This window comes from Cyprinus carpio, chromosome A20, assembly GCF_018340385.1.
Source record: "Cyprinus carpio isolate SPL01 chromosome A20, ASM1834038v1, whole genome shotgun sequence".
In the NCBI taxonomy this organism is placed as follows: Eukaryota; Metazoa; Chordata; class Actinopteri; order Cypriniformes; family Cyprinidae; genus Cyprinus; species Cyprinus carpio.
Genome location: NC_056591.1, coordinates 3,827,802 through 3,949,697, shown reverse-complemented (window position 1 = coordinate 3,949,697; position 121,896 = coordinate 3,827,802). Strand labels below are relative to the sequence as shown.

The 121,896-nt window shown below is 36.6% G+C and overlaps 1 protein-coding gene across 1 annotated transcript; it reads right to left on the bottom strand.

Moving 5' to 3' along the window:
* Positions 1–16,786: 16,786 nt before the first annotated feature.
* LOC109084266 (exostosin-1a-like) lies at positions 16,787–98,443 on the bottom strand. Its single transcript, XM_042777217.1, has 12 exons — positions 98,376–98,443; positions 97,832–98,038; positions 73,966–74,059; positions 70,304–70,411; positions 67,076–67,195; positions 58,700–58,832; positions 55,512–55,630; positions 53,091–53,186; positions 39,971–40,060; positions 30,631–30,791; positions 19,220–19,391; positions 16,787–17,786 (listed from the first exon to the last, which is right to left on the bottom strand). Exons 1-12 carry the CDS (start codon positions 98,441–98,443, stop codon positions 17,601–17,603), a joined length of 1,554 nt encoding a protein of 517 aa, XP_042633151.1. The 3' UTR covers positions 16,787–17,600.
* Between the last annotated feature and the right edge of the window lie 23,453 nt (positions 98,444–121,896).

Below are 121,896 nucleotides of genomic sequence, written 5' to 3'. Positions count from 1 at the left end.
ATTGAGAATCAAATGCAGTGCATTTTTAATAAGCGTATAAATTATTACATGACCTGCACAGCTGAAATGAACAGGTTTCATCATTAACATCAGAGAGTGTTGATTAGGATTAATCACGATCAGGGACTATGCCAGCGAACTCATGCCAGGAATGGAAATAATGTTATTGGAATGCTGAAATTAGGTTGTGGAAATGTTGTTAAAGTTCTCAGGCTGTACGACCAATAATGCAGTGTGAGAGGAACAAGTGCTTGTTTGGTGTGTGTGTGTGTACAGTATGTGTGTATGCAGCATGTTTAGGTTTCTCTTCTTGTGTGCATTCTACTACAGAGCAGAGGATCGACATAAAACCACGGCTAGCTTTCCGATGGTCTCTGATTTAATGTCTACCATGCTGAATTAAATGGTCTCTTGAGGCCTACCAAGGCCTTTTGCACATACTGTGTTGATTACACACCCACAACAAGTCTCGAATTTTTACCCTCAACCTCCCTGTCAATAGTCTGACCTTTTCTAAATGTATAATATATACCCAAATTCAACAATGAAACTGAATTTTGAAAGCATATCCTACTGTACATGTTCACCAGCAGCAGCATGTGCGTTGTAGATTTAGTTTGCCCTTATTTATATATTAAAAATAAAGTGGATAGACTTTTATGATTGAAAATTGACATTCAACAAACAAAACATTTTACCTGACTCTCCAGAGTTGGCATATTTGAATATGTACAGTATTTAGCCTTTTGCCTTCTTAGACATAATATTGTAAGAGTGAATGGGACACAATGGGAGAAAAAAAGAGGAACAGGGACAGGACTCAAACTCGGGTCACCATAATTGCTACTTTGCCATAGATCAGAGCACTGCCCTAAAGTCTATGGCTGCAACATATTAGTTGTCATATTATCAGATTTTAGCTGTAAAAATGATAAATATTATTAAAAGAGTCAACACTGCTTTCATGAGAATTTGTAAGTATTTTATGAATTGGTGATTTCACATGAATTTGTATGATCTGAGCAATACAAAAACACATGCATTTGTAGATAAAATGTCACCATGAAGGTCCACACCTGAACCCAAGCCTCAAGAGGGTGTGAGAGCAACCCCACTGGACTGAATTAACTCATTTAACCTGTAATGAAATTTGAAATCTGCTGTAGATGAACTGTATGTCCAGATTTGACTCTTCTAAACATCTATCCATTAACAACAATCTTCTTGCAGATTATTTTATTAATTTATTTCACACCCTCTCCAGTGCACACACTCCATGACAGAGGCCAGTATTACATGACTGACAGCATTAAATTGCTTTTATCCAAGTTTTTATCAGGATTTACCGGCCCCTAGCATCATTGGGTTCCGCCACCTCTGTTTCAATAAATCACACTGGTGAGTGGTGCAGCATAGCAGAGAGAGAGAGAGAGAGAGAGAGAGAGAGAGAGAGAGGCTAAGATTGATGACCTGACCAAAAAACTGATGCCAGAACAGCCACACAGCGTTCTGATGGAGAAACATATGTACATTTTTAGGCCATAATGGAAAATGTCAATCTCAGTGAATGCGGGCTGGAAACTGTATTTTTCATTACAGAGAAATGCCAACTCATTTCCTGTTTACAGACCTCTGATCAATCTCTCAGCACAGACAGAACGACAGGCGACGGGTCAGGGGTGTCTGTAAATGAGAAAACAGGAGAGTGAACCTGGCACACATAAGGTTACTGAGTGTATGTAGGTAAATGTGTGTTAAAAAAATGGTAAAAAAAACAACAACCAGCTGGTGACTAGATTTTGCTGGTCTGAAAAAAAATAAAAAAATAAAAATCATTAAGAAAAACTCAAATATGTTTTCCCTTAAAGAAATGAAGAGGGTTGCCTCATAGGTTCAGACATCTTGAGATCACATGACTAGCAAATACTTTTTAAATTTGTAACCTTCCTGTAATTCCTGTAATTATAGGAAGTATAAATTACTTAAAGAAGAATCCATTCTTCCTTTGATGTAAATTTGTTAAGTTTCATATAGTAGGGTGCCATACATGCTATATTTCCTAAAATATCCAGGTTTTGGCTTTGTTTTCCTGTTTTCATATTTGCTTTCGACTTGAAGCAACGCAGTGCAGAATAAACGCTGAATAAACAGCTTTTTTGGAGTAAAAAGCTTATAATTTAATGAAATAGCCTATCGGCTAATTTTCAATATGTTTTACACTAAACAATACTTTTGGATTTAACTTTTTTTCTGTCAGTATGTTAGTTGTGTATAGGTACAGTGTTTATGTGTAGCATTTGTATAGTTTGTATTTTTTTTTTGGTTTTGTTAGTTTATGTATAGGTAAACATTTATATTATTTAAAGTCCAAATCTGTCAGTAGGTTAGTTGTGTATAGGTATAGTATTATGTAAAGCATTCATATAATCTGTATTTTTTAGCTTATGTATACAGTAGGTAAACATTTATATATAGTATATTTATAGTCAAAATCTGTTAGTAGGTTAGTTGTGTTTAGGTTTATACTGTTTTACTTCATTGTTGTATGTCTGTATTTATGTAGCACCGTGGTCCTGTGAGGCACAACATTTCGTTCCACTGTATGTCCACACATGTAAAAACAAAAACAAACAAACAAACAAACAAACAAACAGTTTTTATAAAAGAACACGCGGGTTGCCAGATTGAGAACATGCAAAAGTAACAAGTGACGCAACTGACAGTGGAAGGTAATGAACCTTACACTGTAAGTTGATGAGTTGATTTATTCACGTTTTAATATTCCTCTGGTGACAGAGCTTTTTAGATGGATGCCGAGGCATTTTAGATCAGGTAGAATCAGCAATCTCTGACCCAATTTGTTTACAGGCCACGGCTGCAATACACCGTGCTTTCCACCAACTGGCAACCTGAGGTGTTGAAATACTATCAGGTAAACTGGCAGCAGGCAGAATCACACAGACCAAAACAAAAACAGACATTCCGACACAGGACACACATTTCAAAGTAGAATAACTAGCTGTAGCATTGTTTTTCAGAGAATAAAGTATGTGAACTGTGAAGTTTCCTAACATATTCACAAACATTATGGTCAGAAAAAAAAAAAAAAAAAACATGAGTACAGTTGGGGGTGAATTTTTGAGAAGGAAATAAACAAATGCTTGTTGCTGCTGATCTTTGATTTAAAATATTTGATCATGTCTGACAATATGTGTAGACCTTTTCTGTTTAAATATGGTTCCACTGGGTAACTTCAAACATTTTGTTTTTATGTGATACCGCCATATATACACACCACTAGGTGTCAGTATGACTGATTACCTCTTGGGGGTTGCCATGTTGATATCAAATGACCAGCTGAATTGTATTTGTATAGTACTACTTATCTTGTTATATCTCCCCCCGCTATTGGGAATGCTTAGAGAATAAATACATTTACTCTATGTGACAAATTTTGCATTTTAAAGCTCCAATATGTAGGAATTTTGTAATAAAATTTCCGAAAATAACTTGCACAGTGTGATATATTTCCTCCAGTTGTGTACTTACAATATCTCAAAAGTCTCCAAAGATTTTTTATTTCAGAGAAATTCCGATTTTAAATAACTGGCCGTGCCGGAAAAAATATGTCGCCTCTCAGTGACGCAATGTCCGCTCTATACTTTTTTTCCGGTGTAGGTGATGTTCCTCAAAAGTGTAATATCACATGGTCAAATGCGGAAGTGGTCGTTATGTTATAGTCGCGCGTATGGTTTGGTTGTCATTGTTATGGATCATGATAACTCTTTGGCGAGTATTGAAGTGCCAGTAAAACGTAAGTTATATTGCTCTTTGTACTAAGGTAAGGATTTTTATCACGTGTGGTGACCGAGATTATGGCAGTACAATTAAATACAATCGGATATGTTTTTGTTAAAAATATATTTAGTCATTACTTGCAAATGTTTCGTTCAAATTTACTTTTAGAACGATTGGTTTGAGCACGTTAAACAACACGGCATTAACCATAAACACGTAACACTGCACAACATTAACCCAACAAATCATTTAACAAATAGCTGTAAGTTGTAATGGGATAATATAGTATAACATTTCACGTTCCTTGCAGTTCATTAATTATGATGACATAAAATAATACGATCATATATACAGGTAATACAAAAACGAATAAATTACCTCATCTGTGATCATGATTCGTTTATCCAATTTAGATACATTGCTATGGTGAAAACGCATTAAAAACGACATCTCCCATCGTCACCTGCTTCATAGCGTCATCAAGCTTCGCCTTTGTTATTGTTGGAAATGCGCCCTCTTGTGGTCAGTTACAAAAGTCACATACTGGAGCTTTAACAATGGCATTGATAACTTAATTTTTTATTTTATTTTGTATGATAGGCCTACTACATCCACACCACTAGGTGTCAATATAAGTTCAAGATGATTGACATCCATTGTAACAAAATAAAAAATTACTTTTACCTTTTAACAGGTATAAAATAATTTGCTGATCGTAGCTGGTTTAAAATGGTCACCTAGCCTGATCATTTTACTGTAGAACTGGTTTAACTGGTTGGCCAGCTAAAACCACTGAACCGACCAGCATAACCAATTTGGCCAGGCTAGAAGATCAGCTAACGCAGGAACATACAGGCTGTGTGTGACAGTATTCTCGATGTCATCTCGTGGATTAAATGCTCTGAACTTCATGTTTTACCTTAAAGATGTGGCAACTGTAAGACACATTAAACACAAACAGATGAACACACACCATCCTGTTCTCTCTCTCTCACATCTGCACACACACAGCTCGACAGTGATGAATACTTACAGCGGCGTCTCCCTGTGCACGCACACATTCTGTCTCAGTGCTCTAATTTAAACAGATGACTCTTAAATTGAACTGTGAATTACAACAATACACCCTCAACCACTTCCTTTGTGTGTGCGTCTCACTTAAATGCCATCTGAGGGAAATTTCCATATGAATTACACCAGTGACAAATGTTCATTTTAAATGTTGTCGTGAAGCATATATTCCCTTCATAAGGTGGAATCTGTGTTTGAACAAGTCTGGGTTGCTGGGTACATACAGACTGTGTCAAACAATTTCAGTGTTGTTTGAGTTGAGTTTCAGACTTTGCGATAGTGCAGTACTTTGCTGGTGTACATTGCAGCTTATCCTGGCCTATAAAGGTGCTCAAGAATATCCCTTTTACGTGCTACTGCAGCAAGTGTCTCAAAAAAAAAGAAAAAAATAAATCTTTTGAATAGCTCTCTGAGATTTGATGCCACAAATCCAGAGATTAGTTCTTCAGAAGTGCTTATAGTAACAGGCTGGATACTTGTCACTGCTGTTTCCTGTTGGAGTGATAAAAATGTTCACCTGTTATATGCAGATCTGCAATACTCGTTCAGAGATGCATAACGCATGTTTTTACTGACTTACCATGATGTAACTGACTGTGCATCTACATAACAAGTCTTGACATGTCCTGACCAGATGTGCCAAGCAATACACTGCGTCTCTAACATGCTAATTAGATTAACTAGCATACTTGGATAATAAATAATTAAAACACCCCGACTTGTGAATCATCAAAGGAGGTAAGAAAATAATAATAATAATAAAAAAAATTTTTTATGCGCTTTAGCATTTTAGTGTGTAACTATTCTGTGCATAGACTTGTTGTTAGAATTTTGTCACATTGTGTAAATTAGGCTAGCTAGTAAGAGCTGTGCAGGTAAATCACACTCCCCTTGCCTGAAGTGGTGTACAAGCATGATGTTAGAGCAGGGGTGTCCAAACTTGTTCCTTAAGGGCAACTGTCCTGCAGAACTCTGCAGGATGTTGGCTCTCCAGAAGCATGATTGGACACCCCAGTGTTAGAGGCTGCAGTCATTAGCATCATTGTTACCGCATCCGCCTCCCATGCTGATTGATGCTGGTTTGAATCCAGTTTGGAACAGCTGAACAAAGGTGGACTGTATTGTTAGCGTGTGGTGTCTTGAGCGTGATTACTTCCTTAGAGACTGATGTTTAAGGTTGCCATTTTTAGGGTCCTTGTTAAGGCCTTTCCACACTGAGCGTGATGCGAATCGCCGTCAAACGGTGCTTTCACACCAGACGCAAAAGGATTGTTCGCCTTCTGCTAATTCACGCTTGCATGCTAGGTGGCGCCGACCAACAATGTATTTTTCCTCAGATATGTATCTCGTAAATGGATTTAACATCATCTGCTGCTCAGTATACAGCATTAACTTAAGATAAACAAGGTTCTACACCAAAAACAAACTATCTATAGTGCTTACAAGAATATCCTAAAATATAATTTGAAGTACAATTAGCATCAAGCTACACTTAAAAATTTATGTATATTTTAATGTATTTGCTTACCCACTTTAAACCATTTTCGAGTGCTTGTAATAACTTCCATTTGTACTCTATAGTTGATTTTGATTCATAAGCAGACACATGTTTGTATGTTTAATAACGCTAACGTTACACTGCTAATATTTGTCATAAACATCCTTTATTGCTATAAAAATACCATGAGCTGCATACAAAACACATACAGAAAATATATCATCATAATCATATGTCTGTTTGCTTTCATATTTCATGTGTAGAAAAAGAGTGAACACACTCTGACTCTGACTCGCGCACGTGGAAGAAAACGGACGGTGCTCTACAAATCACATAATTCAGTGGACAATTGAGAGAAATGTTATTCTGTATAAAGAACGTGAGAATAAATCTGTTCGCAAATACCAACAATAACAAGAACTCAGCATCCACTCTCTTATCTTATCTTATCCGGGATACTCTTCTTCTGTGTTTGTTTACACTGGTTTTCGAAACTAGCGCCTCCACGCTTGCCTTTTTGTGCAACAGCAGCTGCTCCAGTCACGTGATCCTAGCTCAAATCTTATTGGATGGCCCGTGTTTTAGCTTTGCAAAACTGAAAAGATTCGTATGACTGGTTAAAAAAAAAAAAAAAAACATTTGCATTTTCAGTGCGTGAATGTTCGCGGTCTATGTGGAAGCATCCATAGAAATCTATTGTTTTATTACAGCACATCATCGCGTCCGATATACGTTTTCGCTTTTTCACGCTCAGTGTGAAAAGGCCTTTAGTGTGCACTCGGAGCAGTGCGAATTGGACCAGTGACATGTGCTTCTGACAGCCACTAAACAGTTTGTGGATTAGCCTTCTGAGGGTGATAGTAGTCTAGCCTCCATCTCCTCAAGAAGTAACATGGTAAATGAGAAATTATCTTATTTTAACCTCTGTATGTGGGTTCACAAACTAAAGTTCATTTAAAAGTGTGGATGATAAAATCTTCTTTAGGTGGCCCAAATTAGACTAATCAGGTTGCTTCTTGGAACAGTGAGGCCTGATTCATCATATCCCCTACTCACACATTACTATAGGACCTTCAGAACAGATCAGGTCCCAAACAAGTCCCACCATCTGTCAGTATGAAGATTCTGCTTGTTATCACTTTTCAAAGATGTTAATTCACTGTTAATGGATTCTCACTTCGACAGGTTCTCTGGCTGCTGGATTGAGTGTTGCCTCTTGAGGCCATCTCCGGTTCGGGTTCAAACATCGGTGCTTACAGCAAGACAGCATACCCTGTTCCTCAGCATCTATTTGAAACTCCTGTATGGATAAACAAGAAGAAAAGAACAAGAAAAAGAGAAAGAGAGAAAGGGGAGAAACTGCAGCGAAATTGAAAAGCTGAAAGAAAATGAGTTTTCAAACGTAATAAAGGGAAGGAGATGCAGCGGAGTTGTTTGTGTGAATTAGATGGTGAATTGTTGTGGAGGTGTTATAATCATTAGTCCAGATAGACAGACAGCCGCACTGTCTTTCTGTGGCAAGGAGTCTATGAGAGTACAGCAAATGTTCTCTGCATGAGGGAGACAGGTCTCTAAACAAAAGTGCTTTAAATACTCGAAAGGTCTCGGACTGAGAGAGATGCTGATTCAGTACAATACTGTCTGAAGGATCATGGCCAGAATGGAAGTGGAAAATCTGAACGGAGAAAGAAATCTGCAAAAAGATTGTCAACAGTGGCTCTCTATGAATTCAGGTTTACTTATTAGCATGTTTGAAGGTTTGTGGGAGTGTGTATAGCTTAAAGGGTAAACTGACTTTCTCAAAAAATCTATTTTATGAGCAGTTTCACAATGCTGTGTACTGCAAGCAAATGCCGAATTCCAAACGAATGGCCACTAGATGGTAGAATGTTTTTGATTTTATGGTAATTGTTCCTGTTCTTATTAGTGTGCTAATTATCATATATGGTACATCTTATTAGTTTGTCACCCTACAAGTTCCTTTGGCTTGCTGATTCAGTGTTTAGTAGTGGTGAGAAACTGAGCTTTTTGAAACTCAACTGAAGCAAATGTTTTACTCTGTCGAAGTGCATGAAAATCCCAGATCTGGCAAAGCTTGCTTGCTGAAACAGTCTAAATGCAATGAGAACACAGCCTAAACACACAGCGACACCTTTTACAAATCAACTGCAAATGTTTTAATGAATTTGGAATTTATTAAAGCAGCCTGACTTTGTTTTTTATTTTTTATTTTTTTTGGAGAGGTCTTTGAAAGAAATTGGCTAAAGCGGGGTACACACTACATAACTGGATCAATTTTGGGCCTCTCACATTTTGAAAAAAGTGATATGATTAAAAAAATAATTTTGGGGCCAGCCTTAATCAGACCAGTTAGAGACTGAATTAAAATCTTCATTTTCCCATTATATCCATGTTTGATTTTAAACTGAACCGAGAATATAAAACTGACCCGAGATCAGTTAAAACCATATTGGACATTTGTTCATGGCTCACTGGATTAACCCCCCAAAGCCTCAGTTGCTGAAATAATGTGTCTTGGCCAGTCTGATGCACACTCTAAACCACTAATTTGAAACAAAAGACTTTAAAAAAGCTTCAAAGCTTCATGAAGCAGGGTTTCAAAGGCTCTAGGGCCAGAGTGAGAATCTCTGATCAATGTCAGGGTAGTCCAATCCTGATCCTAGACTTAGAGGACCATTATACTGCAGAGTTTAACTCCAATCCTAAATAAGTCCCATGAACCAGCTATTCAAGGTCATCATGATTACTTGAAACCTCGAGTTAAGTGTGGTTGGAGCAAGCAGAAGCTACATTCTGCAGAACTTTGGCCCTCCAGGAGCAGGACTGGACACCTCTGATGTACTAGTACGTTACAATCTTATAAACCCATATGCTAATCTGGAGAACCATAACATAACATCAAAAACTACTGAACTCTCCAAAAAACATACAGCAAATTCCTAAAATCTGATTCTGGAGGGCCACTGGCCTGCAGAGTTTAGCTCCAACTGTAATCAATGACTCCTGAGCAAGCTAATCAAGGTCTTCAGAGTTATTAGAGAATTATAGGCAACTAAAAAAATATTAGAGAATCATAACCCTCCAGGACTGGATATGAGGAGACCTGAAATATAACAGTTAAAAACCCTCAATCAAAAATGGTTCTTCATGACCATATTTGCTCCAAAAAATCTTTGAAAAAGACTTATTAAGAGTGAACATGTTGAACTGACCCAAAGTTAAAACAAGTCCATGTTACCTGTCTTTTTGCAGACACATTTCATCCAAAGCATGTAGAGCACACTGCATGCTGGGACAGCTCCCTGGGGCATCATGGGCTAAAGTGCCTCACTTATGGACATGATGGAGCTTTTAGAAATTGACAGATTTTAAATTTTCCCTCAACAGGGACTGTATTTGACATGCTTCCATTATCAACCAAGAAACTACACTGCTACAACTGCTCAAGAACATAAAGCATGCAAGCACAAATTTACACTGACTAAACCTCCTAGGGCCTGATGAGTGTATTAAAGGTTGGCTTTAAAATAACTGTTAAAAAATTGTCTAAATAATAATGCTGCGTTCAAGTGAAGCTGGGAAACCTCAGAATCGGGTATTTTATTATTATGAATAGTATTATAGTTTGCTAACATTAACTATCAATGAGCAATACAGTTGTTACAGTATTAGTTAGCCAATAAATAAACTGTTTATTCTTAGTTTGTGTTAGCTACATAAAATAATTAACAGATACAACTTTTGATGTTAACAATGTATTAGTAAATGTTTAAATTTACATTAACTAAGAATTGACATTTTCCTCATCAAACAAAAAATGAGGTAATTATCTATAGCTGATCTGTTATATTTAAAAATTAAAAAGTCTGTTAAAAAAAAAAACAGGATTGCACTGGTACCAACTCAAAGGACAAATATGTTTATAGAAAACATACCTTGTTTGCATAAGTTTTGTTTTTGGCAGATGTAACATTTTAGGGCAATTTCAACATAGGCTTTACTTTATATGCTCCTGTTTATTGATAATGATTGAAAGAGAGAGAATTCAGCGCTAATGTTCAATTATAATCTAATCAAATTGATAAAGAGTCCTGCCGACACTCTCATCTTTCTGAAAATCAGCCTTAATAAATTTCATTTGAAGTATGGAAGCTCTCTCCCACGTCTACAAGCTCAACGCAGTCGAGCTGTTTATATCAGAATGATTAATGACATCTAAAAATGAATAACAGAAAGAATCACATCTCTCCTTTTCAGACCCCTTAAGAGTGAAATTACATGACGTTGTTGAAAATCACATCACGTATAAAGTTAATTCATTTCTAGTCTTTCAAAACAATGAATGTGGACAGGACCAAAAAAAAAAATATATATTTTAGCAAATTTGAGACATGAGAGATATTTCAAATAATAAAGTAATTTCAGAGGCTAAACTCAATTTGTTAGTTGTAAAAGAGATTGTGAAATGTAAAGCTATTTGAATGCCTTTCTTGAACCAACAGAACAGAACTAATTCTAACCCCAATACATGCAAATTTATTTAAATACACCATGTGAATATTAATATTAGCACCATTAAAACAGTATTAAATACAAGTTCTTTAATTTGTCATTTTGCAAACTGTTGTTATTACTTTTTAATCTTATTATTAATAGAGCTTCATCATACTTATTATTCTGCACTGATGCTCCATGTTGGCCCCAATAGGCTCTAGCGGCCCCAGTCACATTTCTGCAGCAGAATATTATTAAGACACAGGAGTGGGCTTGAGATAGTGTATTGAGACCCCATGTGGACCGCCCAGTGGCCCTTGAATCACCAGTCATATCTCTGCATTTTATCTTTAAGACAGGGGTCGGCTTTCTTGCCATAGTACAGTATACTGAGGCCCCATGTGTCTCTATAACAAGGGTGTCCAAAAACTATTCCTCGATGGCCACTGCAATGCAGAGTTTTACTCCAACCCCAATCAAACACACCTCAACCAGATAAGCAATGCCTTCAGACTAGAAACTTCCAGACAAGTGTGTTGAAGCTAAAATCTACAGGACGCTGGCCCGCCAGAAGCAGGAATGGACAACCTTACTCTATGACATTGTGTTGTAATTATCAACAATTTCCCGTAGACTCGCATTGGCTGAGCAAAAATGCCCCCTTCAAAGGACAATTGCAGTCCACTTGAGGAAGCCACAGGATATGAAATCTTTCAACGGGCCTCATGTACTTTCGTTTTCAAATAGTTCAATTTAAAAATAAAAGCATGCATTTTTTTTTTTTGCTGCCAAGGAAAGCTAACATATTTGATCATGACCAGCTCAGGTAATGACTGTCTGATGGGCAGAGGCTAGTGTGAAAGACGCTCGGGACAGCTGACTGATCTGTCACAGCTCTGATCAGGTTATACTGCGTCCTCACGAAACTTCATCACAGGGCCGTCCTTAGGGCGGTGCAACTGGTGCGGTCGCACTGGGCCCCGCACTTGATTTACACTGCAGTCATCAATGAACATTAAGAGCAGCTTTATTTCAAGCACCGACTTTCAAAAACAACCTGTTTAATGCAAAATACTTTTCTAAAACTTTTCAGTATGTACGGGCCACAAGATAAATATTAAGGGAATATTTCAAGACAGTTATATGCTGTTATTAGCATATGTTGAAGTAGATTCATCTCTTGTCGTCTCTGAGAGAATATGCGCCGTTAATGCAGCGTCAGATGCTGAAAGTGCTGTCAGTTTTTACTTTTTATACTTTCACTGTGTATAACTGACTGAGGTTTAGACATTCACCAGCATAACTCTTGCTCAAAGTTTGCAGGCTGCTTAATATCAGCCTTCATGGCTTAAAACAGAAATATTTCCAATATTGTGATAAAGCCAATAAATCTTCCCACGATTTTGTGCTACTCCACTGCGAGGGTGACTAAAAGGAACGCTTTCTCTTACAGATTGGCTACCCGGGGGCGATCGCAAATGGACCATGTGAAAGTTCTGTCACAAAACAGTGTTGTTAAGTATCCTCGTGCTTTTCTAAGTGGCTATACGGAAATCCTTGACCTTTCCTAGTGGGTCTACGGTGTATACCTGCCTATCACATAGACTACACCACTGCTTTAGGGGTAAATGTCCCTTTTAGTGTATTGCCCAATGACAAGCTGTTGTACCCCTAAAGGTAAAATTTTTGAACATTTTTTTGAGAGTGTGGTGCAGTGTATTAATGTTCCATGTGGGACTCCCAGCAGCCCATGGGGTCCCCAGTCATATCTCTGCACAAGAATATCATCATATAACATGGGAGTCAGCTCTTTTTACCATTGGGATAGGGTACAGAGTCCTTGAGTGGGCTCCCAAATACCTGTGGGGACCCCAGTCATATCTCTGCACCATAATTTGTAGTTTCTGTGGCTCAGTGGTAGAGCATTGCATTAGCAGCGCAAATGGTTGTGGGTTCGATTCCCAGGGAACACATGTTAGGTAAAAAAATTTATATCCTGAATGCACTGTTAGGCGCTTTGGATAAAAGCGTCTGCTAAATGTAATATATAATTTCATAGCGACATGGGAGACACCTCTTCTTCCGTTCCACAAAAGACAGTTATATGCCGTTATTAGCATATGTTGAAGTAGATTCATCACTTGTCGTCTCTGATGCGCCGTTAATGCAGCGGTCCAGTCATATCTCTGCATGGGAATCTCATAGAAACAAAAAGGTGGGATCTTGCGCCCTGGTGCAGTGTACTTGAGGCCCCCCGTAAGATCACAGGCAGTCCTTACAGTCACAATCTTATCTCTGTAGTAGAATATCATAGAAACATGGGTTCTAGCTCTTTTTTTTTCTTGTGGCAGTGTTTATAACTCAAACTGGCAGTGAGTTTTAACCGGGAAAGTATCACTCACATTTTGCTTAGAAAATGTACTTATGTAGTGATTATTATCATTTTTATATGGCACAGAGGCATTATGCACTTTATGACACAGCATTTTATAACACTCTGTAATTAGGTTTCTACACATACAGTACACATCAGTGGACAAACACCATAGTGCTATAGGGAATGAGACCCTGGGGAGGGAAAAAGAGAGAGGTAGTCTAAAAGAGGAATAGGCTTTATGACGCTCGCCATTGAAAAGAGAACTAACTGATCCTGCCAACAAACATCCTTTGATGGAGCTGAACTCAATTGGATTGAGTCAAATCTAATTCCACTGAACTAAAAGCAGGCAGAGAAATCAAGCCAGAGTGAGAGAGAGATATGGATGGAGGGTGAAAGGAAGAGAGGACTGGGGAAGCGGATTAGAGTCTCCAGAGATGCGGCGGCCGTCTGAACAGGTGTTTGTCGAGGGAAAAAGAGAGAGACGCTGGAGTAAACTGAACTGCAGAGCCGGGTCCTCTGGAGATGTGTAAGTATGCTGCACTGTTTGATCTGTGGAGAACTGAACTGATTTCGATGTGCAGTTCTGTGTGGATTGAGCAGGGGAAATATATCACACACATGCACACCTCTGGACTCTCTGATGTCTGTAGATATTGACTTTTCACTTGTCTGACAGCTGCCTATTTTCCATTCAGGCACAGGCCACACAAACATACACACACCCTTCATCCCTGCTATCCCTGATAGCGCCTGTCATTCAGAACTCGTTCAGCAAGAGGAAGTTCCTGGGATGCCGCTGCCAGGAAATACTAGTGTAGAATTTGCATCAAAAGCCTTGGTAAAGGTGTTAGTATGTAGTGTCCAGGCATACTCACAATTTTGTCCATGAGCAGAACATCATAATATATTATTATACTGTATGCATAACAATTAACCAGTGCAAGTGTGATATTTCTTTTTATACAACAATACAGTAAACAACTGAATGGGTGACTTAAATTTTTAGACGAAATTCTGCCAGTTACATGTCTATTTTTGCTTTGTTAACTAAAAAAAAATTCCGGACAAAAAGCCCACACTAAATTAACCAATGTGTGTCTCTGAGCAAAAAAGAGTTGTGTTGTTTCATTACTGAATGTATCAGTGTTCATGAATGAATTGGATGAGTGAATGATTCAGTGACTCGCTCATAAAGACACATTAATTTGTGCTCTCCTACTGGCATGATGATCTGCAGAAAGTGTCATTAAAATATTCTGACCACAACATGCACTAACAATGAAACAAATTTCTGAAGCATTTATTGCTCTGTTCATGTTAAAAACCGACTAATTGTAAAGTGGGACAAAATGAGTAAAAACTGCAACAAATGTATTGATTTTTGTAAGTTAATGCAATAACCATCATTCTAAAGCATTATTGAATACTAATGACTGCCAATACATTGAATTATGCTTTTCCATAGACCATTGCTTCTACAACAGAAGTTACATCTGCAATAAACAGCATCTTGTTTGTTCCAAACTTTCCAAAACAAGGAATGATTAGATTTTAAATTCAGATATACAACTCAAAATCGGCTACATATCTCAAAAAACTGAATTATCATAGTGCTCACAAAACTAGAGATCTACAGACTATGCATAATAACAGAAATGTAGCTCACAGCAGGAGGTTTGAGGATAGACAGCGATTGTTTTGAAATGTATTGTTGAAGGTGGTGGATTTCTTAGACAAGCAGTGTTTTGATGGCTATAGCAGCAGACTTTACAGGGAATGAATTCAGAGATGCAACTTTTCTGAGGCGGTTTTATCATGCGGGCAACTAAATCACTGTATTCCGTTATCCTTTTCTGAGAAGCTGCATATCTTAATTTGTGCCCTTTTACTGCTAATTCTGCTAAAAATGTTAATGCTAAAAAGACTACATTTTCCTGACTCATCCCCACCATGAGACTGTATAAGGGGCTGTTAAAACAAGAACACATTTTTATGTTTTACTGTGCTGATTTTGAGTGTATTGATTTTTTTTATGCGCTAGATGGATGTGTTTGACTGCTACGCTCACATCTTGCACATGAATGGTACTCAGGTTAACAGAAGTTGAACTTATTATTATTATTTTTTGTTTATTATTCCACTGCCCTCCATCTCACATTTTTAAACTTAAAAACACATTCAGTGTTAATGGCCTCTAAGACTTGGAGTGGCATGGAGTGTGTGTTGGACCAGTTATGTTTAAACCTTTGAAAAATCTACAGTGTGTTCAAGAGTGAGAGAAGCATCATTTCCACAAGTCTTTGTGGTTGTGGAGTGAAGACATAATCCTGATGAGAGCTGACAGGAAGAGGTAAACGAGAAGAGAACACAGACTAACGAGAGAGAGGGAGCTGGAAAGGAGGTACTGTGAAAGGGCAGATCTCCACCTATCACCATTTTTTTTGTTCTGTCGGTTAGTCATAAAGATGAAAGAGTTTAAACTTCAGACAGATATCAAAGCCTGTCAATACATACACACATATCACCGCAACTCTAATAAAGACATCACATGTGAGACAAAAACTTCAAGAGAGAGTGTGTGAGTTACATCAGCCCTGCTAACATACAGTATGCTAATATGCTGATATACAGATGGTATGGGATGACATGGTGAGGTCAGATCCAGTATCACGTCCGCATAAATTCAGAAGACATGAGCTGTGACTAGATGAAGTTCAGGATTGCTGTAAGCAAGAACTTATTTTGACAGTGTAGCCTAAAAATGAATATAAATAATATAGCAGCATGCCAAAATATATGGATTCTCTTACAATATTTTTTTCCACAAAAATATAATTTTTATCTACAGCTATTTTTACTATTGTAGATTCATATTAAACTCATTTGGGATTCACAATCAGTTTCTAACTTCCACAGTCTACATGGGAATTGGGAATTTGGTCCAATGTCAACATATTATTATTTATTTTTATCTAGTTTCTGCCATATATTTGCATAACTTAAATTGTAAAAATTATGGTGCTTGCACATTCTGCCCACTTTACACACTGTATGTTATGAAGATTGATGCTAGCAAATTGTTACTACTGTATATTACACTTCAGATAAAATACATGTTTGCAAACATTCATTTAGGGTTAAGTGAAACAAAACACTAAATCATAATTACACAATTTAATAGTAGATTAAACAGCGAGTGAATGATTTGGCTGTGGACACAATCTTTTGGCAAGACACAGGAATTCATTTGGTGTGGCCCCATTTTCATCAAAAAAGAAAATTACCCCATGATTTACTCACCCTCAAGTCATCCGAGGTGTATACGACTTTCTTCTTTCAGACGAATGCAATCAGAGTTATATTTAAAAATGTCCTGGCTCTTCCAAGCTTATAATGGCAGTGAATGGTGATCGAGATTTTAAAGCTCAAAAAAAAAATGCATCAATCCGTCATAAAAAGTTCTCCACATTTGGACAGGCCTATGAGCCTTAATTTACAAAAGGTTTGTATGTATGACAAGGTACAAACATAAAGACATGCACACAAAATGTCCGAAATGATCCGCTAGCTTCTAATGTGGGTTGCATCTCTCAGATGTGCAACACAACACTTCTTGTCAGTTGTCAATGTTTATGTAAAAGTAGTATGTATTTAAAAGACCCCAACTTTTAGTTTTAACTTTAAGGGGGTTCAAACCTTAATTAAAACCCCCGTCCCCCATAATTCACACCCTGCTCGCAAATTATTAAACAGTTCTATGCTAGCTTTTAAATCTGAACTGCAGAAACTGACTGGTGATTTTCTCAAAATATCAAGTACAAATATTATTCATATTGAATGAAGGGAAAATGGTGTATTTAAGGACAAACACAATAAAATGATACAAAAATAAATATTTAGGGTACAAACCCACTTTGCATTCATAGATTTTATTTTTTTAAACTTCTTAAAAAAAAAAAAAGAATTTCTTTAAAAAAATAATTGAAATTAAAATACATATTGCAGGCATAGGTGACTCGTTGAGCTGTTTTCAATCCAATCACACGCTTCTTTTGCCTCCTGTTCATACAAGTGCCGTGGCTATGGCCCTCGCAGACAACAACATCGACAACAACAACAAATTCGAACACGCAAGGAGCCAGTTCTATTCTGAGCAAATGCTTGCCATGAAACCTTCAGCTGCATATAAAACCATTCAGTGTTGCATATTTTGTTATATATATATTTTTTTTTTCTGTAGATGGAACATATTGTATTTGAGTCCAGGCGAACTGAACACTGCAGGTCTGTTTGGGGATGTTCTGATGAGTTCAGCGGGGTGTTGGAGGGATTCGCCCCTCACAACCTCTCAATGTCTCTGTATTTCTTGCGTAGGATAGAGACCTGGTCTTTGAAGAGGACGGGGTCCAGACGCAACTGAGAGTGAAGGAGAGGCATGAAGCCAAACCAACGCGTGAAAGAGTTCATGCAGGACTGACGTTGTGCAAAGTGGTCTGGGTCGGCCCATCGAGATGCCTTCGAGCCCTGAGAGAGAGAAGGAGAGAGAGAGAGGTCTGTGTATGGTTCACCGGGCAGATTATGAAAGAAAGCAGGAACATGTTGCTGGAATTGGGCAGCACTTTAGAAGACACTGACAAACAGAGTGAACACGGAGTGGTCATTTCACGACTCAGAGAACAGATGACAGTTATGGCCTTACATTCATGAGAAACACTGTGAAAAGATGTCTAGCTCCTTGTTAAAGAAGCTTACGATGTGCTAATACAGACCCACATGCATCCAATCCTTTGTACATGCAGTGGAACACACATAAATATATTTTGTATCATTCATGAATTCGGATTCATCACAGAATTTAAGAGAAATTGAGATCAAATTTGACCATTCTGATATTCTAATCAGATAATAGCTATTTAACAAAAATATGTTCTAAGATCATTTTGCTAATGTTCCCTTAATTTTTATTAATTTTATTTTGCTAATGTTTGTTTTAAATATTTTGGAATGATCTGAGTTAATTTATATATATATATATATATATAAATTAATGTTCTGAGATCATTCCAAAATATGTTTCATAAGGCTATTTGATAGGGCTATTAAAGTAGAAAAAGTACTGAGAATTTTTCCTGTTAGCTGAGTAACATTAACTTTTATTTTTAGGTTCAAGTACATTTTAAGGAAATATAGAGTAAAACAGTAAACGTTTCTTATGCTTTGAAACTATATCTTCCCAAACTACTTATAAAATAATTAAACTACAGTGAAGATGTCTAGTGAGCTAGCTTATGCTACAAGCTAATAACAAAAAGTAGACTACATTGTAACTACAATATTTCAGGGGGGTAACAGCTATATATATATATATATATATATATATATATATATATATATATATATATATATATATATATATATATATATATATATATATATATATATATATATATATATATATATATATATATATTATATATTTTTTTTTTTTTTTTTTTTTAAATCAGAGTAGTACATTTCTCCCACAAATCACCCTCAATAAGGATGACAATGTTAAATTTAAGAATGTGACAAAAATATGCAGCATTTTGAGGTACTACTTGTGGAAAAGGTAGCTTAGATTCCCTTACGAAAATTAACCATGGTTTTACTTCAAACAAAAATAAAGTGAGAATGAACCAATAAAGTATTGAGAGAGAAGGAGAGTGAAAATGGAGAGAAACTGGTAAGACAGACAGAAAGAAGGATAGTACTGCAACCTTGCTGTCAATCATTAATCTCGCCTTACCATGAAGACATTCATCAAACAGACCAATACTGCTGAATCAGATCCACACACACTCACAGCCCTGGGGCCATCCATCCATCACACACTACACAGACGTTTCTGACCCCAACAGGGAATCGCCCAGGACACACACACTCATCTATTAACAACCCATACACACACAGACTCATACCTGCTGCATCATGGTCTCCTTGTACTGTTTTTTCTGTGTGACTTTGATTGGCGGGAGTTTGGTTACTGCAGAGATGAGGAAATTCATGAGGATGTCCTCACAGTTGGCTAACTGGTCCACCATAGACAGCAGAGACGCTGGCAGGTAGTATGTGTACAGGTGATGATAATACCTGACCAAGAAAAAAAAGAAAAAGGAATATATGAATAAAGATATTAATTAAATAACAGGGGATAAAAAACAAAAACAAAAACAAGGCAATTTGTCTGTAGGGAAGTAAAACTGACACATTTTTTACTGTTTGGTTTTAAATGCTGCTCAGAAACCCTGCCATTAAAGGGACAGTTCACCCCAAAATTAAAACATCAATTTCTCATCCTCATGTTGTTCCAAATCCATAAGACTTTTGTTCATCTTCAAAACACAAATGAAGATATTTTTAATGAAACCCGAGAGATTTCTGTCTCTATTCAAATTCCATTCGACAAAAACTTTCAAGCTTTTTTTAAGTTTTCTGAAGAGACTTGATTAGTTGTATGTGCATTCATCAATGTTGATATGTGAATAAAAGACTGAATTAAAACTGTTCATCGTAAGCAATCAAGCCTCCTCAGAAGACTTGCTCAATTCAAATGGATTCATATGGTTTACTTTTATGGCATCTTATGAACTTTTTGAAAGTTGAAATAGGCATCTAGGTTTCATTGAAAATATGTGAATTTGTGTTTCGAAGCTGAATGAAAGTTTTATGGGTTTGGAACGACATGAGGATCTATTGACAGTCCCAGCTTTCTTTTTTCTTTTTTCTTTAGATTTATGTGTAATGAATGGGCAGAAAAAAATGAAAGATATCAACTTAACATAATGTATTTATTTCTAGATAATATTTTACACATTTATTTTATTTTGTATTTATTTGTAGTTAATGTTTATTATATTCATTTATTTCATTAATATTTTTTTTTTTCTTGTAGATCATTAATTGTTTTATTTTCTTTGTTCTGCTGATCACAAAATAAATTATTTTTAAGAACATTTAAACAAGCAGTTTCGGTTCACATTTGCCAGCATTCTCCAAAGTATCTTCTTTTTTATTCCATAGAAGAAATACATACATACAGGTTTGGAACAACATGATGGTGAGTAAATGATTACAGAATCTTCATTTTTGGGTGAAGTATCCCTTTAACAATCTTTTATTTTTTCATATATTCTTTTAGGAGAAACATCTGAAACAACTTGTTCCATTAAGAGCAACCTATGAGTAATAAAATGTTCGTCTGGGTGGGACTCAAGGTATAGTCATGATACACAGCACAGACAGAGAGGCCCTACTCTGCTGTGAGAACCTCAAAAAGACAGATGTTTTAATTTCTGTGAGTGACACCTACTCTCTCTCGCTGTCCTTATTAAACTGAATCTCCTTTCCCGCCTGCAGACGTCTTTGCTGTCATTCTCATTCCTTCCCTCTCTTTTTTCCCCTCTCTCTCTTTGAGGGACAGCCGTCAGAGCATTCCTCTCAGCTCTGCAGGTGGCTTATCTCTCTTCAGACGTTTATTTATGTCTTTTTCTCCTGGACACTTTAAGCTGGGGTCACTTTGCAGGTGGTGTCAGCTCACTGACCAGTAGCAAAGCGGTTAATCTGTGTGTCGGGTGTGTGATGTGTCAGTCTGAAGGTCTGTGTGTGACTGTGTGTGTGTTTGTGTGTGTGTGCGGCTCTGTAGTGAGTGATGAGTTCAGAGTCCTTCAGCTTAAACAAACTGTGAACTCCATCTCACCTGTGCCATTTATCGTTAAAATATGGCCAGTGAAGCTGTCAGACTGAACATTTATTACCTGCTTTAATATCAGCCTGTCTCTGAATGATCTCTATCACAGCAGGTCTCACATTCAGCTTTTACAAGCACCTGACACTGACCTCGTACCAGCCTCTTGTCCAAATTCTGTGAGAGCCGACAAAAACCTGTGACTGAAGATTCAACAAAACTGTGAATCCCTGCTGTTTTGTTGTTAGGTTGTTGTGGATGGTTACTACTACTATGTGGTTGCTAAGGTGCTCTGGGTTTTTAAGAAAGTTGCTGTTGCTATGCTGTTATGGATGGAATTCAGGATGTTTCTGTGGTTGCTAAGGTGCACTAAGTGTTTTAGAGCATACCTGTCACTGAGGTGTTGTGGATGATGTTAAGGGTGTTTCTATGTGGTTGCTATGCTGTTGCTAGGGTGTTGTGGATGGTATTCAGGGTGTTTCTGTGGTTGCTAAGGTGCACTGAGTGTTTTGGAGTGTTGCTGATGCTAGGGTGTTTTGGATGGCATGTAGGGTGTTTCTGTGTGGTTGCTTCGCTGTTGCTAGGGTGTTGTGGATGGTATTTGGGGTGTTTCTCTGTGGTTGCTATGCTGTTGCTAGGGTGTTGTGGATGGTGTTCAGGGTGTTTCTGTGGTTGCTAGGGTGCTCTGAGTGTTTTAGAGCATACCTGTTGCTAGGGTGTTGTGGATGGTGTTAAGGGTGTTTCTATGTGGTTACTATACTGCTTGCTTGGGTGATGTGGATGGTGTTCAGGGTGTTTCTGTGGTTACTATACTGCTTGCTTGGGTGATGTGGATGGTGTTCAGGGTGTTTCTGTGGTTGCTAAGGTGCACTGAGTGTTTTGGAGTGTTGCTGATGCTAGGGTGTTTTGGATGGCATCTAGGGTGTTTTTGTGTGGTTGCTTCGCTGTTGCTAGGGTGTTGTGGATGGTATTTGGGGTGTTTATCTGTGGTTGCTATGCTGTTGCTTGGGTGTTGTGGATTGTATTCAGGGTGTTACTGTGGTTGCTAAGGTGCTCTGAGTGTTGTTGTTGCTAGGGTGTTGTGAATGGTGTCCAGGGTGTTTCTGTGTGGTTGCTACAGTATGCTGTTGCTAGGGTGTTGTGGATGGTGTTCAGGGTACTTCTGTTTGGTTGCTATGCTGTTGCTAAGGTGTTGGGGATGGTGTCCAGGGTGTTTCAGTGTGGTTGCTAAGTGCTCTTGATTATTTAGAGTGTTGCTAGGGTGTTATGGGTGGTGTACAGATGGTAGACAACCAAAATGAGTAATGCCGCCGCGCGTACCGCCGCCGCAGGGCCGCGGCGTTAACTTCAAGTCAGTCAAGTGTTAAAATCCTTCGCGAAACTACCACCAGGTGGCGCAAAGGGACGGATTGCGAACTAAATGAAATTGTAAAATGAGATAAAAGAAGGAGGTAAAACAACAACATTATGATATAACATTGTACCATCTTTAAAAAAACATTAAAAAATGTATAGTGAGTTAATTTCAAAATGTAGGATAGTCTTAGGCTACAGTCTACTCATCAAAAATTAAAAGAAGACCTTTACACAAAGGATCTTATGCTTGCTATTGTTATTAAACAGTCATTAAATATAAGGCCTATATATACAGATAAAAAGCTAAATGTTTTCATTTCGGTTCATTCTGGGTTTAAAAAAAAAATCCTTCAGGTTCCATTTGCAGATCGAAATGAGAACGGTCCAGCATTTAGCAATAATTATGATTAATTCTGTTATTATTCTTGATTTTTCAAACTGCTAACACTTTGCATTTTTGAATTATGCCTTTACTGTGTGACCAAAAAAATTTGTATTTTCTGTTTCAGCTGTTTGATCGCACTGGTGCCTCGCGCACATTCATTGCATCATTGGAAACAGTAGCCGTTCACCGTGCCATTCGGCGCGAGCAGCGGTCCACGTTGGCATATTTTTGTTAATTATGATTTGTAATTTTTTTCCCGTCGATACTGAAACACACGTGAACTGCAAAGCCTATTTTTCCTAATGAATAATAGTTAAGCTTGAAATAGGCAACATCACGAATATGGAAACGTTTGGATTTCTCCCGAATGAGAGCCCAACCTTACCTTATGGTTCGCTTATTATTCTTTTTTTTTTTTTTTTTCCCGATATAGCTAAGCCTATATTATTATATACTGCAGCAATTTTATTTATCCATTAGAATTATATATTTGTAATTATTGTTCTGTTCTGATAAATTTGTTAAATTTAAAGGATTTGTTGTAAAGGTGAAGAGAACTAAAAATAACCTGGTGGCACATTATAACATTTTTTTGCCAGCCGTTATTATTTCTGAATGTAATAAAATGCAACTTATACATGACTTATATATTCTTATATATATATATTCTTATATATATACTTATACTTATATATTTTTTCCTCTCACAAACTTAATTTATTTTTTAGCCTGTTTTAAAAAATAAATAAATAAATAAAATAACATGCAGCAAACGAAAATAGGTGATTAATCGGTTAAAATTTGTTACTGTGGGGTAATTATAATTATTATATACTTAGGAACAGAGTCTGGGCCTAATCTAGGCTATCCAGGGTTTTTTATTTTTTTTTATTTTCATTGCATCTGAAAATGACTTTGTGCAGCACATTCACGCTCAACCTACCTCGCGCGTTGCTCAGCTGTGCACGATTTAAAAATGTTTGATATAAAGGTTGCTGTCCCATTTTATACAGGAATTGTTCATTTAAAAAAAAAAAATTGAATTATATTGTTAGTTCTAATTATACTTTTAACACAAGTTCATTTAGGCTATTTAACATGCACTGTGACATTTTACCCTTTTTAACTTATAAACTCCTTGAGATTTTAAATTCAGTTTAATAGTATTGAAGTTCAAGTTTTTAAAAAAAGGTTTTAAATGCTTAAATTATTTATATGAATTAATAATATGTTATCAGGTTTTAATTGCTTAAATTATTTATATGAATTAATAATATGTTATCATGTTTATTCTTGTAGAAAATAAGTGTTTATTCTTTAAGAAAATAAGGGGAAAAATAAGGGACGATCCAAATATTATTTATGTTTGTTTTTATTTGTTTTTTTTTGTATGTTTATGTTATTTTAAATTATTAAAAAAAAAACAATGTAATTAAAAGTGCCATCGGCCTGAGTAAATTTGACCATTATAGAATTGTGACTTTAAAGGTTAGTGATTTAGGAGGTGAAAATACTGTGAAATTACAAATGTTATGGGATTTTAAAGCATAACAACTGAAGGGCTATGAAACGTTAGCCAATAAAACATTTTTTTAAACAATGGCACTTAAAGTTTTGAATTAAAATATTATATCAACCATATAGCCTGTGAATAAACAAAATGCATACTTTTCAATGAAAGAAAACTGAGAGTTTGCTTCTGGTGTTTGGATTTGTACTTCAATAATGAGCTCCAAGTTTAGGAATAGCCAACACGGTTTTTTTTTTTTATTTCTCTTTCTCTCTCTATTTAACTCTCTATTTAATTAACAGCATTAACTTACAATGAAATACATCTTCCTTCAGGTAGACTGAATGTTTTTCTGTCTTGCTAAATGTTGGGCTCATGATCAGTAAGTTGTATTCGCTCAAACTGATTTAGTTAAATCAAAATTTGCGACTTTGAAGCTGGGTGCAGTTAGCGCGAGTCCCGCGCGCTGTGAAGCGGGAGCCGCTGACGGAGGACTCCGTTTGGTCTTAAAGCCTTCCGCAAACGCTACGTTCACAAATAACAATGATTTTCTTAAAATAATGATTAATTATCAATTGATAATTTGTTATTATTATGGCCTTGTGAAAACAATAATATGGGCTGCGGGAAAATAATGAATAAAAAGAGTAGGGCTGCTGTGAGTGCAGGCATGTTTCAACCCAGTAACATGACAACACAGCGTTCCTCACAGCCAAAAAACAGACCGAGTTCAGTTAAGCTGGAGGGGGTTGGGGGTAGTTCTGTATCGCTTGTGGGGGTCGAGATAAAGGTGTGAATCTCTTGGTCTTTCATATGGACAGTGTCTTATGAGGGTATCAAACTTGCAGAACAGGTTTAGATAGGACTCGTCATTTTGGTTTTAGGGCAACTTTGAAGAAAGGTTTTGATCCACTTCAAATGTTGACTAATGTATAGCGCAATATAGTTTATTAGTTATTATAACTTCAGAGGAAGTTGCCTTAACTCAATAAAATAAATAAATAAATTCGCAAACGACATCCAGACCAGTCCAGACATCAGTATAATCCGTCTATGGTGTTTTATAGGCTTTTTTTAGATTTGGGAATACACATGCGTTACAGACATGACAAAAAAAAACATTTTGGAGTTTTTGGAGACATTATTATTATTATTAATTAATTATTATTTTTTTGTAGCCTATTTACAATGCACAAACCAGAAGCAACAATATCTGCAGAGAATTGGTTGGCCATTCTCAAAAAAAAAAAAATATCAATTTTATTTCAATTTTCGTTTTTGTGTTTCAGAGGAAAAATCAGTGTTAAGGCATCTCTCCATTACAGACCGTTCTGAAAGAAGAATTTATGCAAACTCGTATAAAATGCTTTAAAAACTTTAACAGAGATGTCTAGAGGCTATTTAATAGGTCTGCCTCCCATGTAAGATTTTTCTAGTTACTAGTCGTTCATTTGTCATTATTCAACTAATCGCAGGATTATATTACATTTACATCTATAATCCATAATGAAGGGGCGGTCACACTGCACTTTTCGTTCCATTGACTTCCATTCATACGCATGCGAATGCGTCAGAAGTTTGGTGAACTCTGACCTGCGAATTCGCATCACGTGAAGACGGGGGATCAGTAGAATATCAATACGTCACTGCGTGACCTCTCTGTACAGAAATTCAAAAATTAAGGAAGCGCTAATTTTAGCCGTAGCGCAGCATCCTATTTTATATAATACATCTTTAAAAGATTATAAAAAAAAAAGCTTCATGGTTCGAAGTGTCAATGGAAACAGGAACAGATGGTACATTTGAATGAGGATACATTTTATAATTTTTTATTGCTAAGTGTGTATGTATTTATATAGAGAGAGAGACAGACAGAGAGTAAAACATAATAAAACGCTTTCGACGCCGTCGCAAAAGGCACAGCACAAGCACATTAATCCATGTTGTAATAACTGAGGGGAGACCGTTAACAGCTCCTGCCCATATTCGCAGCGGTGTCCGAAAAAATTTCGCACGTTCAAAGTCTAGTGTGACCGCCCCTTGAGCCTTAATATATTTCGCGCTCAAGCACATGCATTAAGTTTGCCCCAAAGCACAGGCAGAAGTAGCCCAATAATTGTAAAAAAGGAGACATTTTAATTATTTATTAATAAACAAATGTTTTCTTGTCGGCTGCAAGATGAAATTCACAGTGCTGACTCTCTCCACATGGATTTACCTTTAAAGAGAAATACAACCTTCACAGATTACACAATGCTTTCGTTCTGAATTGATTCGTTTAAAAGACATTTCAAGCTTTCTGTAGATATATTTCTCATGTATGTGAGACACAACAATTTTAAGTTAATTCATTATCAGGAAAAAATTCAAGTGATCTAGAGGGCGCCTCCCTGTCCTCCATGCGCATTAATAATTTTCGCACAAACACTTAAATATGAATAGTTATTCACATTTTGCATATGCATTACAACGTAAATTATTTTTTACATGCAATTATCCAAAATAAAACCAAACAAGATTTGTAATGAAAATAAAACAAATGAGAATAAATGCTGCGCATGCACTCAGCATCACTCGCGCCGCGCAAATCTTGCACTCTGACATTTTACACACCTGCATTTAAATGCGGCTGCAATTTTATTTTATTTTTAACTTAAATTCTATGTAAGCAAGTAACGGCGGCTCCCTTTAAAATCACTGAAGTTGACTATTAATGAAGCTCTTTTTACATCATTTGCAGTTTGGTGATTATAATGAGAGAACTTGAGTTTAATCGTTTTATTAATCCGTCCATTCTTTAGAATTTCAATGATTTAGCTAAATCGTGCAGGTTTAATTTATTCGTTTCTTGTTTTAATCAGGCCTAAATAATGGGAACGAAATTATACAGTGCCTCACGTTTTACTTAAAGAAAATAATTTATAAAAAAAGCAACAATTTCTTACAGACAAATATATTTTCCCAAGAAGTTGTCTGTCAAAATAAAGGACAGGTAACGAATAACAAAAATGCATGTTGTTTTATTAAAAGAATTTTAAAATATAAATTAAAATATAGGCCTAATATATGAGAATATTGACATTTTGCATATAAATCCATGTAGCCTAGCTCACTAAAATAGGCTACCACTTTTAATGCTCTGATGCAAAGTAAACCACAATTTCTTTTGAATAATATAACACATAATTCATATTATATAAATAATACTGCACACCTATTAAATGTGTCAAATCTAAAATATGGTGTAATACTGTGTAGCTTAGAGAAAATATAAGCACAGGCTCAGGCACAGGCTTGACATTTATCCTGCTTGAATTCGTTCTAAGAAATGCACATAACTTCATAATTACCAAACTTTCATCTGTGAATATTAAATATTTTAACTATAGTGTTTTTCTTTCATTTTCCCTGACTGCAGCCGTCAAATGTAACACATCAGAGAGGCAAAACTGACGTCTATTTGCGAAAATGTGTTTTGATGCGCTTGTTTGAAAACTTGTGATTAAAGCGCCACTCAGCGGTCAAAAGCTGCAAATGCACTTTGCAGATGCGGCGGCGGCGGTACGAGCGGCGGTAGAAGCAACGTTTTGGATGTCTACCTACTTTATGTGTGGACTTTGCAGACGCGGCGGCGGCGGTACGAGCGGCGTAGGGTGTTGTGGATGATGTTCAGGGTGTTTCTGTGTGGTTGCTAAAGTGCTTTGTTTTAGAGAATAACTGTTGCTATGTTGTTGTAGGTGGTGTTAATGGTCTTTTATGTGGTTGCTATGCTGTTGCTAGGGAGTTGTGGATGGTGTTCATGGTGTTTCTGTGGTTGCTAAGGTGCTCGGAGTGTTTTTAGAGTGTTGCTAGGGTGCTCTGGATTGTATCCATTGTGTTTTTGTGTGTTCTTTTGTTTTAGATGTATTTCTTTCTTTTTTTTAAACAATATTTCAAAAATAAAAATACAATACATAGCTATTGTTTACCAACTTTTTTTATGAGCAGAAACTGGGAGTATTGTCTCAAATCATTGTTTCTTATACCAAAAGTTCATGTAAATATGAAGGAAAATCTAACCTTTATTTAACCGGTGTCCCTAAAAGGTTAGAATGAATGCTATAGTAACCAAAGTGTACCAGAGCCAATTTTATCTTTTCATGATGACAGATGAATTCACATTGAGATCAGAGAGAGACGACTGAGATTATTTATGTGCTAGATTAAAGAGAAAATATTTAACTCAGTCTAGCTTTATGTGGAGCTTGATGATTCTTGATATATCATTTGGGTATCACTTTAGTGTAGGGAACTATACTCACTATTAACTGCTTATTATCATGCCTGTTATTAACAGATGATTAAGAATGACTTAAAAGAATAATTCACACAAATACTATATGAGTTTTTCATTGAAACAGATTTGTAGAAATTTAGCATTACATCTCTTGCTCAAAAATGGATCCTCTGCAGTGAATGGGTGCCGTCAGAATAAAAAACATCACAATGATCCACAAGTAACTGACACCTGTTCTGTCCATCAGTTAACTTTATATGAAGTGGAAAGCTTTGCGTTTGTAAAAAACAAATCCATCATTAAAGCCATTTTAACCATCACTTCTGGCAAAAATATGAGTCCATAATCCACTTACTTCAGTGAAAAATGTTGATGTGAGATGACAGCTCCATTCCCTGTTGTCCTCTCACACCAAAATCCATTCCTTTAGAACTTTTTTGGACTGTTTTTGCTTGTAAACCATGCTTGACCTGTGCACATTTCTCTCCTGATCAAGAGGAGATGAGCGATTTAATGCTACATTTTACCAAATTTATTCTAATGAAGGAAAAAAAAAAATCATCTACATCTTGGATGGCCTGATTGTGAGTACATTTTCAACAAGTTTTATTTTTTGGATGAACTATTCCATTAAATCTTAGTTATTATTCAATAAAAACCCTTAATTTACCTATCAAATGACATTTGCACTTATTCACAAGACAAGCATTAATAGTGTTTAAGGTCAGACTTGGCTCTATGGACCTTCGCCAAAAGTTCGATATGCAGAAGTTAGTGTTATTTTTTGGTTATTGTGTATGTAATGCCCTGTGAAGAAGCTAAGAAAGTAAGCAGATTAAAATAAGCATAGGATTTTGCTTATTTTTGTAAAGGATTAGTAAACTCAGCTAATCAGGTTGTATTAGCTTTGGCAAACTGACTACGGCTATTTTCAGATGACACACTTTAATCCTCAACTGTTCCTGGGTCTCTGAAACAATTTGAACAAATGAAGCATTTCTTTAATTCCTTCCTTTCATGCTGTTTTTATGGAAATTCTGAATCGCAGGGTGAAAAGATATGTACAATTGCATTCATTAGGTCATTAAAACTAAACTATATTACTTTTTTTAAAAAGACAAATTATGTAATTATTGTGAGTCTTGTAAAATTACAACATATTTTGTCACGCTTTTAGCCACCTTCCCACTGTTCCCAACAAATTAAAGACTGGAAATCATTAATTGAATGCAGAGTTGTACTCGAATTCCAACCAAATGAGTTTTCTCATTTTTGAATCCAATTTAAGATTTAGTTTGTTGAGAATGAGGTGAAAAAAATTATCAATATTTCTGCACTAAAATTGTATTCTTTAAACACTATTTCTGTAAAATCGGCAGTTAATGAATAATTACATCCAAAATAACATATTGGCAGCCATTTGTTTTGTGGGGATATATTCATACATTCATTCGACTATAAATAAGTGCAAGGCTTCAGGATTAATTTAAGTTCTGTGTTACTGCCATTAAAAGGTGAAATGCAACAAACCTAAGCAAATGTCAGAGATAGTTGAAAGGTGGCTTTACTTTGATAGTACTGTTTGAAATAATTTCTGGCATGACAACTCTCGGCGTGTTTAGCATGGTAACATACATGGCAATGTTAATGTGTTTGGTCTTGGCGTTAAAGAACTTCTATGCTGCAGAGCAAGTACCAAGATTTGCTACTTCCAATACATCCACAGACATTGTGCAGTGAGCAAGTAAGAAATACTGTAACATACATGAAATTAACTCCATATATAGCATACATGAAATCATCCCATAGCAGGTGGAGCTGGGGAAGGTGGAGGGTTTCTGAAGCATGCTGCAACTGCTCATTGGCTTTGTATTTCATTACATATCAATCTATAGCTATTAAGCACTACAGATATTCTGCCACCCTGTGGCTAGGTACAGAATTTAATGCTTACTGTTAGCACACGCTAATTGTTAGCCAGCAAACTACTTGTTATGTTTTGTGGCAAAAAAAAGAAAAAGAAGAAAAAAGGCAGAATAGAATAGAAAAACTGTGACAGAACAAAAACAAATGCCCTTCAGGTCAGTTTTGTGTTGTACTGTGTTGTTTGGAGATTACCTGTGGTAAAACGCAGCTCCTGTGAGCACCATGGAGTATTCATTGGTCCATTTAGAGGTATAACCCCACCTCCCCTTCCCACTGTCCCAGTAATGGCTTCGTGCTGGGTAGCCTACGATCCGATCTGGAAAACTCTGCCAAACAATGAAGGCGAAATCCACCTGCAAACCCAGTGAAGACAGAAGTGCACAATTTTGATTTAATAACTTTTCCAGAAGGTGAGTAAATAAAGACAATTTTTTATATTTTGGTTAAAGTATTCCTTTAAGAACAAAGACCTTGTGTTCATTTTCATTATCTCTACAGACTTCAGATAAAACCAAAGCGAACACCCTGCTTAAGAAACTCATCAGAAGAGATTAAAGAAGTGGAATTAACAAAAGCAACATTAGCTCTCTTGATAGTCTGTTAAAAGAATTGACATGGGCTCACGTTCAGTGAGATAAATTATCAAAGGAGCCAATGAGAGCTAAAAGAGAACAAGCCTTTTCTAACTCAGCTCTTTATTTAGCCTTGGATTTTCTAATGCCTTCAGCCATGCTTCAGCGTCAACACAACAGATTCGTCTGCATGCAGGGGATGAGAGCAGTTCTTGCTCTGTCAACGTCAGCATGCGTACATATTAAGATATGAACCCTCAAATCAGAGGAAAAGGTTGCAAACGTCCCCTTAATGTTACAATAGATTAATTGCTGCGATAGCAGCAGACTCGGAGCCAGATTTATGACATCATGCAAATAACATGGCCTTAAGGAATTACGGCTTTAAGGCGCATCACTCCAGCAATGCATTGTGGGTGACACACTGAAATTTGCTCCATTCATTATGTGTACCGGACCTTGATTATAGATCTGAGCGAGTGGGAAAGATGAATGGCAGCTGGAGTCATGAATGCTTGGTCTGAGATGAACAGAACTTTAAGATCACGGCTAACAAATGAGTTTATGTAATTGTATAGCTCTTATTTAACTTACCAGTATGTTAAAAGGAAACTCTGAAGTGTTCAATGTTCCCAAAGGTCATAATTGCAAAATAAAAGGGCACCCTCCTTTTTGGTGAAATTTTGCAGGTAAAATAGGTCAATTTTCAATACTGAAGTCATACAGGAAGTAATCACACAGAAGTAGCTTTCAAACCAAGCAGCTTTCTACAGAGCACCGTAGATTTCTGTTGGTCATCGCTGAAAATTTGCATGACCAAATACAAAATCTCTGAAATTCTCAGTATGTTGTGGTAATGTTCATATGCATTTCTAATGAAGAGACATGCAAAAAAAAAAAAAAAAAAAAAAAAGCTGTGTCTACCCTCCAGGCCGGCAACATAATACAGTATGATGCAACAAAATTAGAATGTTTTGTATAATCAAAGGCAGCTGTCTGATGCATCCAATTTATTTTGACAGTGTTAAGTAGGTACATACTTTTGAGATTATAGTAAAATAGCCCAACAATGGGACATTTTAGATTTTTGGGACTATAAAACTATAGCTTTCTATGATACAAGCTACTCATAATTAAATGGAGTTAAAGGTGCGATAAAACGGAAGAAGCATGGGGCTACAATCCATCAGTTGTTGATTGAATAAGGGCAGATCTGAATGCTAGCTTGCAGTCAGCTACAAGAAAAGGGTGGAGTACAAAGTCCAAAGTATACATCGTACACAAAATAAGCCAGTAAATATATATATATATATATATATATATATATATATATATATATATATATATATATATATATATATATATATATACACTCACCTAAAGGATTTATTAGGAACACCTGTTCAATTTCTCATTAATGCAATTATCTAATCAACCAATCACATGGCAGTTGCTTCAATGCATTTAGGGGTGTGGTCCTGGTCAAGACAATCTCCTGAACTCCAAACTGAATGTCAGAATGGGAAAGAAAGGTGATTTAAGCAATTTTGAGCGTGTCATGGTTGTTGGTGCCAGACGGGCCGGTCTGAGTATTTCACAATCGGCTCAGTTACTGGGCTTTTCACGCATAACCATTTCTAGGGTTTACAAAGAATGGTGTGAAAAGGGAAAAACATCCAGTATGCGGCAGTCCTGTGGGGCAAAAATGCCTTGTTGATGCCAGAGGTCAGAGGAGAATGGGCCGACTGATTCAAGCTGATAGAAGAGCAACTTTGACTGAAATAACCACTCGTTACAACCGAGGTATGCAGCAAAGCATTTGTGAAGCCACAACACGCACAACCTTGAGGCGGATGGGCTACAACAGCAGAAGACCCCACCGGGTACCACTCATCTCCACTACAAATAGGAAAAAGAGGCTACAATTTGCACGAGCTCACCAAAATTGGACAGTTGAAGACTGGAAAAATGTTGCCTGGTCTGATGAGTCTCAATTTCTGTTGAGACATTCAGATGGTAGAGTCAGAATTTGGCGTAAACAGAATGAGAACATGGATCCATCATTCCTTGTTACCACTGTGCAGGCTGATGGTGGTGGTGTAATGGTGTGGGTGATGTTTTCTTGGCACACTTTAGGCCCCTTAGTGCCAATCGGGCATAACAATATGCAATATGGGCCAACATTTCTAAAGAATGCTTTCAGCACCTTGTTAAAACAATGCTACGTAGAATTAAGGCAGTTCTGAAGGTGAAAGGGGGTCAAACACAGTATTAGTATGGTGTTCCTAATAATCCTTTAGGTGAGTGTGTATATATGTATATATATATATATATATTTATATATATATATATATATATAATTTTTTTTTTTAGAGAGATTATTGGGGTTATTAGCCACATGATATTTATGTGTCAGATGATTGGATTAAAAAATATCCAAAAGATCTCCATAAGCAAAAATGGCAGAAATGCATTGTGGGGATCATGCACCAGCCAAGCAACTGCCGTTGAGATGAATGCGAATGCTAACCTCCTTGGCAAGCATACACTCAGAGGGTCACATGTGCAATAAAGATAAATGGGAAAACAGATACATGATAGGTGGAGACACAAATTCACCTGCAGAAACATGCACAAACACTAGATTAATGCTGTAATTTATATTACTCTGTCATTGTGCTATAACAAGTATTACTCTTTCTGGTCAATTCTTCAGGTCATTAACTGCAGCATAGACATCATAACCCATTGGCTTTGCTGTGCCGCTGTTATGCCACACATGTGCCTACAGTCTAATGAGGCTTGTCGCACAACCCCCCCCCCCCCCCCCAACCACTATATTACATTTCCCATTTTAATAAGCCAGTTAATGAGTCAAAACAATGCAATTATCAATTCTGTGGCGCCATAGCGCCGCACAGTCTTAAAAAAATGTAAACCACTGCCATATTCTCACATGCTCAGCACTTTTCAATTAAAATCCTCTCAAATACTTAAAGGGCAATTACTAGGGCAGATTACTATGTGAAATGAGCGGAAGCTTTCCTCCAAATGTTGCTGGATTTGTTTAAAGCCACAAGAGCTTCCTCACCGAAACTGAGACTCATTAAACTTTTGTAATATGGCTTCTGTAATCTTGTACTGCTATAAAAGTTAAGTGCATATTCTGAAGTAAAGATGTACTGGGTGCAGTTAATAAAACATCAGTATGATGAATTATGAATAGTAGGTTTCAAACACACACTGAGCTTCGCCATACGTAATGAACTTGAGAAATTAGTAGCTTTCCAGCGATCTGATTGGAAGCATTCTCACTGCTTGTGACACTTGAAATATTATTCTGAAGTATTATGACTCACATTGCAGTACAGCCAGTGCACTTTAAAATTGCTAGTAAATTTCACAGACGATTACAAGAAATGTCAAGCAACACAGAATTAAACATTACATTTTGAAGAAAACATCTTATGTTTTTACACATTGGCAATTACACCAACATGATATCTATTTTTTATACATAAATCTAATTTTACCTGCCACGTAGAAAATATCTTTCTTTCCTCAACCTTCATCATGGAATTATGATAGTGTCAGACAAATGTAAGAGATCAGTCTATTGGATTTATTTGGTTTCGCCAACTTCTACTGCTTTTCAAATCTTGCACCGTCAAAGATCATCACAAAATCTTTCAAGATCCCACTCCAATGGAGTTAACAATACATTCCACAACAAGATTAATTCCCACATTTTGTTTTTCTCCAAACCCTTCCTAGGAATTTACAAACAAGCTTCATATTATCGTAGACTCTTTCAGGAAAGCTGTCGACAATGTGTTTCTTTTGTTTTTAACACTCTAAACCCTGTAAAGTAAACTGCTGGAGAATTGCACTGGCAACAAATCCTCCCTGGCCCTTGGATCATCTCTGCCTTAATCAAAGTTAGACCTACAACACCCTAATCATCACAGCACCCTGTCTGTTTAGAGAACAAATACATCCCAGAATTCTTCACATTGCCTGAAACATCTTTGCCAGATGGTGCAGCCATGTTTTTTGAATTGGCACTGCAGCCACACAGATTTGCATATCACAGCTTGAGGAATGATAGTTGTTAACTACACATTTAGAATCCTTTAAAATCAATCTAAAATTCTAAGGAGGTAGTTTACTAAACAGTTGCGCTACTTTTGAGGGTGGTACAGTATGTTAGCGCAAATACCTGCAACTTATTCACTAACCATTGCAATATAGTTTAGCGGCTACAGTGTTGAGTCCTCAACATTGAAATTAAGTCACTGACATCTTTTCTGCACAAGCACAGCTAATTAAGTTCATTATAGACTATGCTTCTTTCACAAAAAATGACTGATGCAGTTTACATTGCGCTATTACTGTACCAACAAATGATTGACCTATAGGATATAAGTCTTGTTATGAACCCAGTATGGGTCATATTTGTTGGTTGCTTGTTTTTTTCCCTTTGTTTGTTTTACAGGATGGAGTTTGGGTGAGAGACATCATGATGGCTGAGGACTTACACCTGTGTTGGAGCTGATGCCAGCAGTTAAGCAGTTCCCTTCAGTTGCGATGGGCTCGCTTTTCTTTCTTCGTGCTGTTTTCGTCCTGTTCTTTTCTCATTTAATCTTACTTTTATGGGATCGTCCTTTAATTTTTGAAAAATCCCGTTGTTTTTGTTGTTTGTTGTTTGAAAGCGTTTTGTTTTTGTTTGCGTTTGAAATTCAGCATGCTGGTTAACCTGTTTTAAAGTGTTTTGTTTTTTTGTTGTAGCAGCACTACTGGTTGGGATGTTTTATGCTTCATTTTGAAGGAAATATGCGTTGGATTTATTTTTTCAAGGACAGAAGGCGATGAATTGCTGGTGTCTGTAGTTTGACGGTCTCTCTATGCGGGTTAAAGAGCGTAAGGGATTTTTGCAAATCCTAGTGTGGGGGGAATTTTGAATAGTATTGGTGTTCCCTTGTTAGGTGTAGCCGCTGTTACCTTTTGGAAAGAGTGGGATAATATAATAATTTTTTATTTTTTTGTGTGTGGTGACCGTGAGTAGAGCAGTTGTCTCTGGAGTGGAATGAGCGAGTCGCCAGCTCGCTGGTTGATTTTCTTTGTACCAGCAGGAGTTAGTGCTTAAATACCCCTCACCAGTAACCACATGAAGATGAGGGGTGAGTTAGTTAGTTTTTTTCTTTATAGATAGGGAGAGGGGGAACTTGTTATTCCTCCTGCTGGGGTTTGTAAAACACCCCTTCGGTTTGTAACTTATATTTAAGGTGGAAGCATGTCTAATTTACTCGATGATTTTATTAGTTCTCCTTGTGAAGCGTTGCTTGATTCGTGCACAAAAGATCAATTATTCAAAATTGCGGATCATTATGGAATTGAGAAGCATACCGACAGAAATTTAGAACGTTGTCCAGGGGAGTTAATGAGGCTCATGTTGAGTTCGTTAGAGAGCTCACTACTTCATTTAACCGTTGGTGTATGGCATCTGAGGTAACCACTTTTGAGGAGTTGAGCAACTTAATAGTGCTTGAACAATTTAAGAACTCTGTTCCTGCTTGCATTGTGACATATATAAATGAACAGAAAGCTGACACAGCTGCTAAAGCTGCTGGGTTAGCTGATGATTATGTTTTGATGCATAAAAGTAGCTTTGAGTTTCGGAAAAGGGATGAAGTGTTTGAGGATAAAATATATTGTACACCTAGAAATTCATCTCTGGTCTGTAATTACTGCCGTGGTAAAGGCCACTGGAAGAATGAGTGCCCTATACTAAAAGCTAAGACTAAAGGGGGAAAGGCTCCTCAAGTTAAGCCAGCTGTCCTTGTGGCACCAGTGTTAAATCCTGTCAACTCCTCTTGTGAAGTATTTCCCACAGCAGTGAACCCCATAAAAGATGGAGATTATGCACCTTTTATTAGCTATGGGCATGTATCAATTGTCGGTAAAGAGACAAAATTCCAGTGACGATATTGAGGGACACAGGAGTGTCAGAGTCCTTTATTTTGCAGTATGTGTTGCCATTTTCATCTTTGAGTGACACTGGTACTAGTGTGCTCATTAAGGGAATTGGGTTAAAAACTTGTGAGTGGAGAGGTGTTGGTTGGTGTGCGTCCTTCTTTGCCAGTGGATATAATAATGGTAAATAATTTGGCTGGAGACAGGGTTTGGCCTGATACCTTTTCACCTCTGGTGGTCTCATCTTTTCCTCTCCCAGGTCCAGAATTTTTCAGAGGTAATCACAGCATGGGCTTTGACACGGTCCATGGCCTCTTCATAACCAAAGTTGTCCTCTGATTCTGCTGTAGTAAGATCAGCATTTTTCGGTGATTTTTCTGTTCCCTTTCAGAATTGATACAGGAGCAGCAACTTGATTCTTCTCTCTTCAAACTTTTTGAGAGTGTGATGTCATCTGATGAAATTAGACATGGTTATTTCTTACAGGATGGAATGTTGGTAAGGAAGTGGATTCCACATTGTAGTGACTTTGCAGGTGATTCTGTTATACAAGTGGTAGTGCCAGAGAAGTATTGCTTACTTGTGTTGAAGATTTCCCATGATGAACTTGCAGATCACTTAGGGGTTATAAAGACCTATGATAGAATCCTTCGTCATTTTTTTTGACCGAAATTGAAGAAAGATGTGTCAAAGTACATCAAGACATACTAACAACTAACAGGCAAGCCAAATCAGACTATCAAGCCTGCCCCATTGTTTCCTATTCCGGCTGTCAGTCCACCATTTGAGCATCTGATTATTGATTGTGTAGGCCCAATTTCCTAGATCAAAATTGGGTAGTATTTATTTGCTCATGGTTATGTGTGCATTGACACGGTAGGCTACCTATCCCCTCTGTACGATTACTGCGAAATCAGTGGTGAAAGCTCTGACTCTGACTAATTTTACCTCTCACTTGTTTTCTCAAATCTTGAAGCTGCTACACATTAGGCACAATAAAGCTAGTGCTTATCACGCCCAAAGCCAGGGGGCTCTAGTTAGGTAGATGGTAAAATGTATGTTGTGCACTTTTTGGGGATGTCGTGGCTTAATGGTTAGAGAGTTTGACTCCTAACCCTAAGGTTGGTGTTTGGGCAAAATGTTCGGGGCCCACTGGCTATGCTCTGTGATAATTGGACTGAAAGTACACCACCTCTGTTATTTTGAAATACTCCAGCATCTCCATCTGTTATTTTGTTATTTTGAAGTATTTCAGTTTTTATGTTTTTTTGCTTGTTGGCTTTTTTAATATATAATTTATATAAATTTATGATTATTTAATGTTTAAAATATTTTTTATAATATATTATGAATTTTGATATTTAAGTTTTGTTTTGTAGGTGATTTTTGTTAAATTATATTTTATGTATTTGTGAATTTGTTTTTTGTTTAGAATTTTTAAATTTGTATTTGTACGTCAATCTAATTTAAATATTGAAGTAGCTGCTTGTAGCTATATTTATTTTTATTTTTTATAATGTATTTATTGGGGTATGTTGTGTCTTGAGATGCTTTTGATACCATTTTGTAAGTCAGAAATTTAAAATATAAATGAAATCCCATCAAAACTCCAGCAGGTGTGTAGGAATAAACAGAAGCAAACAGTCAAACAAAAATACATGAATCCCACATACCGCTATAGTGTGAAAATCATATTTTAACGCAACCTTCATTAGGAATTGTTTTCAAACAGGACGTTAAATTTAAAATATAAAGCAGCCAATGAGAGCATCATTTCAATTAATAATAGCCGATAATGTACCAGGACAAAAAAGTGACAAAAATTCAGAATGTCAGAATTCCCCATATTTTGAAAATGACACACTAGGATCAGGATACCAACATCTTTTTGTTAGTTTGGACATCTCTTTCTCTCTCTCTCTCTCTCTCTTTTTTTTTTTTTTTTTTTTTTGTCTAGCACATTATTGTCTGATTAAATTATACAGCTAAAAGCAATTAAAAATGAGCCCAGCAGGCTGCTGATGCTGCGGTGTCCAAATATCATCTCTTCTCTCAGGGAAAATGAAGACAGAGAATTGACATTAACAAAGTGCAGAACAAACACAAAATAAGCCAGAAATTGACAATAAATGCAGCCTCACAAATACCACTGAATAAAAGAGACAAAATAATGAGGTAAAAAAGGATAGGACAAAGGAAGTAGGCTGAAAGTGAGGGAGGTAGGATTGAAGTGTTGAAGTTTTTTGTTAGGTGAGTGATAGAGTATTGGAGTATTGCTTGTTATCTTGGTAAAATTTTAAAATATAAGCATCAGTGTTTTCTTTAAGCTTCATCGTTAGTTGTGTTGTGAGTATATTTATGGGATCATTTCTTGGCAGAAATTTACCAGTAATACAAAGTTCTGTTTTTTAACTTTGGATAGCTGACTGGTTTATTTTCGTATCAGCAGCCAATAAGCTGCTGCTCAACATTCAAATGCTTGGCTAGTGCTTGCTGTAGCAGTCACAGTGTGCTTCAGAAACCCTCCACCCTCCCCAGCTCCACCTGTATAGATCTGCTATGGGGTAATTTCATTTATGTTACATATGGGGGTTATTATATGTTGTATTTGCAGCAGCAGCAGTGTTTCCTACATGCTCACAGCAGCATGTCTGTGGATGTATTTGCAGTAGCAAGTCTCGTTACTTGCTATGCCGCAGCAGCAGCAGCATAGCACACTTATTCCGCCAAGACCAAAACGAATTAACATTGTCATACATTAACATGCTAAACTCTCAAGAAAGTTGTCATGACAGAAATGTAATAAGTGCTATTTACCAATGATAATTTATCTGGTTATCATTAGAAATTTAATAATACATTTCAATATAATTTTTACTTTGCAAAGAATTCAGATTTTGAATGACAGAACCATATAGCCTACCATATGAGATTCCATACCATTTCACATAACATTTATTATGATGAATGAATGTGTGATCTCTCACCTCATTGGTGGACAGAACCGAGTCCTCATCCAGGCTGAGAACTGCATCAGTTTTGATAGCATGATGAGGAAAAAAACGACCACTCATCGTCTGAGGGAAAACAGGAAGTGACATTAGTGATTCACAGCTTTTCAGCACAGACATGGTTGAAATTAGTCAATTTACACATTTAGATTTGGATTTGCAATTTTTTTTTATGTTGTTCAGAAATAACAATGCATTTTTAAATGAAACTTTACTTTGACACATCCTTGTCTATCATTCCCTATGTCACTTTTGACATCTGATTGTGTCTTATCTGTTCATCAACTGAAAGTCACAATAGTTGAACATCTGCCAAAGTACAATATGGTAATTTACACCTTGCGGTGATAAAAATGACATTAAACAATACATAAATAAATAAATAAAAATTAAAAAGGTGTAGTGAAACTTTTATGCCATTTGAGGCCATTGATCATTGCTAAATAGTGTAGAGTGGTGTTGCTTAATCATGTACATGAACTGTACATGTATTTGTGTCTGTATTCCAGTGTCATTACATGTTTTTGTAGTCTCTCAGGGTGCAAAGGCCAAGTCATTTGGCCCAAGAAATACCTATTTTTTGGAAGACTGCATAGAGTTACAGCCTAGTATAAACTATATAGTATACCTAGTCATACCCATACACTATTGACTGCCCATATGGTGCTATTTCCAGTGGTCAGAGACATTATGTGAGGTTTTTATGTGCAGAGAAAAAAAGTCCTGTTGCGAAGTACAAAGATTTTACAATAAGCACATCAAAGGAAGAACTTTGCCAATGAATATAATCAAATAGACAATATGTATATTACTGTAGCACAACTTTAAATCCTGCTGATAATGTCAGAGGAACGTCAATAAAATAATCAGTACTCGTTGTTGGACGGATATTTTGACTTCACAGTCAACACACATTTTCTAGAATATACGGCCTTTGACATCAGCAACATAAGATCGGATTACCCTGTGCCCCATGTTAGATTTCCAAGCGATCAGAGAATGATTATTTGCCAGACAGTCACAGGTTATCACAGTAAAAGGGATGTCAACAGAGTGCTGGCGCACAATTTCTAGCAACATTGTTAACTTGACTGCGTGGACACTATTGGAAGAGAACTGAACTGAGCTGGATGACATCACTGAATCAATAATAAACTGACTTGAAGTGATAACCTGATAACCTGTTTTCTATTGTCTTCTTGCATTATCAGCACACGTTTTTTATTTTTTTCCTTGATGTGACTTGATGTTGGATTTGGTCTTCAGATATCTTACAGGTTTTCTCTGAAGGTCCTGTTTATACTGCCAAGCCATTTAGAGGTTGACTGGCCACAGAACACTGTCACAGAAAGACATTTTTAGCGAACAGTGTGAGTTTGTGATATCAGTGATAGAGGGAAGGGGGGCTGTGTTTACCCATCATTCCCTCTGTGATTAGCCATTCATCACTGCCACAACGCTCCAGAGAGATGATGACATAACATGGTGCAAAAAGTCTCCTTCCTCAGATAAAAAAACCTGACATATAATGTCTACAAGTGTTAGATTCTGTCGACAAATGTTAGATTGTGCCAACATACGGCAAAAAATGTTAGATCACATCTCGACACCAAGAATAATGGATTCAGTCTCTTTATCAGATCCCTTTTGAGTATATCGGTTTTGTTTAGTATCCAAAACCAGTCAGCAGAGTTTTGTCTGAAAACCAGCTGACAGCAGGTTATGTAATATTCTGTCATTATTTACTCTCCCTGATGTTATTTCAAACCTGTATGACATTCTTTTTTTTTTCTTCTGTGGAACACAAAATTAGCCAAACAGTTTGGCTAAGCATTAACTTCCATTATGTGGACAATCAGTTCTAAAAATACACTATATAGACAAAATTATTGGGACATTACACCGATGGGGACTTTAATGACAATATAAATGGCTTTATAAATACATATACATTAATATGGAGTTGGTTCCCTCTTCGCAGCTATAACAACTTTAACTCTAAAAATCACTGTTCCCCACAGTCAATCTACCACAACATTAGGATGACACTGTTTTAATCCATTAAGTAAATGGAGACTACAGGGGAGGTTCAAACCTAATTACAGTATTGACTCTTCATTAATACCTGTGAATAATTAATAAAACTGTTCATGTGATTTTTTAAATCAAAATAACTCTACAAGTAGCCCTGGTCCAGGGATGTATTCTCATTAGTGTAACACGCTCTGAACCACCAGAGGGGCCAATATAGATTCAGAATAAACCAGGGAATAGAATACACTGACTGCTGAGTTTGTGTCATTAGCGAAGATATTAAATGCATAACAAAAAGCCGTGTAAATCATTGATGCATAAAAAATTGGATCACAATGTCATGTTTCAAACTGTGTTTAAAGTCCACCTCACTTCAGATGGGAACACTAAGGCATATAAAACGTACTTTGTGTATTTCTAATGAATTTTAAAGATGCCCTGCCCTTTTGACTTTCATTTTATGTGCATTATAAAAAAAAAGAAAATGCATTATTATATGTCACAGATGCTGTGACTGCAGCATGTAATATATGAATATCAATGCATTCATCATTTTGAGTATTCTCTCATATATGTAGGGGTTCTGGAAAGGACTATGTAGTTATCTGGGAGGCCAGCTGTCTTTGTTGACACATGGCTTCTTCCTCTGATATCACTCCTTTCCCCTCAAGACACGCTTTATTTAACTGTAAAGCTCACATAATCTTCCACTGGGACTGTCTGCCCTTTTCTGTCTCTCTATGTTTCCTCGCCTCTTCTCTTGCATTATATGTATTTTAGAGATGGTCAATATTACATATTTTTAAAAATAGACAAGTTTTATAGAAGCCCTGAGACACTGGGTTGGTTTCTGGTTCACCTGACCTCGATTAGACATGTTTCTTAAGGTCTTAAGGGGCATTTACATAAGACATGTGAAAAACAGCTGGATGGAGTTCAAACAAATGGAATGGAACACAATGTAGACATTTCTGAAGCATTTTATAGATGTAGCGCTTATGAAAAAAAAAAAAATGTCAGCGTTATGCCACAATATAGAGTTGTGATACTAAAGACTTCACAGCATGGCAGTAGTGCTTTAAGACAATGCCCTGACAGGTTTTACTATGCAAACAGTTGAAGCACACCATTTAGCATGCTAATTTAAGCACAGCCGCTAAGGAAAACAATGCTAAAATCCAGTTTAGCCAGTAGCTTTCTTCCCTGGTTTACCTCTGTGCCATGTGTATTTAAATAAATTAACAGATGGAACTGAGTCCCTGGCCTACATTTTTTCACTCGTATCATTTATTTAATTGAATATCTATATTTTATTCATATCATTATATTTGATCTTCAATGTGGTTCGCTGTTTTTTGTTTGTAGCTTGGCAATCTACACTTTTAAAAGTAGTATAGCAAATTGCAGTAAAGTATGCCAAATAAACCAACCTGTTGCACAAATTGCTGTGCAAACTGTATTCTGTGCTGATTTTAGTTGATTTGTGCTGATTTCCACCATAGAATTCAACTTTACTCTTTTTTTTTTTTAGTTTATTTTTTTTGCTTACTTTGATTGATTTTAAATTTTTAATTGTGAGTTGTAATCTGACAGTTGTGAGAAGAACAGTCTTTATTGCATACTTGAAAACCTACAATTGTGAGATATTAAGATATATATAAAAAAGTCAGAATTGTGAGTAAAAAACCTGCCACAGAATAATAAAAAAGTATGTCTAACTTTTTATCTCACAATTCTGACATTTTTCTTGCTATTCTGAATTTGACTTTTCTCTGAATTGAGAGTTTCTGAGTTTATATATCAAATATAAACTTTTAGAAAAGGCCAGAACTGTGAAACCTAAACTCAATTACCTTTTAATATTTTTTTATTCTGAGGCAGATACAAACGTTCATATATATATATATATATATATATATATATATATATATATAAAACCTGGACAGCGCATGCACATAAACTGTGTATCAGCAGTTTTAGTCTTTTTAGTGTCTATCTTTCTGTTTATGACATCAAACATGTCTAACAAACCTCAATAAGATGCCACAGGACAGGACTTCACTCACACACACGCACACGCACACACAAACACATGCTCATACACACACACGCACGCACAAACACACGCACATACACGCACACACACACACACACACACGCACACACACACCTCCTCTGGGATGAATTCTCTCCCTCTCGTGACCTCTAGAGATTGCACTTCTAGTGAAAACCAAGTTCATGCTTCTCTATTAAGCTTTTATCTCAGTATTAAACAGCTCCAATTTATCTTGATCAGGACTCAGATAAAAGCGTGTTATGATTTGGATGTGGCGTTTGATAGCTTATTAGTCACAATATGATTTAATTTTGACAAATGGCTTTTAATTAAAACTTTGATTATCTATTTCACACTTGTTTGATGCATTAATTCACACTCCTTTCAAAGTAAGTATCTGCATTTCATGGACTGTGTGCACATTTCTGATCTAGATGGTTTTGAAAACCATTTAGTGTTTTTAATTATTATCACCATAGACTAAACCTGGACTAGAATTAGGGCAATATTACTCTTCAACTTTTGTCTGGTGTATAGAAAGATGGAGAATATAGTATTATATAAAATGGATGGTTGCATTTTAGGCCTATAATGCATATAGTAACATTAATGTATGTACACTGTTATGATGTTTACACTTAAAAGCATATCTAGTACCTGTTTTTATATATTTAAATGTTATGTAATGCATCTGAATGAAAGTTTTAGCTGAACTTTAGGTTGAACATTGATTGAAGTAACTTTTTAAAGTCATTTTAAATTTTTCCCAAACAAACAAATGGGATGGATGGTTGGATGTATATCATCCAAACGTTCTCACACAACTTCCAAAACGCAAAACACGAATCCTGTAAACTACACAGAGGCAAATCCATTAATGCAAATTCCAAAAGCTGCTAGCATATTGATGAATGATACTCAGATCTGCCTGTCAAGATGATGATAATTGAAATGTCAGACTCATAATGAATCTCTTGAGATGATAAATTGTTATGTTGGGTCATTAATGTGTTTGTGCATCAGACCTTTACAGTTCCCCAATGGAAAGGCACTTTAAAGTGGTCTAGCTGACCCTTGAACTTTCCTCTTTGTCATTTTTTTCTGACTAGATATTGCTTAGTCTCCTATAACCATATCAGCATAATGCCTGGTCCAATTTGCATTTTCCAAGAATACGTTTCTTTCATGTTATTTTAGTGGTTGGAAATAGCTCATTCTACAATGACAGATGTGTGCAGATGTGAATCTCCAAGGTAACATATGCAGAGATTATTAAGGTTGCTATGGCAGACGTGCAGAGCTGATCGAAATAACAGGCTAGTCCACTGCATTTGATAATCAATTTGATAATCAGTTGTTATATTTACATTTGGATGTTGACCAATGAGCAACAAAACAGAATGCAGTGTCTAATATGACTTTATAGTGCCACATACCTACAAACCTAGATAAATTACATGTATTCTCTAAATGAATGTACATCATAGGCTTCACTGAGATACTCGTCCCTGTCAGTGTGTTTTAAGGCACAGTACAATAACAAACTGTCATGTTGATTTATGAGAAATCTGCTCACAAAAAATAAATAAATAATTAAATAAATAAATAAATATTTGCTGTGTGAAATTAAGGGTTACTGTTTTGGAAGTGTTCCATATTCCACTTAAATTACATGTGCAAACAACCTGAAGTATATCAATTAAATTATGAAATCAGTGTGTGTTTAACATTAATAAGGTGGTGCCCTGATATATATCTGTTTTACTGTATGTCCACCAGGGTCAGAAATCAACTTATCCATTAAGAGGCCATATTTCCCCCTATAACTGATTTCCAAGGACATTTGTTCCCTTTTGTGTGTGTGTGTGTGTGTGTGTGTTCTGGTATGCTGTTTTTACAAATGTGTATAAAGACATGGGTAATACAAGGTATACATTGTTTATGAGGATACTTCCTGTTTCCCCGTAAATCACATACTATGGTGTTTTTCTGAAGAAATTAAAAATGCAGAAAGTTTTGTGTGAGCGGTAGGTTTGGGGTTAGGGTAAGGGGATAGAAAATACAGTTTGTACAGTATAAAAACCATTATGCTTATGGAGAGTCCCCATAAATCACATACAGTATGGGACCACAACAGGATGCACACACACCTGGCCATCCACCTGAGCTAAAAGAAAATGTGATCCATCAGACTAGGCAACCTTCTTCTAGTGCTCCATGGTCCCGTTCTGACACTCATGTGCACATTGTGGTCACTTTCAGTGGTGGACAGGGGTCATCATGGTCACTCTGACCAGACTGCAGCTACGCGGCATGATATGCAACAAACTGTGATGCACTGTGGATTCTGACACCGATATTTGACAGAGTTTGGTTCATTTTGGGTTATTAGAGCTTTGTATGTTTGGCAGCGTTAAGTTTTTCAGCAATTTAGGCTATCACGTGTGTAAATCAGTCCAATGGATGGGCGAGACGTCATTGACGTCAGAGAACAGGAAGCTTAAAAGCAAGTGCGCGAAGCTGGCATTAGCCTTCTGTCTTCAGCAAGCGCTCTGTGTGTGTCAGTTGCTATCTGTTTGTGAGTCTTATTTAGTGTTGTTTGTCCGCTGATAGCTCCATTTGTCAAAGACTTCAATCAAGAGAAGTCTTGGGCGAGAGCAGCAGCGTTCAGGCTGTGTGTTTTCCCTGCCCGCAATGAAAAGGGGTAGGGACCCACGCAGTTTGTGTGTTGTCTGCTTGAGAATGAAGCGTGCAGAATCAGCTCTCGAGGGAGTTGACAGCTGCGATGCGAGCATTTTGCTTCACTCTCAGAAGGCTCTCTTTGGGGATGGAGCCTTCACTGGCGTTTCTCGCAGTGCCAGCCCCGCCTTTCGCCGAGGCGGAGTGGTGGTTGCGCTCGCGGGTTTCGCTTTCGGATCCGCTGGAAGGAATGTAGATGGGCAAGTCCCTATCTTCTTCCTTAACCACCGGATCCGGCGCCCGCTCTTTGGGGTTTCGGAACCCCGCGTCGGGTGCGGTACTTTCTCCCCGGTGAGAGGGCGCGACACTCTTCCTGTCTTTGTCTGAGGAGATTGATGTGAAAGGCGTCGATGAGCTCGCCAGTTGCACAAGCATCAGTTACACAAGCAAGCATATTATAATGAGCGGCTTTAATGAGGAGTGGAGCTCGCGCATCGGCTCTCGGGGGGGGCTGATTGTGCTTTTCGCTCTCGCTGTTTAAGCGCTCCGCTCTCACCGGGCACGCTCAGAGGAGTGTGTCCGTGCGTGATATCAAGCGGTTGCGGTCCCGCTGCTGCTGAGGCACGGCGGCGACCGAGATCACGGGAATCGCACATGATCTGGCGAACGGGTTGGAGACGGCTCGTCCTATCTCCACCCGTGTTCACTAGATCTAGAGCTCGGTCCTCGAGGTTTGGAAGCCTACGCTGCGGTTTCTTCCCCCTCTGAGACAGAGCTCGCTGCTGCATGCTGCATGCTTTCTCACGCTCCGAGGAGTGTGTCCGTGCGTGCGATCTCGCGGTTGCGGTCCCGCTGCTGCTGAGGCACGGCGGCGACCGAGATCATGGGAATCGCACATGATCTGGCGAACGGGTTGGAGACGGCTCGTCCTATCTCCACCCGTGTTCACTAGATCTAGAGCTCGTTCTCGAGGTTTGGAAGCCCGCGCTGCGGTTTCTTCCCCCTCTGAGGCAGAGCTCGCTGCTGCATGCTTTTCTCGCTGCCTCCTCGCCGGGCATGCTCCGAGGAGTGTGTCCCTGCGTGCGATCTCGCGGTTGCGGTCCCGCTGCTGCTGAGGCACGGCGGCGACCGAGATCATGGGAATCGCACATGATCTGGCGAACGGGTTGGAGACAGCTCATCCTATCTCCACCCGTGTTCACTAGATCTAGAGCTCGTTCTCGAGGCTTGGAAGCCCGCGCTGCGGTTTCTTCCCCCTCTGATGCGGAGCTCGCTGCAGCATTCATCTTTCTCTGGGAGATTGATGTTGTTTTGTGTGACTGAGTGCAAAAAAAACAAAAAAAAAAAAATTAACCAGGAGCGCGCTGCCGAGGCATATTTCTTGGTTTCGTTTGATGTGTATCTTTCCAGACCGTGTTTACTCGTCTGGTTTATTGACTACATTTAATTCTAAGGAATAAATTGAAATATTTATCTGACTATGACAGTTAGATGTACAGGGGCTCCTGTTTTTGTAATTTCTCGAGTGAGAACACGTGTTTACCTCTCTTCCTCTGAGGAGGTTGAGGCGGTCAGGGGCTGCTGGGCGGAGCAGTCCCAACCCTACTGTGTTCTAGCCCCTCGTGCCGGGGGTGTCACTTCTTGTACTCCGCTGATGCTAGAGTCAGAGTGGCGCTCTCAGGCTGAAGGCTTCTAGTGGAAAGCGGTTCTGCGAACCGTCATTTTCGCTGGAGAGCCTTCGTCATAACGTCCTGACGCATAAGGCTTAGGACTTTTTGAGGGCCAGCTCCCTCTGGGGAAGAGCGGTGTACACCGCATTACACGGTGCCCATCTATCTTCAGGGCCCTCAGGAGATCGATCTGCCAACCCTGCCATCTCTACGGAGCTCCCTAGAGCAGCTAGTACGGTCGTCCCCTGCCGGTCCGCCGCTTCAGGGCACCGAGCTAGTGGCTCTAGGCGCACCAGAGGCCAGTCTCGCGAGACTGGTTCCCCTACGAGGTCACATGGCGGTATGGGAGTCCCTGCCAAGTGTACTTCATGGGGTCCTGCCCCGAGTAGGTTCTGGTCTAGTCTTCCTAGCAGACGACGTGTGTCTAAGGACCTTCGTTTTAGGAGACTTCAGCTATGAGAGTCCTGATGCTGTGGCTCAGGACCCTCAGAGGGCAGGCCCCTCTGGGGAAGAGCGGTATACACCGCATTACACGGTGCCCGTCTCTCCTCAGTGCCCTCAGGAGATCGATCTGCCAACCCTGCCGGTGTTCCAGGGCGCAGCGGTCTCCGGCGAGTGCTTCTCTCAGTTACCGCCCGGAAACGTAGCGGTGCTAAGAGGCTCGAGACCTCCTGGGAGGTTTCCAGAGCAGCTAGTTCGGCCGTCTCCTGCCGTTGCGCCGCTTCGGGGACCGAGCTAACTGCTCTGATGACACCAGAGATCAGTCTCGAGAGGCTGATTCCCTTAGTAGACTATTTGGCAGCGTGAAAAACTACTGCCAAATGTGTCTCAGTGGGTCCTGCACACTGTAGTGAGAGGCCACAGAATCCAGTTCGGTTTTCTCTCTTCCGCCTCAATTCAATGGGGACCTTTCCACCTTGGTGGGCCCCGAGCAGGCTCTGGTAATGGAACAGAAGTAGACACTCTCCGAGGACGGAGGCCATTGAGGTGGTCCCTCCTCCCGTTGCAGAGGTCCGGGTCCTACAGCCGGTACTTCACTGTTCCGAGGAAGGATGAAGTGTTGCGTCCTATTTTAGATCTGCATTTTTTGAACCGCTCAGTCAGGGGACTGAAGTTTAGCACGCTTGCACAGACCAAGGACTGGTGTGTCACAATCTATCATAAGATGCACTTCTCCATCCTTCCTCATTGGAAGTTCCTGAGGTTTGCTTTTGGGGGCAAAAGCCTACCAATACGGTTCTTCCTCTGGCCTTGCACTCTCACCCCATGCTTTCACAACTCAACCACATCGAAGATTGGTTGATATTAGCTCGATCAGAGCGGTTGGCGGTTCGGCATCGAGATGTCGTTCTCGCTCAGATGAAAGAGATGGGGTTAAGACTTAACGCCAAGAAAAGTGTGCATTCTCCAGTACAGAGAACCACTTATCTGGGCGTGTGGTGTGGGATTGGACCACGATGCAGGCACGTATGTCACCTGCTCGGATCGAGTCGATCCTCACTCCAGTCGTGAGAGTGAGAGAAGGCCGGTCACTCGCTCTGTCAAGCAGTCTCGGAGATTGCTGGGTCTGATGGCAGCTGCGCCCAACGTGAATACTATTTGGCCTGCTGTACACAAGACCCCTACAGTGGGTGGCTCAAGACCAAGGGGTTCTCCCCGAGGGGAAACCCACTTCGCATGCTAAAGGTCACGCGGCGGTGCCTACGTGCCTTGGACATGTGGAGAAAGCCTTGGTTCTTGTCTCAGGGCCCGGTGCTGGGAGCTCCTTGTCGCCGCGTGATGCTAGCGACGGACGCGTCCCTCACCGGCTGGGGTGCAATCATGAGTGGCCACCCTGCCCGCGGTCTGTGGAGTGGTCGCCATCTGACATGGCATATAAACTGCCTGGAGATGCTGGCCGTGCTTCGAGCTCCTGGACCTGAGAGATCACCATGTGTTGGTGCGCACCGACAACACAGCGGTGGTCTCTTACATCAACCACTAAGGAGGTCTGCGCTCACACCGTTTGTACAAACTAGTGTACCAGATCCTTGTGTGGTCCCAGGACGAACTCCTCTTGCTGAGAGCAGTCCACATTCCTGAGCATCTAACTTGGGAACAGACATCCTGTCGAGGCAGGGGCTGAGGCCCGGGGAATGACGGCTTCACACTGAGGTGATGAAGCACAGTTGGAGAGGTTGGCCAGACTCGGGTGGATCTGTTTGCAACTCGAGAGACATTGCACTGTCCTCTCTGGCTTCCTCTGACTCATCCAGCTCCACTGGGGCTGGACGTCATGGTACAGATGTGGCCGAGGCTTCATCTGTACGTTTTTTCCCCCGATTGCTCTGCTCCCGGGAGTTCTGGAGAGAGTGCGCTGGGACGGAGTCCGGCTGCTGTTAGTAGCCCCGTTCTGGCCGGGGCCGGGTATGGCCTGATTTCTCTTTTTGACGGCACTCCATGGGAGGTTCCCGTCAGGAGAGATCTCCTCTCGCAGGCAGAGGGTGCGCCACCGCATGGAGCTTAGAGGCTGGAGGTGTGGTCTCTGAGGAGGCACGACTCTTAGCTTCAGGTCTCTCAACCGAGGTTGTTGAGACTGTTCTCCAATCCAGAGCTCCCTCAATGAGGAAACTGTATGTCTTGAAGTGGAAGCTTTTCACTTCTTGGTGCGGAGACCGCCAGCTCGACCCAGTTAACTGCCCGGTTGGTACAGTGCTGGAGTTCCTGCAGGACCTTCTCTCTGTAGGGTTGATCCACTCCACCCTGAAGGTCTACGTGGCGGCCATTGCGGCCTACCGCACCCCCTCTCGGTGGCCAGTCAGTGGGCAGACACCCTCTGGTTACACGTTTCCTCTGCGGTGTGCTGAGGCTAAGGCCTCCGGCCAGAAGAAGCTTATGCTAAGCGGTGGATCGGGATGCTATCCTGAGGCCTGTCCTCTGATCTCCCCTCTCTTGGGGGTCAAGACTCACTCCTCTGAAGTTTGGCCATTGGGCGGTTTGTCCCGATTACTGTCAGGGTCCCGGACTCCTTCTCTTGCTTTAGCTGTGCATTTTCCCACAACTAGGCAGAGATTTTGTAAGTCTGGCGGCGTGGGCATTCTCGTTCCCCAAAGCGTCACCCGACGCATCGAGTTCCTGAAGAGGAACGTCTAAGGTTACGTATGTAACCCTGGTTCCTCGAAGGAACGAGACGCTGAGTCGCAGTGCCACACTTCCGGCATCTCTGCCAGCGCTTGCTTCATCCACTTGAGGCTAATGCCGGCTTCGCCGCACTTCCTTTTAAGCTTCCTGGTCTCTGACGTCACCCGCCTATGACGTCTCGCCCATCCATTGGACTGATTACACACGTGATTCAGAGCGGGTCACACGTGATTCAAAGCGTCACCGACGCAGCGTCTTGTTCCTTCGAGGAACCAGGGTTACATACGTAACCTTAGACGTTTTTCAGCGTTTTAGGCTAGTCGTTTTTTTGTTTGGTGGGTCCAGGTTTACAAACCTTCTCTCCCCAGTGTTCTTTTGTGCGATCAGTCCAGATGGAGTAACTTTCTGCATCAGTGAGCTTTGGCTGCCAAGGATTGTGATTATGTGTTATGACAGAGTTGTCTAGGCATCAATATTGGCCCTTGTCAAAGTCACTCAGATCTTTTTAATTTCACAGATTTATCCTGCTTCCAACACATTCAATTCAATAATGGACTGTTCACTTACTGCTTAATATATCCCACCCCTTTACAGGTGCCATTGCAATGATATAATCAATGCTGTTTACTTCATCTGTCAAACCTTTTTTGTAGCTGATCAGTGTAAATATAGTAAATGTTGAATTCTCCAGTGCTGCACTTATGGTCACTGTTGGACCTATCGAGAGTGTTTTAAGTGACTTTTCCCAAAAAAAAAAAAAACCCAACCCAAAATCTACTGTAAATGTGCTCATAGATAGCACCCATATGTGTTAACTTCACAAAATAGTGAGTTAAACGATGTTTCTCCTAAAATATTTTTCCTCACATTTTCCATCATAAATAGCTACATTTTCATGTGAGATAAAACAACTAAAGGATAAGTGAGGAGACAGAGTAATATATCACATTAAGTTGCTCAGGCTAACTGTTTCTGCAAATAACACATGACAAGAAGATGTAAATGAGTAAAACATGTGCAAAGAGGGATGACGATGAGCAGACAAAGTCTGAAAGGTGCTAATGATAAGATACATTCAGAATATTCACATAACCACCCACACACAGCTGTGCAGATATCACACATACTCACACAATTTATTTCAAATCATTTCAGTGATTTTAAATGGTGACATCTGGCCTGTTATGTGTTATTGTGTTTCTTTCCCACCAGAAAGTTTAACTTCACTTACCTGCACTTTATGTACAAAGTTGTTCCCAGAAGTTAACTAAACATGGCAAAAATTGCTTGGGGAATTTGAAAATGGTTCAAATGATTCAAAAGAAATTATAAATTAACTATTATTATTTTAATTCTAAAATTCCAAGTATCTATAGTATAGGCAATATCTAATATCCATAATAATTACATTTACATAAAAGAAAACATTTAAAATAAAAAGTCTTGCATGTGTGTAGTTGTGCAAAGAACTGCATGCCAAGAATTAAAACCAACACACAGTTCTTCTATTTATTTCATCATCTTTCTCTCTTCTCACCTTTCTTTTGCCCTCAATGACGGAGAAGGGTGTTGTGATGGAGGGCCACTTGTTTCTGGGGGGTGGAGGCTTCTCACAGTTCCACAGCACTAAAATCTGAAACCACATTAAAACACATGAGCTTCACAACACATTTACATATGCGTGCAAAAAGTTTTCATTGTTAGATTGCAACCAATTTTTGTAGGTGCAGGTGTGAATTATTACAGCCCAAATGCAAATGGTAATCAAAATTTCTCAACAAATCCCATACTCATTCACTAGTCTAGTAAATAGGTGTGAGTGCCACTAGAATAATTTACAACAAACTAAAAATTATCAAGAGACTTCTCATTTTTAGTAATTGTGTTAATTAGGGGCATTTGTAGATACAGTCTAATGTTAGCTCTTGTGAAAAGAAGTGAGCTTAATTGTATTGAATGTGTGCTTCAAATCTTGATGTATTGAATGTGTTCTTCAAAAAAAAAAAAAAAAACTGTACCTGTCATACATTGTATACATTTAAATGTAAATAACATGCAATTCAGTGCTCAAAAACATTTAATTCATTTTACATTTATATTCCCAGTGTGTTCTTTTCAAATAAATTAGTTTAATACTAAACACTCTTTTTAAAGTATGCAAAAGTGTACGTTTTTAAACAAGGTAATGCATTATCTGAATATTATTCAATTGAGTAATTATCTAATATAAACTGAACTGATGCAATGCCAGCTGAAAAGAAGTTGTTTAAAATATATAAACTTTATGCAAAGAAGCAGTGACCAATCAGGAACACAGACAGTGAAGCTAACATGATCTGTCACTTGTCAGATACCGCGGTCAGACTGAATGTATGCTACTTTTGCACAGCCAGACGTTTGACTAGTTTTACTTGATTAGTTGCTGTCCACATACAGGGACATAATAAAAAATGATGTTTGGAAAACCATGTCAAAATTTGTGGGCTTTCTAAATGAGTTTGATTCATGCATTGATAATCATTCATCTTGTTCATGATATGATGCATTAGGCAGTGCTGCAATTAATATACCAACACTACATCCCTCCAGAATGTAAAAGGAATAGCACATCCAAAATGGAAAATCACCTACTCAATCTCATATTGTTCTAAACCTATGATTTAATGTTTTTGCTACAAGGTTAAAGTAAAACTAAACTAAAACTAAAACCATATAAAAAATCTAATTAAATCAATTGTACTTGAATAATTGTCCTGAAATAAAATAAAATATATTAGTCAGTGTCGCCAAATTAATCTCTTAAAGGTGCTGTTTGTAGGATTGACACTCAGTGGTTGAACTAGGCATTGCAGTCCAAATTCAAAATATTGGAGAGGGATTTTTTCACCCGGCCCTTCCTCCTCAGACCTTGAACACACTTAGGTTGCCAGATTGACGACACCAAAAGGAACAAGCGCACTTGACGAGGAATGAAATGAAATACGCTGTGTTTTCCACCAACTGGCAACCCAGGGTGCCAAAATACAACTGGGTAAACTGATAGTGGGCGGGTTTCACAAACCAAAACAGAGAGCGACATTCTGGCCCGGAACGCACATTTTCAAAGGAGAATAACTGACTGTAGCATTGTTTTTTCAGATGAACAATTACATTAACTTAGCATGTTTCTTAAATATCTGCAAACATATGGTATTTGTATGCTTTAGTAGAGTCAAAAACTTGACTTGACGAAAACACAGAAAACACTAGTTTATCAATAGATTATTAAAATGTTAATGCAGTTTAATCTTACTGTTTTTCCCTGACTCATTCATAATCATTACTTCTGCCGGTGTGCTGTGGCAAGCTTTATGCATGCACTTGAGCGCTTATTAGGCTATGTAGGCAATTAAAGGCTCATTAGAATAATTTAAATGGTTTAATAATAGACTTGCAATTAGTCGACTGATGCTTAAAATGAATGACTACTAGTTGACCAAAATAATATTTAGTCAAGGGCAGCCCTAATGGGGACCAAGAGGCTGGAAACTTAAAATGATAAAAGGCACCATAAAATTGATTTGTTATAGACTGATGTCTTGCAGTTCTCTTAAAGCACCAATTTGTGAATATGCTCATATTCAAATCGGGTAAATGAGATTTGAGAGCTACACTGATTTTTTTTTTTTTTTTATTTATTTTTTTTTAGTAAATAGAATAATGCTTTTGTCTTTTCCTCACAAAAAAAACATCAAAGGACTTGAAATATTATAAATATTATATTGCATAATATTATGCAATATTATGATTGATTGATGGATTGTTAAAAGCACAGAAATTGCTCTAAAGAAGAAAAAAGTCATATGAATTTGAAATGACTTGTGAGTGAAAAGTTTCCTTTAACCTGATGTACATTTGCAGTATAAATAATAATGGAAGAGTTGTCCTTGTGTCTCATTATTTGCTGTCATATTCTCACCTGTGCACAGAACTTGGACTTGGCGACCGCATGGATCAGTTTGAACATGGGCTGCTGTTGGGACTGTAGAGGTGTGACCGCTTGAATAACAGCTGTAAACTCCTGAGACGGACTCTTACCTGCAGAAATCACAAACGTAGATAGCAGAAATTACTTTAGCGCTTTTGTCTTTATTTGCTGGTGAATTTCTTTGCTTAAATCATGACGCACATAAAAATGCAGTTTTCACACACTGCGAACAGCAGATTAGCCTTAATGAAATCAGTCTTCAGCGGCATCAGCCTACGGTGTATAACATCTCTCTGCATCTGTATCAGTTTGCTTTATGGCAGCCGTTCAAAGAGAACACCTGTTTATCTTTGTTCCTCCGCAGGGATTCGCTTCATTTATCTACGTTTGCGACTGCAACTCCAGAAACCTGACAGCTACATTAAGTCTCTATTACACCACAATAAAGGTTACTACAAAGAAAAGAACGAAAAAAACAACCAGAGAGGATAAAACTAGTAAAATGAATTGATCAAAGCTGTGAAACTTTTTTTGGCGTAAAACAAAAGAAAAGTTCATAATATATCACGCAGTGATGGTAATTACGTTTAGCCAGAACATCTATTATCCCTACTTCCTCTCTGCAGAGACCCAAACTCCATAAAACAGAACAAAGCAAGAACATATGAACACAAGCACAGTCTGAAACAATTGAACAAACAGGCCACACACACAGACCACACAGAAACAAACCACACACACACACAAACACACTGAAACAGGCAAATCCACATGCACTTCTGGTTTGATTTTAAAACATATTATTTGAATGGTCCATCCACTAATTGTGGTCACATCTAGAAGTACAGTCAGAGGTCATTTGGTTCACAGTTGAACCACACACACACACACACACACACACTTACACACAAATTACACACAAAAAAAAAAGAAATAAGTGGTAGGTGGAGGATGTTGAAGATTTTCTCTCTTCTCTCGGCACGACTATTAAGGATCACAGCTTAATTAAAATACTAATCATGACAAAATATTAAAATTGCCATATTTGCTGTGATAAAAATATATATAATTACATGATTCATTAACCTTTAACCAATCAATGCATTAATTATTAAATCTCAAAATAAATATTTTTTTAACTGCAAAACAAAAGTATAATTACACAATTATTATATAATTATATAAAAGAGAAGTGCACTTAATTGCATTGAATGTGCATCTTAAAGTATAAGAATATATGTAAAAAAAAAAAAACTACTGTAACTGTACTACAATAACTAATTAACTAACTAAATAAATGGCACTTAAGTGTAAGTACTTTCAAAAAGTGTAATTCTGATTAGCTAAAACGTTTACATTAATTTATACTTAAGATTAGCATAAATGCTTGCCAGTACTTTTGGAAGGAGAGTTGAACCATTTTCAACTACTATAACTATATGTAAACTGTTTTGTCTTTTTTTTTTTTTGACTATATATTTCAACTACTACTAGTAATGTAGTGAAATAAGCTACTTTTTTTTTTCAACAGTTATACAACAACTCTCCCTGAGTTACAAATTACAAGTAACAATAATTCTGCATAACCTTGTTTTTTTTAAATTTTATTGTTTGTTTTTTTTTTTTATTTTTTTTATTGATTCTGGTCAGTAATAGCATTCAGTGGTCAAATATGTGATTCAATATCTAGTAATTTTGTAATGGAAGTTATTTTTTTTTTAATTTATTTTGTTCTTCCTTAACAGATGCTTTAATCTGCAAGTAAGTAAAAAAAAAAAAAAAAAAAAAAATATTGTTTCCTCATCTGATCAGATTTGGAGAAAGTTAGCATTACATCATTTGCTCACTAACTGAGTGAATGGGTGTCATCAGAATGAGAGTCCAAACAGCTGAAAAGAGAGGAGCAGAGCGGAGCAGAGCCCCCTTCTTGGGACTTACAGTACTGCTTTAATAACGCTTCCTCCAGTGAAAAAGTGTATCTCCATGTTGCCCTCTCACATCAAAATACACCAACATACTCATTTAGAGCTGTTTTCACTTGTTAACTGTCAGTCTTGTCAATTGATATATTGACATATTTCTCTCTTTATTCAGGCGAGATGACTTTTTCACTGGAGAAAGGGACAAAGCATTCATATTTTAGCTGGAAACAATAGTTTAAAAAGTTAAAAACGTCTTGATGAATTTGTTTAAATGTTTACAAACACACAGATTTTTACTTCACGAGACATTAATTATTGGACTTCTTGTGGATTATTGTGAATTTATTTATTTTTTATCAGCTGTTTGGACTCTCATTCTGACGGAACCAATTCACTGCAGAGGATCCATTGGTGAGTAAGTGATGTAATGCTACATTTCTCCAAATCTGTTCCAATGTAGAAACATACTCATCTACATCTTGGATGGCCTGAGGGTGAATAAGTGTTCCTTTAAAAACAACTATCTTGCATGTTCAGAAAAAAAACAAAAAGAACAAATTAAAAATAAAAATAAATAAAGTCTGAGCTGTGTACAACAGAACGTTATTATGTATGCAAGCCACAACATCTAAAATATTTACAAATGACTGTTTCAAGGAAGACAGGGACACAGCAAGCCATCGGCACTGGTAATGTTGGCCACAGGTGGCCAGATTTTTAAGTGTTGCACTGGCTGAGGAAATCATGCTGTATATCACACCACACTGAAGTTCTCTCAAGTTATGGCCACAGACAGGGAGTCTAAACTGCCCTGTCATCAAAATTATGGAAAGTGAGACTAACAACGCCTGTGACAGCAGAGAATAGACCATCTATCACTCCTGCAACACAAATTTACTGCTGACAAGTGAAGCCCAGGGACAAATCCACTACAGGACCCTATATGCACATGCAAACACACACAGGCCGGATTTAGGAAGGAATATGGCAGACACATATGTTCACGATTCACTATGAGATTACACACACACACACACACACACACACACACACACACACACACACACTGCTTGGAGGGAAGGAAGGATTTATCTGAGTTATGATTTCATTTTCACTGCAACAAAGTTTTATGGCATTGAGCCGAAGGTGGAGAACACACACACACACACACACACACACACACTGATTCTAACACACACACACACACACACACACACACACACACACACACACACACACACACACACACACACTCACCGAGTGTTGAGTAGTAGAAGGGAAAGAGGGTGAGGTCGCTGGAGAACTCAGGAAGTGCGTAGAGTCCTCCAGGCAAAGAATTCCACATCAACCTGCTCCTGGACATGTGTGTCCGTATCCTGTCATGGATAATCTGCAAAAAAACATTATTTACAAGTTACAATTACTATATGGGTGCTACGATGAACTAATCATGAAAAATGTTGCTTGTGAGTGCTCTCAAGCTTCTTGTGATGGCGCTTACATTACAACTACATCCAACATTATCTGCTGGAACGACACTCTAGTGAATGTGCGTATGACAGTTTGCGGAAGCTAGAGATTACGATTTATAAAGTTTTAAATATGGAGCCATGTGGAGCACTTCTTATGATGGATGGATGCACTTTATTGGACTTTTAATCTCAACACCCATTCACTGCCATTATAAAGCTTGCAAGAGCCAGAACATTTTTAAATATAACTTAAATTGTTTTCGTCTGAAAGAAGAAAGTCATATACACCTAAGATGGCTTGAGGGTGAGTAAATCATGGGGTAATTTTCATTTTTTGGGGGTGAACTATCCCTTTAAATGAATACATGACATACATTAACTGCATGAGTTGTATAATCTTAGAACTCTACATTTCTACCATATGGAGGTTACTTTGAAACAGTCACCTCTGATAAACATCACTCTTAATTGTAATATAGAAACATTATTTCCCAGAGACATTAAATAATTAAATGGTAAAAAACAAAAAACAAACAAACAAAAAAAACTAAATAATATTTTGACATCTTTTAGTAGGTGTTGTATTTTGTTTGTTCATATTTTAAACTGTTTATTCATTTTAATTAGACTTTTTATGATTTTATTAGGGAAACCCTGTTTTATAAACTAATCCTAGATTATAAACACACTATTGTGCATTGTTAAATAATGTTTGTTAATTGTAGTTAAATGGTAAAAACATTAGTACTTATATTAGAAATTAACATTAACCAAGTATCGTTCATTGTTAGTTCATGATACCTAATGCATTAACCAATGCAAGCAAATGTAAGGGTATTAAAAAAAAAAAATCTAATCAATAAATAAACATGTCAGACCATCTCTATCAGTCTATTCAGGCAACGCCTAGATAACATTCTCAACAGTATGCACACAGGCCTAACAACTTTCATTAATCCCATTTTATTACAACACTAATTAATCACAATCTGCTTCATGGGGTGTGTGAGATCTTTAATCTCAACAGTATGCACACAGGCACACACACACAAACACAAAACAACACACACACACACACACACACACACACACACACACCACACACACACACACACACACGCACACACACACACACACACACACACTTTTGTGTCCTGAGTCCTTCTCTAATGGGCTTGATTGGTTCTGCTCTTCCAAGTCTAGAAATGCACAAGCCAATTAGGATCAACTATGGTCTAATTAAAGAACCCTCATGTCAGGCAGCATGTGTGTTTGTGTATCTCTGCGCCTTTACATGTTTTAATGTGCTGTATGTGAAGTGTAGTGATTTTGTCATATCCACAAAGCATCTCGCTGGTCTTGTTCTGTCGAGCAGGGAAATGAACTCAACATGGCATATGTTCTAAAGCAAGTGCCAGTATGCGGGTCCATGGAGAGGGCATTTGATCCATGTGCTTAATTAGGCATTTATTGCTGCATGCACAAACACCCAAACACACACACACACACATACCACATGCATGACTGTTGAAAGACTCATTACATAATTTGTCAACATGGTATTGCGTGGACATTACAATGCACTAACTACCAGTCTATGCAGTACTGTAAATGGGCCTCTCAACAGAATGTTGCAGGGATGATGTATTTTTGTATCTTCTGGTTCCATCATCCTTAAGTCAATGAATTTTTTGAAAGGGTCTTTGAAAGGGTACATTTGTTTTTTTTTTACTTTATATTAAGATTAATTTATATTGCGATTATATTAAGGCTTCTTTATGAACAAAACATGTATGAATCATAAACTTTTGTTGGTCACAGAGCTTATTTTCTGCTTTAATCCAAAATCCAGTGGAAAATGCCATTTCTTTTTATTGTATAAAAACACTGTTGAATGAACCAGGGTGATGCCAGTCAGGCTGCATGGCCTATAAAAATGCATAATTTCTGCAGCTCTCTATCCCTGCATCCCATTGTTTATACTATCCATCCTAAATACTGTAGTATGTGAGTTTAGAATAAGTGTGTCTCTAAGCATACTATGTTGAAAAGAGTATGCCGGAAGTCCCCGGATGGTCTACTATTTCAGGACGATTTTTGAAGTATGGATCTGTGCACACTCTAATGGCTAATATTGCACACAATCCAGTCCATTGTATAATCCACCTGTTTGGCCATTAACTTTTAAAAGCATCTTTATGCAAAAAATATGAGCAGAGCTCTCCGCATAAAAAACCAACGGCTGACAGACCAACATTCTAATTCTTTTCTCTCCGATACATAAGGAAGTTAAATGAAATGAAATTTTAGTTTACAGTGATAAGCTGCGTGTAAAGAGCGTCAACTCTGGCTGTGTCAGGTCGACATGAAGGATGCTGACAAGTTTGGTTCCTCAAGGTCTCTGTGTCCCAGAGCAGCCTCTTTGGTGACACAGTCGTGAACATGGCCCAGCAGTTCTTGGCTGCAATGGAGTAGACTGGAGCAGTCCTGAAGTAATGCGACACGTCATGAGCATTCTGAAGTATTTTGATGTATCTGGATGTATGGTAGAATATGATAGGTATATGGATCAGTTGTGCATACACAGGGACTTGGTGCTCTCATAACTCAGCCGGTTGGGCCTTCGGGTCAACTGGGAAAAGAGCAAACTTTCCTCAATGCAGAGGATCTCTTTTCTCGGTATGGAGTTGGATTCGGTCAAGCATGCCTCACGGAGGGACGTGCTCAGTTGGTGTTGAATAGCCTGAATATGTTCAAGAGCAGGATGGCGGTCCCACTGGAACAGTTTCAGAGGCTCGTGAAGCATTTGGCAGCTGCAGCAGCAGTCACGCTGCTGGGGGTGCTTCATATGACACCACTTCAACACTGGCTCCATGGCTGAGTGCCGAGGTGGGCATGGCTATGCGACACTCACCAGGTCTAAGTCACACCGGTCTGCTGCCAAACCTTCACCCCATGGTAAGATCTTGCGTCTGTGCGAGATCAGGGAGGACGAGGAGCAGGTCCTGCTTGTGGCACCTTACTGCCCCACTCAGACCTGGTTCCCGGAACTAATGTTACTCGTGACAGCCCCTCCCTGGCAGATTCCTCTGAGGAAGGATCTACTGACTCAGAGAAGGGGCACCCTGTGGCACCCACCTCTAGACCTCTGGAAACTCCATGTCTGGTCCCTGGGTGGGAAGTGGAGGTTCTAGGTGACCTACCCCAGGGGGTAGTTTACACCATCACTTCGGCGAGAGCACCATCTACAACACTTATGCCTTGAAGTGGAACCTGTTCATCGAGTGATGTTCTTCTCATTGAGAAGACCCCCAAACATGCCCGATCAATGTCGTGCTGTCCTTTTTGCAGCAGGGGTTGGAGCGAAGGCTGTCTTCCTCCACCCTTAAAGTCTATGTTGTTGCGACTGCTGCTAACCCCGGCCCCATGGAAGAGAAGTCGGTAGGGTAGTATGACCTGGTCATCGGGATCTTTAGGGGTGCCAGAAGGTTAAATCCTCCCCGGCCCCCCTCTACACCCTCTTGGGATCTGTCTCTAGTGCTCAAAGCACTACAGCCAGGCCCATTTGAGCCTTTGCAGTCAGTTGAGCTGAAGTTTCTATCAAAGAAAATTCTGCTCATGCTTGCACTGGCCTCCATCAAGAGGGTAGGGGACCTGCATGCATTCTCGGTCAACAAATCATGCCTAGGGTTTGGGCCAGCTGACTCCCAGGTAATCCTGAGGCCCTGGCCCGGCTATGTGCCCAAGGTTCCCACTACTCCCTTCATGGATCAGTTGGTGAGCCTGCAAGCACTGCCCCTGGAGGAGGCAGACCCAGACCCAGCCCTAGCTTTGCTTTGTCCCGCCCAAGCCTTAAGATGGTACGTAGACTGGATGCAAACCTTCAGTACCTCAAATCAGCTCTTTGTCTGTTACGGAGGTCAGCAGAAGGAAAATGCCATTTCCAAGCAGAGGATGGCCCACTGGATAGTTGATGCCATCACCCTGGCTTATCAGGCACAGGGTGTGCCCTGCCAGCCCAGGGTGCAAGCACACTCTACTAGAAGTGTTGCATCCTCCTGGGCTCTGGCTCATGGCGCCTCACTGACATATATTTGTAGAGCTGCGGGCTGGGCACCCCCAACATGTTCGCTAGATTCTATAGCCTTCTTGTAGAACCGGTATCCTCTTGTGTTCTCACCTCAAATGGGTAGAAGCACTGAGAGGCCCCGGTTTAGTGTCGGCTTGCTAAAACCGCTCCAGAGAGTCTGTACTGTAGACCTTGTCAAGCTCCTCCATTCCCCTGGCAGCCAGACGTGGTGGAACGTCCAGCGCCAGGCCCTCACTCGATGAATCCTTGAGAACCGGTAGAGGGCTGGGTTTCATATGTAGAAACCTAAGTGGACCTGGTGTGCGTTGCACCTGCTGCCTTTTTATGCTCACACTGTGATCAGTGGCAACTGGATGCAAGCATCGCATGCCAATGTGCATTGGCTCATTTAGTTACACTCAAAGTGGATTGGTCTATCTAGGCGAGATCCCAATTCGTCGGTCATTACTGACGTAACGTCTCCATTCCCTCTTTCACAGAACAAGGGTTACATGTAACCAAGATGTTTTAATCCATTGATGCAACTGAAGTATTAATTATTTTAAACATTTTTCTGAAGTGCAAGTCATTTCTTTAGAAGTAAATCCTTTAAATGAGGAAAAAAATCTTTCTTTTTGTGAGTAAACTGAATCTTCTTTTTATGGTCTTTCTCTGAATCTCTCTGCAATTTGACTTTGATATGGAGAACTATGCTTCAGTCAGAAGCGGGGCAAATCCAGACATTGGGTTCAAGATTTCACACAACGTCATTCTGTTCAAAATGTTCATAGTGGAACAGAAGCGGGGATTGGGATAACTCCTGAAAGAGACCAGCCTCCGGGGCCAGAAAAGCACAGCATAAAAAAAAGTGTCTGTTCAGTGACAGGTCACATATTGTTTACTCATAGTCCCAGAATGTGTGACACAGGCTTTTTAATGAAGTTGAATTAAGATACTTTATTGCAGCAGTTCCTATATCTGGTAGGCTGCAACAAAAAGGAGTCACAATTCTATTCTCGTCACGGACAGCATATCAAAATCAAACATATTTTTGATTTTGCTTCAAATAACTTTTTTAGTTTATTGCATCTGTTTTTATTTTTTAGTGAACTATAATTATAGTTTTTTTTTTTAGTTATAAAAAAATATATAATCAGATTTAAGCAAATTTTAAAAGGGGGGTAAAAATAACATTTTTAAGCATTACATTTAACTACATTTTAATCATCATTTGTATTAAATATTATTTCAATATTCATATTAAATAATGATTCAGTTAAACAATTTGAAATACATATAATGCATTGGCAAATGGATACAGAAAAGTAACTGGCCAGTGCTTTTTAAAAGCAATTAAAAATAATTTAATAAACATGAATTGATTAAATTTTTACATACAGTTTTACATAAAGTTAGTATATTTATAATTTGAAAAGTGCTATTTATTCAAATTTTTTAAATTTTGAATTTGTATGTTCAGAATTAATTTCTTCATTTAATTAATTTTCTTTAGTTAATTAAAGTAGCACTTCTCAATAGCTGGGATCATGAAACAAACCAAAATTAAAATTTAATTCACATGTAATGTTATTATTGTTTTCATGGTAATTTGAAGGATGTTTTTTTAAATTACAGTTTAAAGACAGCTTTGACACTGTTTTGGGTAATTGCTTAATGTCCAGTGTAAAATCTGGGTTTTAAAGCAAAAACTGTTGTGTTCCACTGCTTATAGTAGACAGTTTTAGGAATTACAGCGGTATCTCTGATTCTGACCACTGTGGTGATATTTGGTGAATTTGGCAGAAATACAGCTCTCCTCTGTCTGCTTTCTGAACACATTTCTAGTCAGTCATATTTCTGGCAGTGACGTCTGGCAGATCTCAGTCTGGGCCTGCTATAAAAAGACTTGTCCAACACCTTGCTGAGATGAAGAGATACAGAAACCCAGCACAAAGTTTCCATTCCATCTAGCTGACCAAGGCTGGCCTGTACCCCGAGAGAAACTTCTCAAAGAGACGTGTGAGGGAATGAGTGAGGCAATGTTTGTGTAAATCCGTCTTCATTTTTATGTGTGTTGGAGAAGTCTGGAAAAGACCAAGTGTGTTTGATCATGGCAGGTATTATCTTCTTAAGTGTGACAGCAACTCATATTGAAAGCTTTTGAAAAAAATAGAAGACATCAGAGACAGAGAGATGGAGAGTGAGTGAGTGAGTGAGAGAGAGATAATAATAATATATAATAATAATAACACGATCCGCATTAATTATACAAATGACCTATACTGAGTGGAACTCCTGGAGATTTTATAGAAGAGCTATTGAGACTCATGATTTAAACTATACATAAATTTCATCATAAAAGTATGGTTATATCAGAAAATAGCCATATGTGAACTTACAATGCTTTTTTATTAAGCATACCCTTGTGAAAATGAAGTGTGCTTAATTGTATTAAATGTGCAATTTGGTGCACTTCAAAACTAAAAAGTGTATAAAAAAAAACTGTAATTGCAGATCATATACTGTTAATGAAATAAAATGCCACTTAACCATATAAAGAGAGTCCACTTTCATTAAATTGTTTCTTAAAACACTCAAGTACACTTTTAAAAAAAGTAAAACGTAAAGTACTTGATTAAAAATTTAATTGAAGTGTGTTACTTAATTCATTTAATATATTTTAAATGCACCAAATTGCAATTTCATCATTACAACTGTAATTACAAATATGTTTGAATACATGACATACAAGTTATGAGCATATATTTTAGTTTACCATTTGGCTTTAACCATATTTCAAATACAATATAGTATTGGATATCTTTATATTCAGTTTGCACATAAGTACATTCTTTTAAATACATTATATTATTTATAAGTAGCCTGCTCTTTTTAAAGGGGTCATATGATTAGATCTGTAAAGTTGCAAAGACTAAAGTCCCAAATCCAAAGAGATATTCTTTATAAAAGTTAAGTCAACCACACCCCCCTAAAACGGCTCATTCTAACACGCCCTCACAACTCTACATCACTATGTGGGAAGATTTGCATAACGCCGCCCAAATGTTCATGCAAAGAAAGGAGTAACATGTATTCTCTCTGTTGCTGCCGGTGCCAATAATGTACATTATATGGAAACAATAATATACATTATATGGAAAATAATGTTTTTTTTTTTATCCTTAAACCGCATAAACAAATTGCATTACACCAAATACACAAAATAATGTTCTTTTTAGCAGCATCATATGACCCCTTTAAAAGTATGCTAAAGTGTACTTCTTTATCACAATGGCAGCCCTACAATGCCAAACTTACGGAGAAATATAGACCACAAATAGCTACCCAATACTAACATAATGCTTATATAATTTTTAATAATTTATCAATCTATATGAAATTAGAAAATAGAAGCATTTTCAACAGTGGTCCCAGACTTTTGGATCCCAATGTATTCAGAAGTGATGACAGAATTAGTTGTAGAAAGAAAAAATAAAACAAGAAAAAGCGATATTTAAAAATTTCAGTGTTTCATTTTTAAGTCTTTTTTTTTTTTTTTACTTTCATATGATCCACTTTAGAACCATAACTAGAACTATAACCATAAAGTTTTAAAGATCACTCAAAGAGAATAGTGCAACACAGCTACAACTACGAGAAATGAGCGATTGTTTTCAAGCTGATGAATGATGAAGACGTGGATAGCCAATCAGAATCCTTTCTACTTTAAAGTGGGCAATGTAATTATGTTCACATAACATTATTGTCTGGTCTGAATGCTAATATACTTATTATCCTTTTTGTTTTTTGGTGTAAATGGGTCTTAAGAAAGAGTTACCAGTTTATTTCACACAAAAACTACAATTCTGCAATCAGAATTTTTTTTTTTTGGAGTGACACGAGAGTGAGTAAATGATGACAGAGTTTTCATTTTGGGTAAATTCGCCCTTTAAGTGAAAAAACAAACAAACAAAAAAAAAGGGACTGTACAAATGACATATCAGGCAGCTGGCAGGCCCTCATTCACACGTTTCCCCCAGTTCGACTCGTTTGGATGCAGCACATCTCTTTCTGCTGTAAGTGAGGACTAACCTCTAATGTGGTTAAGACTATCTTTGTGACGGAAGAGAAGTAGGCATCCCACAGGAACTGAGTCTGCTGCCGCAGTGCCAGGATTCTGTCTGAACCCACAGACCTGGTGATAGATGGAACCTGAGAGAGAGAGAGAGAGAGAGAGAGAGAGAGAGAGGGAGAGAGAGAGAGAAACAGATGTACTGTGTGTTTGTGTATTCAAAGATGCTTTAGTGGTCATTAGGAGTTTGTTCAACAGTCCAACTTTTGAGCTGTCTATGATTCAACCCACCTCGGCATTGAGTTTTCCACAATTTTACTGAAATGTTTAGTATTTTATCAAGATTATAGAAGCAATGCAGAAGTTGGACACTTTCAATAGCTAACATCCTCAATTACACTGTGACAGATTAATAAAACAATCCTATCTGAAATATGACAGACTGTTAATGTGTGAGCGGTGTATACTGTATTTTCATTTGTGTGCTTCATAGTTGCCTACAGGTTCTACAATGGAGCTTAAGTCTCATAGACATGACATTTTTCCAGTTCTCTCCAGAGTAAAATGCTTATTCAGCTTCAAAACTGTGGTGGCATTTTGAACACTAATATGTCAAAGAGATGGAACACAAAATAACCATTAATAAACTCCACATATTAAAAGGAATATAACTTTTCACGCCATACACAAAAGGTTTTTACACTATGACAATATAAAGATAAATTATTCAATTCTGAAAAAGTTATCTTTATAATATGGAGCTTAATATGTATTATTATTGTTATTATTATAAATGGGTCTTTATGAAAATAATTTTAGGAAGGAGGTAGCTTTGTATTTTGGTGTACTGATTTCTTTCTTTTTTTATATATATATATATATATATATATATATTTATATATTTATATATATATATATATATATATATATATATTTGTCCTACACTATGGCATTAATGGTTTAACAACAAATTGCAGTCATTGGTGAAATATGGGTATTTATGGGCATTAAATGCTACCAGAAAAAAAAAAAAAAGTAAAAAAAAAAATAGTAGCCCATCTGCTTCAGGGTTCGACGTGTTGTGTATTCAGAGATGGTATTCTGCATACCTTGGTTGTAAAGAGTGGTTTTTTGAGTTATTGTTGCCTTTTTTATTATCTATAACCAGTCTGCCCATTCTCCTCTGACCTCTGACATCAACAAGGCATTTTCGTCCACACAACTGCCGCTCTCTGGATATTTTCTCTTTTTCTGACCATTCTCTGTAAACTCTAGAGATGGTTGTGTGTGAAAATCCCAGTAGATCAGCAGTTTTTGAAGTACTCAGACCAGCCCATCTGGCACCAACAACCATTCCACGTTCAAAGTCACTTAAATCCCCTCTCTTCCCCATTCTGATGCTCAGTTTGAACTTCAGCAAGTCATCTTTACCACGTCTACAGGGGTTGGACAATGAAACTGAAATACTGGCCAAAATAGTGTTGGAGGTTTCATGGCTATATTTGCACATCCTGGTGGCCAATATTCAATGATTGCATGTTCCACCAGTAAGAGCAGAGTGTGAAGGTTGAATTAGCAGAGCAATAGCACAGCTGTACATAAAATATTGCAATGCACACAACATAATGAGAGACATATCAGAGTTCAAAAATGGACAAATTATTGGTGCGCATCTTGTTGGCGTATCTGTGACCAGGACAGCAAGTCTTTGTGGTGTATTGAGAGCCACAGTATCCAGGGTGATGTCAGCATACCACCATGAAGGACGAACCACATCCAACAGGAGTAACTGTTGATGCAAGAGGAAGCTTTCTGAAAGGGATGTCCAGGTGCTAACCTGGATTGTATCCAAAAAACATGAAACCACAGCTGGTCAATTCATTGCAGAATTAAATGTGCACCTCAGCTCTCCTGTTTCCACCAAAACTATTCGTTGGGAGCTCCGCAGGGTCAATATACATGGTCGGGCTGCTATAGCCAAACCTTCGGTCACATGTGCCAATGCCAAACGTCGGTTTTAATGGTGCCAGCAGTGGAAATCTTGGGTTGTTGACAATGTGAAACATGTATTGTTCGCTGATAAGTCCACCTTCACTCTCTTTCCCACATCTGGGAGAGTTAGGGTGTGGAGAAGCCCCAATGAAGCTTACCACCCGGACTGTTGCATGCCCAGAGTGAAGCATGGGGGTGGATCAGTGATGGTTTGGGCTGCAATATGATGGCATTCCCTAGGCCCAAAACTTGTGCTAGATGGGCGCGTCACTGCCAAGGACTACTTAACCATTCTGGAGAACAATGTGCACCCAATGGTTCAAGCATTGTACCCTGAAGGTGGTGCCTTGTATCAGGATGATAATGCACCAATACACACAGCATGATTGGTGACAGAGTGGTGACAGAGTGGTTTGATGAACATGAAAGTGAAGTTGAACATCTCCCATGGCCTGCACAGTCACCAGTTTTGAATATTATTGAGCCAGTTTGGGGTGTTTTGGAGGAGCGAGTCAGGAAACGTTTTCCTCCACCAGCATCATGTAGTGACCTGGCCACTGTTCTGAAAGAGGAATGGCTTAAAATCCCTCTGGCCACTGTGAAGGACTTGTATCTATCATTCTGAAGAAGAATTGATTAAGTATTGGACGCAAAAGGAGGCTCTACACCATACTAATAAATTATTGTGGTCTAAAACCAGGTGTTTCAGTTTCTTTATCCAAGCCCTGTAGATGCATAAATGCATTCCTGCCATGTGATTGGCTGATTAAAAATGTAAAAGATCAGATCTTTTTAAAAGTTAGAAGAGACCTAATTAATTGTGTCATGCTAAAATATGAAGATATCAATTGTCTCTTCAAATGGAAGCTAATTTCTCCATCTGTATTTTGGGGAAAAAAAAGGCTTGATTGATTAAAAGCTTGGGGAAAGGTGTGATACAATTCTTTCTTACTCTTAAAACATCCTGGGATTAATTGCTCTGTTCTCTTTTTTTTCCTCATGAGAATTTTAGCAGCATTTAATTAAAGCTCCCTTTAGAAAAATGTGGAAAATAGCAGGATTTTCAGTCTGCTGTTAAGAGGAATGATTGAGCTCTTAAAACAAATTATATAGTAATGTGATCTCATTATTATAAAGAAGAATATGTGTTTGTTAGTGTTTTGGGGGGGGTTATGCACTGATGGTCTGATGCGAATGTGTGTGTGTGTGTGTGTGTGTGTGTGTGTGTGTGTGTGTGTGTGTGTGTGTGTGTGTACCTGCAGCAATAATCTCTCATCTCCAATGATGGCCGCTTTACTCCAGTCAATGACCTCTGAGAAGGGCAGCTCCCATCCATTACTTAGCAGTACAGGAATACAGGCCGCCTGCAGAACACACACACACACACACACACACACACACACACATACAGATACACACACAGACACACACACACACACACACACACACACACACACACCCATATCAAATCATCAGCTCTCTACACAACTACCGCCAACAACTGTACAACACTTTCACTGTGTTCATTTCAATTGATAAACTGTTGAAATAATGTTATTTCTTTCATGAGCTTTTTTCATTTGCTAGTAGATTCTAACGTGCTCTAACAAATTCTAAAGTTCCCACCAACTTCCATTATATGGAGAAAAAATACAATAGCAGTAAATGGAAACCGAATAAATACTGTAACATTTTTTTTTTTTTATAATAATTAATTTATCTTTATGGTACTAGTCATGGTTTCTTGCACCACAACTATCATAGATTTTTATGGTAATTTTTAACACTCTAACATTGTTTTCCAAACCAGTCAGTCAGGCGGTGTCTTCCACTGAATGTTTATTTTTATGGTATTAGTTTTAGTTTGGAATTGAATGAATGAGACGTATTTAATGTCATAAATAAAACCAAGCCACATATTTAAAATGTGAAGAACCAGAAACTGCACAATGTTTGGCTACTTTCCTTCTATTTTGTTTAATTTTTGAAATGCATTTCCTATTTTCATGTTATTCTGATTATAGGGTAGAGTTGTTATAGAGTTATTATTGTTTTCATAGCACACTGATGTCATTTATTTAATTATTCATTTATTTAATTAATTAATTCATTCATTTAGTTAATTATTATTGTTAATAATAACAACATCATGAGTAAACGTAATAAATAAATAATAAAAATGCTGGCTGGCCTCATCTACCTAAAGTCTGAATTTATCAAGTCAAATCAAATCAAATCAAATTAAATCAAATCATATTAATAAAAAACAGAATTTTGATGTTTAGGGGTGGGTAAAACTGAATTGTCAACGCCAAAATAATAAGTAAAATAAGTTGCAGGTATCTCTGCTGAAATTATATCCTGTTTAGGTCATTAGAAAAAAGTAAAATAAGTTGCAGCGAGGAGGAGACAAGAGAGAGAGAGAGAGAGAAACAGAGAGAAACAGAAAAACATTATCAGCAAACTCCATGTGGAGGATTTACTGACAAATACATTTTTGAACTTAAATGTGTATAAATTAGCAATTTCATTTGATTTCATATGATTTGATTTTTTTTTCATATATATATATATATATATATATATTTTTTTATATTTTATATTATATATCTCTTTTTTTTTTTTTTTTGCATGAGCAGATTGTTCTCAAAGGTGGATGGAACAATTTGTAATGAAAAGTAAGACTATAGTGAATTTAACTAAACAGCAATCTCGATTGCATCCAAACGTTACAACACGTTACACACATCCTAACAAAACAAAAACTATTTATGCACACCATTTAAATGATAGATTTGTATAATTCAGGGAGGCAAGTAGTATTATGGATGGGGCTGTTTATAACGTCCAGACTGCACCTGACCATCCAGGAATCAAAGGTGACAGTCATATGGAAGACTTAAGGAGGTTTGTGCCAGATATCAGGAGTGAGGCAGAGACCACAGCTTTGGTAATCCCACCTGACCTTTCACACAAACACCTTCCTTCCACACACACATACATGGTCACACAGTCCTGACTGCTCTTCTTCCATGTTTAAATGGAGATGGTTGACAACAGAAGGACTGCCCCACATGCACCAGCATCTAAAAGCCTTTTGATGTCACTTTTCAAAGTGCTCCCATCAGAGAGCACAACACTGCCTCACACAACTGCTGGAGAGATGTGAAAAATACTGAGGAAATTCAAACACCCTGTGATTACCTCCCATATCTGACTGACAAATATCCGTTTTGACTGGCTAAAGATGGGAACGTCTTCAGTGGCAGCATATGGACACATTTTTATGGATCCACTTTTTGACTTTATGCAACTCTTTCCTTATTAGAGGATGGAACTTTCTCATAAAGTGAACTTCATAATTATTAGATGCTTTTCAGAGAGTAAGTAACACATGGACTGCTATAAATATGTATCTGCAGTCACTAACATTTGTACCACAAAGCCTTACTACTGTCACATTCAGTTCACATTTGAGGACTCTTATTTTGATGTTCTTTTCTTTCTTTGTACCTTCACGTTTAGTTCATATATTTAGTTCCTGGCTGTGGCCAAAATCGCATACTCTCTTGAGCAGATGTTTATTTATTTAAGTAATTACTTCACAACCACTAAAAAGTATGTTCTATTTATTATGAGTGTGTGTAGTATGAATGTAATGTCGATGTACTACATTCGCCATGTTTTCATGAGATAGTAAAGTGTCCATCATACGCACACTTCAGAAACTCGCCGGAAGTAGAAAGTCATCTGAGTACTTTTTGCATAATCTTTTATGAGTACTGTAAATTTGAACATACTTTTGTAGCATACTATTTTTCCACATACTACTATAAAGTAGATAAGTGTACAATTTCAGATGCAGCAACTGTTTCTTGTGTTTCCATGAGTTCTAATATGTTCTCTTTGGTTGCCATAGTTACTATTATGTCCCATACCTGTCTCTAGTTTGGTTCATTACTGTGTATTTAAATCATGCTCATTCTGCCGTTCTGTGGTGGTTACTATCTTTGCTGTTGCATTTGTCTTTTGCCTTCTTCAGTTGAATTTCTTGTTGTTTTTTGTTCATTTTAACTAAATGAATCTAAGCGGCATTTAGATCCACTCTCCTTGCCTGCCTGCAGCTATGACACCTATCATGTTTTTAACTATTATTTATTAAATGTTTTATTTATTTATTATTTATCCATTTACCAACATTCTTTAAACAGAAACAAAATGATATTTACCTAGGATGCATTCATTTAATTAAAAAATATGGTAAACTTTATAATGTTCCAAATTAATATTTATGAATTTATTCAAACTCTCTGTTCATCTTAGAATCCTCCATGTGCAGCACTAACTGATTCTGTTTTATGACAGTCAGCTATTAATATACTCAGCTAAAGTTTCATCTCATGCTTTCTGCATCACTACCCATAGGTGTTATTGACTTGTAGGCTGCTTTTCACAAACTTTACTGTTCACAGAACAGCTCAACACCCCAAACTTAGATTAAAATGATTGCTTAATTGGTATCACAAACATCAAAAATAAAATATATTGCACAAAAGTTATGATGGTAGACACAGTGAACTGATTTTTTTCTATAAGAAAATAAGATGTGAAATTGCTGCACTACCCCAGAGTAGAGAACGCAACTAATGAATAACCACACACACACACACACAGAGAGAGAGAGAGAGAGAGAGAGAGAGAGAGAGAGAGAGGTTTATTAATAGTTCTCTTCACCTCTCCTCTTCAATATAAGAATCATCTCTGGGTGTTTTTGAAAAGATGACAGAATGTCAATATCAATAACCTCTACGTCAGGGTAGTGCAACCTCAGGGCTCCAAATGGCTGAGCCTTAAAAACATTCAGGCCAATCAAAAACACTGTTATGAAAGGAAGTATGGAAACTTCAGAGTCACCAACCTGCAGGGCCTCTAGAAAGCGGAAGGACCCGAGCCGCCTGCCCCGAGGAACAAGGCAAAAACTGGAGTTGTGTAGCAGCTCTTGGTAATCAAACCTGTGGACACAAAAATAAACAAAAAATAATAATTCAGAAATCAGAATCTGATCATTAAAAATGGATACAAGGGCATCTTGATTTACATTTTCTACTTCATTTTCTTAAACTTGTCTGTTGACCTTGAATAAAAGCTGAGAATGATTTACACACTGGCGCATACTCATGCACCAAATGCACACACAAGTGGCCAAAAGTGGGTAGGGCTAATGGTGAAAACAATCTCCAAATCACCAAACAGCAATCATTCATGAGCATGTCCACAACCACACAACCATCAATATTACTGTTCAACAAATTACTTACAGTATAAATATACTATAGGCCAGTGGTACTCTATGTATTGGAAACTGGACGTGTAAAAGTTATATTACATAAATTAATTACTTAATGAATATAAAGTTGTGCCAGGCTCTAGAGACCTCATTAGTTAACCTTAGTTAATGCATTAACATTCACAATGAGCAATAGCTACATTTGCTACAGAAGTTATTAATATTTGTTAAAAAATACAAGTCTTAGTTCATGTTAGCTCATTAAATAACAGTTGCAACTTTAGATTTTAACGTGTTATAAAATATTGGAATATCTAAGATTAATGAATGTTCAGAAGAATTTTTCATTGGCAGTTTATGTTAACTAATGTATTAACTAATGTTAACTAATGAAGCCCTAATGTAAAGTGTGAACGAACAATAAAGAATCAAAACACTTTCAAAAAAATATCTAGGGCATGTTGTAGTCCAGATAAATTTTTTAAAAAAAGTTTGAAAATGAATAGCCTATGAAGTCTATATATTTAAATATTTGGTGATGAACACCATTGCAAATCCAAAAATCTGAATGGCTATTTAAATCTATTTTAATACATTTTAGAAAGTAGTGCAGCTGCTTTATTTATGGGGTTTCCAGGGTAACGGCTGAATTTTCTGCAGTTTAGCGCCATCTACTGTCAGAGAGTGAATGTGCTTGTGTGTTCCCCCATGTGCTTCTAATGCACGCTTGTTTACATCAGAGTGGCACACAGGTCTTTCAAGCAGCATACAGTGGTGTTGTGAATTTTCACCAGTTGATGGGAAAAGTATTCTTAAAATGCATCCCAAATTCAGAATAGAGTGGCACACAGGTCTTACAGTGGCATACAGCGGTGTTGTGACGCATTAACCGATATCGTGCATTGTCTATTTATAGTGATATATTATTACCGAATACCGGCACTTGTCTAATTATATTATATTATATTATATTATATTATATTATATTATATTATAAATGATACCACCATTAAATAAATATATTTTTTTATAAAAAAAATAAAATTTTCAAGTAATACAGTTTATAAAAGTTTTAACAGAGAAAGACATATGAATAGGTAATAAAAAAAATGTAAATGACTCAGTATTACCATTTATACAACACTTATACAAGCAATATCAGTGAGGCTAAGTGTGCGATATGCTAGGTACGCAACACACTTACAATCGTACTGTTGTTCTGACTACAGCCAAATCTCAGCTGTGCTGATATTCAGTACAGCAGCACTCTTGCTCATTTAATGTTGCTTAATTAGCCTGACCATAAGTTTATTATGGTGACCGAATTCAGTTCATTAATATCTGATCTGTGGTCACAGGTGTGTGACCGCTATTTACGACGATGCAGCTCATCTAATCAGATCTCGGAGTCTGATGCGTTTTATTATATTAAGATCACACAATAAACATACTGGGAGTGAAAAATCAAGATGAAGCTGAAGATGGAGGGATGGCAGGGAGAGATCCTGTTATTTGCTCTCTCCTTCTGTTCTGACAGTCAGCCTTAATCTGGCTAGAGCTCACTCTCCTCTATTTAATTCTCTTATAATTACTGCATCTCTCTTTCTCTCCCTTTCTCTCCTCTATTATCACTATCCTGCACAAGCAATTCAGCCAATAGGTGGTAGTCTATTAATAGTCTTCTTTTGAACTTTTTCTCTTTCTCCTCATGTGATGCAGGATTATTATCATTTACTAAAAACAAACAAAATAAATAAATAAATAAATAAATAAATAATTTGGAATAAAAAAAACATTAAGTGAAATAAAATCTTAAAATATATTTTATTATAAAATTTATTTTAATATTACTTTTATTTTATTTCAGCTAAATGTCGAGGCAACTTTTCTTAATTTTTAGTTTAAGTATAATTAAATACTAAATAAACTAAATTTAAAATCTGCCAAATGCATTAATATGTAAAATGTAAAAATGCAACTATATAAACATATTTAAAATATGCAACTAAATTAATTTATTTAAAAGAAGAAAAGGAGGCAAAAGCAGAAACAAAAACAAATAAATAAAATCACAAAAAGACAATACAAAATTACTTTTAAAACTTTAATTAAAAACTAATTCAAAATATTAACAAAAATCATTATTGTAAAACTATGATAGAAGTAGCACTGACGTGAAGTTATGTGGTATATTTTTGCAGTCATGAAATTTTATATATATAGTATGTTAAGATTGCAATTATGTTATTTTAGTAGATTTATTTTATAAAATAAGACATTTTTGTGTGTGTTTATTTTTGTAAAACTATGCTAAAATAGTTTCAATATATATTTGAGTTATTTTGAATTCACTTTTGATGATCAAAATCAGTTGGAGGACAGCATTAAAAATGATTGACAGGTCGAATGTGACAGTCGCGCTCTATAGCACACTGTCAGGGGGTTATTCAGGAGCCATAAACACAATCTGTCTCTGTCATTCAGGTATATGACTGCATTACTGAGCCTCACACACCTACACATTTCTACTTATGCATGCACACACATACTGAAACCCAAACACATTGAAATATTTGATTTGCTTTCACAAGGATACTGCCAAAATGCTCTACATGCTGGTGGGTTGAAATGCAATCTCTCCTTAGTCATGTTGTATGCAGCTCTTCCCTCAGTCAACAAACTTCACAAGAATTGTGATCACAACAATTCTCCAAAACTTGTAAGAAAGAGAGTCTAGACATCTGAGATTGCTTGCCCTGCAAGTTTGTGCTGAAACTGTTGGTGCTATAAGCAGCAGAGTTGTACAAATCACTTTGGGACTCGTTTTCTCAAAGATCAAACCTTCTGGCCCCTTGCTGTGTCGAATAAGGGTCTCCAACAAGAAGACTGGACATCCCTTTCACTAGACTGCAAATGCTACAATAACATTCTCTCTCTCGATCTCAAAAACGGGAGCTGTCAATTAATTAAAACATAACATTGCAATTAAATGAATTACATGGTGGTGTTTAGACCAAGATAAGTACTGCAACAAATAAAAACTTTACTTTTTTTTTCGCTCTTCTGTGTCAGCCGCACTACACTGATGCGCTGTTTTCTTTCAAACCAAAGTGTAAATACATGCAGAAAACGTATCCTTGTGGCGCGGCTGACACAGTATAGCGTACGCTGCCTGCGTCCAGCTCATATTTTCCAAAATGCCGCTACGGTGATGTGGGGAGAGACAGAGGAGAGGAATTGTTGAATAAAGTTGTTATTTTTGTTTTCCTCGTGTATAAAAAGTATTCTCGTTGCTTCATAACGTTATGGTTGAATCACCCTCATGTCGTTCCAAACCCGTAAGACCTCCGTTCATCTTCGGAACACAGTTTAAGATATTTTAGATTTAGTCCGAGAGCTTTCTCTTCCTACATTAAGAATGTATGTACGGTATACTGTCCACGTCCAGAAAGGTAATAAAAACATCATCAAAGTAGTCCATGTGACTTCAGAGGGTCCGTTAGAATTTTTTGAAACATCGAAAATACATTTTGGTCCAAAAATAGCAAAAACTATGACTTTATTCAGCATTGTCTTCTCTCCCGGGTCTATTAGGAGCGCGTTCACAGCACTGCAGTTTAGTGATATCCGGTTCGCGAACGAATCACTCGATGTAACCGGATCTTCTTAAACCAGTTCACCAAATCGAACTCAATCGTTTGAAACGGTTCGCGTCTCCAATAAGCATTAATCCACAAATGACTTAAGCTGTTAACTTTTTTTTAATGTGGCTGACACTCCCTCTGAGTTCAAATAAACCAATATCCCGGAATAATTAATTTACTCAAAGAGTACACTGACTGAACTGCTGTGAAGAGAGAACTGAAGATGAACACCGAGCCGAGCCAGATAACGAATGAAAGATTGATGTCAAACCCATCGTTTCATCACAATTTCACCATCAAGTTAGGCACATCAACCATAACTCCTTCAAAAACGGCCAGAAACCTTGGAGTTATGATTGATGATCAGCTAACTTTCTCAGACCACATTGCTAAAACTGTCCGGTCCTGCAGATTTGCTTTATTCAACATTAAGAAGATCAGGCCCTTTCTTTTGGAACATGCTGCACAACTCCTTGTTCAAGCTATTGTTCTGTCCAGGCTTGACTATTGCAACGCTCTCTTGGCAGGTCTTCCAGCCAGTTCTATCAAACCTTTACAATTAATCCAGAACGCGGCAGCAAGATTAATTTTTAATGAGCCCCAAAAAGAATACACGTCACACCTCTATTTATCACTTTGCACTGGCTACCAATAGCTGCTCGCATAAAATTCAAGGCATTGATGTTTGCCTACAAAACCACCACTGGCTCTGCACCCTTTACATGTATTCATTACTTCAGACTTATGTGCCCTCTATAAGCTTGCATTCTGCAAGTGAACATCGCTTGATTGTGCCATCCCAAAGAAGCACAAAGTCACTTTTACGGACTTTTAAATTAAATGTTCCCTCCTGGTGGAATGACCTGCCCCAACTCAATCCGAGCAGCTGAGTCCTTAGCCATCTTCAAGAATCGGCTTAAAACACATCTCTTCCGTCTTTATTTGACCCTCTAACTTTTTCACTCACTATTCTAATTCTATTTAAAAAAAAAAAAAAAAAAAAAAAAAATTTTAACTACTTTCTAATCTTTTTGTATTCTATCTATTTTCTTTTCATTTATTATACAATTATAAAAAAAAGACCTCTAACACTAGCTTGCTCTATTCTTTTTCAATTCTATCTGTTTTCTTTTTATTTATTATATTATTTAAAAGCCCTTGCTTCGTATACTGTGTTTAGGCTAACTGAGACTTGTTATAGCACTTATATATCATTGCTCTTTTGTTGTTTTGATTGCTTCCATTGTCCTCATTTGTAAGTCGCTTTGGATAAAAGCGTCTGCTAAATGACTAAATGTAAATGTAATGTAAATGTAAATGTAGGTCAAGGTGTAGGTAATTTTTATTTACTGTATGCTGATCATTATCTTCTATGATCTTTGATCGTAGCGCTCTGCTTACATATGGCATCACGTACAGTTGTCTCTTTAAAATCAATGTGGTGAACACATAGATGATCCCACCACACTATAAATATGTGCCTTTTTCATCTTTTATTATCTTATTGGCCTTTTTAGAGCAAGCTGTGCAGTAGTGCAGATGTTTAGTTTAGCGGGGAAGGTCTCGAGGTTGAGGCCTTTGCGGTATTTTTAAATCATTGGTACAAGTTAAAAGTAGATTTGTGAATGTATTCATTTTCTAATGTGTTTTATAATTAATTGTAATTAATGAGTTAAATTGATTATTAAGTGAATAATCCCTCTAAATCCCTTCTAAATCCCTCTTCTAGTGTTCTACCTGATGTTTCTACTGACCTGTGTGACCATCTTTTAACACACTTTATCCATAAAATTGAGGGTATTAATATTCCCGAGGGTACAGCTCTAATATTCTATCTCAGAGGTTTTCATCCCTAGAAATGTCCCCCTGTGACAGTGCTCTATCACGTTTTCAACCTGTGTCGCCCACACAGCTTAATGATATTGTATCTAGTATGAAATCCTCTGTTTGCCCTTCTGATGTTCTGCCTTCACATATTTTTTAAAGAGGTTTTTTCAGTTCTAAGTCCAGTTGTGACCACCATTGTTAATAGTTCACTGGTCAGTGTGGGGTGGTACATACTAACTTCAAACATGTTCCAGTACAGCTGTTGTTAAAAAAAATCTACTTTAGATCAGCATAAATTGAATAACTACATCTCCTGTACCTACCTGAGTGCTTTCAGTATTTTTTACAAATTTCAGTCTGGTTTCAGGGAGATATATAGCACAGAATCTGCTTTGTTAAAGGTTTTAAATGACATCTTACTCACTCTGGATGCAGGTTCTGGGGTATTTTAGTCTTGCTGATTTAAGTGTTTGACATGTAGATATACCCTTTTGCTTAGAACATGTAGCTGGGCTTCAGGCCTGTGTGGAGTGGTTTGCCTTTACCTCAGAACATTTTGGTTAAAGTAGGGAATTGTTTTTCTTCCAAGGCTCCAATACATTATGGTGTACCCCAGGGCTCCATTCTGGGTCTTCTTCTGTTTGCATTATATATGCTTCCACTTGTTCATATTATTCAGAGACACAATTTATCTTACAACTTCTTCAAATGTTCATGACTGTGTCAAAAATCTTGGTGTCATTTTTGATTCCAATTTGAGTTTTGATAAGCAGATTAGTGCTATTGTTAAAAGTAGTTTCTTTCAGCTAAGATCTATTGCCAAAATCAAGATGATGCTCTCTATGTAAGACCTTGAAAATGTTATTCATGCATTTATCACCTCAAAGTTAGATTATTGTAACTCTTTATACCTGGGTTTGCCTAATTCAACCGAAAATTATCTGCAGATGGTTCAAAATGTAGCAGCCAGGCTATTGACTGGCACTAAAAAGTGTCTGCACATTACTCCTATGCTTGCCTCTCTCCACTGGTTACAGTGGAATAGTCTTCCTCTCAATATTATATATTCCCCTTCTGTTTCTACTTTTAAATATCCCCTAAAAACTTATCTGTATTCTTCGTGTTTTAATTGAGGTTGTTTATATATATATATATATATATATATAATATATATATATATATATATATATATATATATATATATATATATATATATATTTTTTTTTATTTTTTTTTTTTACATTTTATTTTTATGTTTTTATTTATTTTAGTGTGTTAATTCTGTTTTAATTTTGTTCTAATTTTGTTTTAATACCTCTGTACAGGACTTTGTTTGCAACTTCTGTTGTTCTGAAATGTGCTTTATAAATTAATAAACTAAACTAAACTAAACTAACAATAATAACTACAATACATGCATGCTCTAAATATCAAGTAATTTCCACGCGGTACATAAGAATAATGTTTTTATATGCAGTATTTTCTACTGGATAATTCTATTCCAATAACTGCACCCTTCTCTATTTGTATGTCTTCATCCTAGAAAAACAAAAAAGATAAGATTATAAATAATACAATATGAGTGGTGTACATTTAGCTCTCTAGTAGCTTAATAACACGTAGCATCAGGAGCGATTTACAACTATAACATGAACCAACGAAGGCCTGTAAATCTATTTCTTTTCCCCAGCCAAGAGCATCCTGAAGAGAGTAGGAAAAAAGACCGAATGTGAATGAATATGCAGGTCTATTTCTCATTCTCTGCTCAAAGCACGGCATAAAGGGCACATGAAGGAAAGTAAAGGCCTGTGACAAATGTGGTGACTGCAAGGGTGGCGCTATGCATTTTTTATTAGCTGTTAATCCATTCCTTGTGTAACTCAATATAAATCAAATTACCGACCTACCATGCTGTCAGTGACTACAGTAATTAGATGGAAAAGTGACTCGTAGAGGTGCCGCATTCTTTTAAGGTGGGAAAAAAGCGAAGAGTGACATCTTATTCACACCTGTGCTTTCTGCTCCTCACTGGCAGGTGAACACAGTTATTCAGTAGACCAGAGAAGATGCTGGACATGCTTGTGATTGCAATTACCAGAAAAAAAAAAAAAAAAAAAGATTATTTAGCTAGTTAAGCCTATTTTTTGTTCACTACATGGTAAATAGTATTCCATGGTGAAAACAAAATGTGAACAAAATGAGTCAACAGTGTCAGACACTGATATAAGAGTGTTTCTTCAATCACTGGCACTTTTATGTCCTAAGGGGTTTGTATTTTTATTTTTATTTTTTGTTATTTGACTATTTAATAATGAATATTTAATAGCTTTACCCTTGTCCCAAACCCAGACTATCACTACATTACTAAATTCTGATCCAAACAAAAGAGTAAAATACGACATCCCTCATTTTATTAATAATGGTTTCACTTGTAAGGAGAACATTTTATTGTGTGTTATTTTCAGTAAAGCTGTAATTTTGCCATATTACCCAAGTCATCCGTATTATGAATTATTTGTATTTAAAGTAAAATAATGCTGATGTTTTAAAGTTAGGGTACTTTAGCATATATGAAAACATCATAGGACTCGATAGGAAAATGCCTGTGGCAACAGCTGAACTGATATTATGTTGCTTCTTGCATGTTTTATGACACTTTTGAAGTGAATTGTCCAGTAAGTGGTGATAAAAGTGCATTCAGTATACTATCAGCAAACATATAAATGTGAAGCTGGCAATGTATTATTACGTTGATTGTTGATTGTGTATAATATGTTTGGAAATGTAATTTTGAAGTTGGTGATGTTTTATTGTTTGTGTTATATATTGTTTGAAAAAATGTACCACCTATGCTAAACATGACAAATAGTATAAAAAAAGGCATATATATATTGGGTACCCAAAAGTACCCAATAAAGTGGCCAGTGAGTATGTGTGTGTATATGTGTGTGTGTATATATATTGTGCAAGGAACAATGCAAAATTAAGTCTTTATTAATTGTTAATCTGTCCTTGTAATCATAATTTGTGTGAAAAGGAATAAAAAGTTGTTGGTGTTTTATTTTCACTAGTGTTCATTTCAACTGGAAACTGCAGTGAATTGTATGTATAGGTATTTTTACATTGAGCCTTATGTTGCCCATGTGTATTGTACATGCTAAATTTTTCTTCTTGAATAAGTTTAGCACAAACCCCACATTATAAATGTGAGTGCATTATGGGTATAAAAGAAGGAATAATTATCAGATGACACAACAAACAGCTTAGAATATAATACTATATGATACTTCAAAGGAATAGGAAGTGATTTTGACAGAGCATCTAAGGAAAATGAAGGCTGTTACACACTGAATACAAAACTTGTGTGTGACTCTACACAACCACAGCCAATTAGAAGATTTTTGATGTTTAATGTACGAGAAGTGGGCCTGTGAAGATGTCACAGTGGGGCTATCCAGCGTGACGCTAAAATCAAAAAAATGGCTGGTTATTAGATTTTCAATAGATTTACATGATAGAGATAGCTTATTGCTTCCCACATGGTTAGAAGCAGGTGTAAGTGGTAAGGAGTACAGCATAAATGGATCATTTTAATTTGGGATCAGATTGCTAGTAGGTTCACATCAATGTCCTCTCATACTCTAACTCACAGCATACCTCTCAAATGTAATGTTATTATTATTGGTAATGAGGCAGCGGCTGGTACACCCCCACAGAGAATGATTTTAGCAGAAAAAGACACACTTTGAGTTAAGACACTGCACTTATCAGACTTCTTTAAAACTTTTTGTCATCCACTCTCTTATTATTAAATATGATGCGATTTCAATTTTTCTTTGGAGTGTTACAAGTGCTTGGTGCATAAAGACGATCTTTAAAGTTGCAAAGACTTAAGTCTCAAATCCAAAGAGATATTCTTTATAAAAGTTAAGAGTCAACCACACCCCCCTAAAATGGCTCGTTCTACCACGCCACCACATCTCTACATCACTATGTGGGAAGCTTTGCACGTTTACGCAAAGAAAGAAGGCGTAACATTTATTCTCTCTGTTGCCGCAGCTGCCATGTTGTGGAATCGCTGTGTGTTTCGTTGAAGTGAAACTTTGTTTGGTCTTCCAAAAGAGGACATGACTAGAAATCAGTGGTTAAGTTGTATTTCAACACTGTTCCAGGACAATCCAACCCAAATATTCTGATGTGTGCAGCGCATTTTATAAAACCCTCTGATTTTAAATAATAATAATGAATTATAATATGATTTATGAAGTTTGGATAATTTTTTTTATGGCACACCTGACTGGGCTATATGGCAACTGCCATACTCTGCCATACGGAAACGCCGCCCCTGCTCCTAACAGTACATTGACTCAACTGCTAAAAGAAAGCGATGATGGGATGTGCACGAGCAGAGCAGCTGAACTGAGTCTCGTGCTGCTGGGAGAAGGCATAGTGTGTTAAGGGGCGTAACATTTCCATCACACGCTTGAGGCATTCGGCCAATCACAACACACTGAATAGCTGGTCAATCAGAGCACACCTCGCTTTTCAGACCGATGAGCTTTGCAAAAATTAAAGTGTTTCAGAAGCTGGGGCATAGAGGAGAAACTATAATGTACTTTATATGGAAAATAGTGTTGTTGTTTTTTTCCCCTTAAACCGCATAAACACATTGCATTACACCAAATACACAAAATAATGTTATTTTTGCAGCATCATATGACCCCTTTAAATAATTCAGAAATTAAAGTGACATTGATTTTATGGAAGTGACATATATTTCAGTTGTTTTACAGATGGTTACTAGAATCTGACAGTTTTATTCAAGCTATATTAATGAATACTTTTTTGGAAGAGTTTACACTTTACACTGTTTTTTTTTTTCAGATATATAGAGCAGGTGGGATCTTGTAATAAGAGTGTAATTAATGAAATGATTGCCTGTATTATTCATTTTAATGGAAAATTATTTTACAATAGTATATCTATATATCATATGGTCAAAATCAGGTTGTTCTGAAGCTACAAGATGTCAAGCACTTGTAAAATATCAGTTATACATGCAAAAATGGTTCTAAAGCAAATCTCCCACCAACTTTTATTGTATATCAAGACTGTACCAGCAAAGGCTAACAGGGCCATGCTAACCAGCCAAACCTTGACATGACTAGCTTGTTGAAGAAGAAAGAGTCTTTACATTTCACTACAAAGCGCCTTTATTCCTGGTGGAGCTTTTCGAGCTTAAGTTCACTTCTGATTCTTGAGTCTAGAGAAATGCTACCATTATTCACTGAATGTACTGTACAGCCAAGTTCAAAACGGGGTCTTTCTGCTTCTCTGTCTGTATAGGCTTATTAATACTTAATGTTCAAGCTTACATGTGAATATTTCTGCTGGCACTGAGTTAAATCTCACTCAGGGAGAAACATTGATTAACCTTGGTAAGGTATTCTCCTCTTGTACTGTATAACGTCACTTCGATAAAATGAGTGAAATAAAGGAGGAGATGAAAGATCCTGTCAGGGTGCATAAAGAGCGCTCTGAGGAAAATATCAACATTAGCCACATTCCCCCCAGTGCAGCCATCTCATATTTTATCAAGTGATTTATTATTCCCTGTGTGGTGTTTGTAAGTGAAATAAAGCAAGACTGGATTATTACTGTACCTTGATATTCAGGACCATATTCTGTTCTTGGTAAACCGAAATGATAACTCATTGGAAAATGTAGACATTTGATCTAGATTAAACCAGATGAGGTCTCTGGGACAAAAAGAAGAAACAAAAAAGAAAGAAAAGAAAAGCCAAATCAGCTACAGAGATGAGACAATAACAGCCTAAAATTAAAGGGTCATATCATACATTCAGTTCTTCTGAAAGAGTTTGATTTAGAATGTTTCAACATAGGATCACTGGAATAAATTTATTTTATTTATTTTATTTTTTTATTTTTTGAAAAATGTACCTGTTGTTTTTTTGTTTTTTTGAAAATTTTAACTATTGGTTGAGTAAAACTAACAATTTCCATTACTTTAAACACAAATTATGATTACAGGGCTGATAATTTGATTAATAAAGATGTTGTGTGTGTGGAAAGCATGGATCCATGTTGCTGTTGGTGTAATGGTGTGGGGGATATTTTCTTGGCACACTTTGGGCACCTTAGTACTAAGTGAGCACCGTTTTAACGCCACAATCTACCTTGGCATTGTTGCTGACCATGTCTATCCTTATATGATCAGAGTGTGCCCATCTTGTGATGGCTACTTCCAGCAGATGATGATATGTGATGTGCAACCGACAAATCTGCAGCAACTGCGTGATGCTATCATGTCAATATGGACCAAAATCTCTGAGGAATGTTTCCAGCACCTTGTTAAATCTATGCCATTAAGAATTAAAGGCCATTCTGAAGACAATAAGGCTGCATGGGTATAACTTTTCTGCTGTAGTAAACTTGCTTGTTCGCTTACCTGGTAACTGGAATATTTATAAATAAAAGACCACCCCCAGTCCAACCAGACCATTTATTCAAACTAAATTCATTTAGAATTAAATATTGCTGCTCACTTCATATGTGAAGAGCTTAGCCAATCATTAAAAGGTAATTTATGTATTTGAGTCTTAAAGGTTCAGTAGCAAAAACAACCTGTTCAGTTGTAAAGGTCAGGAAAATGGTTAAACCCAGGATTAACTTTATAAGTGGAAATATAAACAAATAACTAAAAAATGTAAAATAAAACTTGAAATGTAAGTTATGGTTTCTTTCAGAAGGATATACACCTTCAAAAAAAGAGGTAAGCAAAAAAGAAGACGAAAAAAATATGTATCTAACGTTCTGAACATTCTGTCTGAGAATCATATCTTCTGACATCATCCAGTTACGCTCAGGCAGAAATCAGGTGATCACTAGAACATGACTAATTATGAGTTCACTTGGAACTCACGTAAAACTCTGACAGCTTTAGCTAATTCCTTCGTTCTGGTTAGACCGTACCACCATGTAGCCAGCATAATCCATTCAGACAGTTTACAAGAGGTTTGACATGCTGAAACAGCTTTTTCCGTTTAAGGGTGTGTTATCTGAAACGTCTAATTGAGCAGCTGTCAGGGAATGCAGGCTCATGCCAAACCCTCTCCAACATAGACCCCCACTGCTGTGTACTTCATCACCATACTCCACTGCTGTTTCTTTCTACAAATGCTTTTGCAGCTGTCAGGGAATGCAGGCTCATGCCAAACCCTCTCTACACTGAGTTTACTACTTATTTATTTATTTATTTATTTATCGTAATTGCAAATGTAATTGGGAAAAAAAAATCAATAAAAATATAATTCTTGGTTAAAAGGAAAATTGGAATTAAATTTAATTTATTTGTTTTGAAATTTAAATTTTTATTATTTATTTATTAATTTTGGTTTTATAGTTATATATAATCATTGTTTTGGACAAAAAAAAATAAATAAAAAAAATAGTCAAAGCTGTCATTTTAGTCCAATAAAAAAATAAATAAATAAAATAAAAATAATTGAGCATTTCAAATTGTCCTTGTTTTGTAAACCTGGGTTCCTGAAATAATAAACTTTTTAAAATGACTGTGTTGTGAAACAGTATGTATGTCTTTTTCTGCAGAACACAAAAGAAGATGAATGCGGGGAACCAAACAATATTTTGCATATATATTGTATTTAGTTTGTGAATTGTACAATGACTTTCAGGAAGGTTGATTTTGTTATATGAAATGTTAAAGGGGAAAAAGGGTTTTGAGACATGCAAATATTAAAAACAGACCTTTTGTTTTCCTACCTTCCACATCTTGTGCTTTGTTTTTTAACTTTTTTGTTTTAAATGAAAATAATTGGATAATTTAGTGTCATCTTTGTCTCATTTTCACTAGCTTTGACTAAAGAAATGCTCAGATGCCCTTACCTAAACAAACAGGGTTGCGTTTCCCAAAACCATAGTTGCTAACCTGTTAGCAACTTAGTTGGTTGGCAGTGGGAAATTGCATTGCAACCAACAAAGTTGCTAACTTAGTTAGCAACTATGGTTTTGGGAAACGCACCCCAGAGCAATGTTTGAGGGTGCCACAGGGTCACTGTGTTTACAATTTTTTTAGGATCTCAACTTATAAATAACATAAAAAAGATTTGAGCTGGGAGAATTTGTGAAGAAATGTTTAACTGCCTTTTCTTGTTGAAACTATAATAAAATAGCTGTTTGCTGTGATTGAGTTAAATCACACTTTTATGCTTTTACGATCCTTGAGAACGAAAAAATAAATAAATAAAATAATTCCAGAACAAAAAAAGAAATGAAGAACTATCATGTGTTATTAAGCTGACTGTGGCTTCAGTCCTCAGCTGAGATAAAAATCAGTGTAACTGAACCTCTTACATGAAAACTTAGATAAAGCTTGATGTCTAATAAAATATATATATAAATAGAGAGAGAGAGAGAGGCTAAAGATTATTTTATCATACATATAGGCGCATTTGTCCTGGTTCCAAAATGGAACTTTATTAATAACCCTCAGAGAAATGTGACAAGCCCATTCTAACATTTGCCATATCAAATATAGAATCTATCTGTTCCTGAAACAGTATCTGTGTGGAGTGCTGGTAGTCTGACTCTGAGCACTGCATGACATTGTGATGCTAAACAGTGGTGTAGGCCACCAGGCGTCTTTGATCAAATGCTGCAGCCAGGCCATGGTGCTCTAGAACTCATTAAAGCTCAGTCTGAGCCAGATCCCGTTCACTCGCCATCGCAGATATGCATCAGTGCTTTGCTCGATCTCATCTGCTTCTACACTGCTTGCTTATCAGCTAAAGCAAGCATGGCTTATAGTGTGCTCTAACACCAATTTATTCCAGCACGCCAAATACGATTCTCTCTCTGTCCTCTCAGTTCTTTTTAAACAAACCACGGCCAACAGATATACCCATATAAGATACTACAGTACAACACACACATTTAAGGAAACTGTTTCTTCTAAATGTAAAATTATTTTATTTTATTTGACAAGAAAGTGCAATTTTTTTAAACATTGTATATATTAATTTGAAATATGTAACAACATCTAAATATAACAAATAACTGGACGTTGAGTTTCTAAGATCTAATACATGCATATACATAATAATGACCAAGACGTTTGGAGGAACTTTATCCAAAGGATCAACAAGAGGACACAACGGAATGGATACAACTACTATAAAAGCTTCATCAAAGAACCTACTTCATATTATTAACCCAAATCAGGATTTATTGGAAAAATGTGCCTGTGAAATGTCAGTGAGTGGTGCTAAAAGGACAATTCTCTATTGTGTTTGAAAATAATGTACCACCTGCAATAAACCCTGCCCTAAACCTATAAACAACTTGCTGTAGCAACCATGGCATTTTGCCTTGTTTCTACAAGAATTTGAGCTTTTATATTAGTACCAGGTGAGCTACCGAGCAAACTTACCACATCAGAAAAGCAATACATATGGATCTGCTAATGTGATGCAAACTTCAAAATGTATTAGTTTATGAGCTATTTAATATGTCACATATGCTTTGTGGTCATAACATGGTACTATGCAAGGAAACTTGCAAAAAATTGTCTTAAATGACAATATGCTCTTGCAATCAGAATTTGTTCAAAAAAAAAAATAAAATAAAAAAAATAAGACAGTGAATTGTCTGTATTGTTTCTTTTTTGAGTTCTGAGTTTTGCTTGCAGGTAGAAGCACATTTTTCCAGGTACCCTACGTTGAATTAATCACTAAGTTGGGTATATAGTTCTATAGAAAAAAATATTGGTGGCAACTTGACAGTTGTGTTAATAAAAAAACGCCTTGAAATGACATAAACGTACAGAACTAATTTTTAAACAAACTGTTCCTTTGAAGTCACTAATGTGATGAATTTCAAAATGAAATTTGCAGTGAGAAAGCTTGTAAACCAAAACAACCATTGATTTAAAACATCAAATACTGATTGGAAATTTCAAAATTTGACCAGAGTTTAATGCAGAATACACAACAATAAGAACCTGAAATAATGACAAATGAAGGAAACACATCAGCAGTCACATCACACCAACAAACCAGAGGTGAGTTTGCACAAGTAACATTTAAACCTCACAACTTTCAAAACCATTTTAAGGAATTTTTGCCTACTAAAAGATTTTTAGGAAGATATTTCATCCTCTAAGCAAATGGCATGATGTTAAACAACCATGCAACCCACTGAATCATGTTAAAAAATAAATATTTCACTACCCTAAAGTCTATAAGAATTAAAATTTCTCTTCTATGCAGTTTATATTATTTAAAATTAATTATTTTGGTAAGATTATGTGTTCATACTTTCACAAACTTTAAAAGATCTCTTCAGTCATTAATAAACAAAGCTAAACAACATCAATCCTTTCATGTCTAAATGGCCTTCTGGAAAAAGGCCAAGCCACCATTTTCAGTAAAATAACAATGTATGAAATCTGTTTGAAAATGGAGATCCTGCTGTTTAAATAACACTATTATTCAATATATGTATGTGTTTTGTGTGTAATACATCTGAAGGGATGTTTGACTGAAGTCGGTTCCTGTGATTTTTACCCAGTAGGGCGCAGCACTAAGGCTTAAATGTACTTTCTCTCACAACAGGAAGCAGCATCAGTCGTTCACCACAAATCAAAGCCTTTCAGTGTTTTTTTTTTTTTTTTATGATGTGCTTTTGCCATGGGAGGTGAACACATGTAGAGCGGCTTCATTTTACAGACAATCACAGTTAGGGCATCCATAGCTGCAACAGGTTACCTACACACACACACACACACACACACACTTCTTACTTTCGCTGCATTTCCCTTTCTCTCACTTTCTTTGACGAGATGTCAGGTTTTAATTGCAGCTGTGAGATCAGGGAAGACTAATTAAATCTTTATTGGGTTTAAGGGGAGAGGAGACGCTCTCATCCAATCCTCTATTTATTGGGACAGCGGGAAACATCAGAGAAGGGGAGTGATGTGTCCTCATTCCCCTAAGAGAATTATTTTCATAGCTTTATGCCTTTATATCTATGTGCACACTTTCTCCGAGAGCCTGTTTATGTGGATAGTAGAAACAAAATACTTTGGGAAATTGACATGTCCTGGGTTGTGATATGCTACATTCCATTGCTGAAGAAAAAATGTCAAACAATTTATAATCTTCAGCCTATTCTAACTGAAGCTAATTTTACAAAAAAAAAAAAAAACTTGACATTTGTGACAGGGTTATAATCTAACTTAAAGTTAACTTAAAACTTGTTAATTGAAATAAAGCTGTATTGAATACTAATACTAATTTATATTAATACTACTAATTTATAAAATTATTTTTGTTTTCTGAAATTTGTCTTTATTTGAATGGTTATTTTACCCCTAATTTAGGATTTTGTCATTAATCACTTACCCCCATGTCGTTCCAAACCCGTAAAAGCTCTGTTCATCATCAGAATACAATTTAAGATATGTTGGATGAAAACCAGGAGGCTTGTGACTGTCCCATAGACTGCCAAGTAAATAGCAGTGTCAAGGTGCATAAAAGATATTAAAGTCGTCGTCAGAATACTCCATCTGCCATCAGATGTGCAATCTGGGTTATATGAAGCGACGGGAACACATTTTGTAAGCGAAGAAAACAAAAAAATAATGACAATTCCTTTATCAGCAGTCTCCTCTGTGTCTCCCCATATCACCGTATGCTGCTTATGCTCTTCTGTATCACACAAGGATGCGCTGTTTCCACTTGTATTTAGCTTTGATTTGAAAGAAAACAGCACATCCTTGTGGTGCGGATGATACAGAAGAGCATACACAGCATACGGTGATATATAACCCAGACTGCTCATCAGATGGAGTATTCTGACAACGACTTTCATACCTTTTTATGGACCTTGACACTGTTATTTATTTGGCAGTCTATGAGACAGTCACAGGCCTCCCGGTTTTCATCCAAAATGTTTTAAATTGTGTTCCTTTGAAGAAGAGAGGTGTTTTTAGTTTTGTGTGATGTCGGGGGTAAGTGATTAATGACAAAATTTTCATTTTGGGGTGGAGTATCCCTTTAATCAATTTTAGCATAAGCACTAAAATTAAAATTACTAACTTGAAATAAATAAAAACTAAAACTGAAATAAAATTAAATTAAATATAAATAGTATTATTAAAAATAATTAAACTAAAATTAATTCTAAACATTAATATAATGTTTAATACCAAAATATATGATCAATGAATGTGAGATTTATGCAGCACTGGCCTGTTGACTTAGGGTTGAGCAACTTATATTTGCATGCTATTTTATGTTTTTAGAAATCATTGTGATGAAGAACTTTGCCTGATGGACTATTGATAGTAAAAAATTTCTCTAAGCAAATTTAAAATTTAGTTTAAATGTGGTGAACTTTGACCCAAATTTGCAATACCAGTAGCTCTTGGTTCAGCATGACCTTGCTAGCCAGTTCACTAGCTGGCATAGCTTTGGATGTTTATTTTATTGCCATTAATCATGGATCATGTTTTGTTAAATCTGGTCCCACTTTCTTTCCCCTGCAAAATTCTGCTGGGTAAATGTCACCACACCTTCGGACCATTTAATATAAATGAGTGAAGGCAAAAATGAAAAATGGTGAAAAAATTAAATGGTGACCAGCACCAGAATCATACTTTCCCCTATTCTTTGAAACCTGAAATCTTGATGATGATAAAAAATAAAAGAAAGAATGTTATGCATCAGCTACTCAAGATGAATGTGTGACTCATGCACAGTTGTCAGGAGTGCTGTCACTCACTGAGAAACAAATTGACTCATTTTAGAGGGTTAAAAACAAAGAAGCAGAGCCGTCAATCATGGTTGTGTTCATTGCTGGCAGACCAAGCTCATCGAATGTAGCCCACTGTTCCTTCAAACATACACTGGAGTCCTGCATACAATCCCAGCATGCACTGTTTCAGTATTCAACCCTCCATTTACTGTCAGTATGGAATCAAAACTGACCCAATTTACTTAAAACACATTCTTATTATGAATGATTCATCATTGCATGTTATTTACAAAGAAAATAAATCTGCTTTTGTGATATTTTATCTGAAACCACTTTTCAGCTGATGTCACTTAATTAAACGAAAACGTTTTATATTTTAAATTTATATTAAATGCAGTGAACCTAAGAGTATTTTTTGACACATTTAAATAAAACCTAAATACATCTTTATATAATTTCATAATTCGATTGTCTTTGAAATATAGTTAAAATATTCTGACAGGCATTTATGCAAAACTAAAACATATTTTAATGTAATTTCTATCGAAACTTGTACTGTATGTGATGTACTTAAATATATGTGTAATTACACATTTGTAATAATGAAGATTTAAAATATATTAACTGTAAATGTAGTATCAAATAACATACTACAGTTAAAATTATAATCAAGCTCTTTACATGTTTTAGTATGTTAGCCAATGCTAAAAATAAGTGTACTTCTTTAAAACACAGCAAAAGATAATCAAATAATGTACTATACAACTTTAAAATGCACTTTAAAAGTAAAACTTTTAATTTGACATTATTACAAAGTGCATTTTATTTTATTTTATTTTATTTTATTTTATTTTATTTTATTTTATTTTATTTTATTTTATTTTATTTTATTTTATTTTATTTTATTTTATTTTACATTTGAAGACCTTTAGTACATGTTTATTTGTAAGGAGTGATTACCTACAGCCATCAGTTATTTATACTCCTCTGGGTCAGGAAAATCTCTCTCTCTCTCTACACAAAAAATGCACAGTTCAAACACATACATCTAGAGCAACAACAACATTTAAAATACAGCACAGTGGAACACACACACACACACACACACACACACACACACACACACACACACACACACACACACACACACACACACACAAATACAGGGAAAGGGATTAAAAAGGAACTTCCACCCTCATGGCATTCTATATATATGACTTCGCTTATCAGATGAACAAAAAATAAGAGTTTTAGAGGGGAAAAAAAACATATTTCTTTGTATAATGCAATATGGGACATCCAAAAATGAATATGACAGTAACTCGTTCCCCCCGTTAATGGATCAGTGTCTTCTTAAGTGAAACGATAAATACAAAAAAATACAAATACCGATATGACTGTCCTGTCCCCTTGCAATACAGACTAAAAATCTTTTCTTGTGTTCATCTGAGGAAAGAAAGTCATAAACATCTGGGACGACATGAGGGAGAGAATTTTATTTTTTGGGTGAACTATTCCTTTGATTAGCAATGTGATGCAGAGGGTAGAGACAGATTACAGACAGAACACAAGAATGTGTTGCATTAATGAGGAGAGTCATAGAATTGAAACATACGACATTAACATTTTGAAAGGCCACTTTTAGTGTTGTCTATTCAACATCACTGTCTAAAACAAGAATGGGGAACGTTTGATCCTGGAGGGCCAGTGTCCCTGCAGAGTTTAGCTCCAACCTCAATCAAACACACCTGAACAAGATAATCAAGGTCTTCAGGATACAGGTAGGTTTTTTTTTTTTTTTTTTTTTTTTTTTTTTTTAGGTTTGGAGCATAACTAATAATTTGTGTATTGTTAGATTTTATTTTGTGAGTAATTAGTTTAATTTTAATGATAAAATAATGTTATTATATGGGTAAATAATGTAAATTATAAAGATTAAAAAAATGCTACTAAATGTGTCATATAATGATGTAGTATCCACCATGAACATCACTAAATTTAACATAAAATGATCATTTAAACATTTTTTTTGAGATTTGTAGCATTTACTTAAAAATCATTCCCACAAAAAATATTAATTGTATTTAAATTCTCATCACTGATTTATTTGCACTCAATCTTGTGCATTAAGCTAATATAAAGTACCACTAATGGCTCTATCAAAACAGAAAGAATAATGAATAAACTTTTTTTATGAATAACAGTTAAAATGAATAACAGTTCTTCCTTCAGAAATGTAATCAAGTAAAAGTACAAGTAATCATTTAAATTGTACTTGAATAAAGTACAAATAATCCAAAATAATACTAAAGTAAAGTAATCAAGTAAAATTACTCAAGTATTTTACACCTCCACAAACTGCATGGCGTCTTCTTTCATGTGAGTGCTGTTAATCATTTTGACTTGGAATATATGTAAATCCAAGAGAATATATGACTCTACACATGTCTCTGTGTTGGGCCACTGTCATGACATTCAGCATTCATTTTCTGTCAGCTGTGTATAAAACACCAATCTTCGGTCCAGATGTGCACAGCAAGCCACTAATTGGTCACCTCGTTGGTTTCCTCTTTCATAGCATCAGTGAGCATGCTGGGATTACAGCGACAGAATAAAAAGAAAAGACAAAATAAGCCGCTTTTTGGTCCTTTAACTCTTTACTTTCGGGTACCATGAAAAAAAAAAAAAAAAAAGTTTTAAGCCTCTTATGGATGTGTAAATGATGAGAGAATTGTATTTTTTGGTTAAGTGTTCTATTAAACAATAGCACAAAAAAAAAAAAAAAAAAAAAAACATTTATTTTACATTTACATTTATACATGTATCAGATGCTTTCATCCAAAGCAACCTATTTTTTTTTTTTTTTTAATAAAATTGATATGTGACAGTGCTAGCCTTTGTGTCTGAAAAAAATAAATAAATAAATAAAAGAAAATGTGTATATATTTTGTGTTTACAATTATTGTCCATATCAAAGTAATTCATATTTATTGCATATAATACAAGTAATTCAAATTCAACTACCTGGTACTTTTTTCCATCCAGACTAATATATATATATAAAAATACAGCCAATCAGTTTATAGCTTGCCAGATCTTGAAAGTGTTTTTCTATTTACGTGTGTGCCGTACACATTAGTATGCATGGGTCAGTAAAAGGACTGCTGCTTCCTCCACAGCTGAGATCACACGTGGAAAATGTGCCATACAAATTGTGTTCACTATTTCTTTAAACATGTTTTTTGCCATAACCTGATATGCAGAATTCCTTAAGTGAATAACGCAGAGTCTTTGTGCAAATAAACGACACTATCAGTGAGCACAGTTCATTTTTAGTGAAGTTGCAGAGAAAAAAGAATAAGAGAGAGAGAGTTGCTCAATTTGTCCCCCACTGAACAGCCTACGGCAACACAGCTGTTGAACGGAGAATGCAAATATCACACACACATGCTCAGCAGACTCATTTTGTTACCTTAAATTAAATTATTCTTTAAAATAATTTCCCTTCAAGATCAAAACATCATTTGAAACACATATGCAGACCCAGACAGAATGGGAAAGATAACAAACAATGAAAAAAACAGTATTTGTGTGAGACTAAATGAGCTAAATGAACGAAATAATGAACAAACAAAGGGATCCTTCCAGAGAACAGGTAGAGATGTGAATGGCACTTGAGTCAGTCTCTCAAGTTGGGCTTTCTCTACCATTTGTTTCTCTCTTTATTGTCTTTCTGTTCTCTTCCTGCTTCATCAAAAACTTAATAGACAGGACACTCATTATAGCACTCCATCTCAATCAGACAGCCACACACACACACACACACACACACACACACACACACACACACACACACACACACACACACATTTTAGGATACATACAAAACTGAACATGGCCCTGAGCACTGAACATGCCATTGACCCACCACTTAATTTTTTTTTTTAAATAAATACATATATTTAAATTTAGCATTACATAACTTGCTCAAACGTGGATCATCTGCAGTGAATGGGTGCTGTCAGAATGAGAGTCCAAATATCTGAGAAAAACATCACAATAATCCAAAAATAATCCACACGACTCCAGTCCATCAATTAATATCTTGCAAAATGAAAAGCTGTGTGTTTGTAAGAAACAAATCCATCATTAAGGTGTTTGAACTAACAAGGTGGTTAACTAACAAGTCCATAATCCATAATAACACTTCCTCCTGTGAAAAAGTCCATCCCCTATTGTCCTCATCAAAATCCATCAACATATTTGTTTAGGCCTGTTTGAACTGTTTTTAAAAAGTCCTTTCCCTATTGTATTTGTTTTTGATTTTTTGAACTGTTTTTTCTTTTCTAATTGGGTTTTTTATCTATGTGAAGAAGTGTGATGGACAGAGGATTCGTATTTTCACCAGAAGCAACAGTTAAAGTTAAAGATGGACAGAGGATTCGTATTTTCACCAGATGGTACACTCACTTCACAAGGTATTTAACTGATGGACTGGAGTGTAGTTGCTGTGGATTATTGTGATGGTTTTGTATCTGTCAGTCTCTCCTAATTGGACTCTCATTCTGATTGTATTTTTCACCACACAGTTAAAGTTAATCAACTGGCAGAGTCAACAAGGATCTAGTGTGATTATTGTGATGTTTTTATCTGTTTGGACTCTCATTCTGATGGCACACATTCACTGCAGAGGATCTAGTGTTTAGATATACATCTACATGGCCTGAGAGTGAGTAGATTTTAAACAAATTTTAATTTTAACTCAGGAACATCTCTACAAGTCTATTTAAAAACTGATGTAAATAGAGTCACATGTAACAATGTGATTTTAAACATGTTGAATGTTTTTTTAACAACTTTGTCTTTACCATATGTTCATGCCTGGTCATTTTTGTCACTAATAAAGTCATGCAGAGCAGCATTCTGCTCTCTAAATCAGTTGCACATAAAAGTTGCTGCACAATGTACTTTATAAAGCTAAATTATTGAAGAGCCTTCTGAAACTTCTGAAACTAACTGTCACCTGTTGCAAGTTGTCACCTCATGCAAGTTACGGCAAAATACATCAAGCTGTAGGGAACCTTTAGGGAACCATGGTTATATACATAACCTGAGACATTCCCCATCAGGGAACTCGAGCTACGTTGAAACACTTTGGGAACGAGAATACCCACTGCCCTAGAACTTTACTGACCCGGCAGTTAACTGGGTCCTGCAGTCACTGTCCGCACCAAGAAGTGAATAGCTTCCACTTCAGAGTGTACAGTTTCCTCGTGGCGGGAGCTCTGGACTGGAGTATGGTCTCAACAACCTCAGTTGAGAGACTGGAAGTCATGAGCTGTGCCCCCTCAGGGGCCACGTCCACAGTTTCCATAACTCCAGGCAGGGTTGAAGGATGTAACCCCCTGCCTGAGAGAGGAGGTTCCTCCTGATCTGATCTTCAAGGAAGAGTCATCGAGAAGAGATGTAAGGTCAGAGAACTATACTTGTGCCAGCCAAAAAGGGGCTACTAGCAAAAGATGGACCCGTCCTGGCGCACTCTCTCCAGAACTCCTGGGAGCAGAGCGATTGGGGAAAAGGCATGCGGATGAAGCCTTTCCAATGTCTACACCATGGCATCCAGCCCAAGTGGAGCTGGATGCATGAGGGAGAACCAGAGTGGATTGTGTATCGTTCCCTGAATCGCAAATAGATCCACATCTGCCTGGCCGAACTCCACCACCGTCTCGACAGGATGTCTGCTCCCTGATTCAGGTGCCCAGGGATGTAAATTGCTCTGAGTAAATGGAGTTTTCCCTGAGCCCACTCATGACCACTCCCAGACCCATGAGGGAGGTGTCCATCGTTAGTGTTACGCGATGACAAGAAGCCCCTAACACAAGTCGATTAAGGGAACCAGCGTCTCGGGCTGGCCTCCAGGATAGCAACTGGAGTCACTTCACTTCTGTGCCCTGAAGCAGATGACTGACCTGATGGCTCTAGCACCCTCACTCGAGGGGACGAGCATTCCCGTGCTGTACCGTTGCCGTGCGGCAGCTGGGAACTTAGCTTTTTGGAGCCCACTGAGCCCTGAAGCACCAGGGATGGCAGGGATATCAGCGGAGCTGATGCTATTGTAGCTAGAGAGTTTAATTTGGTGTCCTGAAGCAGATGATCAACAAGGAGTGACCAGTTTACCAACAAGGAGTGAAGTTTATTTCACTTGAGGGGACAAGCATTCTTGTGCTGTGCCATTGCCGGACAACAGCTGAGAACAGTGCTCGCTGGATACCATTGTGCCCTGAAGCACCAGTGGAGGCAGGGTTGACCGAACGGCCCCCTGAGGGCACTGAGTAGGATTGGGCACTGTTTAAAAAAAAAAGTGTCTCCTCCATAGAGTAGCACAGAGAGAGAGAAAGAGATTTGCTTACGCCAATTTGCTTTTAAACTTGGACATTTTGTTTTCTTAGTAACAGAGTTTTTTTCTGACTGCTTGTGTAAACACATACAAACACAGCACAACACGCTTACTGAAGAGCAGAAGCTAAAATGCACTGTGCTGGGTGCACTTTTAAGCATCCTGATTGCTCACATCACCCCGCTCGTTACATCTCACTTCTCCATTGGACTGATTCCACACGTGCTTCAGAACGTTGTCACACAGAGGCGTTCCCAAAGCGTTTCGACGCAGCTCGAGTTCCCTGAATGGGAAGCACACTTCTAAAGTTCCACCACGTTTGAGTTTGAGACTAAACTGCTTTCTGCTTTGGAAGAATATGGTTTGTGAAATAACTCATTATTTTACACATAATATTTGAATAATTGGACTCTGAATTCAGTACAGCCAATAATTCAATTTTCCAAACAAGTATTCCATACAGTATTTTCTATATTTTATTGTGCTTTTCTCACACAGCAATGCTCTAAAGAACACTGGTAAATAAAACTGTGTATTGCACAGACATACATAACAAATACAAATACAGCCAGACAAAAACAAACTAGAGATGGATTAATGTGGAGAATTATTCATCTCTCATGGATTGATGGACCCTGCAGTGGTTGGTGGGATTATTTGTGTTTGGTGAGGGATGGTGGTTGCTGGAAAATCAGTCTGTTATTGATGTTTCTGTTGGGATGGTTAATTGGGGTGGATAGGGGGACATAATTGAGGTCTGTGTTAAGGAGGGAAACTAGCACCTTCTTCCCCCTTTATTTCTTATACTGATGGCTTTTCGATCAAGCATGTGAGACAGGTGATGTATGGTGAGGTTGCAAGCAAACACAATTCAATGTTTCCTGGAGGTATTTGTACCTCTGCAGTCTTTATGCTACTGCGCTAGTAATAAATGCATAAGAATGAACCTTAAGAATACAGCAAAATATCAGCCAATACATCAGCACTACCAGAATTAAAGTTATGGCTTCAGGAACTATTCAAGAATTCAACAATGCTAATTAAATTCCACAGTAATGCACATATAAATATATTCCTTACAGACACAGAAGTGTTTTTGGCTACAGAATTAGCTCTATGCATACAATTTGTTTTGCAATGTCTCTATCTATCTATCTATCTATCTATCTATCTATCTATCTATCTATCTATCTATCTATCTATCTATCTATCTATCTATCTATCTATCTATCAAAATGCTTGTGTGTTCTCTGTGCCCCTTTGACTTTAATATATGAAAGTTATTTATTTCATTCTGTTTTTTCTTTTTCTTATAATCTGTCACTACCTTTTTGCCCTTCAGTATCAGATTGAAATTTCCTGCACCCCCCTCCCCCCATCTCTCCCTCCCTAAACTGTGTGACCTAAAGGTTTGACAATATTTATCTATTTATATATTGTTCTTTTCAGGACTTTTATAATGTGTTTCAGTGCCTGGGGTCTGAAACAAATGATCATAATACATTGCAGAGAAACAGAGTGATAGTGAATGTGTGTGTGTGTGTGTGTGTGTGTGTGTGTGTGTGTGTGTGTGTGTGTGTGTGTGTGTGTGTGTGTGTGTGTGTGTGCATATGTGTGGGTCTGTGTCCCAGCTATCATATTCATACCTTCCATTTATAATACTCATACAGCTATAAAAACACCTCCAGGACTAAACCGCAGACCAGAGAGAAACCTGTACATATTATTACCAGACTTATTTTCAGTGCTTTAGGATATTGGTTCAATTTTAGAATGGCATTACAAATGAGTAATGTTTTCCATTCTGAAAAGTGATTTTGGAATGATGTTTAAATGCATTATTGGAACATTTCACAGTTGTAATAGGGTGAAAGTGCTCTGACAGTGAAATAAAACATGAGGTGAAGATTGTGGTTAACATTTTACTTTGCAGTAATAAGATGTTAATATACAGCCCACAAGACAAAATAATAGTTCAGTTTATAAAAATTACCCAGTTCAAAAGTTTTCATAATCCTTAATACTGCATTGTTACCTGGATGATCATAAGTTTTTTTTTTTGTTTTTTGTGATATACACATACACGACTATTACAAAAGGTTCAAACACTCACTGATGCTTCAGAAGGAAAAACTATACATTAAGATCCTGGAGGTGAAATCTTTTGAACAGAATGAAAACTTTTCTTTGCCTAATTTATTTATTTATTTATTTATTTATTTTACTGCACTTGAGAAGCTACAGAGGATATATGTTTCCCAGAAGACAAAATAAGGTCAGTTTATCCTGGTATTCAAATTCAAAAAGTTTTCACCTCAATTTTTAATGTAGTCTGGCTTCTACTCTGTTTGGCATTTGTCTAATTTGGCTACTTTCTACAAAGTGAAAGATGGCTTTGCTGCAAAATACAACCTTTGACATCAACAACCAAATCTGGCATGGTTATATGGTCAGTTGTATTTTATTATTTGTATTTACATTTGTTTTTTCCTTGTTATACACAACCCTATCGTGACAGTCCCTTAATCACTTTCGAATCATGACCCAGCAGTTCTGACGCAGAGCTCGGCGCTATGCATTGCGACTTTCGCTGATTAGTTTTTATGGTCTAATTCTCTGAATCCAGCAAACATCAACAAATCTCTTAAGGTTGATTTTTTTTATTTCTTGTATTTAAATAAAGAAGCAATAGAGTGTTTAGCTACAGTGGAGCATGAAACAAGCACATTATCTGCATCATTATAATGGACGAGGGGAAATCAATGTGCCCCGTGTGCCTTAAAGTATCAGTGAACAAATGTGCTTACCCTGTCACACACACCGATAGGCAAACTGAGCACACACCAGAGCTCATTCACAAGTGTCCATGCTTCTCCAGATAGTGTTTGCTATGTAAATTGGCAATGTTGTTATTACAGTGGTAATTAGCTAGAGCAGAGAGTGTGAAATAAAAACTAGAGCCACAAACACGCAAGACTGACAGCTGACAATATTCCCACACCCTTCAGTTTATGACTTATACTCTTGTTTGCAGTTATGCATCGCTTTGCATTTGAACCCATTTATAGAAGTAACAAAGAGAGGATTTGTTTGTGTTTACTTGTCTGCTTCTCACATCTGGTAAATGTGATTATCCTGTACTGTATGTGCCTGATGTTCTCACGGACATACATATGATACTTGACATACATCTGCCTTTTTTGAAAGACCAATCTATCCATTTAAGGAGAAGTCTTGTAGGTTGTGAGACTTTCTATTATCAATAGGGTCACACACACACACAGGCAAACACACATATGTCTTCTTCAAGCCTTGCAATTTTCTCTGCTGTTTCACCCACAAGCCCTCTAAAACACTGTCATTACTGGCATTGGATAGTTCCTCTCAGTCTTTTTTGTTTTAGCGAGGTCATCCTAGGTGTGTTATCTCATTTCTACAGCACATAAAAATGACGTGTATTCATTTCAATGCATGTTCTACAGGTTGTAGCATTTACACTGCAAGCATGTAGACTGGTTAATGAACATAAATTAGGTGGCATTTGCATATATATATATATATATATATATATATATATATATATATATATATATATATATATATATATATATATTAACTAACTAACTAAATTTGTCACTTCTTGTTGTCCTGGAGCAAAAGCAATTGAAAACCACTGAACAAGTTTAGATGAAGGAACTCACATGTCAAAGCTCTTAAGATTGTTTCAGTGAGGCAGGAGTCAATTCAGCAGCTCTGTGTGAATTCACACTGGGTTACAGTAATGTGAATCCCAGACTGTTCAGCTGGAGGTAACAGAGGGAAAATCTATCTTTTTAACATTCATTTTCATTTTAGTGAAGCCAAGCTAAAGCTAATTACAGCAGAATAAAAAGACTGTACAAGTCAGACGGAGAACATGTGCTGATTCAGTTCATTACTGTATCTTCTGTTATTACACAATTAGTTAAAACTCAATAGATGGTTTTCAACTGCAGTCAGCACATACTGTAACACTAGATCTTTTCTACGCCCATATTCTCTCTCTCTCTCTCTCTCTCTCTCTCTCTCTCTCTTTGCATTATATGCAGTCAGCACATACTGTAACACTAGATCTTTTTTGTGATGCATTCCTTAAAGGGGAGGTCTAATGGTATTAAATGCATTCTGACTTATTTACACTGTTAAAGAGTTGGATTTTCAAGCTAAACTTTGCTTTCAAAAAATGGTATCACAGCTGAAAACTCATCTCTTTCGACCAACTTGGCTTCAACCTAAATTAAAAATTTTAAATCATCCTAAAAAAAAAAAAAAAACTTTGTCTTTCTCTTTCCCTTTCTAGATTATACTTATTTGAACAATGCCTGAAACTCGGTTTTACGCTTTATGTATTCCCCAATTGTCAGTTGCTTTGGATAAGAGCGTCTGCAAAATGACTAAATGTAAATGTAAAGTGAGTTGGATGTACAGTAGGTGGACAACCAGAATGGGTAATACCGCCGCGTGTACCGCTGCCGCAGGGCCGCGGCATTAAATGCAAGTCAGTCGCGTGTTAAAATCATTTGCGAAACTGCCGCCAGGTAGCGCAAAGGGTTTGCAAACTGACTGTAGCCTAATTATATGAGTTGGAGTTTTTCTATACCAAATACAGTTTTTTTTTTTAGAGTATGGCCCTTTATGCCACCATAAAGGGAGGAATTCCTTGAATGGGCACTTCTCCAGGAAGAGTGTGCGCATACATTAACCAGAGCGAGAGCAAGAGAACACCCATCAACAATTTGTTAATTCATTAGCCATACTTCATTTAAGTCAATAAAGTTTTTGTCTCTGTTTTATTTATGTCAATGGCACAGCTTGCCAATGATTGCTATGCAAAAGCTTTGCGTGCTCGTGACTCTTTAGCTCCACCCACGGCACGCCTCCAGGAGCTTGACTGTTTTCAGAGAGAAGAGGTACAGCTGGATCTGTCTTTTATAAATCTAATAAAACTAAAGACTCTTCTGAGATATGCAATACTATATAGGTACTCAAGATTAACATGATTGGTAGAAACTGCATGTTATGTCCCCTTTAAACATTCACAATTGTCAAAAATCATATATTTTTCAGCAGTTTTTGCCTTTTAATATTTTATTTTATTTATTTTATTTAGTTTTATTTTTTTGTGTGGAAACCGTAGTACATTTGTCACTTTTGATCAATTTAATGCATCCTTTCTTAATAAAAATTTCTTTCTTAAAAAAAAATCCTTATTTTTCTTAAAAATTTTACCCCAAACGTTTGAATCGTATTCAAAAAAAAAAAAAAAAAAATTAAGCAGAAAAAAAGAACTGTTTATTAACATTTATATTAATAAATTTCTCTTGAGCAGCAAATCAGCATGTTAGCAAAATTTATAGCATTATTAAACTGAAAATTCATTCAAAACATCATGAGTTGTATGATCCAACACAGAAATGCATACTACAGCTTTAAAGCAGTATACATCCTTTCTTCTCCAAATATGAAACTAGATCTTTTTTAGATTTTATGTATAATCACATGTCCCTGAGATGACAGCTCCCACAGTTATTCAAGACAATGATGTCAAATACACAATTCTTTCTAAGTGTATAATGTCAACTGTATCTTTCTTTTTCCTCGTTTTGCATTTACACATTACTATGACAATGTGTCTCCTGCGGAGACCCAGTTTGTTTCTCCCAGACCTACCTGCAACCTTCAGGCGGCACGATGTGATGGGAATTACTGCGGCGATCAAGGCAAGCAGCACTCTAACATCTTAAAGGAAGAACACTCAATAAACTGTACACAAGACAGATATTTGAGACTACAGTGTGACGTGGATCCTTGTGTTTGATGACTGATGCTTCTAATTATTCCTTAATTTCATTAAAGTATTAATAGTGACATTGGATTGCTAACCGATACCTTGATTAATTAATAAAGGAGAAATACATTGACTGATTACAGCTTTATTTGTTTTGTTTTTTCTGTACCTCTGTATCTGCAGAGAATCTCTTTGTGGTTTCCCTGTGGAAAAACCTTGTTAGCTCACAGAGCTTAATCTCACACACTTGGTTAACCATGTGTGAACACTCTGAGGCAGTGAAGTATTGAGTTATCAACTGGACAAAAATACTTAATGCTAGTCAATACAAATTAAGCCAAATCTTAAATCTTATTTTTTTAAGTCAGTTACATAAAAAGTTAGACTGGTCTAATTAGAATTAAAAAAAAAAAGATGTTCACACTTTATTTTAAGGACCAAATCTCACTATTAAATAGTTGTTCATTAGCATACATATTAGTAGCATACTAATACTTATAAAGCGCATATTAATGTCTTATTCTGCATGACCGTATTCTAGATTCCTTAAGTTCCTCCTGAAAGTGAAAGACAATACACACCTTCAGTCACATGACTCTTAAGCTTCAATAAGCGTTAAGAGCCCAATGGGGTTTAGCGGCAGAGCCGAGGGAACCATCTCTCTCCACGGGGGATTAGAAAAGAGCTTGGATTCAATCACTTCATTATTCAATGGCTATTGCGTGTTCAAGGAAATGTGTTTAATACCCAATACAATGGCAAGGTGACTGTCACATGCATAATAAAGGCCCTGAGTGTAACAACATTATGTTTGAAGAGCATGATATCTAGATTGAGAACTCATCAGTGTGGAGAGCTTAGCCACTGCTACTCCTGAGTGAACAGACTCAGATAAAGTTTAATGGGATATGCAGTGCTGTTTAAATCCTCTTCCTTCTTTGACAGATCTTCAGAGTTAATTGATTTAGAGTGACTTACAATGGCGAGACACGTCGGATGAGAAATCATTTAGATTCTGCTCATTTACTGCGTGAAGGATAAGCATATATACACGAGAATTGCAGACTGTAAATTCAGTCACCACCTGGAGCGCCGTCGGCCAATTCAAGTCTGAGAACCAATCAGTCTGATCGTTTATATTCATGAATATTCATCAGCCATCAAAGCAGTGCATGAGAACAGAGGAGTTTGGAGAACCGCTGGGAGATTTTCACACAATTACAGAAAATTAACTATTAATGACCAAAGTATTTAATTTAGTCTTATTTCAACAGTAATTCATAAACTTATAGAAAAAAATGAATCCTTTGGATTTATCTGGATCTCTGCATTAATTGCTCATTAGTTTTGATATTTAGAAAAGTCACAATAATGCAGATACTGTAAGTAACATGATACTTAAGATACAATGATACTCTACTGTATGTCTTGCACTCTGTAAACATTCACAGTAATGATATACTAACCTCACCACTAACCACTAAACTAGATAAACCTCAGCTGCAATCAATGAGATGAGTTTCAAAGACTGTCTTGTAAAATAATCTTAAAGTTTGACTTTCTATTCAGAAGATGAAAGAGTCAATACATTTAATTTGAGATTTGAGATTAATCAAGATTAAACACACAAAGTGAAAACTTTTAATAATAAATATATTTATTTGATTATTTAGTGATAGTAGTGTGATTATTTGCAGATTATTTAGATTATTCACTTAGATTATTTTTATAAATGCATATGTTGGCACTCGTGTGCCACACACATTAATTGCCATGTGAAAGTATTATACTTAATTATTATGTTATACCAACCACCATATGTATCTGCAAGCAAAAAAATAAAGCAATTAAGTAATTATCATAATATTTTTTTAATGCTAATGGTGCCATGACATCATTTTAAATTAAAATTGAGACAGATAATTCTCATAAATGCGAATGTTGGTGCTCATGTGCATTTATTCAATGTAGATTTGGCTCTGATATCCAAAGGAAGTGGAAAAAAGGACACTGAAGTGAGAAAAAAAAAATGAGTTTATAAACACATTAAACAGACCACATTAACTGAAATAAATAATATTAATAAAAAAAAAAGAAATGAATGAATGAATGAATGTATGTTTGTATGTTAATTTTCCAGCCCAAATTTGTTATTCACTTCACCTTATTACCATTTGGGAAAACGGAATGAAACAGGGTGGAGAAAGAGGTTTTTTAACGCAAGCCACTATCAAAGGCATTTCAAATGAGTGAAGCAACAGACAAGTCTCACCACAATACACCAATACAAAACAGGAAATGACACATCACTTCAGTGGTCTTCTCTGATTGGCTGCCAGATCACGAGTTCTTTTAGCTGAATTCCATGGAGGATGGAAACTGTATGCATAACCACATTCCTTAAATGAAACTAATCTGGCAATTTAAAACAGCTATTAGCAATGCAAATCAACATTTGTTGTCTAGGCACATCATTTTCGTCTAACGCTCTTTAAACAAGCTTGAGCTGATGGGACTAATTGTTTCAAACTGCAAACGTTAGAGCTTTGATGACCAATTACTACTTTTGGTTTTGATGACCATAAGGGAACAGTCGCAACATCAGCAATCATTTGTTTCAAAAATTTAGCTGATGAAAACTGACATTTATTGTATCCAAGTAACCAAATTTGAGTCAGAAACAGCTGACTGCTTCAAGCATTCCTCCCGTGTGTGCTGAGTCTCAGCTCTTTGTGTGGCTGTTTGCTGCTATCAACAACATTAAACCTTACTTCAATCGTAATTACATTTTACATGAGAATTATTTAATATTTAAAGCACTCTTAATTGTCACTAAGACAAGATTTCAGTGTCTATGTAACATGATCCCCCCCAGATCAGTTTAGTGCAACCTTTGCCTTTTAACCTTGATATTTTTTTTTTTTTTTTTGGCCACCTCGATCATGCAGTCATCTGTTACGAAAAGCTTAGACTTCATGGATTCAGATCAGAGTTCAGAAATATCATGGATGGAGATGCTATCCATCAGGATGTGCTACTAAGAGTTAGAGGCAATACTGCCTTCACATGCTATCAGAAATTTCCTACTTCTCACTTCTGAATTCTCATTTCTCACTTGCTAGTTTGTCACGTTCAAGAGCTTTGTTGTCGAAGAGAACAGCAATCATGGAGGATGGCCCATTCATGAGTTTTTTGTTTTTTTTTTTTGTCTGTTTCTTGCAGAAATTTTATTAAAGCCAAAAGTTATAGAAGATATTTAGCCAATATCAAACAGGTTTTGAATAAAATGTAGCATCTCACTCATTGGTAACCATATAGATATTCACTGCACTATGTAGACATTCAGCTAGCTTCGGAAATTTCGTCAAATGCATTCTATTTTTTCTGTGTGCAATGCATACAATATGCATCAAATAATTATTTATATACGTAAATATTCAGCATGCAAGATTATTTATATATGTAAATGTAATGGCAAGAGAAATCAATGTAGATGTTGTTGGAAAAACAACAACAACAACATAAAAAGGTTACTATAGTACTACAGCTATGTTTCACCCCTCCAGCATGTTTCAAGTTTATGGCCCGCCCAACTCAGAAATTCTATTATAAAAATAATCTCTCACATATCACCACATATCACATAGTTTCCCAGTTGTAAAATTGACTTGAGAGGTCATTCATGTCCAATTTCCAACTAGTAAACTTGTGTTTACAACAATTCTAATAGCACATAAAGGCAGCATTATTATTTGTTTCAGTGTTATGCAGGATATCAGCACTGTGATTAACCTGACCAGTGAAACCTTTAGAATCGGCTGCAAGATGGTCTTTAATTTAAACTGGTGTAATAACTCATTTTGTGTCATTATATTTAATTATTATGTTGTAACAACCACCAAATATATCTACAAGCAGTTCAAGAAAAAATAAGCAATCATTATTTTTGAAATGGCGTTTACTAATACTGGTGGCACAGAAACCACACATCAACACTTTACAGTAAGGTTTCATTTGTTAACTACATTAGTTAACATGAACTATCAATGAAAACATAATAATATTGCATGATTAAGAAAATAAAAGGTTCAATCAAATGAGTCAAATCAAATTTGTACTCAAAATGTATGCTCAGCAGTCTTGGTCAGGAGGTTCAAGGAGATTAGGGGGTTGTTTTTAACTTTTTCTTTTCTCCCTCGCCTGTAGGAGTTTCTGCCTAAGCACACTGCTCCCACCTGCCTGCTCTTTGTCTCATACCAATCTATTTTTGCTCAATCCAGACAGCTTGTCCATTCTGAAGTGGACTCAGAGGAGAAAGCTGGAACACAGTTATACTGCTGCAACAGCACTCTCTTGAACAAACCCCAAATCAAATCAGGAGTTCTGTAAAAACATATCTCAACTGAAAAAAAAAAAAAAAAAAAAAACTCTACTCACAAATAACATCCACTCGACAATCAACTCTGAAACTAATTTATAATTGGCCATGAAATGCACTTCTGTCTGAAAATCTATCGAAATTGAACATAATTATAGTCATGGTGTGACACCGTAATAAAAGATTTACTTAAAAAAAATAATTTAACATCAAGTACTAACATACAATCAAAACCACCTTAAAACCACCAATAAAACACAAAAATCATAGAAAAAAAAGTGCATTTTGAAAATTTTTCATAAATATTTAAACCACTAAGTTTAAATCTAAAAAAAAAAAAAAGTATAAAGCGACTAAAGGTTATTTTAATCCTTTAGTCATAGTTATACAAACTAGCATTACATTTACATTTTGTCATTTCGCAGACGCTTTTATCCAAAGCGACTTACAATTGAGGGATACATAAAATGATTATTTTTAAAGAGGCAAACAGACACAGGAAGTGCTTGTAATTCCAAGTTTTAGACATTGTTCAAATAGGTACAAGTTAGAAAGTGAAGGAATAAATAAAGAGAAAGACATTTTTATTTTATTTTTTATGATGAAGTCATGTAGCTTCGAAGGAGATGAGTCTTCAGCTGTCCTTTGAAAATTGTCAGGGATTCAGCATTCGATGAATATTGGAAGTAGTGAGTGGAAGTAGGTGGGTGCTGAGCCTGTGGCTGTTCTATATGCAAGCATCAATGTCTTGAACTTGATGTGAGCCAGAACCGGTAGCCATTGCAAGGAGATAAAGAGAGGTGTAACATGGGCTCTTTTGGGCCCATTGAAGACCAGTCGTGCTGCTGCATTCTGAATCATTTGTAGAGGTTTGATTGTGCTTGATGGAAGTCCAGCCAGAAGAGCATTGCAGTAGTCCAGCCTAGAAATGACAAGGGCCTGGACAAGAAGTTGTGCAGCATGCTCTGTTAGAAAGGGCCTCATCTTTCTGATGTTGTGCAATGCAAACCTGCAAGATCGAGCAGTCTTTGCAATGTGGGCTTTGAAGGTCAGCTGGTAATCAAAGGTTACACCAAGATTTGATGGGGTAATTGAAAAAGAACCTAGCTGGATGGAGAAATCATACTGTAGCGTTGGAGTGGCAGGGAAGACAATAAGCTCTGTCTTTCCCAGGTTGAGCTGTAGGTGATATTCTTTCATCCATGCCGAGATGTCTGCCAGGCAGCCTGAGATCCGTGCAGCTACCGTTGGATCGCCTGGTTGAAATGAAAGATAGAGCTGTGTGTCATCAGCATAGCAGTGGTAGGAGAAGCCATGTGCCTGTATGATGCAACCTAGTGTGTTGTGTATGTGGAGAAGAGGAGGGGTCCAAGAACTGATCCCTGAGGAACCCCAGTGACTAGTTGATTTGCTTTGGATACCTCCCCTCCCCAAGCCACCCTGAAAGACCTACCAGTGAGATAGGATTCAAACCAGCAAAGTGGAATCCCTGTGATGCCCAGTGATGAGAGGGCAGAAAGGAGGATCTGATGATTGACAGTGTCAAAAGCAGCAGATAGATCCAACAGAATAAGAACTGATGATTTGGAATCAGCTTTTGCAATCCGCAGGGCTTCCGTGACTGACAGTAGCGTAGTCTCAGTTGAATGGAAACTCCTGACACCTGACTGATTAGCGTCCAGTTTGTTGTTCTGTGAGAGAAACAATGAAATCTGGTTGAAAACAACTATTTCGAGGGTTTTCTATGTATGGTGGGAGGAGAGAGAGATATGTGTATATCTGTGGGTGAAGTATTAAAATTAGTTTTTTTGAGCAGTGGGGTTACCCGAGCCTGCTTAAATGCAGTGGGGAAGGTGCCTGTGAGGAGATTAACTGGTATACCAGTTACACACTCATACACATAGACACAAATACTTAAAAACTCTGCAAAATACATCAGGTTATAGTAATTATTAGATGGTTATGCAATTTATTACTGTGTTTTACTGGCTGAGTTTAAAAGAGTGGAACTCATTTCCAGCCTCTAGCAGTCAAAGCGCTGAGCCCTCAGATAACAGCCGATTGGCAGCAGCTGTGTATCAGCAGATGAGTTATATCACTGCTTTCACTCCAAGAGTTTGACTCAAAGCAACTGCTGGCATGAGGAAGAGGCTATTTTAAAAAAACAACAAGACAATGGACATGGCATCAATGTTATTTAGCAATAAACACGTGGAAAATGCAGTCTATTGTTGACTGTCGGCAATGTCCACACAATGATGTCTATTGAAATGTATTCACAATTCTATTCTGCAAGAAATCACGTAATACCAGTTGGTGACGTCAGAATTACATGGCTAATCATCGTCAATGATGATTTTTGGCAGCATAATGGTGTAATTATGTGATCTACCAGCAAGGGCTAATGAGTCCAAACTCTGACCTCTTGGAATCAAAATATGTTATTCTCCTGCATAAAAACAAGTACAGTATATAATTTGCAGAAAAGACAACATATATAATCAACCCAAGGGAGATAAAAAAAAAAACATTTGCTAAAGCAACCATGCCATTTTAGCTTTCTTCCACAAGTCTTTGAGCTTTTTTTTATACTTGAGCGCCAATATGTCCTCCAACCCATATGACTACATATGTTGTTTGTCACTTCTCTGAAATACAACCCATAGGAACATTTACTAAATTAGTGCCCCTACTGAAAACAGGACATTCCACAGAAATGTTTGTATTAATGTACTGTGACCTTTTATTTCAATCATTATTTGGGGTTTGGGTAGCTTGACTGGTAAAGCACTATAGCAGTGCAACGATTATGGGTTTGATCCCAAGAAACACACATACTGATAAAATGTATACTGTACTTTGAATGCACTGTAAATCTGTGAATGCATCTGCCAAAGGCAAAAATGTAATAGTAATTTTTACAAATTTGAAATAGGAAAAATGATGTGTAAGTGTCAGTTTAAAAAGTCCACACATTGCATTTAAACTAACACGGATTTTGATTGTTAATGAATGTCACACACGCAAAACAATACGGTCCTTATTTTTACGTCCACTAGAGGGCACTTAAATTTAAAACAAAATTATAGGTCTTAATAAGCTGCTTGTACATGCGGCCTATGGCATCATTTTTTTTTCTTTTTTTTTTTTTTTTTTTTTTTTTGGAGACGGTCTCTTTTTTGTTTTTTATTTGTTTGTTTATTTAACAGGGACAATACACTAGGCATTGTTACACACAGACAACCGATGCCATCTACATAGGGCATATAGCATAAAGCTGTTTTGCAGTCCTCGTCCCTGGTTAGGCTTTTACATAAAATCAAAACATCCAAATAAAAAACAGACACAGTCATCAAAAGAAACAACTCAAGTACAAGTACACGTGTATATAGAGATAACTATGTGAGTATAGGTTGCACCTAAACAATCAAACAATGGCATATTGACATACCTAAGCCCATACAGTAAGTAACTTTATACAAAGTCACAAACATAAAATGTAAATTATACCGCTTACAGAAAGAAAATGTAAACTTAACCAGCTTAAATAAGCCTAGGGTGCTCAATGTTCACATCGCTATAAAGATTTCAGCCATTGTTTCGGCTTTGTAGAGAAAACTGTGAGTTCTGATTGCAACTAAAAATCTACAGGCATGGTGTTCCATAGATGTGAACGTTTCACTGAAAAGGATGATTGTCATTGACCCACAGTAGTTCTGAGTCTCCAAACTCTATAATTCCCACTTACTGACCCTCTGGTCTTTGCCCCATCACAATACTGTATTTTTGTATTAGCTGACATATTACATCAGAGGAAAGGCCATATACAGGTATACACTTAAATACTGATTTTATAAATTAAAACTTAAAAATTATCAAAACTTTAACAGATTATACATTTGAAGCATTTGACAATGATGCCATTTCACTGGTTTTGTATAATGACATCACATACTTAACAACTGATTGGAAAGCCTGACCCAAAATTATCGCACAATGGGTCATATGTGAAAATATCATAGTGTACATAAACATTTGAGCTACTTTAAGAGATATACATGGTCTTATCAAATGAAAACAGTTCAAAATTGTAATAGTCTTGTACATTTTCATCAAACTTAAGCTGAAAGTATACAATGACACCTAAATATTTAAATTCACTTTTAAATTTCCTTTTGGTCAATTTTGATTTAAAATACATCCAGCACTTTGTTCTTTAGTGAAAAACACATTGAAACTGTTTTGTTATAATTCAAAGTTAAACAGTTATCTTTCAGCCACTTGGAAACACTGACCAGTTGCCTGGTTAACAATTCTGCAGCCAGATGAGAAGTTTCTGCTGTTACATAAATGATTATGTTATTATCTGCATACATTTGACAACCAACCTACTTGCGATTTTTAGGTAAATCATATTATATATATATATATATATATATATATATATATATATATATATATATATATATAATATATATATATATATATATATATAAACAAAACAGTAAAGGACCCAATATTGAACCTTGTGGTACACCTAGTTTGCATTTCTGAAGTGATGACTTCACACCACAAATTTTGAGCACTTTGCATCTCAAGTGCAATGCTGTACCAGTTGGGCTACTGAGCAACTTTACTACTGTATGTAAAAAAAAAAAAAAAAAAAAACCTATACATATGGAGCTGGTAATGTGATTAAAACATCAAAATGTATAACTTTACAAACCATGCACTATGTTAAAAGTTTTAAGTTTATTGTGCAAGGAACCATGCAAAAGTTCATATTAATCGAATTATGTAAACATAATTTGTGTAAAAAGGACTACAAGCTGTTTTACTACCACTAGTGATAATTTCAACTGGAAACTGCAGTAAATTGCCTGTATAAATATGTTTTGCAGAAATTTAGGTAGAGGTACAGTCTCCTAGCAAGCTAATGATGAATATAACTTTTGTCTTCACTGAGAGAGAGAGAGAGAGAGAGAGAGAGAGAGAGAGAGAGAGAGAGAGAGAGAGAGAGAGAGAAAGGAGAGAGAGAGAGAATGAGAAGAAATTCCCTGTTCTATCATAGTTGGGAGGTTTGTCCTTCACACTTGGAACAAACAGGGGTAGAAGGTTATACACTCATTGCCCTGTACTGTTGTTTGAGGTGATATGTGAGTGTGAAGGTCAGTGAATAGAGTCTGGTCAAGTTGCAGCTGCTATTGTTAAATATTTCTTTCTCTTGTCAGTTATAAAAGATAAGTGTTGTCTCTTGTTGTCCTGATAAATTGATAAATACACATTTACCAGATGTTTGCTGAAGCTAAAAGTGCCTAATTATACAAACACTGTCTGACATTTTCTAAATGTAATGTTATGAATAGACAATGTCAATATATATCCAAACATATTAAAATAAATAACATGAGAAGTCATAGAATTGATTACTATATATAGTGTGTTTGTGTGTGTGTGTGTGTGTGTGTGTGTGTGTGTGTGTGTGTGAGAGAGAGAGAGAGAGAGAGAGAGAGAGAGAGAGAGAGAGTGTTACAGTTTCAGTCCTCATTCATTTTCATGATGGTAATGGGTTGCCAAGCTATTCTTCAGAAATTCACTTTTTCTTTTCCACAGAAGAAACACAAGTCATGCACATTTGGAAAAAAATAATTTAAAATTTTTAGCAAAATGTTCCTTTAATGCCAGGGCCTTCTTTAGTGGGGTGCAGCTGGTGCGATTGGGCCCCGCGAAAACATGCACAATATATTCTATAGAAAGAGAGTCTGTTAGCATGCTATTTGGAACATATACCAGTTTTTTTCTAGTTTGTTAATTAGTTCCTGGTTTATGTACTGTATACTCTGACTATTCACTAACAAATTTAAAATCACTGTTTGTTTTTCACAGATCTTTGACATCAGTGTAAATCTTGGAGCAGAATTTAGTTCTATTCTCTAACGGCCATTAAAAGTACTGATTCCATCCAATAGGCAGCATAGAAAGCAGCTGTGTTTGAGCAGATGTGGAATCACGTAGAGAGTCTCGCTCAAAACGGCCACTAGCGCCAGGAAGAGGTTTTTTTTAAAAACAGCATGACAATGGACATGACCTCAATATTATTTTAGCACTGAATATGTGGGCATTGCAGTTTATTGTTGACCCTTGACAATGACCACAGAATGACATCTAATTTATTCAGGATTAGCATGCAAATACAAGCCAAATAGGTACAGAATGTGCTCAAATGCTACTTTAAGTCTTCTAATCATTTTTTTTTTTTATCTGCTTGTAAAAGTATTTTCCACATGTTGTGTTATAATAATATAACATTTTTTTTGATTTTGTATTGATTTTACACAATTTGCTCAGTGTTTTTTTTTTTTACATCCAGATGAAGGTCCAAGAGGATAAATTGGCCAGTTTAATTAGTTCAGCAAGGAACTATATAATCATATTATTGCATGAACTATACTTGTTTGTGTTATTTAGATTGTATGTATGTTTTATGCTTTTAGGGTGAGCTCTTTATAGTTAGAGGCTAATTAAGTCTAAAGTTTAATAGATAATGACCCTGAATTGTTAAAACTCCATAACAGTTGTTCTTTTGTTTCGCTCTCGATTCACATTAAATAATTTGTAAAAACATATCAATATTTAATAAGTACAAAAGTAATTATTTTTTAACTCAGCATTGCGTTTTTCAAAACTCTGGAAAAATAAAGCAGTACAATTTTCAAAGTTTTGTCTCATCTTCGATTTGACTTTTAATTGTGTTAAAATGTCAATTCAGTCGGACTCCTAGCTGCAGAGGAAAAAAAGAAAGAAAAAAGGCCAGTAATCAGACAAAAACAAATGTTAGAAGTCTAACATGTTCAAGACTATCAATTTGAAGGTGGGAATGAAATGACACATTCTTTGTTTTGCAAGACCGTTTTATATTTATGTCTTTAGTTTGTTCTTTGTGTGTCAGCTCTGAAATGATGAGCAAATTAAGCCCTTTACATGATAAAAGCACCAAATGTGAACAATGTATGAATCAGATGTGGACTGTTATGACTGTTCATAATAAAGCTGTGGTCCAAATGCTCTGTATTTCACTCTGTCTTCTTGACTCGATTTTGAGGGGCAAGACAGCTTCATCTGTGAGTTTATATGACATTTTGTGGCACAGTCGGAATCTGGTTAATACGAAGATTGAGTCTTGGTATGTTTCTAATAGGCAATGCCTCAGAAGCATCTTAGAAATCTGACATGGAATAAGACATGATTTGTTTATTTCTTTCCTTTTCAAAGCAGAAAGCACAGAGTTCAGACAATTCCTTCAGGTACAATGGAATTTTCTAACCATGATATAGACATTACATCATACAAAATGTGGCTTTAACAGCCCCAGTTTGATAGAAACTCTAAAGTGCAGTCCAAGAATGCCATAAAAAGTCCCTTGGAATCAATGCTTTCTTATGTTGTGTCCTCATATTATTAGATGAATATTGGATGAATATTATTGGATGAATTCACTGAACAGTTGTGCCATTTTTAGCATGCTGTATTTCATAAGTATATAAATTCTAATTTAAATTAGCTAGCTCCTCCCTTTGTGTAATTTTAGCTTTAATTTACTATAGAATGCTTTTCACAAAGGCCCTATTTGCATTATTGAAACATCATTTTCCTGTTTAACACTGTAAAGCTGCTTTGACAATTTTTATTGTATAAAGCACTATTTAGATAAAGGTGACTTGACTTGACCTGTTTAATGTGATATTATTTAAAAAACTTTATATATATATATATATATATATATATATATATATAGATATATATATATTATATATATATATTATATATATATATATATATTCGATAAGAATGCCAGGTGGTATCAGGTAAATAAAATCATAATAACAATGTATTTACAACATTTTTATAAAGGGTTTTAAAAACTGTTATAATTTTAGGGAGTTGCATCACATGAGTTCTCACAACCTGAACTGACCCTATTAATATTTCAGATTATATTCATAAAAGATTATGACAAACTACTTAATAATGTTTTTGTTTTGTAAAATTGCATTCTTTTAAGAGTTCCAGACAAAGAAAAAAAAAGAGAAAAAAAAGGAGATTTTTACCTTTAAATGTAATATTAAAATCACACACTATAGTTATTATATTACACTCAGTATGCAGTTAGTATATAATTATATATAATTAAGTATTTTACATGTGCTTTAGTTTGTTAATCAGTCAAAATAAGTGTACTTAAAGCACAACAAAAGAACCTAAAGATTTTAAATGTACTTTCAAACTTTTTAATTGGCAAGTGCCCTTTTTAAAAAGTGTACTTAAGTGTGTTTAGAGACATAGTCATTAAAGTGTACTCTCTTAAAGTATACTAGTGAACATTTGAAGTGGATCTAAACCTTTTATCAAAGTTGTCCTAAAACCTAAATCCAAAAGACAACCTATCTCTTGTCTTAGGACAACTTTGATGAACCTTTTTGATCCACTTCAAATGTTGACTACTGTATACTCAAGTGGCTTTAATTTCATTAATATTTTATTATATGTAAATACAGATTTTTTTAAAACATACTACCAAGATTTGAAGTGCACTACAAGTGCACATTCTTTACAATTAAACACATTCTTTTTCAAAAGTATACACTAGTGAAAAACACAGTAGCACAACCAATACTGATACTTCAGCCACTTTCCAAAACAAGGACATTGGACAGCAATAGGGTGGCAATTTTAATTTTGTTAGGATAGCTTGTCTCGTGGTTGATTGTTGAGATTTGCAAACCAGTATATCTGTCAGACTCTGACAAATACGCCACACAGCTCGGTCTGACAGCACTCACGGTGCCATTACTGAAACAATGCCTTAGAATGGCACTTTAGAAAACTAAAAAGCTCTCTGAAAGGTAGGAGTAATTACTGAAGAATAGATGGCCATGACAGCCTGTCCCTCAGGCTCTGTTTTAGAGCCACATACATTAGCAAACAGCAATTAGCTTAATCACTACTGACGAAAGTGGCATCAAATATATACTAAACAGACAAAAGAAGCTTACAGAGGCGTTCTCATTATCAATACTTGTCCACGAGGCTTGAAAGAAAGACAGGCATTCAAATGTTGAAAAGGACTGCAAAGAATGTCTGCTAACTTTCAAACTGGGGGAAAAGCACTTTGAAATATATTTCTGGGAAACAATAAAGAACTCTTTTGACTACAAGAATAAAGTCTTGATCGTATACCAGGTTTTTCTGGCTAAAATCCACCCATGTTAGACAGGAAAAAGAACATCTGACCAACAGGTGATGAGACCAACCAGTTTGTTTTATTTTATGAGACGCAGAAACGGTTGTTATAGCTAAGGAAGTCTATAATACCTGGAGTAAGCTATTAATTAGAATTATGATTCTTTTCATACACCTATGGATATATGCGATTTGAATTCTGCCATCTTTGCTAATGGAGTCAGAAAACTATTCATCTTAAAATATTAAAAACAATATAAAAAGTTATTCTTACGTTTACTTTATAAAGTTCAGAAAATATTTATACTTATATTTTTTATATTTGTATATTTATATTTATGTTTATATTTTTATTTTTATATTTTTATAAATTGCAATTATTCTAAGAATATAATGTTCTTTCTAGAGAAGTGGCTTCACCAAAAACCTAATATCCACTTACTCTTTATTAAAAAGTTTAAAGCAAAAAATGTGTACCATGACCTGAAATTGGACATTTTTACATTTGTACTAATAATATAGTGTTATACTAAGAATACTAAGAATTTAGGGTATAATACATAACAATTTTTCTTTGTTTAGTATGTTTATAATTTAAGTGTGGCATTTTTTAATATGATTTTAAGTGATGTTTGGATGTTTTTCCTAAGAGACATCATAGAAAGAACTTGCAACATAACACACAACAGCAATCTTTTTTTATCTACATCATAATCACTTTTGTTATAACTACAACCATGGCCGACGAATCATTAATCACACACCAGCACAATCAAATCTCACTCCACTATCCAATAAACAGCACTGTTCACCCATAATATGATCAAATTTAGCCCTGTCAATATCAAATATCTGCAGCACTGACCCACAAATATGATCCAATATAACCTCATAAATATCAAATCTCTGCACCATTTTATCATCCAATATCATAAATCTAACATAATCAAAATCGACTCTTTGACTTGGATTGGACACATGCTGTTAAATCTGTGCAGCAGTCATTCTCTGTCTGCGGCTTTCACTTCAAACGTAGTATCAGTCACATTAGAAGCCTCACACAGAGTGGCTCTTCCCCTTTCAAGCCCATCACAGACAGTGTAGTGCTGTGACTAAATGATTAAGGCGAGGAATCAAAGTGCATTTTCTCTCGCCTACCCAATCACATGCTAATAACATAATGAAGCAGTTTTCCAGCATGACGATCGGGAGCGTGTTTGGGCTTGAAGGACAGGGCAAAAAGACAACACAATATTATCTGTAAATGCCAATGATAAACAATTCTAAATAGCTAGAATTTGATGTTTTTTTTTTTTTTTTTTTTAACTTCAAAGATCATGTTGTGCCAAACCCATGAGACTCACAAATGAGACTATTAGAACAATTTTTTAGCTTTTTTAAATAAAGCTAAAATAAAATAAAATATAAATATCGGTTGAAAACTTTCTCTTTTTAAATTAACAAAAGTGCAAAAATAAGAAATGTTGCTTTGCCAACTAATAAAATTAATTGAAGCTGAAGTATACTACTAAAACATTACTTATTACTAAAATAAATGGAAACAAAAAAATAAACCAAACAGAAAAATGACTAAAACTAAACTAAAATACTATAAACAATATTAAAATAACATTGAAGTTGACAGTCAGCATTTTCTAAAGATTAAGCACCTTCAACTAAAAGCGAAAACAACAAAAAGTGCTGTATTATGCATGCGAGGCCAGTAGATGGCGATGTAAAGAAACTCACACATGTGTATAGACGGAATACGTAATAGGCATGTGGATGACATCACCGCATTTTTATACCTTACATGGAGATGATAATGGTATAGTTTCAAAAACTTTGAACCCCACATTTTCAGTCCCCAAAACGCAGTTGTCGTGTAATGAACATTTAGAAAACAGTGTCATATAAACGTTATTTCTTTAAAGAGTTTTAAGCCCTATTTGGACCCTTTCTGGAAAGTACCAGGAAGCTTAGAGCAGGATTTTAATGCATTGCACTTTAAAAGACCTCCCCCACACACAATATACAGATGCACAATGATTCACACAGTTTTAAGTTTGCCTGAAATGAACAACATCTGGTGCTTCTCTCTTTATTTTTCTCTCCTGCTTGTCCTTCAGTCAAATAGACAATGAACTAAACTGAACAGAGAGAAGGATGACACCAGATGCGTAAGGGTCCAGATGGAACCATTGTCTTGGCTTCACTCCAATATGACAGTCAGATCTTCAGAAGACGAGTGATAAAGTCCTCGTGGCGTGCTGCACACGCACAACCCAGCCCTCATTAGAATCGAGTAATAGAGCTCACACACGCTCTTCAAGGATTAGAAATCTGTTTAACATACTAATACATGCTTGAGTGTTAATTTAATTTCTCTTTTGCTTGTCGTTGGTGTACTTCAGTATAATTAGTTTGGAAGCACATAAATGTCATTAGATGCCTCTTGTGTCGGGTGTAGATAAGCCTTGTTCTCAAGATAAGCTCCCTTTGCCAAATATACGACTCGCTGTATAACAACAGATCATTTAATCAATTTCTATCATACACTTAAAGGGATACTCCATCCCAAAATGAAAATTTTGTCATTAATCACTTACCCCCATGTTGTTCCAAACCCGTAAAAGCTTCGTTCATCTTCAGAACACAATTTAAGATATTTTGGATGAAAAGCGGTAGGCTTGAGACTGTCCCATAGACTGCCAAGTAAGTAACACTATCAAGGTCCAGGAAAGTATTCTCGTTGCTTCATAAAATTACAGTTGAATCACTGATGGCAGATGGAATATTTTGACGATGCTTTTCATACTTTCCTGGACCTTGACACTGTTATTTATTTGGCAGTCTATGGGACACTCTCAAGCCTACTGGTTTTCATCCAAAATATCTTAAATTGTGTTCCGAAGACGAACAAAGCTTTTATGGGTTTGGAACGACATCATGGTAAGTGATTAATGACAAAATCTTCTTTTTGCCGGTGGAGTAACCCTTTAAGTCATTCTGTAGCTTTAAAAGAGTGATAACTTCTTGACCCAATGACCTGAAGTCTAAATAACATTTTAGTTTACATTTCTTTAAAGTACTCTAAATAATATTTTAGTTTAATTTCTAAAATAACATTTTAGTTGATGAGAAGGTGCAAAATTAAACCAAATATTCATACATTTTACATACTGATTTAAAAATGTATTAAGCATACTGATTTAAACATTATATATATATATATATATTAATGTTTTTTAAGCATACTGATTATATATACTATAGCATACTGATTTAAACATTATATATATATATATATATGGATGTTTTCAACTCAGTTACTGAAGAAAATGTTAATGGTGTTTTTTTGGTTTCATCTAAAATTTTGTTATGTATATGAGTTGAAAACATCCACACTGCGTCAAATGGGATCTCACATCATCATTACTGAACATTTTGATAA

Excerpts from the sequence above, each read along its gene's own strand:
- LOC109084266 (XM_042777217.1), bottom strand. The coding sequence starts at position 98,443 with ATGGACACCTCCCTCATGGGTCTGGGAGTGGTCATGAGTGGGCTCAGG. Across the intron at positions 98,039-98,375 it reads GAAAACTCCATTTACTCAGA|ATCAGATCAGGAGGAACCTC; the intron begins GCAATTTACATC and ends TCTTCCTTGAAG. Across the intron at positions 17,787-19,219 it reads AGGAGACCATGATGCAGCAG|GGCTCGAAGGCATCTCGATG; the intron begins GTATGAGTCTGT and ends TCTCTCTCTCAG.